General features: G+C 41.0%; 5 protein-coding genes and 1 long non-coding RNA gene across 16 annotated transcripts; 5 read left to right on the forward strand and 1 right to left on the reverse strand.

The window, feature by feature from the left end:
* Positions 1-24,964: 24,964 nt before the first annotated feature.
* Positions 24,965-35,463, forward strand: arhgap24 (Rho GTPase activating protein 24). The gene is made up of 7 exons (XM_079234811.1): positions 24,965-25,085; positions 28,693-28,900; positions 30,834-30,966; positions 31,842-31,915; positions 32,007-32,128; positions 32,216-33,392; positions 33,486-35,463. Exons 1-7 carry the CDS (start codon positions 24,980-24,982, stop codon positions 33,742-33,744), a joined length of 2,079 nt encoding a protein of 692 aa, XP_079090937.1. The 5' UTR covers positions 24,965-24,979; the 3' UTR covers positions 33,745-35,463.
* A 5,062-nt stretch (positions 35,464-40,525) lies between these two features.
* Positions 40,526-58,143, reverse strand: mapk10 (mitogen-activated protein kinase 10; the record flags this gene model as incomplete). 11 transcript variants are annotated; one of them, XM_079234798.1, is made up of 13 exons in its annotated part: positions 40,526-40,668; positions 42,301-42,378; positions 42,475-42,538; positions 43,377-43,403; positions 44,213-44,337; positions 46,146-46,328; positions 49,647-49,718; positions 50,545-50,710; positions 51,321-51,459; positions 51,654-51,712; positions 52,115-52,244; positions 56,535-56,704; positions 58,075-58,140. In XM_079234798.1, 13 exons carry the CDS (start codon positions 58,138-58,140, stop codon positions 40,526-40,528), a joined length of 1,422 nt encoding a protein of 473 aa, XP_079090924.1. The 11 variants fall into 11 exon arrangements, with proteins under 11 accessions (XP_079090924.1, XP_079090925.1, XP_079090916.1 ...); XM_079234799.1 differs by lacking the exon at positions 43,377-43,403 and having other exon boundaries at positions 44,198-44,337; positions 58,075-58,143; XM_079234790.1 differs by lacking the exons at positions 43,377-43,403; positions 49,647-49,718 and adding an exon at positions 47,432-47,503 and having other exon boundaries at positions 44,198-44,337.
* Positions 58,144-78,016: 19,873 nt separating this feature from the next.
* On the forward strand, positions 78,017-113,263 carry ptpn13 (protein tyrosine phosphatase non-receptor type 13; the record flags this gene model as incomplete). The annotated part of the gene is made up of 48 exons (XM_079235344.1): positions 78,017-78,131; positions 80,835-81,001; positions 82,207-82,272; positions 83,717-83,902; positions 84,175-84,262; positions 86,928-87,560; positions 93,156-93,248; positions 93,641-93,740; positions 95,029-95,245; positions 95,962-96,036; positions 96,145-96,316; positions 96,787-96,937; positions 97,079-97,217; positions 98,182-98,334; positions 98,686-98,868; positions 98,955-99,117; positions 99,580-100,015; positions 100,778-100,881; positions 101,706-101,756; positions 102,363-102,452; positions 102,664-102,771; positions 102,896-103,027; positions 103,118-103,602; positions 104,052-104,183; positions 105,341-105,434; positions 105,519-105,604; positions 105,701-105,869; positions 106,898-107,115; positions 107,255-107,353; positions 107,454-107,836; positions 107,930-108,089; positions 108,185-108,340; positions 108,544-108,715; positions 108,833-109,043; positions 109,172-109,257; positions 109,362-109,423; positions 109,621-109,776; positions 110,035-110,200; positions 110,327-110,416; positions 110,565-110,674; positions 110,766-110,821; positions 110,906-111,003; positions 111,232-111,380; positions 111,470-111,560; positions 111,688-112,025; positions 112,102-112,317; positions 112,412-112,474; positions 112,578-113,263. 48 exons carry the CDS (start codon positions 78,017-78,019, stop codon positions 112,653-112,655), a joined length of 7,746 nt encoding a protein of 2,581 aa, XP_079091470.1. The 3' UTR covers positions 112,656-113,263.
* A 1,137-nt stretch (positions 113,264-114,400) lies between these two features.
* LOC306752035 lies at positions 114,401-115,710 on the forward strand. Its single transcript, XR_013771215.1, has 2 exons — positions 114,401-114,456; positions 115,343-115,710. It is a non-coding gene; the product is annotated as an uncharacterized lncRNA (long non-coding RNA).
* A 1,542-nt stretch (positions 115,711-117,252) lies between these two features.
* Positions 117,253-122,954, forward strand: sdad1 (SDA1 domain containing 1). Its single transcript, XM_079235726.1, has 22 exons — positions 117,253-117,344; positions 117,437-117,541; positions 117,838-117,936; positions 118,062-118,172; positions 118,786-118,857; positions 118,943-119,043; positions 119,136-119,193; positions 119,287-119,361; positions 119,474-119,575; positions 119,660-119,729; positions 119,844-119,947; positions 120,197-120,254; positions 120,335-120,393; positions 120,484-120,560; positions 120,726-120,823; positions 120,937-121,013; positions 121,105-121,234; positions 121,371-121,459; positions 121,650-121,840; positions 121,963-122,047; positions 122,488-122,649; positions 122,747-122,954. The coding sequence occupies exons 1-22, from the start codon at positions 117,255-117,257 to the stop codon at positions 122,792-122,794; spliced, it is 2,061 nt and encodes a 686-aa protein (XP_079091852.1). The 5' UTR covers positions 117,253-117,254; the 3' UTR covers positions 122,795-122,954.
* A 3,194-nt stretch (positions 122,955-126,148) lies between these two features.
* klhl8 (kelch-like family member 8) lies at positions 126,149-130,962 on the forward strand (the record flags this gene model as incomplete). The annotated part of the gene is made up of 11 exons (XM_079235391.1): positions 126,149-126,349; positions 126,623-126,684; positions 126,867-127,032; positions 127,173-127,493; positions 127,744-127,930; positions 128,068-128,211; positions 128,318-128,429; positions 128,833-129,001; positions 129,092-129,251; positions 129,817-130,018; positions 130,839-130,962. 11 exons carry the CDS (start codon positions 126,149-126,151, stop codon positions 130,960-130,962), a joined length of 1,848 nt encoding a protein of 615 aa, XP_079091517.1.
* Positions 130,963-134,758: the final 3,796 nt, after the last annotated feature.

Here is a 134,758-nt window from a genome sequence, read left to right on the forward strand (position 1 = left end):
AACAGTGAAATAACACCTCATAAAACCCCTGTTTATAGCCTTTATGCTAAGCTAGGCTAACTGGCTGCTTTGCTGTAGCCTTATATTTAACGGGCAGATATGAGAGCGGTATCGATCATCAGATCTATCTCTCAGCAAAAAAGTGAATAAGTGCACTTCCCAAAACTATTTTAGTTCAGGAGCTCGGCTCACAAGCTGACATAAACCACTGACCACACACACACTCACACTCACACACACACCCTTGCACAGACGCCAGGAGGCTGTATGGAAACGTGTTCGAGTACAACTCAGAGGAATAGTGGGGTATTTTCCCAGGCGCAGCGATGCCAGGAATGTGAGTCTATGGAATAGATATTTAAAACACACATACACTCTGGGGACATAGAGACAGCTGGTAAAAGATACAGTAGCACCAGTAGAGCCATCCACAGTAAAACACTGCAGAAAACACCAGATGTGTGCAACAACTATTGCATTTTATTTATCTTTCGTTTCTCTCCACTACAGTTTCTCTCAGAGGAAACCACATTATATCTAGATATAAAAAGACATTTTGTCACATGATTTGTGACTCCCACACACACAAACTCAAAAATAGTGTGACCCGGTAGATAATGATGCACATAACACTTGCCAGTAAAAGGTCAATTAGTGGCTGAGGCTGAGCCAAAGCTAAATAAGTAATTTGGGCAGTTGGCCAGAACTGACAGATGAAGTCCAGGTGTGTCGCATATTCGCTTGACAGACTTTTGATGGTGTTTTTGTTTTTGGTTGTGAATAACCTTGCTGGTTTTTATAATAGTTGCCACATAAGATGAAGATTACGTTTCAATAGCTTCTATGTCAGGGTAAAATTCATGTTTGACGTATCAGCACACATACTGGATAGTGTTCTAAATATAAATCCAGCACTCAAGTCAAAAAGCATTTAGACATGAGGTGTTTGATTCTATTCTTCATCTCACAGTGAGGAGATCAGGTGTTGCTCAAAGACATGCTGACAGCTGATGATACACACATTGGCTGTTGTGATTGTTCAAACCTGCATAGACAAAATATGATTGACACCATCCATGCGGATCTAAAAAAAAAGTGGCTGAACAATTAGTTATACTTTTGCATTTGGCAATGCTTGGTTAAATAAAGCTGTTTTGCACATAACACGTTGTACTGTTAAAAAAATTAAAAACATGAATCAAGGAACAAAAGGGAAGTTTCACAAACAAAACTTTTTCTCTTCACTTCTCCTTATGAAACTCATGTACTCCAGCTGAAAACTACAATACAAATACATAAGTGGTACAATTGTATTGTTAGTAAACCGAGCTGCATGAGGCTTTGGTGAAGATACTTTTATCTGGAAACATGAATATGATCATTTTTCATGGCCCTGCTGAATGATGTCCCATGGCAACAGGGTGCAGATCAGAGATCACAGTCCTCTTCCCATGCAATTTGAATTGTGAGGACGTAAGACTTAAAAACTCTAAAGAATTAAACAAATGCCTCACTGACTCATTGTGACTCTGAGTCTCAGTTTCATTTCCCCTCTTTCCAGGTGCCATGCTATGTGCCGTAACATATGAAGCGTGTGAACAGAGTTTGGTTATGTGGTATACGTTTGTTTTCCCTCTGGAGAAAATATGTGTCTTTGCACTGGCAGCTTTTCAATTTCTCTTGACTTACGAGACTCAGTGATGTGTTTACCGGGTCTCCGCCACTACAAATTGGAAAGAAAATAGAAAAAATGAAAGAGGGGAAAGGAAATTTGAAATTCATGGAGACAGTTTTCTTTATAGCAGTCATTCCTTCCTTTCCACTGTGTGCTGCTCCCAGCTGCCATGTCTCTCTCACCTTAAAGGCTCTCGTCTGTTTGAGTGTCTTGGTCATCTATGTTGGATATGGAGGTTTTTAAAGCAGCTTATTGAATGGCTAGTGGCACATTGTGGTGGTGGTGAATGTGATCACATATCTGTCAGGGAGCAGTTTATAACGTGTTAAGCAGCTTGACTTTGAAGCAGCCAGGATAATAAATGTCCTACTTTCTAGTACAGTTACTGTAAATTAGATCAATAGTAACGTTTTTTTTAGGGATTAGGGGTATTATGGATACACTACTATGCCATATGGGAATAAATACTACAGATGAATACAGAAGCTTTTTACTAGCTTGTATCCTAAAATGTTCAAGTGTGTTTAAGTTCTAACTTCCTGCGCCCAAAATAGTTAATGACTTCACCCTCACATTTCATTTATTTTATACCAAGGTCATACATAATTAACTGATGAGGCTTTCCCTTTTGTTTTGAGTAACTTTTGCATCACTTTGTCCTTTGTCAGAAGCTCCTCCGGACCGAATAAGGCCGTAGTGTTCTTTTCATCTGTGCAACTGACATTTTGCTAGTTTCCTCTTTCAAAGGTTACTTAGTCTCATTTCAAAGAAGGAAGGATATATGTGAGGCTACATTCCCCACAATGTCAGATTATTCCAAGTACGGTTCTAAGTATTATTGTGTCGTTCCAGTACACAAGCTCTATTCACGGCTATGATTTCTCTATTTGCTCACACTTCACTCCACTGGCCACAATGTCTGTCGTAAACTTTCTTCTTCAAACCATCAAAGACCCCGGCTTGTTATGGCTGAGTCTTAAACGCTGCTAAATGACTGACTCAGACTCAAATGTGACTACCAGCATGTTCCTCGCTGGTTGTTAAAACACAACAACTCCTCCACAGAGTTGAAGAGAGTTTCTTTAAAACACCACTAAAACGACCAAACGGCTTTCGCCATTCGGCAACATCCACTACGCCCTCGTACTGATGGAAAACAAGAACATTTCTTGTTGTGGGACGGCAAATAAAGAGGTCTCAGAGAAGCAGAGCGAGCAAATGAAAGGAAAACCCAACACATATATTCCACTGGTCTAAATGGGGCCGTGCAGTTAGAACACAACACACGGACAGTCTCTGGCAGAAAGACAGACGGGATGTGAGGAGGGGGGGGTGAGCGAAGGGGAAATGGGGTGGAGGTCCGTGACGTACAGAGATGCCCGTTGTCTTCTCGGGGTGCTGGTGAGGTCTGAACACGAGCCGGGTATCGGGACATCTATCAGGACATCTGCATGGGGAGGGAGACTCTGCTCTCAGATCATCACACATGTATTTCTAGCTTTTTTGGAACGTTTGAATCCTTTCCTCTATGCCTTCAACAGCTTGAACGTTTTGCTAAATAGTTCAGAGAACATGAGGTGTGCACAATCAGATGTTTTTTCTCTTGTCTTTGTTTCTTTCACATTGCAAATCCACATCTGGATGAAAGAAAGAAAGTGAGGAGGAGGGCTCGTGAAGCAGATTCCCCACATGGCTGACAATATTTAGACTGGAATCACGGTTATGTCTTTATTTGCAGTGAGACACACTGGTACAGACACAATGGGGCTTTTGTTTAGCTTGCCCACACTTTGAGACTTAAAGCGCCAGTGGAGTTCTTCCATCACACAGACACGTTGGAACATGTTGCAAGCACACATGGTCCTGAGCTAAAGAGAAGAGGAATAACAACCAAAATGCATGAACACAGCTGTCAACATCTCCATTTATGGCATTAAATGTTGATTTTTGTGCACCTTATCTATGCAGGACAAGTGTATGTCACGCTTGAGGATTACATACAGAGGACATTTTCTGTGTAGCCATATTTGGATGCACCTGCAAACTATTCTAAATTCTGCTACTTCCTAAGGGATCACAGAAACTTATTGAGAGTGTATTGGTCCCACACAGGCAGCACTGACAGAATAAATCTGGGTTTATCTCAGTCCATATATCTGGAACATATATAGGAACATCCTGCTGTTCAGGATCAGCGTGCCGTGCTATCTGATGTTGGTGAATCCACCCAAGAATGTCAGATATGATCTGAATACAGCTGTGTGATATAACATCACTCTGGGTTATGAGATCGCAATAACATGAGCGAACAGAGCCTGCCTTTAACAAATTATGAATTTAGACCAAAATAGCGGAGACTCATCATCTATTTATCTGTCAAAGCTGCATAAATACCTGTAGCTTAAATGTCACTCCCCTTGGTCCACCTATGATTAATCATCCTAATCCTATAAAACAAGAATCAACACAGGAAACACTCCCTGCTGTGTTTTTGATGGAGAAACAGTGTGCTCCTATTTCCCCTGAGCTCTAATAAACACAAGGCTTTGGCTGTAGAGTTCAATATGTCTCAAACTCGCTGCCCCAGGCTCAGGCTTTTCGCTCACCCTCTCTGTTTCTCTCAGTTCCTCTTGGTAGCCTGGTTAGAGTGGCTGGTCAGGCCACAGCAAGTCACACCGCTGCTGAATTATGGGAATAATTCCCGAGCTCATCCCCAGAGGCCACCGTCTCTTCATTCATGAGAGGACCTTTGGGATCATGCTGTCATGGTGCAGGTGGACGGCCTCAAGCAGGAATGCTGTTTACAGGGACGAAGCCTGAGTCTATGACACATACCTGAAGAGTAGAAGGGTTTCCTCTTCTCTATTAGTATCAAAGATGGTTGGCTTCATCTTATTGTACAAAGTAAAGTATTGTCTCACATTTCCTCATTTTGAGTTGACATGTTGCTGAGGTGAAGGTTTCTAAATTAGGGTGATAGTGCCCTCATGTGGTTTTCTAAGGCATTGCATTATTGGGGACAATCTTCTCATCCAGCCCTGTCAATGTTAACCTTCTTTTGCATTAAATAGAACGGTATGCATTTCCGTATGTTTTCACAAAAGCAATGCAATTCTGTCTATATTAACTCTGCAAAGTTTTAGACTTTGTGAGTTAGTGTACATTTATGACGAAAGTGCATATGTGAATTAGTACATTTTCAAACGCCTTGTTGAATGTAATTTTAATTGCTTGAATTATACAGTGTTGGTATTGTAGTGGGAACCTAGTACAATATAGCACAATACTATGACTAAGTATTTACTTTCTTTTTGCTGATGAAGACTATGAGATGCAGTTGAAAGCTCTTGAAAAAGCTACTTTGTGCAACTTGAGTTGACGTTTTTGTGAATATTACTTTTGAAATACTTCACACTTACATTTGTACAACCTGCTCTTATTATTACTTTGCCATCAGCACAAAACTCATCAGTGAACATATTTAATGAGCATCCATGTGTAATCCTCTATCACTATCATGACATGTATGTCTGATGGAGAGCCACCTTGGTGACCTCTGCAGTGACTTATGAGGGTCATACATCACTGCGGTGAATGTATAATTTACACTATGACTTGTGTGATTGACTTATAATAATCACACTGTAAATATGAGTCGGCCAAGCAGAGTGAGTAAATCAGACTCAGACATGCACAGAGGGGGTTTCTGAAGTGATGTTTAGAGCCCCTTGTTATCATTATTAATCTGGTTAAGGAGTGGAAACTGAAAACAATCTGTCATTGTGGGATCAGTCTATAGGGATGTGCTTCATCAGGATAACATGCTAAGCTTACCTGAACCTATATAGTCAGCCTTCTAATTAAAAAGTAACGACTGAATGGCTATTATCAGACGGTGAAGACAGACGAGCAATTATAAGACCATGGACCACTGTACTGTTCATTATGAGGAAGCCAGAAGTTACTTATACATTGGCATGTAGACTCTAAGCACCTAAAGTTGATGATGGGAAGATGGATGGGGGAATTACATTTTTTTTTTAAAGGCCCAAGCCAGCATGGGGGGGGGGGCTTTAATAGCCCAAACAATTATTCCATGCATAGTAGAGCTCTTTAATAAATAGCAGGCTGAGAATAAAACCCTGTAGGCATCTGTGTTTAAGGTTAAGGAAGCCCCCAGTGGAGTAATTGAGAACCCATATTAATCTGTGGCGCTGACACTTCACTGTCAGGATGTATGCAGGAGGTTTTCAAATAGGCCCCCATGTCACATTAGTCATGGATAACTAATGGTGCTGGCATTGGCTGTGTGTGTGTGTGTGTGTGTGTGTGTGTGTGTGTGTGTGTGTGTGTGTGTGTGTGTGTGTGTGTGTGTGTGTGTGCGTGTGTGTGTGTGTGTGTGTGTGTGTGTGTGTGTGTGTGAGTGTGTGTGAGTGTGTGAGATGACAACACTCTTATGTGCCAAAGTCTTTGTAGTTGTGGTACAAGCCAGCAAACATGCATGTAAACGAACATGCACGTGTGTGTGTGTGTGTCTGTGTGTGTCTGTGTGTGTGTGTGTGTGTGTGTCTACTGTCGTCATATTTGTATCATATCTATATATATATATATATATATATATGTTTTGTGCAGTTCTACTATGCACACAATAAACTGGTGTTTCAAGGCTTACCCCTTTGGTTTGCTCACAAAGTCTTATAATTCCTATTATTCATTGTATATTCATTAATGCATTTACAATACAGAGTTTGGGTTTAAAAGAATTAAGTGACATTTAAGATAAGATAGAGTAAAATAGATTAAACTGGAGAATAAAGATTACAGCTCAGAGGCAGTTCAGACAGAGCAGGTGCATACAAGTCAAACACTGAGATAGAAATAGTTCACATAGAGCAGATTTCAAAGGAAAAGGGTGTGGTATAGTGGATATATAATATACAAGATAAAACAAGCACATATCAAAAGGAAAAGAAGGCAAAGAAATCAAAGCAAAATGCAAAAATGTCATAATTAAAGTAAAATGCAGGCTCAGCTATCGGATTTCAAGGAAAACCCCACCCAGCTATAAATGAAAAAGCTTGCACCCACTTCACTGCCATATATAGAATATATATCAATCTATACACAAGTTCGATCAAATTAATCTGACACACGGGGTATAAACAAGAAGCAGCTCTCTGTTTCAGACTCCATGTTGTGATGTATTGATTTAATTAGCATGTGGATGCATGGAGCCCACACAGCTTCTAATGCGCCATAAATCCAGGAGGAATGAAGCAGCCGTATCAAGGCATGCATTGAGAGGGAAAGCAGTGATTTATGGATATTACTGACAAAAAATGACGTAGCCGGAGAAGCATGAGTGACAAGATTGTGTCTTTCAAAAAGAAAAATTTTTGACACTATCTTCATTTGTGTCCTTTCCCTCTCAAGAATTCCCTTTGTGATATGACATTTTCAAAAAGGTCAGCGCCTGAACTTCTATTTCCTCCCTCTCTTCCTCAGTGTGTGTTTGTTTATGTGTGTCTGGACATGTTTATGCACATCCATGTTTTCCCAGTGTGCGTATGAAGTCAATAACCCGCTGTCTGTGACACAGCAGCATATGGCCTCCTGTAGGAGTTGTGGCCTGGCAATTTGCTTCTGTTGACATTTGTCATCTGGGGCCTCTGAGATTCACATCCCTTGTTGTTGTTTTCTTGATATCTGGATTTATGATCCCCAGCCCAGCGTTACAGAGGGAACATTCGACCGACACACACAGTGGATATCAATGTGTTGGCAGCAAGAAGGACGATCTCAGGATAACATGTTTGAGATTGTGTTCATTTTGAATTGTGTTGACATTACAGTAAACAACATATACTGTGTTTGTTAGTGGCTTGGCTCTTTGACTTTGCTGATTTTCCCATGAAGCGCCACAAGCAGGTCAAAGTTTTCCAAATTATTCCGTGAAATATCTCTCTAGCGACAACATGGATTGGGACAAAGCAGAAGTTTGGGTTGAATCCAATTAATAGAGGCAATGGAGGTTAGTTTTTACATTTTCCTCATGGAGTTCTGGATAAGCCACTCAGTGACCCAGCAGGTGAAGTCAGGACGTTGCCCAGTGTGCCTTTGGAGAGGCAGGGAAATGCTGACATTCAGGGGGGGAAAGTTGGAAGATGTCAGGAGCAGTTTGAAAAAAATCTAAAAACCATGCGGACACATCCTTTATTCAGGAGAAAGAGGAGGAAAATGTTGGAGTGTGAGAACATTTCCATGGCAGAGGTTGCTGAGATAGATACAAAACGTATTAAACGCATTTTGGGGATTGTGTCCTCAAACAGATCGAAGAAAAACTCCTGACAACGTGCTGGAGAAGAATCTGGCTGACTGTCAAACGGATTTAAAAGTAACAATGCAGACGCCTGCTGGTTCTCAAAACAGAAGCAACATCTTTCTGACCCTCTCACACAGATTGCTGAAAGGTTTGGAGTTTTTGGAGCAAATCCTGACTACATGTGGCTTTGTGGATTAGAAGAAGGTCCCCGACCAGGTTTCCCAAGGCTTCGTTTCAGGAGGTGCTGCGAGAGTCTGGGCTGCCAGAGCTGCAGCAGCAAGCTGACTCAGAGAGGAGCTCTTTATGATGATCGCTGTTAAAAGGGGCATTGGACTCCTTTGGATAAGTATGCCGCTCTTCTGAGGGGGATCTTCATGTCTGGACAGCGTTAAGTTCAGTGACAGTCGGGAGAAATCTGCAGTTTGTAGAAGATATTGTCCTTTTAAGGTTATCAGATTCAGAGTGTGATGGCTTACATCTCTCAGTGTGAAGTAATGGCTGTTTAGAAAAGACACGGGCTGTCATATCCAGCCGAGGGGAGAAGGCTCCAGTTTTTCTTTGGGGGTGGGGTTATGGAGTGAGGCAAAAAAAATCAAAGATATTGACTCTTGTTGTGAGCTCAAATGACATATGCGAAGGCGTAGATTTGACAGTTAAAAAACTCTGTTTTGCAAGAGGGAGGTGACAACTTTGTAACAGCACATGAATACTGATGGTTTTATATGTCGTCAGTATCTTCAACAGCAGTCAGATCAGTGGCTGCAATCCTCGCGTGTGTCTCTGTAACGACACAAATGCTCCGTTTATGTATTCTAGCGATGGGACCTAAAGCTCGTGTGAGCTTGTATGATGACTCAATCTGCAGAGTGAATGATGACGACAATTTTTAATAAAGCCATGATTGATCAACCACTAAATGGGAAAAGACAGCTGCAACAACAACACAAGAGCATAACGTGTAGGATGAGCGGGTATGCAATGTTGCCTGCTTCACTTCACCACATTGTGCCGGCAACAAGGTGTTCACGCAGCTGTCAGATAATGAAAAGATGATTAACTAGCGGCTCGTGGTGGTAAATGCTTTTCCATCCGAGCTGTGAAGGACAACAAATGGCGCGGAAGACATTGCGAATGCAGAATGCAACAAAACACAACCTTGGAACTTTTCCACTCATTTATTTGACCCACATACATTCTTCGCATCTCATCCAGACTCGCATGCGACAGGCTGCCGAACTGCTGATTCAAAAAGCGACGTGACGAAAAGCAGGTGGTCTGGGAATTCAGCAAGTCCAAACAATAAGCTGCATACCTCCGAATGCGCTCGATGTTGTTTGGTATATCCGCCGCGTTCTCCTCTACGCTGCTGGAAGAGAATTCCAGGCGTGCTTCTTCCTTTCTTGTGCGTTATTATTCCCAAGTGTGAGAGTCTGGAGGAAATGCACTGAGGCCAAGTCAGGCCAATGAGAGAAACGGGACAGGAAGCTTGGATGCTTACACAACAGCCTTATTAAGGGGGTCAGTATTTGACATGTCACATAGCAACGTCCTCCATTAGCCCGCCACTCAAACCCCCGTCCACAACCCTTGCTCTCACGCATTAAGTTGGCCCGGTGGCACATTTTGGCCTCCGGTGAGGTTTCAGCTGGGCTACTACAGTATGTTTGTCTGCTGGGGACACTTGACTTGAATGTTCAGACCAATGGTATGTAAACGGATTTTCTGTCTGGATAAATATTTAGAAGTCTCCCGACTAGCCCCCCCCCCCCTTCTGAGTTAAATCCAACGGGTAGTGTGTCGGTCTTAAATTTTAATCCCCCTCCAAGTCCAGGTTCAAAGGGACGCTCTCTGCCATTTGATGTAAGCCAATGATGTGTGGTTCGCCTTCAAGTCTGGGTGAGATTGAAGAACGATAAGGAGGCTATTAAAGACCTTCCTCCAAGGGGGTGAAACCCCAGTGTCTCGGGGCTTCTTGGCCACCAGTAGCAGCAGCCTCGTCGACCCCGCACGGCTGTATTTATAGAGCGCTGTGGATGAGTCATTTGGCAGAGTGCCCGCTCTTCGTTCACCAGATTTACAGGTCCCCACTTTGGGGAGGGCCGCTTGATTTACGGCGCACCCCTCCCCCTCCCTCTCCACCACCATTCAGCTCCCACCCCACCCCTCTCCCTTCCTTCAGAGACCATCTTGCCTTCGGCTTGCTGTCTCCCTCAGTTTCATTCGGCGGCTCGCTCCTTTCGCGTGTGACTTAGGAACATGCTTCGCCTGCTCTTTCAGCTCCTTTGACAGAAGTGCATGCAGAGGAAAGGCTTCCTGAGAGGCAGACAGACTGGCCTGAGCCTGACCCCGCCTGAGTGCCGCTGATTGGTGTGTCACATTGACCTGCCATTGACTTGACAGAATGAAGTTTTAGGCGAAAGAGTTATAGTTATTAGAGGAAAGCGAGAGGCCAAGGAGAGCAGGAAGTGGTAGCGCGGAGTGTGTTTGAGCAGAAACAGAAGTAGATCAATTTATCTGTGGCCCCGAACAAGAACAGATGAAGAAGTGGCACCGGGGGTCCGGCGGTGAGCAGCGACAGCGTGGCTTTTGCTCCCTCAACCTCCAGCTGAAAAGGGGGCACGTTTTCTTCTGCACCCCATGGATCTTAACTCCAACCCAGGTCTGTCTCTTTTCACAGCAGTAATACATACTAACACGTTTGCATCTGTTTTGGAATGATGGCAGCGATATAATTAGACTTTGCAATGTTTTAAGTTTCAGTTCCGACTGAAGGAAGGGGTGACAGGATTTCGCAGACAGCTTTACTTCGTCTCAAAGATACTTGCAGCGTTCCAAATGACTCTGTTCTCATTAAAAAGTATCTTTTCCTTATGCTGTCCATTCATCATGTCAACAGATGGGTGTTTTACAAGTTACAGTGCATAGCTTGTGTTTATTGCAGCTGTGATTTCAGATGATCAGTTTATGATGCTTGCATTCCTATTTTTGCTGTCGAGGGGACACCGCTTGAGGTTGCTTTTTATTTGTAGACAACGCCGACATTTGCAGACCTGCTCTGTCACTAACTGAGTCATTTTTTCTTGCAAAATGCTTTATTTTATATGCAATAATATCTTTTAATAGTGGGGCTTTCTGTGGTGCTGTTTGAAAGGATTGGAATGGCCATTCATTCATTATTTATAAAACTCTGATGAAATGTAAAGTATCAGAGTTGACTTATTTATACATTGACTTATTCCACAAATTCTCCAGTACATTACCCACAATGCAACTCAACCACCAACAGTTGGGTCAGGTGTGTTATGCTAGTAGCGGCTAATGTTGCCTCAAGCAGAGACGAGATGAGCGGGCCACAAGTTACTCAATTTGTTGGTGTGTTTTAGGGCACTGCACCCTACTGACCATAACAGATGAATTAAGAAAAAGTTACATATTTTAACTTAACAACATAAAGACTAAATACAAAGTTTAGCAATTCCTACCCACACTATTAACTTTTAAGTATTAAGCAAGACTGACTTCACTGAAATGTTGTGAATGGAATTTAACCATCTGAGCCGTGAGAATAACTTGTATGATATCATAAGCTTTTTAAACCATTTAAGTAGTGAAATACCACCCAGGTATGGCTGGACTAGATATGTAGCTTTAAAATGAAATCTTGCCAGAGGAGGGTAAACCATGCGAAGCAAAAAACTTTCTCCTAGCTGGATCACATTTCACTTTGCTTCACTGCTTGAGGCAGATAACCGAACACGCTCGTGAACTCGTGTTTCCCAGGCTGCCTGTAAATCCATCATGGTAAAGACGTTCTCAGGCAAAAAATCTGAAGCAACATATGTGAGAAAGGAGAAATACTGTGAATGTCGCAGCTGAAATGAGATTTCGAGAATCCTTGGTGGAGGTGAGGAGGAAAGAGAGAAAAGGTGTTTTGATAGAAAGCACATCCGAATAATCTGCTGGTTGAATTTGAAACATGTTTCATTATTTACCTGTTGGGAATGCAAGTAATAAATGACGAGACGGGGGGGAAATGAGCGAATTTGCTGCTTTTCATAGTCTCACATGATAATACACTGGATACCTTCGGGTTTTGGACTGTTTTGGACTACTTCGCAATTTGAAGACATCCCTTTGGTGTCTGTGGAAAATTGCGATTTTTAGGACCAAAGGATTAATTGATTAAATGAAAAAAAAATGCAGATGAATCACCAATCATAAAATGATCAGTTATCGCCCTAAGACCACTTAATTGTTTGCTATAAAGGGCATCAAAAAAACTATGCAGCACTGATATAAAACAACACAACATGCATGTGTGGTGACTCAGTAGCAACACCAGTGACTGTAGTTAGTGACTGACATCTGTATTTAAGCTTCTTCATAGCACAGCTCTGAATCGAGAGAACTAACCGAACAACATCAGCAACAGTTCAGCAACGCACAAAGAGCCAACCTCATCGTCAGCATTTCTCTGTCTCTCCACTTCGATCACCACCAATCTCTTCCCCCTGCACTGCAGCCCTCTCAGGCCGACAGTGCTTTGGCCAGCTTTGTCAGAGAAAACAACGCAGATGTGTAGCGGCGAAAGCAGACAGGACTGCTGCGACGGACAAAACCAAAACGAGCTTATCTCGCCGTGGTCCATTGGCTGTCTAAATAATTTTGGTTCATGCTTCACACAAGATATGTGTGCAGAATCACACGTTGAAAACATCTGTCACAGACAAGCACAAGCAGGAGTTTATTACACAGTGACGGGGATGCATCCGCTCCAGGATCACCAAAAATGGTGTCGTTTATATTCCACCTCATCGGTCACCAAGAAGAAATATGAAGTGGTGGGAAAGTCTCATACCGGGTGATGACTGATGAATGTCTATCTGCTCTCCATTAACAATAATGTTCCCCTCCGACAGGCCCTTCAATCTCCCAAAGCAATCAAGCAAATGAACATGTTGATTAATGCTTCTATGAAACATAACCAGTGTGAGTTCATCTTGAAATGACTTTAGGTGCATGTAAATCACAGGAAGCATATGTCTTCAAACTCAGCTGTCAGGTTCTTTTTTTCTTCACATTTGTGTTGCATCTCTCTGGTTAAAGGTCTTCACCCATAGCACTTTCAGCCAGACTCAAGTTATTTCTGATTCCTTTTTGATCCTACCTCGTTGCCGGTTCTCTTGGGTTCTCACGAGGAAAGACAGAAAACGTAAGCAGCCAAACAATAAAACCACAAGTCAGGTTTCAATAACCCTGTCTGAAAAGTTCAAACAGCTTTCCCAAAGGCCAGGCTGACTCAACCTACCAATTTTGGCTGTGGGGTGTGCAGGTGTGCATCTGCCCTGAAGCCCCCCATCAGCGCTGAAAGGTGATATTAGAAGGGTATTAGTGAGCCGAGCAACAGGTACTTTGTCAAGTCCACTCCTTGTTTTTTCTGGTTAAAGGGAGGTTCAGTCCCTTCGCTGAGTGCCAGGACCCTTGTCTACGTCTATTCCTTCCAGGTAATTAGGATAAAAGCTGTAACATCTAAAACAAAGCAGCAGACTGAAGGGAAAAAAATCAACTTTTCACGGTGAAACATTATCCGACAAATTTGGATGTTAGACAAGCATCGTGGACGATCATTCGTTTTGGGTCACAGAGTGCAAACCGAGTATGGATTACACTGATTTACAGTCTGATGATATATACACACTTGTGCAACCGGTGATCTGTCATAGAGAGATGAGTTTACATAACCAGAAGGATGCCTACATTTTTCACACGGACACACACCATCACGCGCAGTACGGAGAAACACAAAGAGTATGACTGTTTGTCTGAAGAGCGTCTGGCTGTACATGAATTCTCTGAGATAATTTGGTTGACGAGACCAGGATAAAAGTGCATTCAGAACTTCTGCCAGGTGGACTTTGGAGAGCTCTCCTCCAGAGCCACGCTGGGTGTTTCTCTTGGATCTGTATGTACTGCACCTTCCCAGAAGCTTTCTCTAAAGTATCAGTCTGCTTGTAGCACTGATGTAGTGTTTCATCCATACTGCATTGCGTGCAAGTGTTCAAGTGACAACAGCTGCCGGCCCTCAACCAAAACTCAACACTGCTAACATTTGAATGGGATATTCAGCTCTGAGTGGTGTTAACCGTTGACTCCTCAGGATTTTGGTATTTTAACAAACCTCAAAGTCTTGTCGAGCATAGTTCAAAGATGTATGGAATTAATCTCACGTCATACTGCAGCAAGTCACCACAGAAATAAATAGGTTGAACAGAAGGCGTGCGGTTTCACTGCAATTTGACGAGAGCTGCTATAAATGTCAGTTGTGATTTATTTTTTTACAATTTTCAGTGTTTGACTGTTAACACTTTCAAACCAAGTCAAACACTAAAGGATCACTCCGGGATTTATTTGTTCAGTATTACTCTTTACATTTGCTACAAATCACATGCTTTACCCTCCATTCTGCCTTTTTCTGAGGGTTGTTCGATTCACATTTCCCTGAAGGCTGCCGTTGGTTTTCATTTCAGGGCAGTTGAAGAAACTGGAAGCTCTCTTAAGTTACAGAATATTAACCATTACAGGAAATATGATGTACTGTATTCTTATGTTGTCAGAGTTAAATTGGAAAAAGTTGAAGATTGATAGACAATGCTGGGTTTGTTCTAAATGTAGCAAAACAGATTAAAATGCAGTCTCGTTTTTAACTTATCCGTCTGTATTAGTCTCTCGTCTTTTTAATTATCACGCCGACTTGTGTTCCAACACAAGCTCTGGACTTAAAGTCGTGTGTGAGCCGTGTTTCCTTTTCCTGAAGTTGAAATTGATTCCCCTCTTGCATAATGGTATATTTACAGCTGCCTTGGCAGGACAGACACAGCTCTTTATTTAGTTGGCTTGAAATCAGAAAGGAGACACTCAGCTTTTTTGACTGACCCACTGCTTCCCCCGGACTGTCCTCATGACAGCTCATTAAACCCCTGTTCACTCAACAGCAAAGTATCATGTTTGCCTTTCAGCACCAAAGAATACGGAGAATTTTGAGTTGATGTGGCCATTATTCTCAATTTTTTTGGTGCCGTGATTACCTCCCTCCCTATGGGTGCCTGTAGAGGGACAGTAGAGCCAAACAACCCTTGTCCCCTTTGACCTCCCCACTCCTATTCACGTTGTTACTCATTCAGCATCCGATGGTAATGGATAGCCATAGTAACTCTTTGGACTCTGTGTTCTCCCCCAGACAATGTCTTTATGGAGGCTAATGTTGTGATGTCTGCCCTCAGTTTATGCCGATTGACAGGCAAGGACCACTGTGACACCGGGAAGAGAATTAGCCATCGATACCTTACTGGGGGTCATGTGGAACAGGACACCCATTAGAGATACATGGGAAGATATATCCGATAGAGATCAGCTATACACCAGGAGTCTGTCAGCATGACTAATGTATTTAAAGTTTAGGATATTTGGTTATGAAAAAGCCAGATTTGGTGTAAATTTGATGACTTTTTTTTACATCCTTATGGACGATCATAATATGGAGATCATAGGTGGAACTAACAGTTCTTTTGATTATCGATTTAATCTGTGAAAACCTAAAAGATATTACATTTCCAATGATTCCAAGGTCAAAAAAAGTTTAAGAAGGATTTTGAGAAGTTGGAACCAGAGAATGTTTGTGTTTTTGCTGAAATTATTTTTTGATTCTTCAAATAGTTATCAAACTAATTTCCTGTCAATCAACCAGTTGATTCATTAGCTAAAGATTGCATCTCACGTTTCAATGTCATTGTCAACCATCAGGCGCTTTATTGTTGTCTAGAGATGCAAGTAACAACTATTGTTAATTATTGACAACGCTCTTGTTGTGTTTAGTCCATAACAATTTTTTTATTGCCGTGCCCAATTTCCGAAATCTCAACATCACAACAAATTGTTTGTTTTGTTCAACCAGCAGTCCACTATTCAGTCAGCAATCATTTACTTTAACTATGTATATGTTAGTTTAACTTACTTAATTTAAGTCTGCATTATGTGTTTGATAGTTTAATCAAATTAAATTAACTAGTTTATTCTAAATGTTTGAATACAATACCAAAACAAAGTGATATTATTAATAATATTGGTATATTCTGTCTTCCTATATGCAAAAAGACATTGCGGTGTGAATGGGACATCCCATGTTTGCTTATGGGGTCATGCCCTGTGTCAGACCGGTGGCCTTTTTAAACCCAAGCCTTCAGAGAGATCTGTCTATTGTTCCCATTACAGTTCTTAGGAGAGGTATGTGAGTGAGTGAGTGAGTGAGTGAGTGTGTGTGTGTGTGTGTGTGTGTGTGTGTGTGTGTGTGTGTGTGTGTGTGTGTGTACTCCCCCAACCCCCTCTTCAAACCTCCCCTCCTTCCCTTTCTCTTTCACACCCTCTCAGCTGTGCTCACTCATTCTGAGCCAGGCCAAAAAACTGGCAGAGCAGCTCCTCCGTCAGGAACTCCCGTCCTCAAGTTAACCCAGACGGCCGGGATTTTGCAACCCACTCAGGGAGCCTCTTTTACTGGATTGCCAGAGATAGGAGTGTGGGGGAGACATGGAGATGGTTCATCAGGCGATTCATAGTTTACCACAGTATGGATTGTGTGATTTACTATCTTCACATCAAGGTAACAATAAGTGTGTTGTTTGCTTGTTTTGAGCCTGCTGATAAGCCTCCTATCTCTCCCATACAATGGATGCATTTTTAGAAGCGCATCTTAACTACAGACTTCTTTGTTGCAACAGCTGCACGTTGGTGAGGGATTAGATCATCTGGAGGGGATATCGCTCATGAATGAAACACACTCGGTGCATACGCCTTCATTTGTAAACCAAAGATGAAAAAGGAAATAACAGCAGTTTTTGTTTCCACTCAAAATCCTCGTCATCATTCCGCGTGACGGAACAAACATTTTGACATTGTCGCTCTGTGAGTGATTTCCTGTTCTGTTGGAGGTATTTATGATGTGTGGACTTCTGAGAAGACTATCATTAGACACAATATTGAATCTCAACTTGCCCCTGCTTGCATGCAAACAAGAAGACTCTCACAGACAGTGATGAAGTCATGTAATCTTCCTCTGCACACACACACACACACACACACACACACACACACACACACACACACTGACATATTTGTGTCATTTAAAGCTAACCAAGGTAGTGTCTGCATTGTTTTCTGGGCCAGCAGCAGCTGCTTCCTCCACTTGGCAAGCAGCACAATCAAAGTCTGGAGGAACAATTTTACAAGTCTCCCACTGAATGTATTCTGCCTTTGAGGATACTGAAAATTTTTTAGGGGATTTATTATTCTTCAACACGCACTTCCTTTGGGGCAATGCCTGCCAAAATGAAAACAAATTGATCATGTTTATTGTTGGGTGAATATAAGGTGTATCACATTGTTGGACTGCTGGAGACACCATATGCTTTATGGGTTCAGTTGTATACTCTGTATTGTACTGCACCTAGATCAGTTCAACAACATGGTGATCCTTTTGAAAATGACCACATTAAAGGAATAGTTTCACATTTAGCTAAATCTGCTTATTTACTTTCTGGCCGGAACAAAGATGAGAGAATTGATCATTTTCATATGTTTGTTAAATATGAAACTACAGAACAGGAACCAGTTAGCTTAGCATATAGACTGGAGGCATGGAGAAACGGCTGGCCTGCTCCAATATATTGTATATTGTACATAAGCAGAAGCGTTAAGTCAACAACTTGAAGTTTTAAGGAGGTTTCTTTGATGCTAAGCTAAGCTAACGTCTTTCATTATTTAATGGACACATTTGAGAGTTATATCAATGTTTTTGACTAACTAAAGGCAAGAAAGAGAATACTAGCATATTGTCCAACTACTCCTTTCAGCCAAAGACAATAAAATAAGCAATACTCACAGTTAGCATGTTCATATTTATGTAACATTTCAAAGTTCATTTTTATATTGTAGCAGTTGGTGAACAAGCTGGTGCTAGCATCCTGTGGCAGTGGCAGTGGATGTAAAAAGATTAAAACTGTTATCTGCACAAAATCTATATGGTTTATCTTTGATTCCATCCAATGAAACCCTCTTCATGTTGTAGAATATCAGCACTGTGTGTTGTTTTACTCAGAGAGGTACAGGTCAGAGTGAAGTGTATCGGGGCTCCAGGTATTTGTGAGCAATTACAGCACAGTGGGATCCTTTGTTGTCTCCCACCTGTTTCTGAGCCATTAGCTAAAGACTGGTCTGCTGCTGGGTTCGGCCACTTATTAAGGCTGGTGGTCAAAACTGGAAGGAACAGTTGTTGGCTCTTTGAACCCAACACAGATAGTCATTATGACAGGACAGCTATACATAATGGAAAAGTTAGAGATAATTTGATATGTTGCGAGGTTGTCAGTGATATGTTACGGTTTTCTGTGAGAACATACAATTAATCAGAAGTAATGTAATAGAAGAAGAAAAATGTTGCCATATATTTCCTTTGTTTAATGCTGTATACAGTTTTGAGGGTGATTGTATAAACCATCTGTCTCCGATTATGCTGTAGCAGCATCCAGTTGGAGTGTAGTTTCCTGTATGTAAATAGCAGAAGTCGTCACGTTGGAAGAAGAGCACCGTGAATAGAATTTCAGTTGAAAGGATAAAGGGTGTGCCATTTTCTCTTTTCCTGAACTTTTTCCACAAGTGAGTCTCAAGGTGAATGAAGAATCCTTCCTCAGTACAAGCTGTCCTCAGTCCTCTGTAACGCTGACAATTGTTCACCGCTGAGTTTCTAAAAGTTTGGAGCGGTTTGCTGAAGCGTGTTGAATCAGGGGAATTGTGACAGCTGTCATGGTTGTCTCTTCAGGTACAGTCGTGCTTTAGGTGAAGATCTGTCTCCTTGACTCTATGGAAACAAACCTCGGCTGGGATTGGTCTCATCTAAGAAGCAAGGATTTTGTTCTTTTTTTCAAGGAGAGCAAGTCAGAGAATTGTGTGCTGGAGAATACCTAAAGGAAGCAGCACCACAGCTGGGACATAATTTGTCAAAGGGGAGCCTCTAGTCATTTTATTCAGTGGACAGATGTGGAGAATCTACCTACAGGCGACAAGATGATATTTGAGCTAAATGTTTTTTTATCTTTCTGCAGCTAAGGCTTAATTGACCAAAATCCCGACAGCTGTGAAAGTTGCAGACTAGGGATTGAAAAAGCAAATATTTGTTCTTCCCAGGAATGTGGCTTTGTTTTTCTGTTATTATCCATTTATCTGATGGTGATTTTACTCTGCAGACAAATCATTGATTGACCTGTATGTGTCTTACGTCAGGAGACAATGCTGCAAGAGTTATCTGGGAATGCTGTGCATTTGTGATTAGGCTACACATGAGTTTTCAAAGAATTAGCACTTTTGTAGAACAATAGTATTTGGCAAAAAAAGTACCATCCCGGAAAAAAAATTGAATCATCTTTGCCAAGTATGCAAATGGTCCACTTTTCATTAAAGCGAGCAGTTTATAGCACATATGTCATTTACAAACTATGACTCCATTATTGCAGCTGCTACTTTAGTCTGCTTTTCCCGTAAACTCCTTTGGTGGATAAATTAAGCTCTTGGGCACACACCTCTATTCCCCTAACTCCCTTTTGACGTACAAGCAAAGACAGACGGTGTCATGTTGTTGTCACTTGTATTGTCACTTGCTTCAAACAGCCTAAGAACGGATCTGCATCCATCTGCTGCTCCTGATTTTGTTCTGTCTTTGTGATGTGTCAATGTGCTAAGATTAATATTTATAAACCAAGAATATCGGGTACAAGGCTATAGAGTTATATGTCCATTCATGAAGAGATCTCAGGAACAGCTCTCTCACAGCTTTAGAAGGTTTTGTCTAGGAAGTTGCCCGTGTGCTAAGTGAGTTTGACATATCTCCCCGTCTTTATAAACAATGTAGACAATTCAGCCACTGTGGAAGAATGTTGAGCATCAACAGGAAATGTCAGGGGGAACAGGAGTGTGTTGTAATAGCCGTGGTATGCTGTATAATCCTGTTGCACGCTTGTTTAATAGCTTCACATTCGTTGTTTCCAAAAGGAAATGCTGCCTTTCGATGCAAGTAATGGAAACGGAACGGGCTGATTGGTTTAAAATGTGGACAAAAGCACTCAGAGGGGCACCGGGGAATCACAATTGCTTTGCATGACAATCAATGCAAATGTGACACTTTTGTGTGCCAAACTGGCCAATGTGACTAATTGGTGTCACTGTGGAATCCGTCTGGCAACAGATGACCATATGCCATTTTGACCAAGAGTCAAAAATGTGTCCATACTGTGTTGTTACAAGATAGTGACAGTAGTTTTTATTTAACGGATTTTATAATGAAAAACAGGTTGACAGGTTTTGACAAACAGTGGTCATTGAACAAGCACACGTTTTACAAGAAAGTGTATTTTCGCACGCACAGCCTAATAAATTACTGCAAAAATAGCCTGCACCTGCTGTGACACGGTAAGCTGAGATTGTAAGTAAATAGACAGAAGGCTTCTTTAATTGGTATGAACCCTACATCACTGTCTCTCAAGAACAACAAAATGTCAGCATTGTCATTGTCATCATTATTTTTTTATATTTGAATATTGCCTCGCTATTGAAGTATGCATAGACTTTCTGTAGGTTCCATTTTGGGCTTTTTTTTGTCAGTAAATGTGGAAATCTAAATATTTCCCATTGCACTAGAGGACAATAATTGTACTGAACAATTGTAATTGGACATGTTTTAGTTTAATTATACTTTATTGCTGTTCTTCACATGAGCAAAGTTGATTATAAAGTTTGCTTATTGATTTTGTCATTTTGTACGTCACTCAAAGGATAAGTGTGGTGATATTTTCTATTTTTCTTATCAATAAATCACATGAGAAGACCAAAACTATAAAGACTATTGATAACTTTTGCCCGTGTGGCCAAAACCTGACATAACATATTCCTTAGTTCCACACATGAATCAGCTTTACGGCTGTGACATTTAACATCATCACCATAAACATGGCCACTGCAGTTTATTTCCCACATATGGTCCCGGTGCCCGCTGCAAATGTGTATTAATCCAACTATTAATCTATAGCTGAAAATAGTCCCCAATAAAAAATGCACAATGTACTCCTGTTTGAGTAACGTGTAATAAAAACAGCAGTGCCCCACCTTTTTTGTTTTAGAAGATTATTTCTCCTTTGTAAATGTAAGCCGTTCTTAAAAAGATGCCAACATTTCCAGTATGAACATGGACTTTGGACTGATTTGCTTCGGACCCTTAAAAAAGCTTGGCGCGGCCCTGGTAGTCTCTCTCTCTCTCTCTCTCTCTCTCTCTCTCTCTCTCTCTCACACACACACACACACACAGACACACACACACAGACACACACACCAGCACACCGATATTCTCTTCCTCTCCCAGTCTCTGAATTAAACCCAGTATTGTATGCGCCGGTGAGTTTGTCAGAGGACTTCGGGTTGTTGCTGTGAACGTGACGCGCGCTCCCGGAGAGCGACGGCGCTTCTCCACCGGCTGAAGAGCAACTCGCATGTGCGAATGTAAGTGAGCGACCTGCCGGTAGATTAGCGGCTCGTTGTCGCTTTGTTGACAAACGGCTACGGTGGAAATCTGTTGCGCCTCTCAGGTTAAAGAGAAGCGCGCGCACGCGAGAAAGAGAGAGAGAGAGAGAAGGGACATTGTGGATGTGATCCCCGCGCGCGTGAGAGGTGAGCTGAAGCTGACTCTTTGTTTATGTTTTTAGAGACGAATTGTTGTAATAGCGAACTGCTTCAACACTAATGTTGTTCTGCAGGATTAGAGACCGGATGTGATTGACAAGAGTTGATCCCATTGCGTCTACTCCGCGGGAGGTGTAATCAATGGAGCTGTGAGGTCAATAGCGGGTGGTGGCTAATCACTGGATCAGGAGCAGAGGGCACCGCCTGCTATTGATAGGAAGGACTTAATGTCAGATCACGATATGGGTCAAAACTTCAAAATTGGTCTCTTACGTGAGAGTTGGTTTGTTCACGCTTTAATGAGGCAGCCTCACTGGTGATGCAGGCTCAATATGAATGGAGTACTGGGTGTATGTTATGTGTATACTGGCTGCAAGGATATTTGGACACCATCCATGCAACATGTATCTGCTTTATTTCAACATTGTGTAATCTGTGACTTTCAAACCTGAGCAGACAATTTTATAGTTGCTCTGTTAAAAAAACAAAAAACTTCATCACAAATTCATAATGGATCATTTAGTCTTGATTAGTTTTTTTAAGTGCAGACATTTTTAGTGTTACTGCTTTATTTATGGCCGCAACTAATGAATATATTCTCAATCTGCTGGAAATGTTCCATTGTCTCCACAAATTGTCAAAAACAAATGCTGTATCTTACTTTAAGTGGATACAAGCGTCAAATCCTCACATTTGAAACAATGGGACAGGCATTTGGCCCGTTTGTTGATCAGCTAATCAATGAATTGTCAAGCAGTTTGGAAATGTGAAGAATGTGCAGTAAAAGTAATGTTTAAGATCGTTCCTGTATTGATGTTTGTCGTCATCCTCGGGCCAATACGCCGAACAAACTTGGTTCCTTAAACGGGACCAACAGTGACTTATTCCACACACACACACACACACACACACACACACACACACACACACACACACACACACACACACACACACACACACAAACTCACTTCATAGATGCATTCTAATATTCCTGTGAGGTACCTTCCTCATCCTTATCACATTGTCTGTGTTCATAAAGTGGGTAAACATTATGAACATGTAGAGTGGCACACAGGGCAAACACTGGCATCTGTTGCTCGCCTAATCAGATCTCATTAAGACTGACAGAGAGCATCAATGTCAAAGTGGGGCTCTAAATATAGCCGTACAAATTATCCAGATTAAAAGAATCACAATTTGCTGTGAGTCTAGATTTTTTCGCTTGGTTCACATCTGGAACTATTGTCGGAGCAACAAGTCTTGAAGCCCAAACCATGATAGTGACATTGATAATAATGAGTTTACATTTTAATCATTTGTTGATGCTTATGTGCGCTTGCATGTGTACTAAAGTGTATAAGTGTTTTGTTTTTTTAAATCCCATTCTGTTTTAAAAACTTGCATGGAACTAATGTATCTTCTGGTTTGCATCAGAAAACATCTTAGGTCTCTTACTTTGCTTAATTTTAAGTCGTTAGAACTTCATATTGATAAAGTGTCATGTTGTGTTGTTGGAGTCTATAAATATGTTTCATATGCAACACACATATCTCAAACCTGGAACAAAATCAATGCAGCAGGATCCCTGGTGGTCAAAGGCATGAATAATTCAACGGATGTGCGACACACCATTTGTCTCTTAATAGCGCGTCTCTTCCTATAATAGAGCAGGTGCATCCCTGCGACATGCCATGAGCCCTTGTTTGTTTGTTTGTTTGTTTGTTTGTTTCATCCCACTGCGGATGGAGTGGAGCGGTATTAATGGTTCTGTTGTCCTAGTAATCCCTGCAACCAGATGTGTTATGTGAGGCCGGTCCAGACCCTCCACTCCAGTCTGTCCGGTATCACATGACGGCAGAGTGCTCGTGGCCATTATCCACAAGTGGAATCAGGATAGCCGAGCCTGCCTCTAATGGAACACACACTTCTGCCCAGAGATATAGACTTGTTCTTTGATTTATTACTGAAGGAGAGTGAAAAGGGCAGCGTGCATGTCCAAAATTGCCGTATTGTTTTGTGGAGATGCCTTCTGGTTAAGTTCTAGTACATTATCGTGTCATCAAAGGTCAGTTGAGGTCGGTTGAGGTCAGTGCTGTGTCGGTCACTAGGAGGTCAGACACGACAGGTAAAACATTGTTCTTTCATGCAATGGGCTATTTTCAGAGTTTGGGCTATTTTGCTTCTACGTGTGTTCTTTCAGTGAAGAAAACATCCAAAACACACATTTAGTTGTTTGTTTTACTACTTTGTAATGTTGATGTCTAGTTTGGTTAGCATTATATAATGCCTAATTTGCATAATGAGACATAACTGTTCAGAAAACTTAATAATAATAATAGAAAAAAACAATTGTCTTAATGTAAATGGGGAAGATTATTGATGATATCCTTTAGCGACAATTTCTTTACCCTGTTCACCTGTAGTGTCTTGATGACATTTTACAATACGTATCTTAAAAGACTTCTTCTCTAAATTCATTTGTTTGTTCAGGCTCTGAGCCAGAAAGTTCCACTTCAGTTGCATTTACATTCACCAAACTTTCCTCTGCCATTTCTATCTAATCTCTGAGGGTTTTCACACCTTGATTTAAGCAACATTGTATTCCTATACACGTGGGAAATAGATTTTCTGTGGCTGTTGGCAGTATTTTCTGATTCATGGAGTGATAAAAAGAGATATCCCAAATTCCCTCTGTAAAAAAATATTTGACTCTAATATAGTAAAAAAAAAAAATTTCAACATGGCTTCATCTAATTTTCACATTTCTGTTCAGGAAACGTATGCAAATTTGCTATTTCTTCAGAAGACAATGCCTCATTTGCATATTAAACACCACATTTTAGAAAACTTGTACTACTGAAAATATTTGTCTTAATGTTAGTTATCAACTGAGAAAGTTAGTGAGTTAGAATGTTTACTCTTCTGTGTACTGTGGAGTCATCCTCCATTCAAAATGTCTTTTGCTCATTGTTTACTTCATTAGGATGTGTGAGCTTCACTGGGCAGAGTATTATATGTTCAGAGTTTGATACTAGACGGAGGTTTTCAATGTCTGGAAGTCGCTCAGTCCCGTAAATCTTTATTTTGTTGTATAAATCTTTGTGTCGAGAAGTTTGGATCTACTCCGAGAGACGTTTCACTATCTACAGGATATTGTGCTCATCCATGTTTCTCTCTCTTTTACGTAAACAGGGGGAGACAGAGAGCGGATGACAGCAAACCATGAGACCTACCTTCTTATGGCCAGCACCCAGAATGACATGGAGGACTGGGTGAAGACGATCCGCAGGGTCATCTGGGCCCCTTTTGGTGGAGGTCAGTCTGCACACACGACCACTGTTTTTATGTGCTGCTTGTTGATGCTAATGACATATGCAGAGGCAGTTTGTGTTTGTTTGGATGACTTTTAAAGTCCCCAGTAGCGACGCTGGAAGACGGATAAGTGTGTGTATTCAATCACCGCCGTCTCTGCTAGGTTCTTATGAGCAAGGCTGTGTGGTCTGATCCCAGTGACAGAATAAATACATCGGTTATATGGCAGAAAATGTGTTGGGACTGAACTCAGGACTGAAAGTACAACACTTCAGTTGCCTTGTGCACAATGATAATGGTGCAGCCTAAATCTATTTGCGGCTGCATGATTGAGACGGGACTTAGCAGGAAGTTCCAGGTGCAATACCGCATTCATTTTCACAATTTCAACTAGAGGTCCGTTGACATATAAATCAGCAAGTTGCCTCCTGTGTGTTTCAGTCCATATGGTGGGTGTCCCGCCACATGTTGGTTGCATCTCTACAATGCGAGGAATGCCTGTGAAGCTTGAATTTACACTCTCATGTCTGTATCTTCATCCTGTTTGTTTTCTCTTCCCATCCGTCCTGTTCACGCCAATGCACAAAGGACATTAATCTGTTGAAATCAATTACATGCGTCAAATAAAACAAACCAAAAAAAGGCACTGGTGATGTCATCAAGTGCGCTGTGATTCAAAGCCGAAGTGCACGGCGTTGTAATTGTTCCTGGGATCAGCGCGGTGATTACCGAGTGCCCTGCTGCGCCGCTAAAGTCCTGCTATTGACTTTCCTGGCTGCCATTGTCCCACATTGTGTTTGGAGCGGGGCACAAGTGAGGCATTTGAGACCGGACAGGCAGCGCAGGCAGCTCTCTGTGACACAGTGAAGGGGCGAGGCCGAGCCGGCCCCTCTGTTTTCAGTGCAGGGAGTTTGATATTGATTGCAGTTGACTGCTCTTCAAAAGGACGAGCCATTTGTCAAAGATGCCACAAGAAAGGTGGCTCCAAATGGAAGCGGTGCCGGACTTTCACACACATACACGGCACACACACATTGTCGGCTTTCACATTTTTGCAGTAGCAGCAGAGACTAACTGAGCCCTGATTGGCCGGTCAGTGCCCCTGAAACAAATTTCTGTTCAGAGAGTGACAGACAGGGAGGGGAGCTCCCCAAAATGAAGCCTGTGTTTGAGCTCGGAGCTCCCAAAGGTTTGCTGTCATGTCGTGCTGAACACTTGCTATGATATTGAATTAATTACTGGCCAGAGAGACAAAACGAGAGAGAGAGTTTGAAGTCATGTGCAGCTGTGGCCTCGCCATCTGGATCTTTGGAGATTTATTCCATGGTAATTACCCATTGTTTGTTTGTAAAGAGTTTAATTTGAGCTGTAGTTTCTGTTGGATTAATGCTATGTAGAGAACTGTTTTGAACTGTTCTTAATGCTAAAACACATACTGTGTATACGTAACTTTTTTATATCCAGTCACGTTCTCTAGAGCTTATATGGGAGACTTTCCAGACTGTTTTAATTGTTGGTTTGGACTAAAAATATCACCACAACCACCTTCAATCAGTGTGTGTCATGTCTGTTTCAGTCTGGCCACCGCATTCAACTTTACTTAATGAACAATTCCTTTTTAGTTTAGTGTAACACCACAGTGAACGCTACTTCACAGTAAAATGGGATGTTTTCCTGAGTTCTCATGAGGCTGTGTGTAATCCGCACACAGTTGAGGCTGATTTGTTTCACTGTATATAAAAGAGTATGTAACATTTAGCAAAGTGAGGAAGACGTTAATATTCGGATAATATCGCGTATTTGAGGAACATTCATTCATTCACCACACCACAGAAGAAGACAGATAGGAAGCTCCACAAAGGGAGGGGTGTGTGTGTGTGTGTGTGTGTGTGTGTGTGTGTGTGTGCGTGTGCGTGTGTGAGAGAGATGACGACGCTCTTTTGTGCCAAAGTCTTTGTAGTTGTGGTACAAGCCAGCAAACATGCATGTACACACGCACGCATGCTGTTCATCATTGCTACACACACACACACACACAGTTACATGTGACTCAGGGAAAACATTCCCAGACTCATGACCAGAACGTCTGGAGGGATGACCTCATTTTCATCCAGTCACTTTTTCTCTCTTGTTCTCTGATGCTCTTTTCAATACGTGAGGATATTCTTCTTTCTTTACTCTGGTGGAGTTTGACTTATTCCTATTTCTCTCTGATCCAAGATTTGGGAAATGGATACACAGCTTCACATATTTCTTTGTGACCGTTTACAGTTTTGTCTTATTTGTGCTGCTGTAAAGATGGAAGTGGAAAAGTCCCCAAAGCGACTGACCCTGAGGAGTAAGACAAGAGCACAAGACTTTTACATTTCTGAGCAGCAGCTTTTCCTATGAAAGATGATTGAAGAAAAACATTTACTGTGAGATGGAAACGAAGACAGTTTGACTGACCTGTTATTTGACTGATGCATCTCTTTTATTCCTGCATCGTTTTTGTTTTCCTTTCTGCCAAAACTGCCAAAACTGAGGCTGTTTTTTGGAAAATGCTGGAATGCAGACACTTTAAACGTTGCACCTCTGGTGTGTTATTGTATTACAAATGTATTGATAGGCGTTTCTTCCGGAAGTTTACAAGCTATGTCAGTTCCAAGAGGGGTGAGTATATCTTTATATACAATACTATTATTAGTGAAAAAGCAACTTGATGATTATATTGAAGCATTTGCATCAGTTGACTAGAAAAGCTGCAAAAACAGTGACTTAAGCCATGATTTTGCATCAACACCAGTTGGTTTGGAGCGGCTTCTTTCTGTGCCAAAAGCTGTCAAAAGCACGTGCGTCCCAGTGAGCTCAGTCAAAGCCCGTACGGTACCTTGTCGTACCGCGTGTGTGCTTGTGTGTGAGTAGCCTCTGTCTGTCTCTGGAGACCGGAAAAGTATGCAGATCCAAATCTCCCAGGAAGGCTGCCTTAATCCCCTCTTGAGTTGCATCCACATGAGACGGCTGCAAATGGAAATCAGGCTTTCTTCTCTCTTTTTTTAACGGCCACTTCCTCAGACAAAAGGCGAGAGGTACTCAGCGGGAAGTTAGAGATTTGATCATCAGACTAAGGCTTTGTGGGTGTACATATTTTTTTGCTTGGACTGTCTAGCCAGCCTTATCAGAATTATTTTTTTTTTCAATCAATTTAACTGTTCTCTTTGATGTGCCCTTAAGCTGCAGATGCAAGGCTATTGGTTTTTCTAATTCTTTGAAAAATGCTCTTTTGTCCGCTGGATAGAAAGTTAGATTGGGCAGGATATAAAATAGTAATGATATTTTAAACCGTTAAACTATCATTTTTGTCATTTTGAAATTATGCCCTAAATGATTTAGCTGTGAAGAGAGAAACGCATTGTATATATCTGTATTAAAGACATTATTAAACTACTGCTCTCAGCTTCTTTCATATAACCTCACTCATTGCACCCTGATTCCCATATTATAAATACAATAACAGGTTGATCATAGTGAAGAAATGTTCAAATATGGGGTGAAAACTAAATAACTCCATATCGATTCTTTTGAAGCATTGCTATTTATTAATGTCGTACCATCATGTCTTGTGTTTCAGGGATCTTCGGTCAGAAGTTGGAGGAAACTGTGCGGTATGAGCGGCGGTTTGGGAACAAGTTGGCCCCTATGCTGGTGGAGCAGTGTGTGGACTTCATCCGGCAGTGGGGCCTCAGGGAGGAGGGCCTGTTCAGACTGCCCGGACAGGCCAACCTGGTCAAAGAGCTGCAGGATGCCTTCGACTGTGGAGAAAAACCTTCTTTTGATTGGTAAGGAAACAGGAAGTGTACCGACCAGCTTGTTGGATTTAAGTGTATTTTATTGTGAAGTTAATGTATTCAGACTGTTGCATGGTCAGGTTTTGAACCTCTGGAACCACATGAGTGTTCCTGTTGGCCTGAATTCCTCCAGATGTTACAAATACAAAAATGGGCATGAGGTTTAGTTGCATTGTGTTTTCATAGAGACTTCAAGTTTTGCACCGGAAACTGTATTAATCCCTTCAAGAAATTTGGCTACAAATTAACAGTTCCTTTATGAACAGTTTGTGAGAAATGTTTTCGATATGTATATGTTGCTAACTTACAGATAGATATGGATGTGTTTCCTTTACCACACTGAGGGGTAACGGCCGGTAAATTGGAGAAAAAGGATTTTTTTATGAATGTCAAAGTTATTGTGCTAAGTGCTCCTTCTCATCCCCATTGTACCTCTTCAGTGCAGCCTTGTAAAACACAGCAGTACAAAACAGTGATCTAATGTCTGACACTTTGATGTCATCGCAGGTGGAATTAATTAACGGCAGTTCTCGTCTGCTGCTATTGTGTTTGCTGACTCACAGAGACACCTGAACCAGAGCAGTTATGTTATTATTTCCACCTGCCCTTTCATTTCAAATGTTAATACATTTATACAGTTTGGAAAGGTGATAGTTTTGCATTGATTTGTGCTAAATTAATTAAGTAAAAGTGGGGTCTTTTGCCTTTTATAAGATATCAAATATCCAATTTTATCTGTACAAATGCATCAGCATTGGAACAAATATTAAGCAAATGCAGGCACTGAATACATTCAGCTCACGCAGCCTTTTGTCCACCCCCACAGGTGTTTTCACTTGCTTGATTAGACCTCTCCTCAGGCTGCGTGGGTGCGTGAAGATCGTGTTCGATTGAGATCTCTCTCTCTCTCTCTCTCTCTCTCTCTCTCTTTCTCTCTCTCTCTCTCTCTCTCTCTTGTTTATGCCCTGTCACTCCAGAAAGTGGAAAAGCTGAAAGTCATTCACGCGTCTTCACAATCAAGTCAATAGGCAGTACTAGAAGCGTGATGATTTAAGGAATACTTGCAGGAATAGTTGGCGACGCCAGCAGCCAGGAACATGTAGCGCTGGATCTATTTTCACAGACAATGTGTCAGGATTGTTATTGAAGATGGGAAAAGCTCTGAGTTTGTTGACTGTCAGACACATTTGTACCATTGACTCCTGTCTCCTAACTGTGTCCTGGTTCATTCTGTAGTCACATAAAATGGGATAGCTTTCTTTTTTTTTAATACTAAATGCCGTAAAGATAGTTTGCTTTATTATTTATTCAACAGTGTGAATTAAACTCCCGATATACTTTGCCCTCAGATGCAAAATGTATTGTTTATACCAACTCCAATGAAAAGAATTGATTTTAATGACCACCCGCTTAGGGACAATTTATTTTAAATGTGACGGCCTTCATCCTTTAATTCAGGATGAGAGAAATACATGAAATATGCAGGGGCAACAACTACACCCTCCTCTGTCTCTACCAATGTCTGCTTTTTTTGTTGCTAACTGCTCCTCACCTTGCTGATTCCCTTGTTACCTCCTGCCTGCCTTTCCAGCTGCCTCGTTGGCTCATTAGTGTCTGAAGTGGAAATCATCTCTTTTGGCAGATCATGTAAACTGCCCCAGTGGGGTTGTTGTTGCTCCCTTGTTACCTGTCTGCCCTGTTGCGTATGAACTAAAATGTATAATTCTCCCACATAAAGTTCTTCAGTGAGCCCAACTATCTCATCTAGACTCCCAACATCGATGCTCTTTGTTTTTTGCCACTTATGGTTTTTACATAATTTGTCCTTGCTGCAGGAGTATTAAATGTGTGTTTGCCTCAATGCCATGTACCCATAATAATAAATAACCTTCCCATTTCTGTTTTGTCTTTTCGTCCTGTGCAGTAACACAGATGTGCATACAGTAGCCTCTCTGCTGAAGCTGTATCTCAGAGAGCTGCCGGAGCCCGTTGTCCCTTTCCACAAGTATGACGACTTTCTGGCATGCACCAAGCTCCTCGGAAAAAATGATGAAATGGTAAGAAAGGGCACAGATTTTCTCCTCTCCCATACCGTTATACTTACTTTATATACTGCTCTGTGGCCTTAAAGCTGGTGTCCTGCTGCGCGGTCATCCGTACTCTGCTCTGCTGTTCCGATACACAATGACTTTGTTGTGCCCGTCTTGACTTCTGACATCTAAACAGGATTTAATGTTCACGCCATAAAGAAAACGCAGTGTAAGCATCTTTCTTTCATTTTCACCGCGAGCCCACGTTTGTGACTTTGTGTATCCATGTGATTAGGTGTTATTTTGTATTTAAGTTTAAACATCTCTAGCGTACATAGGTTAGTGCTGCCCTTCCTTTTTAAAGGTCAGGAATCAAAGGAATTTTAATTAAAGTAGAAAAACAGTAAACAGAACTCCCCAAATTCCTGAAAAAAAGGTTAACAGTTTGCCTGTGGATTGCAGCAGGTTTTAGGTTGTTTGTAACCCTTGGTCTGATGAGATCAAACATATGAATTAAAAGTATATAAATCTGAATTTTGTTTAATAATTTGTTATTGTAAAAACCAATGCAACTCTATTTCCTGTCATAAAAACAAACCCCATTCCCTCAGCTTAGAGAATAAACATCCCTTTGAACACCGACCTAAGAAAGTGATTTGAATAATTAGTACTCATTGTTTTTAGATGAAAGATTTTTATGCATTTGTTCCCTTTAAAAAAAACTAATCATAGCTTTCTTAAAAAAAAAAAAAAGAATGAGCCTGATGAATCGTTGAAAGATTTGTTTCTTGGGCTGTGGGTGTGATTGTTGTATTTGCTCATGATTCATCAACTTGAAGCATGAATTTATATACATTTTATTTTCTTACACTTTCACTAAAAAGTATCTGCATCATCTGCAGGGTATAAAGGAGTTGAGAAAGCTTGTGGAAAATCTACCTCCAGTGAACTACAACCTTCTCACGTACATCTGCAGGTATTCATTAATTGTTATGCTGCATCTAATTGATATGCTGTAATCTAATTTTGATCATTACTGAACAAGTTTTTTTTGTTTTGTTTGCCAGATTTCTAGATGAAGTCCAGTCGTATTCAGGAGTGAATAAAATGAGCGTCCAAAACTTGGCCACAGTCTTTGGGCCAAATATCCTGAGGCCAAAGATCGAGGATCCAGTCGCTATCATGGAAGGTATGTATTCTTGCTGGTCATTTTCGATTGTCTTGGCATTTAATTGAATGAACATTTTTAAAATAACGGGCGTTCTCATGTCTTCAGGTACGGTTCTGGTCCAGCAGCTCATGGCCGTTTTTATCGGCCGCCACGACGTGCTTTTCCCTCTGGATGAGGAAAGCCCCACGGCCCTCGAGCTCGTCAACAACAACATCGAGCTGCAACGGCGACACGCCACCACAGCTACCTCCGCCAACACCACAGTGTCTCAAAACGCCGAGAACAACAACACGCCGGCGGTGCGGCAGTGTGTTTGGGAGGCACCCGAGTCTCCCTCGCACCGCCAGCAGGTGGACAACGGTGGCTCCCCGCGGTCAGCAAGCCCTCTCAATGGCATCATGGGACGCTTTGACATCACCCGCAGTCCGCCGCTGACTATCAAGAAGAACCCGGCTTTCAGTAAAGGCAGTGGGATTGTTACAAACGGCTCCTTCAGCTCCTCGCCCTCTTCAGACCCCAGTCAAGAAAAGAGCCCGACTTTGAACGGTGGTGGGAGTTTACCGGTGCGCCGTGCTGGGACGCTCAAGGGCTCCGGCACAAAAATGGGCACCAGCGGCGTGACGAGTGGAAGCAGCTCTGGAGGGAATGGGACTGGAGTTGTGCGCATGGGCATCTCCAGCACGGATGGGGTCACGGGGGGCGTGAACGGTCGCAATGGTCTCTGGGTACCGAATGGCTGCGTGACGTTACGCGAGAACAGCAAAATGCGTGACGGCTCCCATGGGGATCAAACGTCCAACCAGAACCGTCTGTCCACGTATGACAACGTCCAGTTAAACCACCATAACCTGCAGCAGCAGAACCACATCACCAACACGTGTCTGAACAGCAGCCACGAGGACAAGCAGAGCGTGGACAGCGCCACCTGGTCCACCTCCTCCTGTGAAATCTCTCTTCCCGACAACTCCACTTCCTGTCGCTCCTCCACTACTACCTGCCCTGAGCAGGACTTCTATGGAGCTCACTTTGAGGATCTGGATGGACCAGCACAGGACAATGAGGGTCCCCAGTCCAGTGGAGGAGGACAGGGGGAGGGCAGAAACAGCGACAGAGAAGGAAGTGGAGCAGGGAGGAGCAGTCAGGGGACCAGCAGTAGTAATAATAGTGACGGTTACTCTGTTGGTAATGGACCCGGCAGTCACAGCGCTCTGCACAGTTTAGTGGCCAGTCTTAAACAGGAGATGCACAAGCAGAAGACAGAGTACGATGCCAGGATAAAGAGGTGAGGTGTTTTGTCATTATGTCTTAAAATTAGGCATTGCCTGTTGTGTGAATGCTGTCCGTTTCCCTAACCTTGTTCTGACCTCCTTTGCAGCTTGGAGCAGCGTAACCTGGAGCTGGAGACGGAGATGGTGGGCCTCCACGAAGAGCTGGACCAGGAGAGGAAGAAGTACACCATGGCGGAGATCAAACTGCGCAACGCCGAGCGCGCCAAGGACGACGCCGAGCGGCGGAATCAAATGCTGCAGAAGGAGATGGAGCAGTTTTTCTCCACGTTTAGTGACCTTACCGCGACTGGAAACAGCCCAGCCGCCGACCCTCGCCGGCCTGATCGGAACATCTGGATACAGTGAAAGGAAGGCGGGGAAATGCCAGCCAAGACTGGGAAATGGTTTATTATATGACGTGAACATTACGAGGGCTCCAAACAGGATTTGGTTGTTGAGGGGAAAGTCGGGAAGTTGCATTGCAAAGGTTAACGGCATGTTTTAATTGAAGTATGTAGGCGTAGGTCTAATGCAAGCCGCCTATATAAATGTAGACATCACCTGGAGTGATGCCAGACTGATAATATCTGTAAATACAGCATTATTTAAACAGCTCGCGGACACACTCCAGCTCAGAAACCGGTGGTAATCCCAGTACACCATGGTCTATGATACACAGTACTATTATTATTTTTACTTTAGCTCCTTGAGCCATTTAAGGGGGGGAGGCAAAATGTTGAGAAAGGTTAAAGGTCATAATTCACTTTTAAAAATCTAACCAAAAACATCTTATTGTTCTATGTAATTCTGTATCTGCTCATGTACATAGAGGGAAACAATGCGGAAAAAAACACAGTCATATGTATGTAAAAAGAAAGGAAAGTAATACTTAAATGTGTATCTGGTATTTAAAAGTTATCAATGTGCGATATTTTATATTAAGACTTATCCTTGCACTTACATGTTTGTTAAGTCTCAGCAAGGTGGTACTGAATGTTCTGTCGGTCAATGTGTGTACCATTTAACATATACTGTATATGTGCCTGTGCTTCTGTGCTGTTTTCATTTACCCCATGACCAAAAAAAGAGCCTGTAATGTAAATATTTTATAGATGACTGTAGACACTACTAGTCCACGCTGTGGTGTGACGCATAATGCAGATGGGTATGGCACGTATCGGGTTGATACGGATTTAGGAATGTGTTGTAGCTTGTAACGATACATTTTAAGACTTGCACGATGGGTCATTGGCACAAATCCAAGATAAAATAAAATAAGTACATTTTGAATTTCAGTCGACAAATTGTCTCCAAATTGTCTCCCTATTAACAGATGTGTAGCTGCCATCTTGGGAATTACACTTCACGATCTACCTCTGAGCATACGAGATTTAAGATTTAAAAATAGTCGCCTATCGTCTTCTGACAATTTATCCACCTGACACAACAGGTTTTCATTCTAAACTAGCACAGGATAGCAAGCTGCAGCAGCAAAGTACCAACTCAGAGTTGTGTTTGTGGGTCATAACTGTGAAGAAAGTGGATGACAGCATCAAGTGTGATTAACATTGAGGACATTAAAAGCCTGTTGGCTGGATTCAGTAGCAAGTTTTGTGTGCATGATGGTGCTTGAGTCCGTGCGGGCCGGTGTACAATAAGTGAATGTCTGTAACGTGACTGCATATTGTTGAAGTCTTTATGAGTGTATTTATGTAGCTTTAAGCCAAATGCACACACGCGGTGTGGATTTTCTGATGGGTACAAAACATCCGAGTACAGACCTGAGCTGGATTTCTCTCAAAAGAAGCTGCTGCTGGCTACTCTTCCTCTGAAGACCAGGTCCCATGTAAACCTGCTGCTGGCCAGTGCAGGACATCTGGAATGTGCACATGAAGGGGGGGAGGAGTGTCTGAACAACTGAAGGAGGGAAGGGGAGCCTGCGCTTCTTAATTTGCACCCTCCACCGGGAAATAACAGGCTTAAGCCGAGCTGACAGCGGCACCTAGTTCTGTGAGTTCAACCCAAAAGAGCAGATTATGGACACAGGGCCGGAGGGAGAGGAGGACTGGGTTAGTGGAATATTTTCATGACATGATACTTGATACACAAAAGAACTAATTATGAATTAAAAAAAACATTTTTATTTGAGTCTGCCTTTGTTATTTACTTTTAGAGTGTCTCAAAACATTTTGTATTTAATTCATGAGTGGATATTAGTAATAGCACCAATTACTATTTTCATTATTGACAATTTTTTATAAATGATATGAACAGCTGGAATCGTCAAATGATTGTGGACTTATTCTTGCTTATTATTATATACTCCAATTGAGTGCTGTATGATAATTAGGTATTTGGCATGAGATATACTTGCCGGGGAACGACATTTATAGAAACCATATGATATTTATTTTACTGTGGTCCCAAATATTTAATTTAAATGAAACAGCCCATAAAAACTAAACAATATAGGATCTGTTTTGACTGGAGAAAAAGTATTTCAACATTGACCATAGTTACTAAACACAACCAGAGAAGGCATAGTTACCACAGTATGAAAGATAGATGGAAATATGTGATAGTAAACAAATCTATCCATCTTTATTATATTAAACTCCTTAAGAAAGGTCAGTACACTTGCTTTCATGCAGCACCACCAGGCAACATGTTATAACACATATTAATGACACATGTTCTCCAGTAAAAAATAAACAGGTACACTGTAGTCCAAGATCAAAGATTTTGTTTATTTTCAATCACATACATATACTATTTTTACATACACAGTTCCTTTAAAATGTTGTGTTTACAGTAACAGCTTTCAGTATTTTTTTTTCTTTTTCTTTTTCTTTTGCATTTGTTTTGACTTTATTTGAAACGCTATAGCCTGAAGCTTTGAGATCAGCGTGAAACAGATATTATTTTTTTCATTTTTTTCAACCTGACAATGTCAAAAGAATGATTCATTAAAACAGCACGGCGTAAAAGAAACAAGAGAGAAGGTAATTGTAAAAGAATTGAAGAGCAACATCACCTGATTCAGATGAGCTATACATGGTTTCATTACTGTAGAGTTCCACATTTAAAGACTCTAAACATTTCAGCATCGCCTGACCCTTGCAGTAGCTTGCCTCCCTGTCTGAGTGCAATAAAGTTTTTATTGCATTGTTGGATTGTTGTTATATACAATATGACTTAAAGAAAGAGGTGAAAATCAATATACTGGGGTTTACAAGTACTGAGTCCAAAGATGTTATGATGGCACAGCCGAGTACAAGATGTATCCAAACTTGTGAAATTGGCAATAATATTATGCTGAATGACACGTCATCCATTTTTAGATTACAAATAAATGGCTAACAGGCATGAATTTGAATCCTGAATCGACAAGAGATTGCTTTAAATCCCTTGTGACAAAACATAGCAGGATTAGTAGTTGACACGTTTCTAAATTCTAAGGTTTATGTGACTGAACGTGAATACACACATGAACTACTTCCAAACACATGACTGTACCGACTCTCCATCGACATTCTTATGAGCAATCCCACAACATCTTGTATTGAAAGAAAAAATGTGAGAACTTGAACTGTTCAATAAATCCATCCAGATCACATCTTCCAATTCAACCTTACAGACAGTTTTGTGTTGAACGCTGGTTAATTTGAAATCACACATACACACACTGGTGGCAAAGCAGAGCAGCAGTGACGTGAGAGAAACAATTCATTTCTACATTCAGTGCTGACGCCCCAGCTGTTAGACTCATCTCTACTTCAGGCGCATCGCACAGGATCAAAAGCACCTTTTAATTACAACGTAATTGTCTGGAGGGATGTCTTATAAAAAAAGATCACATTCAGAGAAAAATAAAAGGAAAGAATTTCAGTATCCGGACTCGAAAAGAAGAATGTAGTTGGGATGGATATGAATGCCCTGTAGTAATATCTGTGGTGTCGGAGTCGACTCAAAACACTTAGACCCCTTTTGTGAGAAATTCATCTGAACATTTTCAAAAACACAAAGAAATTTGTAAAGTTGCACCCTGTATTTTGAAAGATTGCCCCGGCCAGACCCTGAACAGAGCGCCAAGCTAGCCGTAGCTTATTCTGAAGACGCCACCCTCAGTTACCCTTTAGCTCTGCTAAGGTACTGTAAGTCGGTGTGTGGTTCACTGCACACAAGACACAGGCAGGAAGAGTGTTAACAAAGTAGCTATTAGAAGTTATGTATTTCATTTTGAGACATCGCATGGACAGCGACAGGGTGCTTTAGGTAGACTCCATGCAGAAAGTAAACCACAGTGCTGTAGCATCTGAACCAAATAACATTATAGCCAACTAAACAGTGCTGTTATCACACCTCGAGGAGGATGTCATGACTGGCATTGGACCATTATTCTTAAAAAGCGGCCATTTGAGTCATGCAGTTTCCATAAGCAGGAAAGGGAAAGTAATGTAAATAGTGTTTTGAGATGCTGGAAACAAACACAGATTTTGTTTCATGAAGGGACAGTGTAAAATCTTTGTATGTTGTCAGTTACCTGATTGTCAAGTGGGGACGGGAAAGCTAATCTACTATGCAAAATATGCATAAAGCGGAGAGACGTCTCCAAAAACAAACACAGCTTTCAACAGTTTCTGGAAAGTCTTTCCATCCGACTGAAGAATTATTACAGAACAGAAATGATTTCTTCGCTTGTGAAATGTTATTTCATAACCCGGCATCTGTTGATGGTTCTTTGCCCATAAACCCACACAACCCTGCGTGAGAACATGGAATATGGCAGTGGAGACCAAGAAAATGTGAACTATTTAACTAAGAATAAATAACACATGCACAAGTAAACAACTTATACTGTGGATCACCTACTTCTAGATTGAGTGTTTTGTATCTAAAGCATGAAAAGAAAAGAAACGCTTTAGTATCTGTAGGAACACCTAAATGCAATCAACTATTACAGACACACAACTGTAGCTAAAACTGTTGGTGTGAGCAGTGGATATATAGGATGTGTTTGAATGGGATGTACATCAGATGGTCTTGTCTCTGGGTGAAAAATCCACAGTTGGATGTGACCTACAGTGGTGGGGTGTAACTCAGTGTCTGTGTTTTCGGGTCCCAAATCTGACGACATTATTTTATGGGGATTCAGTTTGAGGAGAAATTTGATTAAATCAAGATGCAAAATGGCAGACAACCTTTCATGTTGTGTATAAACTAGCATAGGTATGACTTTAGCCTTACAATCTGAAGAAAGCAATTGGATTTCCCGCCACAAAAAGGTCACTGTCGCTGGCTCGACCCGAAAGTTAAAGCGCCAACATCTGGCCAAACACTGTTTTTTTTTTTATGTTTCCACCCACATTGGTGGCTCGGGGATTCGGATAGTTTTAAGGCAGAAAAAGAAGAAGCATAGGAAAAAATACGCAAAATAATTTAATTTCTGCACTTGCAATGCTTCATTCCAAAAGGCACTTGCCAAATTCAGGTTCCATCTATGAAAATAAATAATTCAATACATAAATCTTCCAGCTAAGAAATGATGTAGTCAACATAACTGTTGGGTTGCCTCTATCCAGTTTTATTGACAAAAACCTTTTTGTTTTTTGTGCAGTGTGTAGTGGAAGGATGTACATGGGTTTCCTTGAGAACAAAATGATACATTGCTACGAGGTTAACACTAATCGCCTGCGTTTAAACTTCCCACTGTATAATTTGAATCCCTTTCTAAAAGCCTTCCGTGTTTCAGACAATCAAATAAATAAGAATAGTCTCCTCGTGGCAACACAACAGCGAAACAGACCAACCACCTGTGCATGTGAAGGGTTATTGGTACACAATGACATGCAGGGCCGTGGGCCAGCGTGTTGTGGTGGAGGGACCGATCATACACTGCCAGAAGAAATAAAAGGGACATTACACACAAATCAGACTTCTTCAACCTCTTAAGGCGAATTTCATGAAGTCTGAGCACAATCAAAATAATTTATTTCAGAGTGTACTGACCCTTTAAGTCCCGAACTCAGCCCTGACATTTACTAATGTCTTAATGGCTTGCCTGTGGTTAACACACACACACACACACACATACACACACACACACACACACACACACACACACACACACACACACTCACACTCACACCCACACACACATACAGTCACTCGTCCTATCCTGTGACCAGACCCCCCCCTCCACCCCGCCTCCTCCCTCCCCCCATGTCCGGAGTTGAGTTAGTTTACATCTTATATAAACAAAAGTCTGTATACAGACTCATTTTAGCATACAGTGAGATTAGCATTGAGTTAACTCTAATCATGCAGGACTACAGCAATAGGCAGGGGCAACTGAGGTGGAAAGCGGTGATGTGGCAAGGTGCGCTAGTCAGAAAAAAGAAAACTCCCAGTGTACTGGCCGTCAGTCCCACTCTGTGTGCCCTTCAGCTGTACAGAATTCCATTATTTACAAGTAGCGCAGGAAGCGCCGCTCTGGGTGAGAGCGACTACATATCCCTGCAGAATAACCACATAAAAACACACCAATCAGGCAACCTTACATTGGGGGTTGTGTATGAGGGCTAAGACAGAGCCTAGAGGTTAAAATACAGCAGTGTCAATATATAGGGGTTTGAAAGGGGAGCGGGAGAACGTATTGTACAGTAGTGATGAGCACAATGGCAGCCCACCTTGCCACGATGATTGGAGCATAAATGTTTTTGTAAGGAATTGGGAGACCAGCAGCCAGCCAGTATGCACTTTATAGTCGAAGCACTTGGTCGTTTTGTTTGGATGCCATATACAAGATATGTGGGATAATATAAGCAAAGCAACTAGAGGATCATTAACATATATCTAATTCACTTCAGTTTAAATACCACTGCTGTTTTTGAATGACAAATGCACAGGCTTTAGATTTCATCATTTCCGATTCTGTGTTTCCATGACTCGTGTTTTTGTTCTTAATGTATTCATTTTGATCTTTACTCTTTTTTTTGTGTGTGTGTGTGTGTGTGTGTGTGTGTGTGTGTGTGTGTGTGTGTGTGTGTGTGTGTGTGTGTGTGTGTGTGTGTGTATTTTCAGTCGGTCATTTCGGTTGGGTTCTTCACCTTCGGAAGAACATGGGGTTGCGCAGGCAGGCGGCTAGTCACCTGCAACACCCCAGGGGTCCTGCAGAGGTCTCCAGGCTGCTGTCGGTGTCTGAAGCCAGGGTCTGGTCGGTGGACATGGAGGAGATGTCGTTGATGGAGGAGGAGGGAGGGAGGCTCTCGCTGCTGTTCACGGCTGCACCTGTGCTAAGGGAATCAACAGCAGCAAGGGGTTACAACGTAAAAGAGTCCTGGCAAATATCATACTAGTATAAGAGATGGGTTGTAATTGCACAGAGAAATGTTGAAGCTGAGTTCGCTCAATGAGATTGACACATCAACAACATGAAGAACACCTGTGGGACATCACAATCACAGTGTGTCATGAAACAGGTAAGTAAGGTTTGGGTCCAATGGATTTCACAGGAAACATCGTCAAAGGCTGCAGCGTTTCAACAATCATTAAGGGCGCGCTTGTTTTACATGCCAGCTACTTGAGTCAGCATAAACCATTGTGAGGATTTTATCTTATACTGGCGTATAATGTAATGTTTTTTTTATTTTTATGCCATAAAGATGTGTTGGTATGACAACATTTATGGTTCACGCATCACTAAAGGTGTCTGCTGTGGCTGGGTCACCATTTTAATACAATCCCATTTCCTCATATCGATGAAAAGGTTTTGAGACTTCATTAAAGAACATACATGTGAAGCCGTTGTGAGGAAATTGTTCAAACCGACACTTGCTTTCTACAGAGGACATATACAGTACTGCTGGGGAACCGTACATCTGCTGTTTGTGTCTGTTCCCTGTGGGAGGTAATTGCTTAATGGAGGCCGGTGGGTACTTGAGCTGACCCAAAATAAAACAGAGAACAAAGCAGGATTAATGGCTGGCATTAACTACAGCTGTTACTTCACTTATAAGTTTACTTACATTAAACGCATCAGAAATATCTGTTAAAAGTCACCATTTGGGTGAAGCATGAATTAAAATCTTCATCATAAAGATGACTTTAACATAAGATTAATGAAGCTTAAAAATTATGAATTAATGAAGGTTAATCTTGGGAGACACTTGGGAGATTATCACTTTTGTTGTGTCACCACTAATAAAGCCCGAAGGCTTTCTCAATCTTACTGGACAGCCGCCTTCTGCACTCAGTGAACTCCGATGAATGGAACTGGCCTGATGATGTCTCTATAAATAATGATTACAGCATTAAAGATGTTAATACCATGGTTTGGTATTGTGTGAGACAGTTACCTCTCCTGCTGAGCAGATGCCATTGTCCCTGCAGGAGTTTGCTTCAATTTTGCTTTAATAGGTGTTTTTGTTTTTAATAGAGAATGCCTGCAGTCTTAACCCAACAATAAGCTATTGGTCAATGTGCTAAAATGACTCCACACTGCCTCCTTGTGGCAAACTATGAGAACAGCACTTTTTGTGTTTGGCGGTCCTGAGACAACAGCACAGTATAAAATGTCAGCTGCAGCTGAGGACTGAAATGTCCTGTGATGGACCCCAAAAGACCCAAATCTTAAATCATGGCATATTATACATTTACACATACATACTCATTAAAGTGCACACAGCATCTGCAATCAAATATATTAAGAGGCAATCTTTGCAACTACTGATTAGCTGTCGAACGATAATACCATTAAACAAATACACACAAACACTGAACGACATTTAACTTTAAAATAGGAGATGCAAAAGACAGAGACACATGGTCAACAACACGATGGGTTTCTCTATTTACAAGTGACTCCAGTGAGGTTATATTAAATTCACTTACAGAGCGATTAGGGTTATGCACTGAGAGTACCTGAAGGTGAAGGCTGTCCCTTCACAACGCCATTCTTCGTTCTCTCCTCAAAGTTCATCACCTCTTTGTAAATTAGTTCTGTTGGGGAACGAAGTAAAGGAGAGGAAGTTATTCAAATGTATAAAGTGTTAAAAAAGAACAGAATCTGTTGATGCATTAATAAGTAAGTCTCACCTTTCCATTCATCAATGGAGTGTTCTCTTTCATCCAGCTGCTTGTCGTAGATCTGAGGTGGAGGCTTAACGGGAGAGAGCAAACATCTTAGTAACGGTTTAGCTGATAACCCACACAACAAGATTATATGGCTGTTATCTCCAGGTGGAATATCCATACAAATACAAATACAAGTTTACATAACGATGCATCAAATTTAGCAAAAAGGAATTGTTGACAAATAAATTCAAAGATGGGAATGAATGAAAACCATTTCTGAACAATAGAAACACTTCCTGCTGTTACATTGTCACTTTAACATTTACTGTGCACACAAAGACATGCCGGGGTTACAAAGCAGGCACATGTGGATTGTGAAGGAAATAAACAGCTGTGCTGTATATAGCCGTCATCACATAAAATGCTGATTTACATGAAAACCAAATCATTGTTTGTCACATTTATCAAAATATTACAGAGAAATCTGCATTGAACTCCTGACTAACAGGGAGATAAGAGGACATCTGGTGGGTTGTCCAGCTAAAGTGCCGATGTCCTTCCCCCAAAGGGTTGTCCTTTTATCTAACAGGACACACATATGCTGCCAGTCAACCCTTGTGATCCTGCCCCAGACTCTGGCACCGTAATCTCTCTGCAGGCGACAGGACCACCCATAAACCTCTCTGACATGACCTTGCAGGGACAAATTCATGACTGCATTCAGCAGGTAAAGCAAGACAGAAGTAAGAGGTTTTCCTCATAAAGATATATATTAAAAAAATGCAGTTTGTATTCTATTCTCTAAACATGTTCATGAATAATGATTGGCAGTTCTGAACCAAATGTGTCTCCTTTAATATTCTCCCTTTTGTCTTCATCAACAAAAGTCCCATTCGATTTGATGTCGGGCGGTTGTTATTTACCATGGATATTTGGATGAGATCTCTGGCCTTCATCAGCATGTTGGACATTGGAGAAAGGGAAAACAGCAGAAAACGTGTCAGCCATATTATACAAACTCACATCAACTCTAACAACAACATCATCATCATCATTGAAAACCGCCAACAGCTAAACAACTTATACACATGTACAATCCTGAAATCCTCTAACGATGAACTACAATGGAGGTGTGACACGTGGCGTCTTTACAAAAGCTACTATAAACCAGCAGGATGTTTAACGCTGCAATGCATCAGCTGGTCATGCACTCATTAGTATATTGCTGCAAGTAGTGGTGTCTGTGCAACTGTATTGTGCTGCAGATGGCTTTTTTTTTCCCAGTCTCACTGTCACCTCATACTAATGAGGCACTGATGAAGAGATTGGACTTAAACCAGAAACACCACCACTTTTATATTACAAAACCGAAGTCGCTCTTTTACAAATAGCAGCAAAATGAGCAGTCTTTATATTACGAGCTGTAAATCAATGATTATTTGCTGAACAGAAAAAACTCTTCAAGTTCAGGTATAAAATGTAGAACCATGAGTGAGAAAAAAAGGACAAATGAGATGTGAACCAAAATGTTTAAACACCATCATAAATGCACTGTGGCAGCAATTAACACTGATCCAGAACAGACTGTGGTTTAAACTTCAGTAGTAGTTGTAAACTAAAAAACAATCCTAAAATAAGGGGAGTCATAATCATTATTTTTTTGTTCGTCAACGCATATCGGTTGTTGACCAATCAAAGACAGAGAGGAGAGGATTGAGCTGAGGATGGGAATAGACATTTCCACCAAAGGCTTACTTACCGGGTCCACCTCAGCTGGATCGTACCACACGTTGATGTAGGGGTGCTGTAAGGCGTCGTCCACCGATATCCGTTTGGAGGGATCGATGATCAGCATCTTAGACAGCAGGTCTCTGGCCTGGCTAGCTGTGGTTTGAAGAAGAAAAAACATGTGGGTTTTAATAACGAGGCAAAAAAATATTCCTCGATGCTAATAATATGCCGAAAGGAAATTGGAACACAATGAGGCAGAAAGGGAGGAAGAGAGAAAGAGAGAGAAGAGAGAGAGAAATGTCAGGGATTAAAGAGAATAGTAAACAACTGCAGCTTGTCAAAGTAAACCAGAATCTCACAAATCCTCAATCTCATGGGGGTTAGCAAATAAACCCACACTTTTTACAAAGTAAGAGCTTTGGAAAAGAGTATTTAGTGCAAAGCTGAGAGTATGTATGTACTGGGACTCTCACTGAAATTCAAGATACTGGCTTGTTCCATGTATATATATATATATATACTGTTTATTTCTAATTAATGCAAAATGTACTGATGCTACTTGTTACAGGCCGATAATAATGTAAAGATATGTATGGAATCCCCTGATCCTACTGGTGTCTTTCTAAATGTAGTGTTATACGGGCATCAGTATGCAGAATGCACAGTATATTCTTGAATGCCGCTCAAGCCTTCTTGGACTGAACTGAAATTGAGAACCCTTAAACCACACACCACCTCTCTCCTACACACACTGACCCCTTTATAAATAGCTCTACGGCAGCAAAGGGTCCGAAGAAGCCGAGCAGACAGACAGATGAGCCGGGCGCAACCGCTGCACTTCTCCTCAGCAACAGCACGTCAATAACACACGGATGGTACATTTGCAAAACGACTCCTCTATGGCTCTCCTTCCACCTTTCCTTATTTCATATATCTCCCCTCTATCTATCTTGAGGACCGTTGGCCTGTCTCTTCCTCATACAGTTCAGAATAACCAAAGCCCAAAGGATGTCTGTCTCAGTTTCTACCTACAAACCTACAAAACATACAAAACAGCAGCAGTTCATCTCTCTCTCTCTCTCTCTCTCTCTCTCTCTCTCTCTCTCTCTCTCTCTCTCTCTCTCTCTCTCTCTCTCTCTGCATTTCCTTTGACACTGTCACTCCAGCGGGGAGCAGCCAGCATACAAAAGTGATTCATAAGAACTCTACCAGACAGGAGCTTTGATGTAGGAGCAGGATAACAGAAAAAAAGCATATTTTGCTATATCTCAATGGAAGGAATTTCCACTTTTTAAAATGCTGCGAGGAGAGGTGGCTCTTCTCAACTGAGACCGAAAAAATAATGATGTCTTGGTTAATCCTCTGCATAAGAACAGATTGAATTCACAGAGGGCCACAGAATGGGGTTCATTTAATGTGGAGGCCCGAAGGCAAAATGTAAAATACTTTTTTTTAGGTAAAAATGTAATTCCAGAAATATATTTTATATATATATATATATATTCATGTGTGTGTGTGTGTGTGTGTGTGTGTGTGTGTGTGTGTGTGTGTGTGTGTGTGTGATATATACTAAGATTCTACAGCCCAGCTCCTCTGTGAGGCAGAGTAGTGTGTTAAGTTAAATGCTATTTTATTTGCTTATTTGCACTCGTACAGCTGATGAGAAATAATTCATTTTGCAGGTATTTGGTATATTTGGTATATTTTAAAATTTTTAACCGATTTGCTAAGTTAAAAATAAAGGTATAATATCCTGATGGAGACACGGAGGTATGTTATAAATGTCTTACTTCTGTAGTTAAGAAAGATGTTTGTCCCAAGAAATCCTGAGTGATATTGCGACGTAGGTTATTACCTATTTTGTGAGATCCTCCCTGAAATACTGCAGAGCTCTACATTACAGAATCAAATTGTCAACCAATCTCATTGCAATCTAATTAAATATCAGCTCAAGTTCTCACCTTTAAGTTTGTTGTGCTCAGAGTCAGCAGGGAAAAGGCAGTCGGGGAAGAGCTTGGGAAAGGTGAGACCCGCGTACTTTGGCCGGTTCTCGACGTAGTTCCTCACTGTGGGCTGAAGCTTCTTCATGAACTCTGGTAAGGGCGTGCCCAGCTGCTCAATCACCTTGTTCCACTGGTCGATATCTGGTGTGGTGGGTCAGGATTAAGGGAAACACACATGGGATACACAGCATCCTTATGCCTCAGTGTCCACTCAGGCATTACTCCCACATAATACTGTTGTTTGTATATTCAGGACAAACATTGTTGTCTTTTGATTTATTCATAAAAGGTTGGATTGAGGATAATAGAGGTTGTGAGACCAAATTAAATAAATCATATTTCAATAAATAAATAAAGAATTGGGTTTGTTACACACATTCAGCAAAGACACAAACAACTGGGCTGCTAAAAAAAGTAGCTAGCTCTTATTTCTGATGTTAAACAGATGAGTCAACCCAAAACATGCATCCATGGGAAATAACAAAAGGTTGACGTTTGTCTCATTAAGTGAACTCAAAAAACACAGTTTTGTTGAAATTATTACTTTCTTGGGAACCTAATAGATCTCCAGTGATCTCTTGTTCCATACAACACGTTCATTTAGTATCTGCTTAAAATAGATGAAGTACCTCCTGTATACTCATTGGGTCATAAAAGAACAGACCGACCAAAGAACCTCCTGGCGAGAATGCAAGCATGTTTATAATTAACAAGAGACGTGTTATGTTATGTTTTTGTGCATGCATGGTTGTATTTTTGTGGATGCATGGTTGTGGGGTGTGTCAGCTTGTGCTTCCCCTCCTTGTTGGCAATGACTGCTTCCTCTCTTCATCATCCACACACTGCAAATGCCCCCCATCCCCACCCCCCTCCCCGTGTTCTCACAGAGGGTGCCAGTGGAGCTGCCAGGGCCACCAGAGATCCCCGTTACTTCATCTTGCTGGAACGCTGCACACTTCCACCTCCTTTTTGTCTCCGTTGCACATTGGCCTCGATCCACCTATTGCTCGGAGAGGCAATTTTTTTTTTCTCATCCACTAAAGGTTCTTTTCCATGGCTCTTTAGCAAGTTGTTGGTTTCACTCAGACAGCTCGGGGGTGTCAGTGCCAACTGTGTTTGGAGTTATTCGGGTCTTGATTCACCATGCACCTGAACGCAACTTGCCCTCTAGAAAAAAGCCCATGGGGGTTTCTTCAATATTCAGGTTTACAGAGTGAGAGACGGGCGGAAGGTCAGAAGGATACGGTCAGTCCCAGGGAACAGCACTGTCCCTCTTATCACCTCTCCAAAGATGCAGCCGACTGACCACATGTCCACTGGGGTCAAACACACAGGCGCGCACACACACACACACACACACAAACACACTCGCATTATAAATCACTCTTCTAGCTCCTAAATAAAGTACATATAAGTACAGATAACATGCTAAAAATCAATGTTAAAAAATATTTTTATACTGCAGACCTCGTGTCTGACCCTCAGGTCTATGGGTCAAGGGGGGGAAGAATAGGGTCCCAATATGTCACATGAGTCACTTCCTTTATGGTCCCTTTATACATTTTTTTCTTTCATTACTGCTCTGATTTATTAATTTCACCCTCAGTGGGTCGAGTGTGGAGGCCAACAGTCCTCTGCAGCTTCATCGTTCTGTATTTGCTAAGTCACTTCTACCTGTGGGTGATCCAATCAAATGTGTGAAATTCAATTTGAATCCTTCTCATTCATTACTAATTATATTTCACAATCTCCGTGTTACTGAGAAATACACCCCAATACTGAAACTATATTGAAGACCCTCTAACTTTCACTTCGCTGATACTTGGCACAAAATAAAATAAAAAATGAGTAATGCATTCAAAAAATGAACTAATACCGTGTTACTTCGACACCATGACAATATGCATCTTATAGCTGTGCATTTTACCTGTCATGACTACATTTATGCAACGCGTGATCCAAACCCTAAATAATAATCCAGTATCCTTGCCGTCACTCCATGGCCACGTATTTAACACACTGTTGTACTAAATGGGAATCGAACCCCCCGTCGCCCTGAGGCTCACTGCGCTGAGACCCGTGCAGACAGACTGCTCTTCTACATCATTTGACAGACACTCATGAAGGTGCAGATAACTTCAGCCGGGTCAATACTTCAGGTCGGAAAGTAAATTGAGAATAGCAACGACAGGGTACCAGTCAAGAAACTGATCTGTTAGCAGAAGATTAATAAAAGTGTGCATGACTACATTTCATTGATCTACAGTAAGAAAGGAATGAGGGTTAGGCGATAAGAGTTTCAGGTCGCTGTGAGAGCAGAGAGAGAGGGGGAGAGATAGTGCCGAGCTCATTGCAGGGGGTTTCTACTTCTCCAGAGCATTAATCTTTCAGGGACTGCATGTTCAGGGATGGAGAGACCACAGTAATAGACACACGGTTTATCTCGAACAACTTACAGTCCATTCATAACTTCAAAGAAAGAGGCTGCTGGTTTTCTGTATTTATGTTGTCAACAAATCCCATGAAAATACATGGGAAAATAAAAAAATCTATATAACTGATTTTAGCCTTGCATCATCCTTAAACTTCCCCATCATGGCAGCTGGCAATTTTTGAACGCCTTTCACATTTAAACTTTGTGAGTTCAATTACGCTGCTACACAAGCTCAAAATGAATACATAAATCCTTCATTATTAATTCACTGAATGCTTAATAACTCTGCCTGACTCACATATGTGGGAACCCAGATGGCAAGAGGGGCGTCACCTTTGAACACGTGCGCAAACTCAGCATCGGGGACTATTTATCCAAATCTGAACAGATTCATCTTGGAGATGCAGTTCCAGCCCCCTCACTGCAGGAGAACACACCGGGTAGCCCTCACAGAAACACTCCAAACGGCCCACTAGAGAGAAGACTCCCTCTTGCCGAAATATGAGAAATATGAGACTGAGTGAAGCTTAAGATTCATACATGCTGGCTTGAGCGCATGAGTGCACACTGATTATTGTATGATGTTATTGCAGGTTGATTAAAAAGTGTTAAAAGAGGACATGTGCTATAAAGACAGCCAGATGTGAGCGTGGTTTAGTTCACCTCCGTTACACACAGAGAACATTAGGCCAGGTACAGAATAGTCTTTAACGTAAATGTAGCTAAGAAATGGAAAATTATGGTACCAAAGTATTACCGTATGAATTAAACATTTACATTCTTTACAGGAATAATGGACGACATGCCTGCAGCTACTATTACATTAATTCCAAACACTCTGAGCACTTGACTCTCAGAGTGTTTCCAAAGGCAGTAATCCATCTTGAGTCAGACACTTGAAACCCAACATGGCTGGTCGTATTTAAAACAAAAGAATGATTGATTTTTAAATTCATTCTGCATTATATAACAGCAGACACAGACCCGTGAACAAAAATAGTGTTACCATCAGATAACAAGGATACAGTCCCGCCCAGGGAAGAGGATTTTGTGGCGCACCATTTCTCCCATAATGCACCCCACCGACCATAAATCCACTGCACGCGCAGAGGTGACAGAAAGATGAAGGGGGAGCAGAAGAAAAGAGAGGAAGGCAACGGTTAGTGTTAGACACATCAAGCTTTCTGGGAGAAGCAACGCTGATTAGCTGTCATTGGGCGAGGGAGAATTAATTAGTGAGGAGCGTGCGACATAGAGATAAACTTGAATGCAATAGATACAGGCAGAGAGCAGAAGATGAGCAGAAGCAGAGGACTAACTAGCGGCAGGAAATTCAAAAGCCTTGGAGACTACAGGCTTCTACGTGGGAGGAATATGGGCTAATGAGTCATAGCTTAGGCTGGCATTCAATCACAAGTCTGACGTTCTGGGGGCTTCTAATCAGTGACTCATTCCGCCAACACTTCAATTCACTTTAGTTCATTTGCAAAGACACCTGATGTGTTTGGAAGTTTCACAGTTGTTGTTGTTGCCAATTGGGATCATTATTAGAAAACACTTTTATTGATCATTAGTCCCCATGAAAAGTCAAATAATTATAAATGTTTTCTACAGCTGTTTGTTCTACTGAAGGTAATTCACTTGTGGGAAAATCAGTTGCATACAGCTCACATAGACATACTGCTACTGTCGTGTAATTTCCCACTTAAAATGACTTTGGAACACAACTGCTTCAAACGTTGTTGATTACAGGTAGATGTTGGCTCCCAAAGTTGTTTTAAATGACTGTGGCAAAGTGAATGTGATACTTGTTGTTTAACAAAGAGAGCAAACAATAGAATCACTCCAGTGTTATTGTACTTTAAATATGTCTGAATTTGATCCATGCGAGCTCAAACCCACTCAGTTATGATGCATTCTCACCATTCTCTTTGTACCCCATGCCGAGGATAACCTCTGGGGCTCTGTAGTATCTAGTCACCACATAAGGGGTCATCATGAAGCTGGTGCCTGCGGTCCTGGCCAATCCGAAGTCCAGGATCTTCAGGGTGCAGTCTGACTTCACCACTATATTGCTTGGTTTGAGGTCCTGAAGATGGGGGAAAACTAGCGTGAAGAAACTTTATATTTTGGTCACAAACCCCTTTTTTCAATGATTTATGGTATCTTACATATTTAGCAATGTAGCATGAACATTGCTTCTGGGCAAAAACAAAACGACCTGCTTGTGTTAGTTAAATTTTAATCATAACTGCCTGAAACAGTTAATAGTGAAACTGGAGGCAATGATTTGGGAGTACTCAGCTTTATAATTTTTTTTTATAGTAATATTTAGATTTTTCTCCCAATCTGGAATTGCCATTTCCCCAATGCGCTTAACCACTGATGACGTCGTTCCCTTTGTGTAGGTGACCTGACCAACCAGTCAAATCTCCTGTTGCATTAATACGGGCATGATCCCTCACAGGCTTCCCGCCCTGAGAACACTGCCAGATGTGTTTGCCGGGACACCCGGTGAAGCCCGAAGCACCAGGGATTCAAATGTTTCCTCTGTGCCTTTGATTTCCAATTGGGTAACCGAGGTGACACATTGTACGGCTACTGATGTTTGACTACAAATTGCTGTCCCACACAAAAAAACACAACCCAAAGCGAATTCAGTAGCTACACAAGAAAACGTTAAGGTTTTGCTTTCCTACCCTGTGAATAATGCCGGCTGAGTGCAGATGCTTGATACCACACAGCATCTGGTAGAGCAGGTAGGACATTCTCTCGTGGTCAAGCTCCATCTGAATCACCTGGCACAGGTTGGCATCCATCAGCTCCATCACTAGGTACCTGAGAACAGTTTTTATATATACTTATGAATGGTTGAAAGACGAGTTACACGCACATAATACATTGTTAAATCAGTCCCCCTCTTTTCATTTGGGATATCATTTAAATGAAAACAAGTTTTTTTTTCGCCTGTTACATGAGCAAAATTAATATATTTCACGGAAATGTAATTATGCAAAGAATACAATACTCACACATCCTGGAAGTCCTCTAATGATTTCTGTTGTGTGAAGACATTTAATAAACTGATAATCTGAAAGAGAGAAGAGCATGGAGAGGATCAACACATGGCAGTGATGCTGCAGAACGCTGCAGAAACAGAAGTGAGTTGGAACAAAAGAGCGGGGATAGATGTGAAGGAGAGGAAAAAGAGACGGAGGAGAAGAAAAGAGGTCAAACATGAGGCACTGGAGATTACATTTGTGCCTTGAAGTGCTCTCTGTTTCACTCTCCTGCCACTTCGGTACATTTCTGGAGGCATCGAATTTAGCACAGTCACAACGTCGCAGTCGTCTCAGTTGTGGAACGAAGGGATTTATTGAGAACCAAAAATAGACACCGACTGGGGGTATGGCTTGAAACTGCGCTACATTCTGACAATGAACACATTTTCATTATTCCTATTTCCTGTTTCCCCCTCAGCTGAATCACTTACATTTTTGTGATTGACACATTTCATTAGCACCAACTCCCGGTATGCCCTCTTGGCATGGGTCTGGTTCTGGAAGGGTCTGCTCAGTTTCTTGATGGCCACATTTCTGTCCAGGACAGCATCATAGCCAGCACTGTAGAAGGAACAAAACAAAAAAAGACATTTTCCTTTATTATTTATGGATGGATGAATCACTTCGCAAGATGCTGTGACGATCCAGCCTGAATGGAATCGGTCACAAAAACAAAATGATTCTTTTTCACATCTTCAAGAAAACAAAGACATGAAAATAGATGACAGATAGCTTCATCTGGAAAACATTTGTTTTCCTCCAGCAACAAAGAAACTTAATTTAACGTGGCTGTTGGGAGGAATATAGCATCCGCTTTTTTTTCAACGATTAAAGAAATTAATAGGATCCATAGACATTTTACAGAGTCGGGCTAGCTGCTCGCAGCTACACTTAGCGTCAGTGGCTTCATATTTAATGGTTAAGAAAACAGAGTAGTATTGGTAATAATTTTTCATAAAACCACTAAAGCAATTTTTATACTTCAGTAGATATATAGCTTGAAGGCAGATATATTGACATTTAAACACCACCAGGCTAGCTGTTTTGCTCTGTTTTCAGCCTTTGTGCTAAGCTAAGATAGCGGCTCCTGGCAGTAGCTTCATATTAATGTGCAGACATGAAGGCGGCATTAATCTCCTCATCACCAAGAAAGCAAACTTCCCAGAATTTGTAACTATTCCTTTAACTCCACATCCAGATGCTACAGCCTGCTTTAAATGCTGACTGTTGCTGTATTATAAACAACAATACTGTATTATAAACAATACATAATGTAATGCAGTGAGAAAGAGGGAATAGTGTTAGCTATAAATTCCTGGTTTATTTGATCCACATGGTGGCTCAACCAATATTACAAGCCATTACAGCAAAGTGAGTTCTCTGCTGACTGAACACAAACCCAACCTCTGAGATCCTTTGGGACTTTGCCATTTTGTGTAGATTTATGTTTGTTTCCTATATGAAAAGCACCGCAGTACCTAGACGAGCTGCATTTCTCAGCTATATCTTAGACTGCGGCCTTTCTGATGAATTCTCCCTAAAAGATGCTACAAATTAAGTTCCAATGCTGTACGCAGTCCTAGTCATAAGACACTGTGTGTGGGTTTGTGGATGGCTGGGTGGGATACAACTGTGGTTCGTCATGTCTCTGGAGACTGCAGACCAGGGATAGTGTGACCATGGAAACAGTGGAGCCTTCATAAAAGCATTGATCCACTAGGGATTTGAGCCTGTCATCACTTTTCTGGCTGAGTGAAAGATGATGTCATGACCAGCTAAACTACTTAAAGCCTTCATCCCTCTTAAGACGCTTCTGAAAGCTCATCGTGACCGAGCGCACAAGTCAGAAGGGCAGAGATGTGCACAGATTGGTGATGTTTGTGGGCGCCAACATTGGCAGAGTGAGTCTGAGCTGGGCGAGTGATACAAGTGTTTACTCTTCATCATGTTCTCAGCCAGAAGTGTCTGATTGCATAAGAATGGCAGAATGCACACTTACTGTACTTAATGTTGATAATCTTTTGGGTAACTCCCTGCTTGTATGTATATTGTGATTTCTATACAAGCTGTTGTGAGCGCATGTATAACTCTGGCACTGTCTTTAAAAGTGGCAATAGATTCCGTACAGGCTGCAAGGTAAACTTAACTTGACATCTTTACCCTCTCTTAAAATTATACGGCTCCTGGCAGTAGCTTCATATTAATGTGCAGACATGAAGGCGGCATTGACCTCCTCATCTTACTTTCAGTAAGAAAGCAAACTTCCCATAATGTTGTTAAAAAGATGATTTCTCCCATTTCCAATCATTAGTACAAAATATCCATTGATGTGATTGAAATGTAATACACATTATTTATGTTGCTGTATTATAAACAACAATACATAGTCTAATACAGTGAAATAAAGTGGATAGAGTTAGTTATAAGTTCCTGGTTTATTTGATCCACATAGTGGCTTAATCCATTTTACAGGTCATTACAGCAAAGTGTGTTGCTCTTTGTGTAGATTTATGTTTGTTTCCTCTGAAAAGCACAGCAGTACCTAGACGAGAATAGGCCGCCATGAAGATGCCATACGCATCGTTTCATATTATTTTAAAACCGGCTGTGTTTCTAGTTGTTTTAGCCTGTAGGTTTTTGTCTTTTGGTATGTTTTTCATTGCAATTGTATCTGTCCCGGTTTGTACTTTTTAGCAAAGCTTTTACTCGCTGCCCATCTTGACCAGGATTCCCTGGCAGAAGAGATATTGTATCTCAATGGGACTTCTGGTTAAATAAAAGATGAATAAAATAACTGAAGGTTGAAAATAATTCAACTGTCTGTGCAAAATCAGACAGATGTTAGATTAAATGATGTCATCCAATTGGGGATTATGCTGATAATAATGCACAGTATGCACATCACTCTAATCATTTGATCATCACATTATATCACAATAATTCCTTCGACATAAATACACGTCACAGTCTCATGGCACGTTGTTGGTTAACATTGAAATTAAACTATTTCCATAGTGTGTCCCGTTTGATCTCTATAATCAGTGGAATATTACATCAGTCTTTGGGGTTTCGTGTGGTTTGATCGTGGTAATACCATCACCAGATGACACCAGATGACAGCTGTATAGGCCGAGCCAAGCAGCGCACAGCAGAGCAGGTTAAATTAGATTTGCACTGTCTCTCTGCCATCCATCTTTACAATATCCCTCAAATGGGCACAATCCCAGCATTGCAGTTACAGCCTGCCCAAGCTCCTTTGCAAATGCACAAAATTGCTTTGGAGCGGAAGGAGAGAAGGACTGAGGGCATGGGAAGCAAAGGAAGGACAATGAAAGAGGGCGAATGGAGGGCAAGGGGGTTTGGAGTGTTGAGAGCCAGTGAGTCTTTAAACGCTATATAAGAAACGTAGGTATAAAACATGTCAACTTGGCTCATCCCAGAAGGTTCTGAGGCAGCTATATCTCCACAGTGACACTGCATTAACATAAATGTAACTTATAGATCGGTTTGGTCATTTGACAAAGACTGTAAGATGCATTCCTTTAAGTGGAGCCTTGGCTGCATTCTGACAGGGCAGGCGTGAGATGAATTACAATTTATATGAGCTCTATCTCTGCAATCCGGATTAAGGATTCACGTAAGTGTCCATCCTGTTAGACCCTTGCTGTCCACACATTCATATTCTATAACAACGGATACAGTAAGTCATCAGCGCATAGCACTGGAGAGCCGATAGTGAATCCAAATATCAAAAGCAAACCTGCCCCCAACATTTATGATTAAATCATGCCAGAATGATCAACCGTATTCCTCTATTAAATATAGTGATTGTGAAAATTATCTTTATTTTTACAATATTTTCAATATTTTTCGAACTTTTCTTTGAACACTGCTGGCACTTTCTTTGCTTTTTTTTATAAACTTTTGCTTTAATTCTCTTGTTGTCTTATCTATTATTTACCCCTCTAGCCTTTTAAATTCGACCGTAAAATAAATATCACAAGTCTATTTATCAGAAGAAACAGGTGCGCTTCTCAGTTGGCCGCTCTGCTTCAAAAAGGTCCATCAAGTCATTCAATCAGTCAATTCAAATTCATCAAAACGACCAAGACATGAAAAGATTCTTTTGATGTTTTTTTACCACCGGAATGATGACATTTTCCTGAATAACTTTTTGTTCATTTTCTTTTTTTTTAACCATGGCAATCAGTATATTTACAGTAGTATTTGAAGATGTTGACATAGTTTAGAATACAAGTATTTTGTGCCTGATCACAATCTAAAATATTCCTGCTCCTCTTCATCAGAAAAACATAAATTATTATGATATATTTGCCCTCTTAAAGGAACTACCACCTGTTTGCAAATACAGGATTAAAACCAAAAGTATGAAAAAAAAAGATCCATCAAAGAAATGAAACACTTCTAAATTCACAAGCTTTATGTTGAGCTGATTCATTCTCTTTTACTTTGCACATCACAACATTTCTTCAAAGATGAGTCACCTGGCTGCATGCTGTCAGGTGGTATGATTGTCAAGCATAACGGAGGCATCAGGTTCTCAGGAGAACTGAAACATAACTTTCACGACTGCCAAATGAATCATGGAAACTTTATAACATTTTCTAAAATTACCTTTTGCTGCCCTTCACTAAGAAAATGGTGAAAACAATAAGCAGACCTTCTCCTGCCTTAATAATCTCCCACAGCAATAAACTACAAGACAATTAGTTAAAACACTAACAACTAAATGAGATAATCACACATTAAATATTACATTAAAAAAACAGATCAAATAGCGTGATATGATGTAAAACAGGACATAAAAGAGACGCACTGTTGAGCACTTACCAGACAATTCCCTGAGCTCCAGAGCCAATGGGCTTTAAATTCTGGTAACGTTTTAAAACTGTGAAAGTGGAGTCTCCCACTTCCACACTGTAGAACTGGTTGTCCACTTTGCTTTTACTCATGTTGTAATGTTTGGCGATATATGACACATCCACTTGTTTTCCAAAACCCTGCATGGAGCAAAAGCAACAGAGAGATTATGTTAGTGATGCTTAAAGTAAAGTGAAGTGTAAAGTGTGTTTACTTACCTGGCAAGTAGTAAAACATCAATCAATTGACACAATAACAGTAAAAGGTACATTTGTACATTTTATGTTATTAAATTGTTTTTTTTAAATCATCTACCATGAATAAAAAAGCTACAGTAGCAAAGTGTGTGTCAGGGGGATAACAGGTAAAACTGGAGAGGTAGCAAATACAGGACAGGACATCCAGTACAGTTGAGTTTTCCATGCAGGAATGACAACTCTGCCATTCATGTCTTTATATTCACTGGACAAATGACTCTATTCTTTTATGAATGCGCACACAATAATGATCGGGCTATAATCACTTCGGCAGAGCAGTCGAACAAATGGTGCAAAAATACCAGCTAATTACAGACGGGGTAATTACAACAGCTCACCCATCAAACAAAGCTGTGTGGATCACTGAGGGTCACGAGTTTGAAATCACTTCCCACAGACGCCATGGAAAATTAATATATGTGATGTAATACATTTAAATTCACCATGGCTGGCAAGTCAGTCAAAGCTATGATCCGATTAATACAACAAAGTGGACTGCAGTCCAGATAAAGTGGCTATCACACATCAAGCTAACACACGCAAAGCGCCTAATTTGAGCTACGGCGGAATAGCCTGTAGCAAACCACGCAGTGCTCTCACACGCAGACTTGTGCTGCAGACTGCACCGTTTATGAAATCGCATCCCCACAGGGGTTCTGTTTGTACACTGTCACAACGCAATAGGAGACGAGCGATTAGGCTTCAGCGCCGTTCTGTCTTTAGTTGGGATCTCAGTGTTGGTGCATGAGATTTATTATCAACAAAAGGCTAGACACACTGAAAAGATATATTTACACTTGAGCTCCTAATCACAAGTGGAAACCATCTTGAGCTTCACGCTAACAGGAGTATACTTTATTCTTAAATAAATGTTGCTAATTTAATCACTCCAACCTGTGCAATATAAATACACTGTAGAAAATAGTTGTTCTGCCTGTATATGTACGCTATTCAGTTATTGTAGATCCTGTACTGTTTTTTATTACTTTATTATTATTTATATTACTTGCTTTTTTATTTTTTTATTTGTGTGCACTTTACCCCTTTGCTGCTGTAATCCTGTTAATTTCCCCACTGCTGGACTCATAAAGGATTATCTTATCGTATCTTATCTTAATATTTGACTCAAACTGTTCTTGAATTATCTCACTTTTGACACAGAGAAACACAACAATACCACAACATATAGGTCAATGAAGGGGAAATGGAAGTGAATGGTACTGTACCTTTTTTTACCTGTAAGGAACACACACCTGACAAAACGCTATCTTCACATCCAGGATTGGTTGGCTGCAGTTATATAGGAAATGTCTGCTCATAAATACCTGCAAGACACAAACAGAGGAGAGACGGTATTAGCATGTGCACGATGATGGAACAGCTGTTTGGGTTCCTGTACTTCCATCTTTCCTGGTGTGGGATTACATTTGCCGCTGTGTTCGCTCTACTCTGTCCTCATCATTCTCAATAAAAGTGAGAAAACCAACATGTCGCCACAGCCCACTGCTCTAGAGTAGACTAATATAATCAATTCTTCATCAGAGTACAATATAGCATGGCTACCTTGACCCCAATGTCTTTGTGTTTCAAGATGCTGGTGTGACGTGACAAAAGACCTTGAGGGGTGAAAAACAATATGGTAATGTTTGTTGATGACTTGCTGGGAAACAAGTACTCCCCTTTATCTGCAATACGCCTGATATCATAGCATCATGTAATTACTCTCCATATTAATGCTTCATGCTAAGCTAAGCTAACCAGCTGCTGGCTGTACCTTTGTGTTTAGCATACAAACATAAAAGTGGTCTTGATCCTCTCAGAAGCTTTTTTAAAAGAATGTTCAGCTTCTCCTTTAAAAAACTGAAAGCTGTATCCTTTTGAAATAATACATACATGTCCTGCGTGTCTATTGATTATTAAGTAATTCAATCTGTGACTTGTGAGTTGTGCAGCCGCATACATTTGTGAGTGATTTCAGTCTTAGTAATACATTAGATATACATATAAAAATATCGACAATCTACCAAAATAACACACATTTCTTCCTCTTCGACATTGTATCCACATACAGTTTCACAGGGTTACATTTAATACCGCTATCATACAAGAAGCCGTTTAAAAAGAATGTGCTATCAGGCATTGTATTTGTATAAAGTAGTGTTATAAGGTTTTGCAAAACTGGGAAGAGGCTTTCACTGTGAAGGAGCAGCTAATGGGTCAATTTGGTTTAAATGTAGATTTTCACATTTTTGCAGAGCTTTCTTTTGTTGGGTCATCAGGTCAAAAGATTGCAAGACAGGAATAAAGAGGAAAGGGAGCTCTGCACAACAGTGGCGCCCACATGAGGCAGCAGCAACATATCCTGCGGCTTTCACCCGCAGTGACTCTGCTTCAAGGGTTTTAAAAGGTAATGAAACCCCCAATGGGCTGATGATCATGTCTGAATGAATTGGTATATGATGTTCATGAAAATAATAGGTAAGACATTTTTGCTGGCCGAGCGAGTGTCGTCATGTGGTCATAAAACAGCGACAAATGTTCCCCAAATCTAGAATAGCAGTTGAAAGGATGTGGCTTTGCAATTTTGCTCTCGGGAGGTGAATTTAGGACTTTCTGGACACAAATGTATCACTTAGCTCCACCAGTCCTCTAATAATGTCACGGCTTTAGTGTCTCTGCTAAATCCAAAGGGAGCAGGGCGGCATTAAAAAAGAGATGTGGGACATAAAGGCGTGAGATTTCTGGTTTGGCCTATTTAGCCAGACCTTTTACTTTCTACTTTTTGCAGTGTCAAAGTGCAGTGATGGCTGACACTGCTGCATTTTGCCATTGGGTGTGCTGCGTTTGTGTGAGCTATATGTTGAGCAATTTGAAGAGTGGGCCTGTATTACCAGAAGAACTAGAATAATCAGACAACGACTGAAATAAGAATGAAGGAAAAAAAGAACAAAATAAAAACATGAGCAGGAGACACAAGGGATAAATAATACAGAAGGGTTCAGTTATGAGGAAAGAGGGCTTATAGATATGATTTGTGTGCGCCCTCACATCATGTACAATCCCTCCAGTCACTGTTGTAATTTCACATCACAGCTGTGTGTTTGACATGACAAACATCTCGGGCCGCCACCAGCGCAATATTTGCTATTAATCTAAGTGGTCAACACTGAATAAGCCCCACCACCTAACTACATCTATGCCATGTGTACATAACATAATAAACCTCTCACATGGCCAGAATGTTTGTCGTCCAGCAGTAAACATTGTAATACTTCAAACACCATTTAGATCATCCCTGAACATGATATTAGGCTGAACGAGCGCTACATTCAGACACTAACACCGAGAATTGTGGAGATTTTCTCTTTATTTCATAATACATCACTGTACAACAGTGATATATTGTGAGCTAACCAAGCCAATTATGTCGAGTAATGAGCTTTGAGTATATAAATCGAAGTGGACTGGGTCTTCCATATTTGCGACGATCTTCATCGTTGTTGAAAATGCCGCTAACACTACACTCATTCCTTAAATATCTAAATATCCCATATATCATTCTGACTACAATACTACTCATCAGTACAAGCCAATGTCAAGTGATTAAGAGGCTGAAATCCACTTTTCTACGAGAGAGTGGAAGAAATATATTCAAAAGGATTATAATTAATCATATTTCATAACAAAAACAACCTAAATATACAAGGTATGTGCATGTAAGTTGTGTTTTTAAGCACATTTCAGCCGTACAAGTGGACTTCTGTCAAAGACTGAGTGAAGTGTTTCGGGGTGAGGATCAGTATCAGGCGGTTAAGACGAACATCAACGTGAAATTAATGACACGCTTACAGTTAATGAACGCTGTGGCTGTGTATTTCCAAACTGCACCGGTCTTGTCAGTGCTACCACATTGTTTGTTTTGCGACAATTAAAAACCAGAGCTGTTTTGTTTTTTTGCTAAAAATGTTTTCCTTTAATTTACCAAAACACAGCCAAGTTTTTCATTTTACTTTTTGATAAAAACTAGAATTACCACATTGCTGGTATAAAATAACTTTTTCATGATGTGAGCATTGATTACACTTCCTTAAAAGTTGTACCTCTTGTATACTTGCTCTTAAGTGTTGCTCAGTGTTGCATCAGAGTTTAGAAAGCAACAGTGATCTGTGGGATATACAGAGGTTTTGAAATCTTTGCCGTATAGATATGTAGTGCTGGTTATATTCCTCTCTTCTGGAATTGACTGTTCATGTCTGATGGTGTATTTTGAATTCACCAGCCTGTGACCACGAATTCAAACCCGTCCCAAGACAACTTAAAACCTATCCCATAGCAATGCACTCATCATAGTCATTGTCTCTCACAAACATGATCACACACAAATGTATTGCGCAATTACAAAAGGCCGGGTCTGTTACACTGATGAGAAAACCCAACTCAAAATTGAAACAGAAAAAGACAAGAGAGGAGCTTTTTTTAATTATCTTGAACGGTCTAATGCACATTACTGAAACAGCAGACCATTAATCTCCAGTGCTGCATGGCCTTGCTGATGCTGAATTGTGCTAGTGTACGTGTGCATGTGTGTGTGCACTGCAGTTGTGGCTGGTCCTTTGGTATTTGGATGCTGGGCATTCTGTTGCATCCGCCCTTATGGGCACAACAATGCCTCAGGCAAACCAGAGATCACTGCACATACTGGGTCCCGTCGTGCAGCAGCAGCTCTTTATCCCAGCACGATCTACCGTAGCACACGTTTAGTTCTCTGTTCCCCCTGAGTTTACTGCGCACGCCTGGCAACCGAGGTGGATAACAGCCTCTGATTGGACGGCTGAAGGACCAGGATTTAGAGCCACTACTGTTAGACAATGGGATGATGGTATGCAATCCAATCAAACTGTTATGAGCCAATGCAATAGCTTCCCAAATGTCGTTTCACACCAGGTGAATAGTTTAAATGAGCTACTTTTGTTGTGTTACTAAATAGCTTGAATCTCCTATTAACTTAGCTGAATTGATTCTATTATTGTCAATTTGGGATGTTGTTTATTTAATTAGGAACCACCATGTTACCAGGGGTTTGTTGACAATTATGTGGTTCCTTACGCAAAGTGGGAGATATCTTTAGTGTCAGAAATTTCCCAATATCGCCACGCCTGAGGCCGATATGGAAGATTTCAGCCACATTGCACGTAATCACGAGCGGCATGAACGCAACATTATCAAGAGAGGCTTAAGGTGAAGACGCTTGTAATTAAACACTGGGCAATTTGATCTTGTCAAACACAACTGTAACTAATAACATTACATGTTATGTCAACTATTTACTTATTATTAGTCATTGAGATATGGAATGAGCTATAACTTGATTTCAGCCATATCACCCAGTCCTAATCCTTACTTTCTATAATCAGAAAGGTTTTATAATGTATCCCCACAGCTGGTTAACCACATTAGATCAATCGCATCAGAAGCAACAGACCCTTCAATAAAATGCAACCCACCCATATAAAGATTTTACTACTCTATGTGCCAACAAAAATACCAGCAGACACACTATGACATCAGACACAAATAACACTAACATGTTAAATGGGTTGTTGCAAACTTGAATACTAATGCTTATTATCCAATCTATTGATTATATCTGACATGAAAGGTGAGGGGTATTCTTCACTAATCTGATTTTGTTTTCTGAGCTTTTCTTGGAGAAGTTACGAAACCTAGACACTATTGTTGAAGGACAGGTTATGAGATATTTCCCGTGCGACATGAGTCCATTTCATTACTAGTTGGAGAAGGGCAGCCAGGGGATGTCATGCCAATAACTACTGAAGATGGTTCTAAGTTGAAAGGTGTGTTTGACTAGAAAGGATTTCCATAAACATTGTGAAGTCTGTAAAAAAAAAACTTTTTAAATAGATTGATGAAATCATGAATCATGTGTGGCAACAGTGTAATATACAAATATATAAACACTAAATATACAATATAAATCAACAACAATGTGGTGCATCTACTGTCATCCACACTGCTTTCACAGACTGTTCCTGGCTCAGTGTCGTACATACAGGAAGACGTGTCATGGTTTAAGTCGCATGGGATTTAAATTGAGTTATAGACAATGTTTTATGTCTGCATTAAAGGTTGATTGACTGCTGTAGCACCAGAGGGCTACTGATAAAACACAATGTGCCTGTAACACCAGTGTTATTGTTTCCTGTCGTATCCATCTTTGTTTCCTCTCCTCTCCTGCACTCTTCTTCCTTCCGTCACGTGCTCGGGCTTATTCACATTTTCTGACAACGTCCTCCATCCATGTCTTCATTCTTCCCTCCATCCTCAACTCTGATGAGAGCCTGCGTTCTCCCTTTCCTGCCTCTCTTTTGTCCCTCTCTCGCTCCCACCATTCCTGCTCCCAGGCTCCCAGCCTCGCTGCAACCGTCTCCCCTCCCCCTCCCTCGGAGCTTCATTGTGAGTGCTTGGTTCAGCAGCCTCTCCTGCAGTATGCAGCCTTGCCTTGCCTTTACTGTGCAGCCTGAGCCAAACGCAGTACGGCCTCACATTCGGGCTCAGGGGAGGGGAAGGGAGGCACTTCAAACTGCAGATACAGCCAGCAAAACAAGACAGCACCGACTCTCCCGGCTCAGCTACAGGCTGAGAGAACCTGGATGTTCACTGGCATTGTATTGATTCCTTTCTTTACAGATGAAATACACTTATCCTCTCTGTCTGCGCTCTCGTCTGTCGTCTCACTCACATCCTCCGATTCACTTGAAGTAAACAACAGACATGTTAGCCGAAAAACTGCTTGTGCTGCGATTTTTTGACAAGCCGCATGGTAGTAACATGTACAGCTTTGGCAGGTGCAGGTACATTCATCTTTACAGCTGTTCTTACAGAACTTAGAAGACTGGAGCAAATTACTGAAACCACGGGGCTTTCTGTAAAACAACCTCCTGGATATTCATCTATAACACACAATATGATAGAAATATTGTATTGGATATGCTAACAGAGATATCCTGATGCCATGGTTACAGTAGATCATGTTTTCTAAAATAGATCACTGCTGTCTATTCCCTCAACAGAGTTTACCACACCTTGCACTTGATCACAGTACAAATCACTCATGCATCCAAAAAAACAAACTGGATTTCTACATTTCGCCTATAGCTTTAGCTGCCAACACCAGGTTTCCAGCATTGTATTTAGTCTGGAATTAAAGCCCTCTTTAAAATCCTCTGAGTTGTCACAATGTCCGGCCCTTTGTGACTCTTAAGTCTCTTTACAGATGTGCTGCAAGGGGATTGGGACTGAATCTAACACAGGCTTAGAGTCTTGCGCTCCGCTTTCTGCAAAAGTAAATACAAAAAGTGCATACTTTGTCAGATCAAAATCCAATTATATAACTGAGCATCTCACTCTGCATGCACATTTCTTTATGTTTGTCTCTCAGTTGGTGAGCAATACTGCAGCCGGGGGGAATCAACTTTCATGCAGCGAGAATTTAATTGTATTGATAAGAATAAGACTGTCGTATCAGTAAAAGAGTTTCCCACACCGAGGCTTTCGGTTCAAATCTAAATGTGGTCCAAACATTATTTGTCCATTGCAGTCGTAATAATCAACAGTTATGATCATAAAAGCATTAAGAAGCACATTTTATGGGCACCAGGTGAGGTAAATAAAACTAAATTGCATGAAAACCTAAACTGTGCCTCACTGTTTCTTTTGTTCAACCTTTTAATGTTAGCTTACTTACATGAACGACGCACTACATCAGTGATGGAGAGAAACACACTCCTGCTCATGTAAACACATGCAGTCATACTGATGCCGATATTATTCCTTCATAAAGGCGACGTATCTCTTCACTGTAACACACGTTTATTTCTCTCATACAATCTCTTTCTAAACCAAATTGTCTAACTTCTATTTTTCCTCCTTGTTTGGTTATTTATACCATTACTACATGGAGGGATGGATTATTAAGACCCCAGTAATACACAAGGAGCAGTACTTGGCCGGGGTCATTGGGTGATGATAGATACCAGCACTCCTCAGTAATCCATCCTCCTGAAATGAAGGCTTTGACCTTCCATATGATCATGAGAGCTGTGGCAGAATGGCTCCCAAAGGACTGATGAGGACATTTCAGTAATTGGTGGTCAGCAAGAATTGTTCTTTGAATTGCAAGAAAGTCCTGAACTTCTCCCATTCAGCCTGTAAACCTTCATACCTGCTGTCCTGAACGGGATTAGAGTTTCATTATTTGTCTTTTTTGAATGGTGTGATTATGCTCCTCTCTTCTGAATACTTTGGTGGCAATACATTTCTAAGATTTTTTATGCCATTATGAATGCTTTCGTGCCACAAGACCAGAATTTATTCAAATCCTGTAGACCATTTATTTGTAATGTGTTTAACTACATCACTATGTGCTTCTATACGTTTTCAATACATGGATTACCTATTATTTTCTCATAAAAAACAATTCCTTTTAGAGCTGAAACAATACGTTGATCGTCCAAAGATAAATTGCCAACTATTCTAATAATCAATAATCAATGTTAAAGTTTCCTAATTGTGAGGGTTTGCTGCTTTTATCTGTTTAACACTATTGTAAACTGTATTTGGGTTTTGGATTGTTTTGGACAAATCAAATCTGTTGGACATTACCACTAATATGACATGAACAGACCAAACAAATGATCAACTAATCAGGGAAATAATGGGCAGATTCATTGATAATTAATATAATAATGAATCCTTTGCTGGTTAATCGTGCCTAGAATCCCACCGTTATCTCATCTTCATGCATTGCTGTGTTTAGTTACGTAACAAAGGATTAGTAAACCGATGCTCCAAAGTCTGCAAAACAAAATGGAATTAAAGTGCAAGCATCATCTGTTGCAAGATAACATTAGTCTGCTGTTGGCTATTTCCATTGAGGATTTTCCATTGGATAAACAAGCAGCCTACCTAAAAATCAATATCAGTGACTATCATTTTGTGTAGACCTGCAGTCGCTATAACTCAGATAATACAGATTGATTTATGAACTGAAGCTACTTCAGCAATTAAGCAGAAATACTGAAGAACATGATTTGCCACGAGCTGATGATGAGGATGACGAGAACCTATTTATCTATTATATCACTCCCTTCAGCCACTGCAGAAACACTCGTTAAAAAAAAGAGAAGAAGCTTTGTTTAATTGTTAAGCGTGTTCCCTGCAGCACTTTCACAAGCATGGAAGCCTGCTCCTGAATTATTCAGCACCCAAGGTCACAGCGCTAAAATCTCCCTCTTTTCCATCCTGTATGCGTGGAGAGTTTGTTGTGACTCCTTTAAAAACCTTCACTGACTCACTGACGCACGGCAAAACACCAGTAATTAGTCCATGGCTGTGAGCAGGCAGCAGACAAGTACGTGGAAGACTGTGAAATTTGAAAATATAAGCCAAATAACAGAAGCCTGTTGTTTGTGGGTGAGTTCCTGACACCTCTCAGCATAATGAGAAAGGCTGCATAAGAATGCCCAAAACAAATTGAGAGAAATTGCCTTCCTCTGTGGGTGCATCTCTTGTACTCCAATGTGTCCTGCACATAATTTAACCCACATCGGATTGAATAACATCCCATTCCCTCTGCATTATGAGTTCAGTTTTAAAGACAAAGCCTCCAGAAAGCACTTCCCTCAATATGTACCACAAACACTTACAGTATCAAAACCAGGAATGAGAACAAAAATACCGACATGAATCAATAAACCGCCATACATTGAGACTGTTTGTCTGATAATCTGCTTTCCTGGCACTTCTGATGGATCTGAGGCTGGTCCCACATCCCTGGTGAAGTATAGCGATGGTCTGCATAATGCACAAGGTGCGCAGCTGACATGTGAGGGGGAGGAGAGACAAACTCTGCATGTAGGCCTACAGTATGAGGCTTAAGTAAGCCCTGTGTTTTGAAGAGCATCATCCATTTGCACCACCCCTGCATTTCTAATCAAAAATGCATAACGTGCCTCTCACCAGTGTTTATTCGCCCATAAGACCAGTCAGAATATGTAGATATGGCTCACAGAAATGGTGCATATTCTAAGGTAAGAATATTAAACAACAAAGAAAAGCATCCTGGATATCAACCTATTATGTGATGTGTTAAGCTCTGTGCTCTGTATTTAAGCCTTTTGCAGGATGCTGTATGGATGGAGATGGACATTTTGTCAGGTCAAGACTAACGCCGTAATGAAATACCCGCAAAGTGCTACTAGTTGTTATAAAGCAACATCCGCTGTGGTGAATGTGTCAAGATGTGGTTTTTTTAATATATTTTTTTAGTTTCCCACCAAGGCATCGCTAGTGGACTTCATTAACCTTCCCTTCAGATCAATATTCATCACTCCGCCCTCCGGGCAGCCGGGCTGCGAGCATCGCATCCACATTAAACGAACCCACCCGGCCTTACCATTCCGTGCCAGCTGATGACGATCCCAGTCCGGTGGCAGCCCTTTTTCAAAACATCCCGACGAGAAACATTGCGGTGATCGCAGCTGACGGCTGACTTGTTGTGCGCGTTCACGGAAGATGGCGAGGGCGGTGGAGAGAAAAAAAAAGACTCACAGAAAAGACGATGGAGGAAAAGGAAAAAAAGCAGAGTTACGCGGATGCTGAATCACTCGCCTTCAACTCACCACCTTGCAACCATTGTGCTGCAAGATGCTGGATGTACCATTGTGGACCTGCGAGAGAGAGAGAGAGAGAGAGAGAGAGAGAGAGAGAGAGAGAGAGAGAGAGAGAGAGAGAGAGAGAGAGAGAGAGAGAGAGCAGAGAGAGAAAGAGAGAGAGAGAGAGGGAGGGAAATTTGTTGCCACAGCAACCGAGCAGGAGCACGTCTGACGTCAGAGCCCGTGGCAGAGAGAGGAAGAGAGAGGAAGAGATCACATGGAGGCTGCGTGTCTCTGCGCGGGAGGGGGCGCGTGCAGGAGCATCTCTCCGGGATGAGCCCACCCTGCGCCGTGCCGGCAGTGCGAGGCTCCACGAGAATATGGAGCCGGTTGTTATTGGCTATAGGCTGCAGGCATCTCTTATTAATACATATGGAAGACAGGAAAATATATTGATCATTGAAGAAGAAAAAAAGGCAAAGCACATTATTATAGCTCATATGTTTTCAAGGAAAAGTATATGCATACACCAACAAGGCAAAGCAAGGCAAGTTTATTTGTGTAGCACATTTCAAAACAACAAGGTGATTCCAAGTGCTTCACATAAAACCATCAAAAGCATCAAAACATAATGCAGAAAAAAAATAAGATTTAAAAACAATGAAGAGAACATTCATTTTAAAACATTGAAAAATAGTTGAAAAAAATATTTTTGAATACAAATTGCAGTGCAGTTGAAGAAATAAAATGCAGTAGTGAGCTGCAAAAAATTATTAATATCCTTGAATCTGGTTCAATTAAAGGCAGCAGCAAGCAGAAAAGTCTGCAAGCACCACAAAATGAACAATTAAACTATTTCTGCACCTTTTATTCCCACGCCTGTTGTAATGCTCAGCTTTTGAATGGCATGTCTTTGATTTCTTATTTTCTTTGTATTTAGTTTGTAATATTTATAGAAATGTCATTGCTATTTAGCGATGTGCTATTTGTTTGTGTTGTGTCTGCAATTCAAAACAAACGTATTATTAATGTAAATTAGTCGTTCTGATCCTTCTGTTTTATCATATGTATTTATTTCAAATTATATTTTCCGTTGCCTCATGACATTGCTAAGATTTCTCTTCCACAAACAAAATAAGATAAGTAATCCTTTCTGTATTTCTTTCTTCTGTTTTTCCATTCCTCCTATCTGTAATTGTGTCCAGATGAGCAGCAGCATGCTCATGCCAATGGCCCCTAAAGCCCCGGGTCACATCTGCATGGGTCAACAAAGCCTTGGCTTCCACCTGGTAGCTCATACTGAATGAAAAATATAATTTTGAAATAGATTTCTAAAGCTGTAATCTTTTAAGTTTTAAAGCTGTGTTAACTGAGTTTGGGCCACTTCAAGAAGGGGAACCTGACAAATGTGTATGCTGTGTTTTCATCCCCCACCGACTTCCTGGAGAAAATATCTGGCTAAATTATGCTGACTTTGTTGGTCTGTATCAGGTGGATACTATAACAATACACTGATTAAACATGGAAGATATTAGCCCTAAGAGGGCTTGAAATTAAAATTCTAAAGTCAGTAAGGTTGACTGCTGCCGACTATGAGATATGTTCTGACCTCAGTTTAATAAGGAGATTAATAACATTTCTGACATCATTGACCTATGAAGCCTTGAGAGGTAATTTAAATACATGCATGTATGTAATTCAAGCTCACTGCTTCTCCTCAGGCAGCTACAGTCTGTCACAATCACATTTGATTAAATAACTGTGAATGTGTGTCATGAATGATAGCTATAGGTTGATTTCCATGCATAATCTTGATTAAAAGTCAAAAGATTATACAGGTTCCTGTCCAAACACAAATGAGATGAATGTGACTTAGATCATCATATATCTAAATCCATCATGACTGTGTGCGCATGTCTCTTCTTCAAGCACCAGAACCACACCCACTATCAAGAGGGACATAACTGGATGAAACCAGTCTGTAGTTGCACCGACTATGTTTTGCCAGAACCACAGAGTCATCACAGCCAGACTAACTTGATGAATGTTAAAGGGATAGTTTAGGTGTTTTCTGAAGTGGGGTTGTATGAGGTACTTATTCATAGTTGGTGCATTTCCTACACTTTGTAAAAGACAGGAGTACAAAAAACAAAACAATATACTGCTGTGAATGGGCGCATGCAGCAAAGCATTGACACCTTATATGACCTACATAAGTAAACAAGACCATCAGCAAGAAGATATACTTTTTCTATATTATATATTTTTAATCCCTATAGTTTCCATGCACCGGGTTGGATTCTGCGCAATATCTGACAAAATCATGCAGCTTCACTGGCAACTCCTTCAACGCAGACTCCATCGCGGCCTCACGCAGCAAACAGCCCGAACAGACCCAGATCCGGCTACGCTGCCACCTTTAACCTGCAGTCAGGCCTCTGGAGGAGGGTCGAGATCTCTGCTCCTGGCATAAGAGTCTCCTTCTCCGGCCAGGTGCAGATCTTTGTCTTGCTGCTCCTCTGGTATCCGCTGGGAGCCAACACCGACACCACGCTGTTGGAGACTTTGGCTGTATTGCTAGTTTCGTGGGAGGGAAGGAAGGCACGGAAGAACCAGAAGGTTTCTAAAGAGTCTCTGGCGCTCAGAAACAGTACCACGTTTGTTCACAAGGACGGACAAAATCAAGACACATTTTAAGTTCCAAGCAGCAGCTTTAAAGGGGTCCCTGGTGGCTTTGAAGATATAACAGATGAGTTAGCCTTCAGTTCAGTCCCTGCCTTGTTTCAAGCCACTGATAAGACACTTGAACAACTGATAAAACAGTGACCAGTAAAGTCTGCTCATTTAACATGTCTCTGAGGTAAATTCAGCAACACTCACTCATCAGTGTATGTCTCAAGCGCAGATGCCTGATTGAATAGCTGAGGTTAGATTGATTGTGATGCTTCATGAAGGATACGAGTTGGAAAAAACCTTTCCATGCAGGACCCACCAGAGCTACACACAATATTACAAATCATGTTTGATGGCTCGCTGACACTTAATTGCCAGATGTGGCAAGTTTTTTTTATAACTCTACGAAGACCTAGAAGCTAATATCAAAAGCTCCAGGAAAGTTTTTAACGCTCTCCAGCTGGACCCAAAGGCAAAACTCTCCAGTCAGCAAACCACATGCCTACCAGGTGCCCCACATTTTCAAGACGGAATAAGTAAAGCCCCTCTTTCAAGGCAGTGCAAATCGACCTCGGGGTTCAAACCAGCACTGACGAGAAGGTATTAAGGACAGAACGGACAGAAATAGAAGGAGGAAGAAATCCCAATGTCAGAAATGCCCTTTTATGAGAGATCACTCTCCCAGACTGGGGCCTTTTTGCTTCCAGTAATGAACAGAGATTAAAAGCTATTGAGTAAAATGATACAGATCTTTTTGGCAACAGTTTATTGGACGGCAATAACTTTCAAAGCTGACCAGAAGTGGAAAGAAATAAGCCAGTAGCTCAAACATTTGACACTTTTATAATTGTAAATCACCACATGCACTATGGTACAGGTTACCCAAGTGTTCCCTGGTGAAAATCAGACCTAAAATTACTAAATTACTCAATTTATTCTTCTCGTCCTTTCCTTAAAAATGCTATGACCTAGAGATGAGGAGGAGTTTCTAAAAAAACTAAAGTCTTGTTATTCCATTCCTGTGCCGTTATTGAGGTAAGCGCATTCACTAAATTTTTACCATTCACCCCGCAGTGGAATGCCAGTCACACACTATCACTGTCTGCACTGCTCATCTCCAAAAAGTCTTGCTTAAGCCAAAGTTATTTAAGGTCTCTAGTAGGAATGTTCATTCGACACCAGACAGGATAACCAAATGCCTGAGTTTTGACTAGTTGAGACTATTTGTCAGTATTGAAAGTTATATGTTAAGAAGTACAAATTATTATTTCAGCCTATGACTTTTACCATTAGAGGAAAGTCAAAAACAACGTATTACCATATTTTATGATAGTTTCAAAAACATGTTGTTTGTTTAGGTTGCCTTATGTGAGTCAAGACCTGTGGACAATGGTCATGAGGACAAAAAGGCTAACACACTCTCTCTGCACCTTTAAACACTACATTAAGCATTTTATTTAGATGGATAAAGACATATGCTGTAAACATCTGCTTACTTGTAATGCAGCTTCAAATATTATCAGAATTCTGACTTGTTATGGCTTGGCTGGGGACATGCCGACTTTTGGGACTGCCCAACATTTATACAGTATTCTACAAAATAATCAAAAAGAGATTAAGTTGATTTTCGGCGTCTGTCTCTGAAGGATTAGTATTTTTGGTGTACTCCCTGAGATCATACGAAATGATGAGCACAGTCTCTGATTAAAGCCACAGCACAGTTCACCTCCTCTATGTTTGTGAGTTGCTTTGTTGCATCATCTTGAGCTGATACATTCATGATAATAAAATAAAGACGTGGGTATAAAAGTGCTCATGTGTGTCATATTGCACAGTTCATTCAACCACATTTAGAATCTTAGAGTGCCCAAATAGTAAAATTGTGACAAGACATTTATGTTGGATTGCGTTTAAAAATTCAACTCCAAAAACACAAAGGTAATATCAGGACTTGAAATGTTCAGGAAAATTAATATCAACTCCATCTAGGATGAGATAGTGTTAATCAATTAATCCGGTTTTATGATTCCAGCTCATGGTCGGTGATAATAATAATAGGTGCAGGCAGGCAGAGATAACCACAACAGTCAACACAAGTCACCATTTATATAAATCAGCATGTGATGATGACGAACAGCCACTAGATGGCGCAAGGCAGAGCATAAATGAGTCCGCTTTGAAGTGCACCATAGGAAGGAAGTACTCAACAGTGAATTGCTTCCTGACTGCTTAGACGACTCTCAAACATCTTTGATGTTGTGGGAAATACTGAGATTTAGGCCGAGCTTGATTTTTTTATTGAGTTTGCAAAATCTCAGCTTCTTCGATCCCAGGGGGGAGTGAAGGAACCATCACATGCTACACAAACGAAGATCACTTTGTTTGTGTATTTGCGATAAAGCTTTTAGTTTGTGTGAGAAAAAGAAAAACACGTTGGACAACTATAAATCATTTTATTGCAAACGTGATTCTGCCTCCAGGGTCCAAACTCACTGTCGGCTTTACTCCCGGTTGAGCGTGTTGCTATAGTAACAGTTAAATGACAGTCGCGAGCCAATGGGCGGCCGTAGTGAGGTGTCTCGTTACTCCCAAGCAGCCCCACGCTCGCGGGGCCGAAGGAGGCGGGGTTACTCACTCCGCTCCTCCGCAGTTATGGTGACTTTGCTGTGTTTGAAGGGAGCTCGGTGCGGCGCTGTGGCCATCAAACACGACTTCTGAGCAATTTTTCAAGACGACAATTGTATTAATATTTATTTTTTTACAACAAAAACTGCCAGTGTGGTGAATTTTCTTTGTAATATATCTATATAGCTAACGGAGACCTGTTGCTCGCCTGCCTCGCCGCCGCCGCTTAGTAACTAAACTACTATCCAAGATGTTGCTTTGTGGATGGGATGGCCTCTGGTCCCGCTCGTGTGCGCACTCATAGCCTCGTCGGAGTACGAACTACCTCCCTTTACAAGTGATTTAGTAGCTCTTCTCGACCGGTAAGTTGAAGCACTTAAAACGTGATGCACAGAAAGTTCGGTTAGCCAACTTTAACGTAACGTCAACTGTCCCGCGAGGACAACGGACGTTGTCGCAAGGCTCAAACGCCGCGGCTTCTTCTTTTTATCTAATAAACCTTGATAAAGCGGTTAGATAGCTTTTTTTAATGCTACTATACAGTCCGTTTGTTGATATTGACCATGTCTCGATCTGGAAGTATTGCTAAATGTTGTGTTAATGCCAAAACACTCCTGCTGGTGTCTGACATGGGGCATCTTTGACCACAACAGTGCTTGTAGTTTAGGTTTGGGAGGGAGGAGACACTTCCTCCATAAATACCAGGCTGTCTGGCGAGCTAACCGCTGCCAGCACTGTTCGAGTCATTTTGAGAAAAGGGTCAACTTTTTTGTCAACATGTCTAAGTTTAACAAAGAGGACTAATTACAGTGCAAGCTGATGGTTTTATGGGGGTTTGTAGGAAGGCAGTGTGTACCCCCTCCCCCTTCATTACCATAGAAAAGTAGTAAAGTTAGCTGAAAGCCAAAGGTCATGAGGATTTTGAAAATGCCATTCAAGCCGAAAGAGAAAGGTCGGGGGTGTGATTGAGCAAGAGGAACATTCCCATCTTAAGTGGTTATGATGGAGATGGTGTGAGCATCATCATAGGAAAGAACTGAAGGAAAATAGTCAACTTGTGTGTTGAGGAGGAGGAGGAGGAGGAGGAGGAGGAGTGAGGTTTTGCAAAACCATGCTCTGCATGTCACGGTACTCATAGCAACCCTGTGATTAACAGAAATGGAGCGGATGAGGTCGGGACCAAAATGAGATGTGAAGGGCCATGGGCCCAGAATTGGGCTGATAATCATGGAATAGTCATGGCTTTCTCTCTGGCTGGTCCTGACCCTGGCTGAGCTGAAAAACAAAATGCCAACATCCAGGGTGGCTTATTGGTTTGGGAAACCACTCAGCCACTGGAAGGTACCAGGTTCAGGGCCGTAACGACCACGGTGTCCATCAGCAACCCTGGGTTAAACTCACTGTAAGAGAATCTGGGAAAGCATGTCGGTTTAGTGACTAAATTGTAAGAGGGTTATGATTAACAAAAAGAAACCATCCTGGTGTTCCCTCTCTTCTTTTTTTTTTTAGGTGAGTCACTGCTTCTGTTTAATTCATGCTACAGTTTTCTTCACGGGACACTTGCACAACTTTGAATGCAACTACAATCGCTCTACTCCTTTCACAGTTTTTCAGTAAGGAAGAATGCATCAAGGGAGCATTAACTTTATAGCCGTAAGCTTATCGTTTTGATAGCAGATAGCATCTGGTTTGGGTTTGCTGTACGTATTTTGAAAACATCAGACCGTACATCATGTTGCTTCAAAAGATATTGTGATCCAGGTCTTCCTCAACCCAGTGTATGTTTTGAATTTGATTTGTGTACTTGCAGGCTGTATAATACAGTATGATTCTGGGAATAGAGGGGGTTCACTCAGAGTTTGTTATTGAATTTTCCTGGCATGAATGACTTCAGGAAGATTTTCACCTCGATGTTGAAGAAGAGCACCTCTTCTCATTGGCTTCTGTTCCAAATGTGTTTGCCAGCTGAGACCACAGTTCTGAAGTTTGTAGGATATGAACAAATTCCTTCTTATATCTTATGTTACGAGTTATGCTTTTGGAAATGGAAGTGGAATCTGGCATTTTTACTAGTCATTGCCTCAAAAGTGAAGCACCTGAAGAATTTTGTTTTTAAGATCAAAGAAAGGTTTTAAAAAGAAAGACGTATATCTTTTTGTATGATCTTTTTTGTTTCTGGCAAATACAGAGGGATGAGCACTGTAAGAAAGCAGCAGAAACTGAAACAATGTGAACCTTTTTGGTATAGATTGCTCAGCTGAAGTGCAATTTTTCAGCGGATTGTTTTCAAATCCATTTCATGGGTTGTAGCTGTGTCACAGACAGGAAGGTGGGAGGAAAGGAAAAGTGCAGAGTAAAGAGCACTATCATGTTTCCAGGATTATTTTCTTTAAAATCCTTGTGACTGTCGCCAAGACGTTCAAACAGCAGCCGACTCAGCCTTGTTTAGGGGTTTCTTTCTAGCTTTAGTGTGGGGAATACCTGGGAACAAACATCCCCACTGTTTGGAAAAGAAAAAGAGAATGAGGCGCTAAAGTGGTGAGGGCTGTCTGCTCTCGCTGTTTTGGGCGGCTGCCTCCTAAGCCCCCTCAATAATGAGCAGGACCATAGTCCAATGCGAGAAGAGCTGGCCTGCGCAGCAGCCTCCGCGCGGATAAAAAACATTCCACTGTAGGTCTCTGTTGAAATAACAAGGGCTGCGAAACAATCAGTCTTCACAGCACCCGCTCTCCCCATTCTCATGGGTAATGAGCAAGATGGGTAGTAACCCACTGCGCCTCAGACTTCACGCCTCCCATTGACTAGAATGGTTAACCTGCATTCCTGAATTTATAAACATTTAGGCCTGTGACATGCTTACTCATTAACTCTCTTCTCCAAACTCGGATTCATGGAAGGGACGGTGTTCCACATATTGCTTTCAGAGATAAAAGCCCAACACTAATGAGGCTGCTGACCCAGTTTATGTTTAGAGTTTATGGATGAGTGACATGCTCAAATTTAGCTCATAATGCCAAACACAACAAATCTGGTGCCATCGCTTCTTTTCATTTTTAGTCCACTTGGTCCTTTTGAGCCGAGCTAGCAATATGGCTTCAGGGATGGCAATGTTCATCTCTGTTGCTCAGTCCACCATTTTAGTGCAGATTTAAATTTCTCAGCAACTATTTGATCGATTGGCACACAATTCGGTACAGACAGTCATGGGCGCCTGGATGATACATCACAATGACTTTGATGATCCAGTCACCTGTCCCGTCACTGCATGACTGTGATTGTCAGTTTTAGAAAGTTTGAGAGATGATTCCAGTGTTGAAAAGGTTTGGGGAAGAGGGTTTCAAACACTGCCCAACCATTCAACAAGCTGTCTGGGTAAACTGGCGCCTTGTCTGAATTGTTCCCATGATTGTCGCTGATATAACATTTGAACTTTTGTAAATGAATGTAAAACATGGTCTGTTGAGTCCAAGCCCACAGGTAAAGTGTGGTTAGCTAAACATCACAGAAAGCCGCCATCTGCCACACTTTGTGTTTTGTCTATACTTTAGAAAAATGTGTTGTTATTGTTTTTTAGTACAGTGGGTCTATAGAAAATGAACATTGATGAAATATAGTGTTGTACTTTGATAACTATCCCAGACATGAGTTATGGTTGGTTGATCTTTTTCATCTGCTATGTTTTTGTGTTTTGCTCTATAAAATCCTGTTTAAGAGCTGCTGTCTAGCTCGTCCTAATATAGCCTGTGCTGTGTTTATTGTGGTTTTCCTCGAATATGTGGGGAACAAGTGGAAAAATAGACCACTAAGTTCAAAACATCAGAAAATCTGTTTGTTTTCAGTCAAGGTACTATCAATAGAGTTTTTTGTTGTATTGAACCATGACTGTGTGTCAGTGTTACATTTTGTAGTTAAGTATTGGGACATTTAGAAGCGGCACACTAAATTGTGAAGTCTTTGAGGTCTAGAATCATTGGGCTGGAGAAAAAGGAGACAGGAATGTCTTTCACTAACAACATGTTGCCAGCATTATTATTTACAACAGTAGTATCATATAATTCAAGAGGAATAAGTGTAGATTATAGTAGAAACTACAGATGACTGTTAAACTCTATATTAATCTCTATATTGACTCAATCAATCTGAACTTGAGTTGTCATATTCAGAGATCACCGGTATCTCGTTTTGAAGTGATTAGAGCATGTTAACCGACTTTTCAAGGGAAGTGATGACACAGTTTAGACGCTGTCTATCTATCGTTGTTATTTCTGTGTTTCTTTTCTTCTTCTTTGCCTTCCACTATTTTTGGCCCAGTGACTTGTTATACTAGTTACTTGATTACACAATACACTTCTCACAGAGTCGTCCTCTGTGAAAACTTTGCATTGCCTGGAATTATATTAAATCATTTACAATTGCAAAATAATTCATTCATTCATTTATCTTTTCATTTATTTTTCCAATTCTTAATTAATAATTTCCACATTATTCTTTATTGCACATTATATGCCTTTTTAGTCTGTCAGCCAGTCTGTCGGTCACATGAGTTCAAAGTGTTGCCTCTAGGTATGACATGTTGTGGCTTGGGTGCTGATGATATAAACTACCTAGTTCGAACTTGTTACTTGACCCATTTATGGTTTTATGACATGTAATCAAAAAAACAGATGCACGGGTTATTACTTCTTGTCCAAGACTACACTAAAAGAGGGTTGTTTTGGTTTTCTAGATCAGTGTCCACTTCAGTTGGAAGCTGCTATCACAACTCCCATAAGTTGGTTAAGGCTCCCAAATAATAAACTGCTACTTTGTTGAGTATAACTCAGTAAAGCCTGGTGTGTGTGTCTGTCTGTCAGTGCATGTGTGCATCATGTGCTTGCGTTATATCCTCAGTTGCAGAGGATGATAAGAGGGCTTGCATTTAGAAGACGTGGGAGTTTGCCCAAGGACATGAGAGGGAGAAGAATGTTGATGTTAAGTGCTTCAATGCTCAGAGTTATTGTAGTGATATGGAAATGTGGTACGCTTTAATCTTAGACTGCCGGGCCAGTCCGGGCAAGTAGGGTGTGGATTCTTTCAGGATTAGATTTGTGTAAGGATTATAATTCTCAACTGAGTTAAAAAATAAAAACATTTTCAGCCTATCATATAGAGAAAGCATTATATCCTTTATGGTCGAAGCTTTTTTCTAAGTCAGTTGTCCTCTTTCTCTTCTCGCACAGGGAAGATGCAAGTGTCTCTGGCAGAAGCCTTGGAGGTTCGAGGAGGTCCGCTCCAGGAGGAGGAGGTCTGGGCGGTGCTCAGCCAGAGTGCTGAGAGCCTCCAAGAACTCTTCCACAAAGGTATGAATACGTGGAATCAAGTGGGTGAAGATGTTTCCTAGAAATTGTTGTACATTCACACAAAACAGAGTTTCTATTACTCCTACTTGCATATTTTCTCATGTCCTTCCTGTCCGTTTATTGAACAGTCTGCTCTCTAAATCTTTTTAATTTTTTTTATAAATGAAGGGGCTGAGTAGAACTCTTGAATTGTTGGTGCTATTTTGTGTTGACAAATTGATGGGATCTCGATGGGAGTCATTGCCATCCATCACATCATTGCTTAAATCAAAAGTAAAAAGTAAATGATAGATTTCAGTCACACTCAGTCACACAATTTTGAAAAACCTTTGGTTGTTATCAGTCAAATCCTTCAATGAGTGCATTTCATTGTCAGTATGACTGTGTTGCATCCTGGTTCGGCGTCATTAATACGATTGTTTACTGTACAGTTTAGTTTCTTGTGTTGCAATCAGTTTTGTGAGTCATTTGTGCCTGCAAGTGTAACTGTCCTTAAAGCCAAAGAGAGATAAGGCTTCCAAATTCAGGAGTGTCTTTGTAACTAAAGTAAACTTCAGCAGCGGGTGACTAAAGGAGGTTTAGCTCAGGGGACACTGGAGAGGATGTGACTCAGCAACACTGCAGTGCACTCTTTGTTGTTAAAAAGGTTTGGGTGGTGCCTTAACTCATGTTAAATTCAAATGCACCTGATTATGTTGGCAATAGTTGTGTCATCTAAACTGTTTACCATTGGTCTGTGAATTTCCATGAAGCCTTAATCAAGATGTAGTAGTATACATAAACCAGCTTGACCTCACCTTCCAGTTTTGCTGACTGTTTCTCCTTGCAGATGATCTTGGCATATTGTAGGAATTCCATCTCATCAGTGTGGCCTGTAAATATGCCTCTAATGCTGAGGTCACATTTACAACAAGAGATTGTGTGGAAAATACCCCTGCAGTTATCAAAGCTTCTGAGATAAAGTTCTAAACATATTAAGGACAAAATGCAAGGCTGAATACTATCTTCCTGTAATATTTAGATGGCATTGTGCTGCAGACATTGTGATTGTCAAGACATCCCTCTTTTTCTAACAGAGGGTAGTTGTGTAGCTATACTGAGTAAATTGTGGCCTCTCGTATGTACAGTTTTAGAATGCTGACTGAAGCTAAAATTTGAAGAGCAGATGTTGGAACCAGCTATTATAGAGTCACTGAGCGATGTAAAGATGTATGTTAACCACAGTGGATTATTACCGGCAACCATTTAAACTTAAATTTGTTAGATAATTTGTAAGGTATCCAGCTCAACTATTGAAAGTAATGGAGAAGTCAATGTTTTTGTTTTGCTGAAGCAGATGAAACGTTTGTTTCTCTCCGTCTGAGCGTACTTAAGAGGGCCGACGTACGATTGACTTGGCAAACCTTTACATGACTTTTCAGACCCACTTCAGACATTGTGAATAGACTCACATTATCAAACACTAAAACAGTTTATTTTTCCATGTGTGTAAACAGTAGCGGTTGGTTCCTTTTTGTTTGTATAAGAATGATTTGTTTGAACAGGCGATGTGTGAATATGTCTGATTTATTACAGGAGTCGCTCCTCGTGCTTTTGTCTCGTAGCATATCTCGAATCAAATATAAATTGTTCCTGTTTGGTCATCGGCCAAGGCCATCTACTGCTCTACATCTGCCAGCCTGTCACTCTAATGTCATGTTTGCTGTGGCATGGAATGCATGGTACACTTCAGTTTATGACAGCCTCTTAGTATAATAGTTCAGAAATGTGATCTGCCCATAATAGCAGCTTATCAGACAGGCAGATAGCATTGTTTAGGGATAAAATGGTGCATACCAAAGTCATGTGAATCTTTTGGTTTCTAGTAGGACAGTCAGTTTCCATTGTTTCTGCTTTTATCTGCAGTTTATTGAACCTGTTGATTAGTATGTTGTCCTTCAAGAAACAAATTAGCTCAGGCTGAGTCATGCATTTCTGCTCAGCTCTTTTATTGCTTCTCCAGAGCAAACGTTTTGTGGTGGATACACCTAGAGACCCAGTCTACTTTTGTGTAAGCTCTTCAAATGGTCACAGAAGTTTTAAACAGGAAACTTATATTTACATAGTAAATTCCAGCTTTTGAAAGCAGATATTTCGTGCCTCAAATCCAGTTCCTCTGTTCGTCTCGCTTCTTCTCTCGGTGTCGGAAGAAAAGAATTTTGCAGCGCTGCTCAAACATTCCTCTGTATATTTATAAAACGCTCTCTAACCATAGCGCAGGCTGTGGCTTTGTAGGAAAAGAGAATTACGCTGTGTAGCCATTCCTTTCTGCTTCTATGCCTCAACAGTTATTTTCTCGCAGGCTAAGAAAGCAACATGTGTTTTTGTTTACTTCAATCATCTTGAGTTTCCATAAACGCTGAAAAACTTAGCTAGAAACATCCACTGTGGTTGGATGTGTCTACAGTTTCTGCACTCAGGCTTTAAATACTTGTACAAATTGAATGCTAGTATCGAGCTTTAAAACACAGTGTTTCACTTGGACTGTGTGTGTGTGTGTGTGTGTGTGTGTGTGTGTGTGAGAGTGAGAGTGAGAGTGAGAGAGAGAGAGAGAGAGAGAGGGAGGCTGGGAATTTAAATAATTGAAGTCGGAAAATGTGTGTTTTTCTTGTTTTTGAACCTGAATGTATCTTAAGTGGCTGAATTGTCCGTCTCCCTCTCCAGACCCTACAGCCATGGGCTTCATCATCTCTCCCTGGTCCCTCCTGCTCATGCCCTCTGGCAACATCTCATTCACGGACGAGTATGTCACCCAGCAGGATTTAAGAGCCTTCACAGCGCCAGAGGTCCTGGGAGGGGCCTCCTTGACTTCCATCTCTGACATAGAGAAGGTATAAACATTTATATAACCCATTGGGTGACAATCCTATATATTGTTTAGTCTACAACTTCTAATGCATCGCTGATGTGAGTTTGATCACCTGTTCCCAGATCTTGTGTTAATACTTTATTCCTTCAACAAAATCCCGGTGATAAACGTTAGTTTAAATCACATAAATGTTGCATTTCATTTCTATGGTTTTAACTTTACATTTATTCCAAGCATTGGAGATTTACAGCCTAGCCCGGGTCTTCTACTGTTGCCCATTGCTCATTGCTCATTTGCACCAGCATTGCTTTCATCCATGTTTGATAACTTGCTACGTTCCTCTCAGGTCTATTTGTCAAATTATAGGTGGTGGTGTGATAGAGCAATTCGGCACACCTCAGAAAATTCAGAACTGAAGTCGTAATCAATTCTACATCCTGCAATACACAACTTCTTTTAAATGCGCACATAACCCCACCCCTTCTATTCGACGCTTCCTCTCCGGTGGAGCTAAAATCTTGCATGACTGGATTCCCGTCTCTGGCACAGCCTCACAGACCTCAACACGATTTTGTGCTGAGTTAGTTTTCCAGCCTGGTCCTGTCTCCCCAGCTGAGTTATTCCAGTGTAGAAAATCTAATCTGCTTCTCTCGTTATCAGAGACTGTGGGTAAATATAAGTCTGCTGCAACTGCCATGATTTTCCATTCACTTTTTCAACATTTGTGGTGGTATTGTTGCTTTTAATGGGCGGCTTTTTAATTTCCACATTTCTTGAGAGCGTGAGTGTGTCTTTAAGTCTGTGCTGTTCCTGAAAGACCTTGAAGGCTGTGTTGCATTCTTTGGCAATCCCTGAATTATTCTTTCCTCTACCAAGCCCAACATTCAGGGGAAGCGATTTCTCTCACAAGCTATGAGTGAAAAGTAATAAGGAGAGGAAGATGGAAAAATGTTTTGGATTTCCTTCCCAACTAAGAATTAGTTCAGCTTTTATTTTACTCTAGCTTTAGTCTATTTGTCTGTCTTTCACGCAGGCTGACTTGTATTAATAAGGTTCAGTGCTTGGTATTATCTGAATGAAACACAACCCTGATGTTCCTCCTAGTTCTTTGTTCTCACTATTGCTTTATGCTCTTGTTTTTGTTCAATGTTTATTTCTTATGAGACCATGATTAAAGGGAGTACAAAAACTGTTAATGAAACTTACGTGATTTTTTTTTCTTCACAGATGCTCATGTACTCTCTGGGGATGACCTTGTTCTGGGGAGCAGACTTTGAGATCCCCCAAAGTCAGGTAAATAGTTACCAAAGATATGTCCTTCCAAATGGAAAGGGGGTCATAAAATAGGAACATGTTTACACTCTGTAATAAAGGCTCATGTTGGTGACCTTACTATTTTTAATTCAGTCATTTTTGCCTTTTGTGTTTACATATAAGACACTTTCTCTCCATAGGGTATGTCAAACAGTGCTAAAGCAACTGGACATTCACTAGGAAACAAGATGCTAGCACATTAGCATTATGTGACAATAAAGTGGTGATACCAGTTGTTTACTGGCACACTTGGCAAGCACATTAAGAGTTGGGATTGTTGATTTCTGAAACAGCCACAACTAAAGTACATTTTTGTCAAGGTTTAAAAGTATCTTTTGTATTCGTAATTTTTCCATCAAGTTACTCAGACACCACCGCTACACTGCGCCCATGCAGGAATCGCATGTCTCCCAAAATACGACTTTTAATCATTCTTGGTGCTGTTAATTCATAGGAGATCAACAGTTCAATCATGCCTCGAAAACACACTGAAAGCAGACATTATATTTCTTTGTTGAACCTTTTAGAAAGAGATCTGTATCTAAATACTTCTTCTGGGAAAGAAAACCTGTAAATGCACTCTGGAATTTGTTCGCATCTGCCAAGACTTCTGGATATGATCTGGCTCTCAATGTGTTCATATCTCAGCCAGGTGTAAAACACAGCGTTCACATTTGTGAGAAAGTACCACCCACAGGTTAGAGACGGCGTGACTCACACTCAAGCTTACCACTCATCCATGAAAGAGGTGCTGAAGTAATGCTAATGGCAGCTGGAAAGTTTGTTACAAACAAAAAAGGGTCAAAAGGCAGCATGTGATTGTTTCAGATGTGTGCAAATAAAGTGTCATGAAACGCTGGCTGTATCGACACTTAATGATCCAACACCTACTTCCATTACAATCATTTGCATAATGTGCAAAAAAATGGCATCAATGTGAGGAGAATACAGATTATCTTATTACATTGCCATGTATTTTATTCAAAACACTCTTCAAATAAAACCAATGTAGCTCGGTAGTATTTAGTATTTCACGAAGTAAAAATCTAACAGTTATTCAGAGAACTCCAAAGAAGTATGATATCTTAGTAATACTGATTAAACTCTGGGAAAAAATATGCACTGACACCAAAATAGCAAATTTTACAATTTTTTTGATTGAGTATTTAACATCACTGAGTGGAAAAAAAATGCAGGCACAGCTTCGGCTGTTAATCTAAAACAGCATGTAGTAGATGGACATTTAAAAGAGGTAATAGGTTTGTGCCATGCTGGCAAGGTTTGCTTCCTTATCTGAACATAATGGAAGTCAACACGATATTACAGATATCAGATTCGGGGGTAAAAATAGAGCTTGTCACCTTATAACACTGCCCCCGTCACTGTTTGTGTGCTAATGGCCTTCCTTCTCTTTGCTGTGCAGCCTATGAAGTTGGGGGAACACCTGAACAGTCTGCTCCTCAACATGTGTGATGATGTTACATTGAGTCGAATGTCGCTGCGCACGGTGCTGGACATCTGCAGCAAACACATAAGAAACTCCAGTTGTGAGCCTCCCTTCTCCTATATCAGAAAACTGGTGCGGTTGGTACTGGGCAGCCTTTCCCAGGTAAACAGTTTTTTTCTTTTTTCCCATGTGGGTCGAATACAACATTCCTGTCTATGTTTTTATTGGCTCACACTTCCTGTATCCTAGTAAAGGGAAAGTTAAAAGTTAACAGGGCTTGTGCTGATATAACATGCTTTCAGGATGGATGACTCAGAGGGAATGACCCTCTAACTTCTGTTTATTTTTTATCCCCCTCCTTGCTCTGCTTTTTTCACGCCCGCTCTTTGTTTTTCTTTCTCTCTTTCTTCCACTCGTCGCCATCTTTCTCTCAGCTGGACGGTCTGCTGACTGATAGAGAGTCTCTTCCGGAACGGAGTAAGGAGATTCGGGAGAGGCTGAGGGGCAAGGGCTTGCCCTCAGGTAAGATGAACCACACACAGACACGCACACGCACACAGAGTTGTATTTGCTTGGTGTGTTGTCCATGGACCATTTTTGTGGTGTAGAAAGAGTTCTTTATTTACGCAGCGATTCAGATTTCTTGGATGCCAGCGCTTCATTATAAAAGGGTCTGGTTTCTATTAGTCTTCAAAAGCACTTCTTGTTTTTGTATTTCTAAATTCTGTGTATTCTTCAGTTGACTGGCACAAAGTATGGCTCAAGAACACCAGATGCTGGATTAGATTGTTTAGATGATGAGAATAGTATTCTTGGTTCAAGAGAGTATATTATGTTCTTCCCTTCTAATGATAAACTGAGGTTATGTCTAGTCGAGGATACTGTTTATGGACTGGACGTTGTCTGTAAATGTACTTTTGTGTGGAGTGAATTAGATGTAAATGCCGTGTCTCTGGTTGTCGTGCTATTCATCACTCGCACCCTCACTTTGTGGAAAAGAATCGAAAGTAGATGAGGAACAACACGCTGCAACCTCGATTCGGATTTAATTCAGGAAAATATGACCAAATCTTCCCAGTGGTTTCTGAGACTCCGGCATTTTTCCAGGCCATGGAAAGGAGAGCGCAGCACAAACATGGCAGTCGTCCCGATTATGTAAGCACGGCATGGCATTGATTACAGATGCATATTTTGGAGTCACCAGTGAAGCTGCTGGTCTGCTGTTTGTATCAGTGCTTTGTTTCCCTGGTAGAGCACCAGCCAGCCCTAGGGAAAGTACATGCAAAAAGTATTCAGTTCTTAAGAGCCTTTCTTCTCAAGGAGCAGCTCCCGCCTTTACGCCAGTAGTTCCAAGTTGAACCGGCTGCCAGGGAAACTCCGTCATTGTCTCTTTTTTTATTTTGGATATTTATAGTCGTCACCGCTTCATTGCTATAGTATATATGACGACTACACCAACATACTAGTATTTGTTTAAAAAGTTGTGGTAACAATTGACTTCATTGAGTTATAAGACATCCTGTTTTTTGTTTTTTTTTAGTCCTCGTGTGCTTCCCTGAGTTCCTGGAAGACAGCCTGTCCGTCTTTGATGTCTTTCCCCCGTTAAGATCAAGCATATGCTTTGTAGATTAAACCACCACGTGCAGAGTTTTTACAGGACTTGACGTCTCCCTCTGTGCAACTCATTTCTGCATCTCTTGCGCTTGTTTTTGCTCCTACTAGTTTGCCTTCTGTTTATCTCTTTTAAAAGAAGAACCGTCACTGGCTGCAGTTTACATTCAGCTTGTCTGGAAAGGCAAACTTAAAAGTTATGGACAGTCAAAGAAAGATAAATGCAGGGCGGCTGTGCCAGAAATTGATCATGATTGTGGTGCCTTATGCTCGATTGTTTGTTTTTAAGTGATGTCTACTGAACAAAACAGAAATATATTTCTGCATATAGACTGTTTTGATTCTATAGTTGGTGCCCCTTAAAGTCGAGAGCAGCACACCACTTTTCTTTATATGCTTTTCTTGTTGTTGTTTACTTTACTATTAATTAGTTTGATTTGATATCATTGGCTGCTACATTGAAGTTAGAATTTAAGGTTAATTTAAGAAGGAATTAAGTTCTTTTAATATGTCACCTGGTTCTAACACATTTTTTCAGGGTTGTAAAGCATAACATACGGCATTGTACAATATATTATATCTCTAGTTAGGACTGAGTTTTTTATATATGTATATCTATCTCTCTCTCTCTCTCTCTCTCTCTCTCTCTCTCTCTCTCTCTCTCTACACACACAACTTCCCAACTCTGGAAGTAGGACTATCCAAGGAGCATGTGAATGCACCATTGTCTCTGCTCTTCAAGTGGCGAATGCCATTCTAGCCTTCATTGCATTCAATTGTTTCCAAATTGTCCCAGTGTCGGTGTGTTTGTTTCCAGCACAGACCTGCAGTTTTTTTAATTCATGCTTGCTGCCTTTCCAAAATGTAGTTAGTCTGCTGCTGGCAAACGTCTGCTGCAGCTGATATTGAGTGCTGTGGGTTTTTGGCAGCCAGTTGTTTTTTTGGCAAAGAAGTCAAATGAGATGTCATGATGTTCCGTTTCATTCCAACATCACGGAGAGCAGTGCGTATATCTTTATTCCTTAACATTCACAGTGCTTGTAAACTGTTCCTCTGTTGACAATGAATTCAGATTTTTTTTTTATAATTTAAACAAAATAAATTATAATGTTTTTTTTTTTTTTTAGGTTTTGTCAACATTCACAAAATAATTATGTGGGACTTAAACCATTTAACCCTCATCCTACCAACATATTTAACATACAAAACTACCGACTGAATCAATAGAATAAATTGTGTGACTGGTATTTTGGGATATTATTTTAAAATAGAAACAGAAGTTAGGATAATTTCTTTCTACATCATATAGGCTTTTAAGAAATGAATGTGAGTGTTCAGGGTTGCATGAAGAGAACAATATGAAGCAATGAAGGTTTGCTAGTACCAGCAAGAACTTAAAGCACCTTTTACCCCTGGTACAGGGGTCACGAGAGACTTGCAGCAGGTCCTCGGTCTGTTGTGGCCAAGCCAAGGTATCGGAGCAAAGGAGAGGGAGTAGACAGTCAACGCTTGAGTTCTGGCAGTGTGAGCTTCTGCTCGCAGTTCATTAAAATGTTTGGTTCTCTCCGTTTCTCAGGGAGGAGTGCCGCCCCCAGGGTTCTGGAGCGCTACAGAGCCAGGAGCCAGGAGCAGACGTCACTTAATCGAGGCCTCAGTCGTTCCATGGGCTCTCTGTCAATCCAGGAACTGTTGAAGGGGGACGAGGGGGCAGTCCTACAGTATTCCCAGTCTGACTATCGGACCAACTCTGAATCCCCCACAGAATTCTACCCCAAACCCCCCTCACTCCAACACCAGCACTCCTATCCCTATCTGCACCCCCTTCACCCCCAGCAAAAGGGCCGGCCCGTGGAACTGGACCGGAGATCTTTACCCTTCCACAGTGTGGACTTGGGCCCCCGTCAGGCAAGGAAGAACTGGGCTTCCTCTGTGGACTTGGCTTGCATTGACCCAGAGGCTCTTCGTTTTGGGGCCTTGGAGGATGCACGGAGGGGCAGCAGTGCCATAAGTACCCACTCCATAGGCAGGCGGAAATCGCCCTTGTGGGCATCCAGGGAGAAGGATTCTCACTTCTCTGAGTTTGGCGGGCTGAAGAGTAGGAAGCCTCATCACCACTCGGCCCTGTCGGTGGGCTCGGGTCTCACCGGCGCCTACGACAGGATAAAGGAGAGACAGAGGAAACTTCAGGTGCTAAGGCAAGCAGTTGATGGTGAGTATACTTTCTTAACATGAAAGTTTCTATTTGAGTCCTCCAGGTTGAATGTAAAGTGTTTGTAATGTGTTTATGTTTGAAGAATTCCATGTGAAATGTACAAAACAAGTCTCTTAAGGCGCCAGTGTGCTTCATCAGATGTGCTTGTCGGATGGTTTTCAAACCTTCGTAGCCAACATCAGAATTATTATTTTTTGGATCTTTCCCGAAATCGACCATCTGAGATTCACGCCAACTTCGCGCTGTCACTGGCCAAGTGTGCGGGGGTAAAACAATTGTCGGGGTTTGTCTATCAAACTTTTTTATTTCTTCACACAACTATTCCTATCATTCTTTCACGAGTAAGACTGAGTGCAAACTATGAATGCCTTCCAGGATAAACTGAAATGTGTGCTGTATTCCTCCTATTTAAACAATATCAAGTCTCCCATATCACCACCGTCTCTACGACGGCCAGCTTTATATCCGTCCCTTGACTGTCCGAAATGAACAATATTTCCCTCACATTGCGGTCGGACAACACGTAGTAGGAACTAGTTATTTTCTTGCATAACCGGATTCTTACAGTAAGGAGCAGTAAGTGGATGATCTTCCTTTTGTCCATTAACAAAACATAGTCCTCATTAATTTTCTTTCAGTATTAGGTGTGTAAAGATTACATTTTACAAACCACACTCGGACGTTTTTTTGCAGCCACGGCTTCGTTCAGATTTTTTGTCTCTGCCTTTTTGTTTTTCTTCATTGCGACAGACTGCAGTCAACAATCACCTGGTCATAAGTAATACAGGATAATGGGATTTTGGAAACAGGTTGGAGCTTGTGCTGTTACTTTGTCAGAAAATGTAGTGGGTGGACTTTAACATTGAATGAAACTACTTGGATGTTATGTGTGATGTGGCCCACAATTACAAACCCAACCGAAGTTGTCAGCTTTAGTCTACTATGGAGGCGATGAATAAAATATTCAGTAAAACAGTCATTCAAGGTCCTAGCTGTGTCCTTAAGATATATAAGAAATGTCAAACTGGGTAGTAAAATGAATTCATTAGGCAATGGAACAGGGTTACAGCTGCTCGGGTGAAAGGCTGCTGGAAGAAAGCCATCAGCTGGGCGGATGTGAGAGGAGAACATGTGACAGCGATGGGATGACGTGAGCAGGCAGACACCCGGACTAGTTACAGGTTGTGTGTCCATCTGTAACTACCATGTGGGATGGGAGCAGCGTGCTGGCTCGAAACAAATACTGTTGGTGGTGGCTGTGCAGCAGTGTTTAGACAGAATGTATGAGTCAGTGGTACAGAGGTTTCCAAATGGCTGATTGTAATTACAGGCCAGCTTAATTCTAGCCCGCTGCTAACTGTCACATATGCAATGTAGCCAAGTCCCTTTTTTATTTTTTATTTTTTTCCAAACACACAGACATAAGCACACATACGTGCAAGGTATTTACGTACTCAAAAAAAACAATCTTCGTTGTAATCACATGCTTAGACCGAGCGCACACACAACACAATTGTTAAACACCTCAGCAGTCAGCCCCAAGAGCTTTACGTTTACCTCGGGAGCTTATTGAATTCTTAGTAAAGTCTCCATCGGCAGAGTTCTATTCAGGGTCACAAGTGGCTATATGGGTCTGCTTGCCATCTGTGGACCGTGGAGGAGCATGGGGGATGCTTGGTTTTGGATCATAAACCCCTGTCTTCTACCTCTCCTTCTCTTTCCTCCTCCAGCTGGTTTCCCATACTCCCCACTCTCCAGCTCCCTCAAACCTTCAGCCTTTGCTGCTTTTCTGGCAGCTATTTTTAATGCTGACCGAGCCACCAACCAGCATTCTTCTCCTCAGCTGTGGCTTTTATCCCCAGCAAGTCCTGCCTTCCTTTCCTTCCCTCCCCTTTTGCTTTTTGCTGATTGTAATCAGAGGCGCTTGGCATTTTCTATTTCATATGACGGTGTGAAGAGAGGAGCAGATCTTGTGTGTGTGTGTGTGTGTGTGTGTGTGTGTGTGTGTGTGTGTGTGTGTGTGTGTGTGTGTGTGTGTGTGTGTGTGTGTGTGTGTGTGTGTGTGTGTTCTGTTAAATTGAGAGGATTATCTATGTGTATTTTTTCTGTCAATAGCTTCCAATTGATATTAAATTATGGTTGATTTTAGACACCATGCTGATGCAAAGGAATGTTAACTCCCATCAAAAATTTACTGAGGTCGACTATAAAGACTGAGCCAAACTATTTTTGTATTCCATCCCAGAGCTGTTTCGCTATAGTATGAATGGGGCCTAATTGAGCGCAGACCATTTGCAGGGCGTTGTGGATAAGTTATTTGGCAGAGACCTCCTTTTCTTTCTTTTGCTCTTACTTTTTTCTGTTCTTTTCTGCAGGAAAGTGATGGCGCAGCAGTGGTCAGTGCTCTCAGGTTTCACCCAGTTACACACTGGTTCTCTGCCCGTCCGTGTGTGTGCATTTGCAAATCATGTTCAACTGAATATGTATTACATGAACATAACTAAACATTGTGTGTGTGTGTGTGTGTGTGTGTGTGTGTGTGTGTGTGTGTGTGTGTGTGTGTGCATGCATGTATGTGTGTGTGCATGGGCATGTTTATACCTGGTCCCCTATGTCTCACCCCCTCCTTTTGGTGCCAAGGTGCTTCAGTCAGTAGGAAACGTTCTTTGCGGACTGAGAGGCTGGAATTGAAGTCATGCGTAGCGGATGAGGGAATTCCAAACATTATTGGACTTTTCCGGCACTCGGCGGCGGGTCATGTGGCTTTGGACCAGACTGGGTCCAGCTTGGACAACAATACAGAAAACGTCTGTCTCAGGGGACGGGGAGGTGTTCAGCGAAAGCAAACCAAACCGCACATTTTTCATTGAAAGTGTTGCGGCAAGAACAATTATAGTATTTTTCAGGCGTTTATTAAAAAAACGTTTGACCATTAGCTTTATTTATGATCTATTTTAATCAAATGCCTGACTCATTTCCTCTTCACATTATGCATAATGTCTAAAACAAGCACTATAAAGGTTCACAAGCTGAATAGAAATGTTATGAATAGACATATTTTCCATTGGGTTGCCTTTTTTTTTCACAACATGCACTTGAACGTTTTTCTGTGTTTTTCTTCTGAGTCATGTTAACTTGGTGGGGGAAACTTGAGGGTTTCTGTAAGCTATTATCCATTTTAGTCTATGCTTTAAAGGAAATTCTGTCTTTCTCTGTGGGACCACCAGACTTTGAATAACCTCAGTCTGAGTTTGTGTCTCTTCACAGCTTGAACACCCCAAAAAGCCATAGCCGACAGAAGCTGTTTGTGTACTCACACCATGCAGAAGTGTCTGTTCTGCAAGGAATCAACGAGAGGGGAAAGAGGAACAGGGATGTGGGAGAGGAAATGAGAGGATAAGATGAAGGAAGTAGAGAGAAGACAGGAGATAAATGCAGGTTGCATTAAGTTTTCCCAGGAAATGATGCTCTTCCAGTTAAAAATGTGTATGATCCCTGACATGGAGAAAAAGACATGATCAAGCCGAGAGAGCATGATAGGAGTCAGCTGGAGCTTTAAACTATGAATGGATCCCTCTTCACTCATTAAGCCTCACATTAAGGATTTAATTACTACTAAAAAATGTGGACAGTGACTAAAATCATCCTCTTCTACTTTCTTTCATTGTCCTTCTGTGAATTTATGTGTGCAATTTATGTGTGCATGCTTGCTACTTACCGACTGTACTCCTTTTTAGGTGGGAGTGGAATATATATTAATATATATCCTGCAAAAGAAACCCTAGCAATCATTGAGAAGTAGCACTTAGCCCTTATCTAACCGCTCTGCCTCCCCGCTCACTTAGCCAAACATTCACATTGCCTTCAAGGTATCGCTGTTCATCTCTCTAATGAGCCGTGACGCTCTCTTTCCCCTCGTTGCTTTGAGGGGCACTGGGTGTTTTTTGCACATGATGAAATGTTGATCCCATGTTTATTTGGGATTTCTCTAAATATGCTCATTCACTCTCGGGTTAATTATAATATTATTATTGACTGACACTTGTGGCTTGACCAGAAGCCTTTGTACACATATTTAAATTAAGCTCACAGGAGTTACATTTATGGCTCTTTTGCACCCAATATGCAACATAATAAAATGCAATATAATTACCCCTGCACTATATTATACAAGGTAGGCTGGGTACTTGTATTTCAGCTGTGTTTATACCAGGATATGTACTTATAAGTACAAATTACACCCTCAAAAATGTATTACTTTTGGATTAAAACAACACTCAGACAGCCTACCTCAAATATAACTTTTTTGCTTTATTGCATATTTAATTATATTTGCCACATCTAGAACACTCACCTTCCTTTAACTGTAGATTATTTTTAATGGTCAGGTTAATGTTTTTTTGTTGAGTTTTGTAATGGATAGTGAATTCATTAAATGTCACTGGGTATTTTTTCCTGTTTTGTTGTCTTTTAATCATCTGTAATAGTTTTGCAAAAATAAGTAGCACATAATAACTAAATTGACCAATATTTATCCTGTTTATATTTCCCTTTCCTGCCAAACTGTAATTACATTCTCCAAATTAATTAATGACTGAAATAGCAACATAGCGGACTGTGTAGAACAGGTGGCTGTGCACGTATTTGGGTATCTGTGCATGTATATGTGGCAAAGTAGGGGCAAATTGGGTGTTTTTTTAACTTGAATTGGTAAAAAGACAGAAGACACTGTTCCTCTGTGTACCTCTTTCATGCAGATGTGTTCTCTCATGACTCACTAGGCAGCGGAAGATGGAAATCTATTTTGACCACTCCTTTTCTTTCATAGCAAGATTAAAGTTGCTGCTGGACCACAATGCTTTATAGTTATGGAGTCTATGTAAGGCACACATCATCACAAAGAGATGTTTTACTGTGAAACTCTTCTGAACTAAGCTGCCTGAGCAATGACAAGAATGCCATTCGTTCCAGTAGCTGATACCGTAGAGCAGGACTTTCAAGTTCTATGTACTATAAGCAGAGACACATGACACATTACATCAGAATCCTGTGTGAACATTTTGATGGTGTTTTTCTGCTTTGCTACAGATCAAGCACGTAAATGATTGTGGTGAGCTGGTCTGTACTTGCTTTGGTTCACCCACTCAAGCAAGACAAAAGATTATGCCCTCAACAAAAAGCTCTCTGACCTGACAGGAGACATGCATGGATACACTTGTGCTGAAGATGCTTTTCAGTGTAGTTCCATATGCCTTTCATAAGGAGTGTTTACCAACAGCATGACTAATACCTGCTTTGTGTGTCTTAGTCTAAGGGTTGCTATCAGTCTCAGCAGGATTTGGAGAGAGTTCTGTTAAAAGAAAAATGTCAATTGTTTGTACACTAAGTCTTATAAAACCTAAAAGTGAACAGCTTCCATTTAACATCGTCCCAAAACAAAACCAATCCATGTAACCATTTTTAAGTTGTCTCATATGCATGAGGTTTATTTTTGATCACTTTCATCATCCGGCAGTCATCCTCTTATGTTAGTGCCTGGTTCATATTATATTATTTTTTTAAAAGATGGGCTTATGGTGTTTCTCTTCCCAGACCCAGTTAACAACCAACAGAGGTACCACAGTGATTACAGTTCATCCAGTGAAAGCCCCTCAGTGACCTCCTCTGATCTAGACTACAGACAAGGTAAAATATATATAATAAAATAAATATAGTAGTTACTTTACACACAGTTTTATATTGTGGTTTCAGATGTGCTTTTGTTTTTAAAAGATGTGGCAGTACTTGACTCTGTATATTTTAGTACCATTTATACAATGGTGGTATTTGTACACAATTTCAACTCTGAACAACAGACATCCTATTTGTTTTGCTAATTTGGCCTTGAATTCTGTAACCGCCCTCCTTGAACACATGCAGGTACATTTTTGCATGATTGTGCACACGTGAAAACAAAAGTGTACTCCTTTTATTTATTCATATATGTATACGTGTGTATGTATATACAGTATATGTATACATTTGTATGTGTGTGTATACATATATGTGCACCACTAATACTGCCATGTCTCTTTCAGCTAAGAAACCAGGCGAGGTCAGGAGGTTTGGCTCCCAGTTGGCGCTTTCCTCTGAACATGAAGCTCTGTCGCTGACGAGTCACAACACACACAGGCACAGGTAACGCACACATTTCTACACAGGGGGGCAATTTAACAAACAAGGTACCAGTGTTGTTTATTCCCTTCAGCAGACAAACTACAACTACCAGTGAAATGGACAGTTCACCCCAAAATCAAAAAATTCATATTTTTGCTTTTACCTGTTGTCAGTATGGGAAATGCCCGGTGGCAATCGGGGGAGGGGTTCCGTCTCGGCGGACATGCTCCCTGCTCTCACCCGACACACAGACCGTGGCTCAAATTTTTCTCATTGCCTTCCAAGAAGAGGAGAGACAATGTCCTGCTTTCATCTAGGTTCTCACAAAAGGCACTTTATCACATCTTTCTAAAGGGGGTCTGTGATCAAAGTGCCAAAAAGATGTCTCTCACCAGAAAGCATGACCCAATCACTCAAAGACATTTCACAGAATTTGCTGTGAGCAGATTCATGTTGGAACTATAGAGTCGAGTCGGCAGACAACAAAACTAGGCAACTCATCAAAACTATCTACGTTTGATAAATAGCACAGTTAAGAGGCAAAAGATTTATTTTAGATTTTGGGGTGAACTGTCCCTTTTTTAAATTATCCATATGGAAATGGACCCCTTCATGGATGTTAGAGACCCCAGCAGCATCTCTTATCCTATTCGTCCTCATTCTGCCTCTCAGGTGTGAGCTCATTTCCAAGACAGTTTCTTTTTGCAAATTCTAGTGTTTTATCACTGCATTTGAACCAGGGGTGCTTTATAGGACTTGAAAACGAGCAGGAATGAATGTGAATTTTACCATCTGCTCCACTGCATAGAAGTGTGTGTATATCTTGAATCAAATGTGTTTATACGCATTTGTTCACCCCACAGAACAGGGAAGCCAGTGATGATGAAGCTGCCGTGTTCGGTCCTCTGTGCCGCACACAGCTGGTGTGGCATAGCAGGCTCAATCCCCATGCTTCGCTAGTGAGGTCATCTAATGTGACATCCACATTCAACAATCACTATCTCTCTAATCTCAGGCATTACAGAGAACTGCTGCCTGCTGTTGCTTTGCCCGCGAACAGAAAACCCCATGTTTTCACTCTGTCCCAGAGAACAGAGCTCTTGTTTTCCCCTGAGACTAAAAGACGACTAGTATTTGGTGTCCTTTTGTGTTGACGGACGTCTGTTGACTGATCATGTTGCTATTTCCGTCTATTTATTTTATGGGGAAAGAAAAAGAAGAAGTAAATAAAAAAATCATACATTAAGCAACAGCTTTCTGTCTATCTGTTCTGACACCAACCCTCCTCTTTCTTCTCTTCTCCCTGAAGGCTGTATGAGGGGGCAGCTGATGAAGGCCTGGTTGGAGCAGAGCTGCTTCTCCAGAGGCAGGAGGAGGAGGTGCAGCGGCTCCAGGCCCACCTGGCCAGCAGACTGTCCAGGGCCAACCTCTACCCCACAGATGACCCCCTGGCTCCACATCGCACCTCCATGCTCGACCTTCGAGACCCCCACTTCACTTCTTCTGTACCACTTCGCAAACCCAAGGTTTTTGCTCTTTGTGGCTTAACAAACTCCAGGATATTTAAATGATGATCTGTGTTTATTGCTTAATATGTCAACTTTGAAGATCACTTTAGGCATTTGGGTCTTATATTACAAATGACACAGCCAACTCCTGAAAATAGTTAAAAGACATCATTTCAACTATGGCAACTCCCTTCATCCATCGTTTGAAGCTTGTTTATCTTGCAATATTTTATGATGGATGTACAATTTTATATCAAATGAGCTCATTGGCAACTCGGCTGTTGACGTTGTTGCTCAGTTAATGTTCTGTATCAGCATATTGCCTGACTGAAAAAACATAATTGATGTCAGCCGGTGGGATTTATCCCACCTACTTTAACAAACTGTGTTCAGATGGTGAACATGGCAACAAATCTGCTGATGTTCGCAGTTAACCTTAAATACTGTTGATCGTCAGTCATCACATTATTCATGAACAGAATAGCTATTAAAAACAGGCTTGAACCTGCAGTGTGAGTCTTTGTGTAGATGGGAAGTGTTTGGTTTTATGTGTCACAGATGTTTTTCTATCGTAATTCAGCGATGACAAATGCGCACGTTGAACAATCAGTTGTCATAATGGCAAAAGAATATGTATGTAAAGAAGGCTCAGGTTGAAAATTATCTTTTAACATCTTGTAAGAACTAACCGTTCTCTCAATGACAATTCCTTTTTATCTTGACCCCGATGACAGAACTTCCATGGGCCTGAGTTTGTGAAGATGGCCAGTGAGCCCTGTGTTGCCTTATCTGTTCCCTCTTCAATAATGGTGAGGATGTACCTTTAATGCCACCTTTTTTAAGCCGATGTTGACAGAGAAACTGCTTTATAGCTCATTTGCAATTCTCTAATCCTTCCCTCTTTCTCTGCACACAAGAAGCGTGGCAAGGTGGAGGAAGTGCAGAGGAAGGTGGGTGTGGTGCTGCTGAATGGCCAAAAGCTGGAGCTGAGCTGTGACATCAAGGCAGTTTGTAAAGACGTTCTTGATATGGTGGTTGCCCACATAGGGCTGGTGGAGCACCATCTCTTCGGCCTAGCATACCTCAGAGGTAGCGTATGTCGCTCCTGTGTATGTCTGTGTTAGAGTTGCATGTTTGCATGTTTTTGTGAAGAATCAGTCTTCTAAATTGTGTGCACTTGTGTGGTTATGTAGTTACAGTACCATGGTTGTTATTAGTTAACAAGTGTTTGCTCCAATACTGATCCACCTTGACCTTTTTTAAAACCATCTTTCTCCCTTAAGAATACATTCCAGGAATCTAGTGTTGCTAATGGAAGACCCTTGAAATTGCACATTTATTATAGAGAACATTTTCCCCTCTTAAATGCAAAGTATAAAACTGTGAGAGCCCATCTGAAGCATATAAGATGTGGTTTGACTAGTTTTTGGCGCAGAGGTTCACAATATTTCAATGTTAATACATTTTTCACACCTGATGTCTCCTTGAAGATGCAAAATGTTGTTGCAAGCGGACAGTGCTGATTCATTTCCTCTCACCTCTTTAATAATCACACACAGATGATGAGTTTTTCTTCGTTGAGCCTGATGCCAAACTTTCCAAAGTGGCCCCAGAGGGATGGAAGGAGGATCCTAAGAAGAAGAAATCTGATGTGCCTTTTAATCTTTTCTTACGCATCAAGTTCTTCATTGATGACGTCAACCTCATACAGTGAGTGTGTGTATATATGTTTGTAGGTGAAGCCTAAAGTGACACTAAAGTTTCATTATTACATAGCAATAGACCCATGTTGTAGCATATCATGTTTAAATATCCAAAACTGTCTTTTGTGTTTTTCCCTGTGTGTGACAGGCACGCTATGACCAAACATCAGTGCTACTTACAGCTGAGGAAGGATATCTTGGAGGAGAGGATGCGCTGTGACACGGACAATGTCATGCTGTTGGCTTCACTGGCACTGCAGGCTGAATTTAGTGACTACCAACCTGAGGTACCAAATCTCTTTATTACACATAAGTGTTATCAGTCAGCTAACAACACTTAAACTACTGGTTTCAACTGAATTGTGAAATGATGTAATCGTCATGTAGAAGTTTTATTATTGTTATTGTTATTATATATTAGAAAGTATTGCTGAATATAGAGGTAAAGATCTCTTTTGTAAAACGTTTAACAAACAAAGATTTCTGAAGTCAAACATCAGTCTCATAACTCTTAAGCGTTTGGGGGGCTTTTTCATTTTGACATTTCCAATAATTTTGGCTGTGTTAATGCACATGGCATAGGTTGGCACGGGTTCAAGTTGTTTTTCCAAATTTTGGAGGTCTTCAACTCTTATAATAAGTCTGTGTAAACTGTGCAGCCAAAATATAGACAATCAGAACCTTCAAGACAAACATGGCCCCATTTAAAAACCCACAATTTCTGATCCCACGGCTATTACAGCATAATATAATGCATTCTAACATGTCAGACATTCAATCTAGACCCGTGGTCTTTTTACAATTTTTCCCTGAAATTGAGTTATTTCACATGTTTGTCGTTTGTGGGAAATGCATACTATTTTCCTTACTCCTCGTATTATGGAGCACTACAGTGTTTGATGCAATTCATAACAATCAATGTTGTTGCTGATCATTGACATATCCAAGACTGGGAAAAAAAAATCCTGAGCATTTAGTATACAGAAAATTATTCAATTTGGATGTTTGTTTTGTTTTCATAATAACAACTTTGGCATTATGCAAACAAACTGGCTTTTGAAGGATAACAATTCAGAAACGTAATATTTGATCATTATGGTCAGGAATTAATTTGTTTAAAAGATTTTACTCTGTGAAAGTGGAAAATAATATATATCATTCTACTGCATTTTTTTTTAAGCACATGGCAACTTTTTTAAATTGCATGAAATGACACATGGAACAATAATGCTTTTAATCTCTGTGCCTCAGCTCCATGGGAAGACCTACTTCCGACTGGAGCACTACGTCCCGGTGTCTGTCCTGGATAAAGTGGACCAGACGACCATCAAGGAGGAGCTGCCGAAACTTCACAGCACCTACTATGGAGTATCTGACTCTGAAGCAGAGTTGGAGTTTCTCAAGGTCAGCGAGACCATAGTATATAGGAATCATGGTTTCTGAAAGATGAACCAAAATATTTTCAGTTATTGCTACACAAGTGTTTATTTTGTAATAAACTCAGTGAACATTTTGTATGCACACAATGTCAGGTGTTCCAAGAAAAACTTTGACCAAGGAAGTAAAACATTTGAGTTTAACAACAAACAAAACTGTGTAATCAGATAAACATGTTGGCTAACTGACTCAATAAAAGACCTTTTGTCTGCGTGATAAGTTCCAGTACTCAAAACGCGTTCACATTCCTTCCCCCTGTCTCAGTACCGTGTATTTTTTGTGACTTTATATTCTCTCTCTATATTGATTGTCTTAAAGGTGAGTCAGAGGCTGACAGAGTACGGTGTCCATTTCCATCGGGTGCTTCCTGAGAAGCGGTCCCAGACGGGCATCATGCTGGGTGTGTACGCCAAGGGGGTGCACATCTTCGAGGTGCTTAACGGAAATCGTACCCCGGTGCTAAGGTTCCCCTGGAGGGAGACGAAAAAGATTTCCTTTATAGTATGTATTTGTCTTATTATCACAAATAAAACGATGTGTTCCCTCTAGTCCACTTTCACTGAAATGTTGACCTTGTCACCCTGAAGAAAAAGAAGATTTGCCTCCAGAACACATCAGACGGGATTAAGCACCTGTTTCAGACGGACAGCAATAAGACCTGTCAGTATCTGCTACAGCTCTGCTCGGATCAGCACAAGTTCCACCTCCAGATGAAGGCCCGCCAGAACAACCAGGAGCTTCAAGACCTAGGTAAGAGAGAAGGGAGCATCCATGCAAGTGCGTAAAGGTCACATGACATGGCCTCAGGCTTAGACAGATGATTTGTTTAGCCAGGGAGAAGTTGCACATTATCACTGCCCACTCATTTTCGTCTCTTAACGTTTTGTTTCAATGAATTATAGAACAGCTTTGCCTTTATCACGCCCCAATACTCCCACCAGATTGTTGACATAAAGCCATAACTATGTTAATAAGTTGACTGCAAAGAAGACTGACCTTTCCATCAGTTATGACGATTATGATGGATAACTCCAGAGAAAAAACATAATGTGCTGAGGACAGTACCTGCTTTTTCTGTTGTGACAATAATTACTTCAGACTTCACAGTAAATGACACAGATCAGCACTTTTGCTTATTGGGGCTTCTCTGCTTTATTTTTTTATTTTTATACTTTTCCCTTTTCTGTTTCGCATGTCTTTTCTGGTAACCAGAGAACAGCCCCTTGAGCAGTTTCCAGTATTCCCTTGACCCTCGGAGTGGAGACACATTGGGGGGAACCGTAAGCTCCAGCAGCCTGGCCCCCAGCTTATCAACGCGCTCCAACCCAGACCACCTCAAGAGGATCTCCTACTCAGAGGTGGCCCTCCACAAAGCACCATCTGGCACAATATTGGTCCAAGATGAGCTTCACTTTCCAGGTTTCAATCCAGTGGCCTCAACGGCGCTTTCCAATCCGCGGATAATGAGCCGCTCCCACCACAACCTCGGCCAGATGCCAGAGTCTCCAGAGCACCGGCCGGCAGAGTCATATCGTGGACAGTCGCACATCAGACTGAGTCAGCCACCGCCCGGCCAAGTGGCCTCTTACTTCCAGCAACACCAGCGAGCCAGCTCAGACACAGACTCCCTCTTGCCCCAACAGGACAAGTGAGTTTAAATACGTGAAAATGTTAATAAGCAAAAGCCTAAAGACACTAGTACGTGAGAGAGTAGTTCAGAATAAAATTATATGGATTTTATAAATGCTGACGTTATTTCTTTGGTATTTCATTACTTTACCTCTCATCAAACTTTGCGGGAACTAGAATATGTTATGCTTGTTATGCCTTTAATTTGTCCTTAAAATCATATTTCATGCCCTGTTAAGGAAATGTGATCTTGTGTTTATTAGTTGGCCCTCTGTAAAGTATTTAGTGCCAGAGCCTCCAAGATCACTTCAGGACAGGCTATGGTTTCTAAGTGAGGACTTACTGGGATTAAAGCTCTGCCGAACGCCACAGAGACACAGACAACTCTACCTCAAGCCTCTAATTAAACCTTGTGTGTGTGTGTGTGTGTGTGTGTGTGTGTGTGTGTGTGTGTGTGTGTGTGTGTGTGTGTGTGTGTGTGTGTGTGTGTGTGTGTGTGTGTGTGTGTGTGTGTGTGTGTGTGTGTGTGTGTGCGCACATGCACCCTTGTTTCTGTGAGATTGTTGTTACCAGTGTGTGTTCCTATTATAAATTAGGAAACCTGTTTTACTGTCAGTTGCTCCCTCTCGTGTCAGTTTTACAGATGACATATGTGACGTTACACTTTATTTTTTGTCTTTTTATTTTGTTACTACTTTTCGTTCTCCTGCACCTGTTCAATGAGGAAAGATTCCTCCTCAGGCTAAATCATCTAACCACTTACTCTCGCTTACTTTTTCAGATCCTTTGGCACAGTGTCCCAAAGCAGCCTGTCCTGGAGTCTCAAGTCCAACAAAGAATCTGACTCTTCTTCCACAGAGGAGACTGGCCAAGCATATGTAGTAGGTAAGGATGTGGATCTGCGAAGGATGAAGGATGCGAAGGATGACAAGTGGTGCAGTAGAGTTCCCAAGTGAAATGTACAGCTGTGCTTGCGTATATCAATGTAATCTTAATTGTCGTAGAGACTCGAGGATAGTTAATGTGAGGCTCCAGCTCTCTTCCATGAGATAATGAAAGAATTCAGGAGACGTCAAATGATACTTTGACACCTTAGAGGCCTTTTTAAGGTCAATCTTATGAACATTGGGAAAGCAAGTAATTATGATGAACGTGTATTCAGAAGGCAGTTAGATCTAAAACAAAACTGCAGTGTGTAATTTGAGGTCTGGCTGCAATGTGGCATGTCCAACTGTAAGAAGGAAAAACAGGCGGCGCAGTTTACGTTCAATACTTTGCATGTTTGGTATAGTGTTACCTGCGGTGCAGTCGCTGAGTGCCCACATAGGGAACATTGAATTATAGTGTTAAAATCCCTTTAGTTTACTGCCTCCAATGCTCATCATCATAAAACACAGAAAATGTACGAAGGTAATCTAGTCTACCAAGGTAAAACTGTTTCAGCGTGCCTGTTCCAGCACAAAGGCAAACTACTTAAATATACAGCACTTTTTCTTCACGTAATATAATATTCTCATAAAATGGTCCGATCATGCAGGGGGCTTCCACATGTGTTGAATATTAATTGATGACAATATAATGTTTTTCTGAATATTTCCTATATTAATGTCTGTACCTGAGCAGAGAGGCAGACGAGAAGTGTACATAGTTCTGTATAACGTACAAAACCAAAGCACCGCCTTGCTGATCTCTTGTGTTTCTGCTCCCAGGTGTCAGTATGCACAGTTCCTCTGTGCCTTCAACCCCAGCCTCTGTTAACGGTATGTATCAAAATATCTTTCACTTCCCCAGATACATTGGCATTTGATTTCCACGCTTTGTATACAGTATAATCTCAAAATGCAAAAAAAAACATCCCACTGCTCTCTACCGACACTCATTTAGTAATATTCGTAATCCCCCTTTTCAATCTGTTGAACCATATGCTGATTGTGGCACATCCAAGTACGGATATACAAACAAAAAAAAAGTCTTGTGCTCTAAATCACAATTATATAATGCAGAATTGAGTCTCTGTCCTCTCAGTGCTGCCTGCCTGTGGAACTGGCCCCGGTCCCACCGTTTAATAGCTTCATACTTGGCGCTGAACTCGTGACCTTCCCTTTCATCCTAGCTTAACCCGCCCTTTCAGGCCCATTAGCCAGCAGTGCTAAAGTAGTTGTCCTTCTGCAACACTGTATGCCGGCCTGAGCTGATTAATAGTTGCCGTGTAGATATACTAATCCTCTTAGAAATGCCTGCTGTATATCCCCTGTTGAATTAATTCACCACAATTATGATGATGTCAATCAGAAATGGCGGCGCTAATGTATTAACTGTATATTCTGGTAAATTAAACAAATGCCATTTGTCCTTGTGCTTCACAGATTCACTCAAGAAAAAACTGATTGCCTTACCATCTCTAGAGAGAGAGATCACAACTGTAAACCTGAAGAAAGATGTGAAATATGGCCTGGGTAAGGGTCCATTTTCCTGAAATAACAACTCCATTTCACACCGTCTCTGCTGCCACTTCTCAGCTGTCCGTGTTGACAAGTGTTCCCGAGATGTGTACATCTTGTTTATTGTGTGTGTGTGTGTGTGTGTGTGTGTGTGTGTGTGTGTGTGTGTGTGTGTGTGTGTGTGTGTGTGTGTGTGTGTGTGTGTGTGTGTGTGTTCGTTCTCTAGGGTTCCAGGTTGTTGGGGGGGAGAACTCTGGTCGGATGGACTTTGGCACCATCATTAGCTCCATTACTCCTGGGGGTCCTGCTGACGTCAACGGCTGCCTCAAACCTGGTAGGCCAGTGTTTTGCTACGCTCTTCCTTGCATATAGCTAGATTGTGATGTTTCTTTTTGCTGTCTGCTGTGATAATAGTTAGCAGTGCCAGCATGTGAGTCACAGTTGTCATGTTGATGCAGGTGACCAGCTGATCTCAGTGAATGATGTGAACCTAGAAGGACTCTCTCATGCCACCACGATTGACATCCTCCAAAATGCTCCTGATGATATAACTCTGGTGGTGCTGCAGCCCAAAGAAAGCCTCTACAAAGGTAAAATTTTCATCTTTTCTTTTGGTCATATCTCATTGTCATCATGCACAGAGTGCATTACCAGTGTTTGCTCTTTCTATTTTTTGACAGAATCTTCTTCCGGCTATGTTCCCTATCAAGCCAAGTCTGCATTAAAGGCTCTAAACTCTGGCCAGACGCAAGAACTAGACTTTGAGACCTCGTCAGAGGAGCAGGTGGGAAGAGGAAGCCCCAGCCCTCCTCTCCACGACGCTGGCACACCGCCATCCACCTCCCTTCTCGTCCACCAGCACACCAGCCTCAGTTTTCAGGACTCCAGGACGAGCAGCGTGGCTAAAGTCAGCCCACCGCCTGCGAATGGAGTTCATCAGTGCCTACAAAGAGCTACAGCCGCTGCTGCAGCTGCAACCGTCGCCCAACATCGTAGACCAGAACCTAACATGGCTTTGGATCCTGCGGCACCGGCTCTGCCACCCAAAACTAGAAAAGCTAAAGTGTCAGAAGCTCCCAAAGTTTTCGAGCACTCTGACTGGGGAGATTCAGACATGGATGAAGAGACTTATTCCAGTAGTCAAGAGAAACTCAAAGTAAAAAAGGTGCGGCTTTTGTGTTTATGAATTCATTGGTTTTATACATCGTCCTCCAGAGTTGTTGTCTACTCAAGAGATCTATGAATCAAAACTCACACAATTATTTTTTCAACTTTTTTTTTTTTTTAATCTGTGGAGCAAATATGAATCAACTTTTGTTAATGGATCAGGATAAGAATAATTCTTCCACAAACAAGCATTACGCTTTACCTCTCAGATGCTTGGCACAACAAACTGCCTGTTGATTATAACCTTTGCCTACCATTACATGTACAATGTCAATGCAAGGCACTCTGTTACCCGTTCACTGCATGTCGTTCCCTGAATGTGATATCCGCTCACTCTCTTCTCCGCGTTACCTAGTTCAGCTTCCTCACTCTCCCTTGATCCCTTCTTTCTTTCTGCATGTCCCAGCTTGTGATAATTCAACTTAATACCCTGTTCTCTGTTTGCAGGAACACATCATGGAAAGTTTTAATGGTAATGCCCCAGGGGTCAATAGTCTCTGTCCAGGAGAACTATTTGACGTTGAGCTGTCTAAAAAAGACAGCAGCCTGGGCATAAGTGTCACGGTACTGTTCGGCAAGGTTTTCACCCTCTCTTTGTTTTGCCCCCTTTCCCGCTCATCCTGTTGTCTCTCTGTGTTCATATGTTTTGCTCAGTTGGGTTTGCTTTCTTAACGCCGTATGTTGTCAGATCCGGAAGCTGGGGAAATACTGTCCACTTACTTTTTTTTTTTGCATGCTGTCTTCTTCTTTTTTTAATCAATAAGGATATTTTTTTTCCCCAATCAAGTCACTCAGTATCTTTGATATCTTCACACTCAGGGCCATACACATTTTTAACAGGACTGGTCAGTGAGCTGTTTTTGGGCTTCCTACATGTTTGCTGCTGCTCCTTCATTGATTGACGATAACGCTCGATAACAAATCACGTGATTGTGTGTCATCTGATCAGGGTTGCTGGCAAATGTAAATGTTTGGGAATATTAACTGGTTGAATGTGTTTGAAAATAACCATGAGATTCACCTTAACAATAAACACATGATCAAGACTATCATTCATAACCAAATGGACACGGAATATAACTTCACATTGTCTTTGATTATTAGGATTTAACCTCTCAGTAATTTTGTCAATAACATCACGGTGGAGGATTCTTTTTATTTTTAAACTAATTCAAAATTGCGATATGATGAAGGCTTTGTCTAACCTAAATTATTAAGTAGACATTCAATTATAATTTGTTTTAAATATGAATGACATTATTGGGACACAGGTTGGTTGTCAAAGGCGGAAAACAAGTATTATGGTTCATGATTGGAGGCTGTGCTTTGTTGTGGCAAGTAATGTTGTTCCAAAGTTATTCCAAGAACCAACTATTGAAGAATTATCTACTTAAAGATAAAAAAAAGAAAAGAAATAGCCATGTCTTGAGCCAATATCACTTCTGTCTGTCACGTGAATGATACAAGCTCGTTCACCAACACAGACGGGATTGTCAGAAAAGTGTAGTCTTTAATGGTTTTGCCAAATTTGGTTGATATTTTCTTTATCTCTGATTTGTTTAACTTATCAACACTATATTTATGAACCCACAGTACAGACAAAGCATTTATCATTTTAGCAATTACACCTGAAATGGGAAAAAAAACCCTCCACCATCCCATCACCCCCATAGAAAATACATTAGGAACTATTTTCTCTTTGGCTGATTAGACTAAGAGTTGTGCTCCTTTCTTAGGGAGGAATCAACACGACTGTTCGCCATGGAGGCATCTACGTCAAAGCCATCATACCAAAAGGAGCTGCTGAGCTTGACGGAAGGATACAGAAAGGTGACGTAAAATAGACGGACTGAAGTAGAATTAGTGGAGCAAACAAGTGTCTTTTTGTGTCCTAACTGCTTTGTGTCTGCTCAGGTGATCGTGTGGTGGCTGTCAATGGAAATAGCCTGGAGGGAGCCAGTCATCAGCAAGCGGTAGAAGCTCTCCGAGAAACGGGGCAGGTGAGGGTTGACGTTTACCTCCAGCACCCTGCTGACAAGCTGTTTCATTGCCTCCCGGCTGGCCGCTAACACTAAGTAAATGACTTCCTCCCTCAGACGGTGCACTTGTTGCTGGAGAAGGGTCATCCGCCTACAGACAGAGTCCATGCTCCCCTCACGCCTCAGTGCACTCGGCCAACTGCAGCCAGCGACCAAGACCAGACCAAGAATAAGGAGCAGCCACTTGAGGTCAAAGAAACACCAGAGTACAGCTTCATTACACAAGGTGAGGTGACAACGCGGCACACATGCAGGGTGATTATAAATGCTTGGGTTAAAACAAAAATGTAAAAGTAACCAATTTTAACACACCCTAATGTATCTAATTAATCGTCTCAGTCGGCTGGGCACCTGTTTTCAGATCAGTGTATTTTTATTTTGGTTGCAAAATAGTGTTCCCCTATACCGTAAGCCCATCCTGCCATGCATACATGTTAAGGAGTCCACAAGGATGGTAATGAAAGTGAGTCGGAAACACTGATCATTTTGCTCATATATTCTTTAACAGTGTTACAATAAGAAACGTTTCTCTCTTTTAACAAAGTAAGGTGTTGTGGTAATCTCATTACAACCCATCAGCTGCACACTGCTGCCTCAGTAGCTGGTTTGGACGTAGAAGACCATTATATTGCTTTGCTAGAGTTAAATGTGCTGTGTCAAATCAATCTGTTTCTGAATTTGTAATTTAGTGTTTGCCACAGACAGTGTTTCTTTGTTGATTAGTAACACAAGGAGTACATTAAGTACCATTAATACCAAAGATAGCCACTTTATTTGTGTAACTCAGACTGTAGAAGCCTTAACAGCTAAACAATTCATCACTCAATTTGGAATCGTTTCAATTCTATTCGACCAATTTGGACCGGTGGAACAATTGTAGACCCCAATAACTCTTTTAATGTACATACTGTATGGGCATGTAAGTACTTTATTCAAATCTAAACAATTTGAGCCTTTCTGATTAATAGTTTGAGCAACGCACTCGTTCTTCAGAAGATAATGAACTAATTCTTTATTCTGGTGTCAAAATGTAGCCTGAGCCCAAACAGGTGCTATGGAGCAGCCTTTCCTAGTTACATATGATTGTAATATTTATAATAGTAATGTCCACCTTGAGTGTGTATTTCTTCTCAAATGACTTTGTCCCTCCACCATCTATACATTCCTATCCTATGGAGGGTCCTGGGGGCTATGTTGGCCAAGAGATCGAGTACACGACAAATACATAGAACCTGCATGTCTTTGTTCCCACAGATAATGTGTTTGACGTGTGTCTGCTGAAGAACACATCGGGTCTGGGCTTCAGTTTCAGTCGGGAGGAGATTATCCCTGAGGAACCCTCCGGTTCCTCCAGCATGGTGCGGGTTAAAAAGCTGTTTCCTGGCCAACCAGCTGCAGAGAGCGGTCGGATTAACGTGGGCGACGTCATCATGCGGGTCAATCAGACCCCCCTCAAGGGACTCTCGCAGCATGTAAGTAGGAAGTCTCTGCAGTCGCTGTGCATAGAAATGGGGATCAAGTTGGAAAATAATGTTTTTTTATTTCCACCATTTATTTGGAACTGCTCTTGTCTGTCCTCTCATTGGTCTGGCCTCTCATCCCTTCACATAGGAGGTGATATCAGCCTTGCGAGGAACAGGACAGGAGGTGAATCTGCTCCTCTGTAGACCTGAATATGGGGTCCTACCTGAAATGGACACTTCAGCTTTGGTGAGCCAGTAAAAAAATACAGCTTTTTGTCTTCCAACTTCAGTGTGAACATTTCAATTACCCGTAGCTGGTAACTTAATTGAAACTGATTTCTTCCCAGACGCCCATGCCGTCCCCCCGAAAGCAGCTGGTGACCCAGGTGGAGTCCAGCCTGAGCTTCGGCGGGGCGAAGTCTCCTCCAAGTTCACAAGGCAAGAGGAGTCAGGTCCTGGTGGAAGAAGCCCTGGAGAGGCTGCTGCTCAAAACCCCCGGCCGACACAACAGCTACAGCGACAGCACTGATGGGGATGAGGAGGTGGAAGAAGCCTTCAGCACAAGCCCTGTGGAGCACAGCAGGCAAACCTGGGAGCGGAGTGTCTACCACACCCCCGGCAGCAACCTGGGTCTGGGACGCTACGACAGCACCGGTCAACTGGATGACACCGTCAACACGGCCTTCTACTCCCCAAACCTGTCGATGACAAGATCGGACCACAGCAAGAGGTACTTGAAGAATGTTAAAATAATCGTCATATCATCCGCATTCATTGTATTCGCTGACATTTCATAATTTTCCCTTTATGGTTGTTTGGACAGGTGTCCTCCATCCCCCGTGACAGCTGATCTGGAGTCACCCACCCTGCATATGGTGTCCTCCCCCACTGCCCCAAGCCCGGATCCACTGCCTCCTCCACTGCCTCTGCCGTTAAATCTCACCCTGCCCGGCAATGGACAGGACATGGAGGACTTTGTCCCGGTAAGGAGTGAGGAAAGAAAAATGTGGATTTCAATTTTTTTGATGTGTTCAGACCCAGAGTAATTTCTCTAACTCAGATGCATCGCTGTTGTTAGGAGGTAGAGCTAAAGGTCTCCTTGGTGAAGTCGGAAAAGGGCAGCTTGGGCTTTACTCTCACAAAAGGTAACGATCATGGATGTTACATCCATGACATCGTCCAGGATCCAGCCAAAGGAGATGGAACTCTCAGGCCCGGGGACCGGATGATTATGGTACAAATTCACCCTTATTTCCATTTATCTGATCACAGCCTACAATATGTTTCGGCCTATGTTGTTGGTGTTAAAGTAAACGAAAAACTGTGGTTTCAAACAAATATAGTTTTCATTCATAAGGAATAGTGTCTCAAGCAAACAAATTGTCAAACGATTCCTTTAAATCCATGACGTATGAGTCGTTTATTTTCTCTCTCCAGGTGAACAACACAGATGTGAGCAATATGGGCCACACCGAGGTGGTCAATCTTGTGCGCGCCGCCCCTCGTGTGGTTGACTTGGTGGTAGGGAGAGTCCTGGAGGCGCCCAAGCCTCCCATAGAAGCCCACCTGCTGCCGGACATCGGCTTCAAAGGCAGTCACGAACCACTGGGTAAGAAACAGTCCTCGTTAAAAAAAAACATAGGTCTTGTCAGATTTCCCAGATACTGCATCAAAAATAAGTACGCACATCAAGTCTTGATTGTTTCACATCTTGTTCTATCGCCAGGTTTGGTACTGGATGGTGGCTGCGACAGCGTATATGATGTCTTGTTCGTGAAAGACATTGTCCCCGGTTCAATGGCCTTTGAGGAGGGCAGCCTGAGAACACTTGATCTAATCCACTACATCAACGGTGCTCCCACACAGGACTTGACTCTCAGCGAGAGCACCAGACTGATGGACCTGTCCCTCGACGACCTCACACTCAAAGCCACAAGGTAGTCTAGAAAAGAATGACGTGTGTGGCCTGAATGGGATTTGTCTTGCTGAGTCTGTGTAAGTTATTCATCTGAATGGCATTACAAGAATGCCAACAAGTTATTTTATTATTTTTATTTCCTCAAAGGGATGGAAAACCTGTTTCTCCCGGGCAGAAAAGTGTGTCTTTTCTTAACAACAATGTTAGCCCCAAGGTTTCATCCAGCATGAATGGTATGTTTCAGATTTTAAAGGCATCACCTGTTTAAAAAAAATTAAACACACTGATTGTGTCTATTATGTTGCATATAATTTCAACTTTGGTTTCTGTTTTTAAGGGTTTCTTGAAGGAGAAGATCCAAGAGATACAGAGAGTCTAGCAGCACTTTGTCCATCAGAGGTGAGTTTAGAAATATGTTTTATTTCTTGTTGTGTATCTGAATTAAGAGACCATTCCTATTTCAATAATATTGTGAATAGTCTGATTGTTGCCACCAAGCTTTGCCTTAATAGCTATTTCACTACCAAGCTGTTGTCTACTAAAGTTTTGATCACGGATTAAAGTATAATGGCACGTTTTTTTTGTTGACTATGCAGGAGGAGATCATACATCTGGATCTGGAGAAGCTGCAGTCAGGAGGTCTGGGTTTCTCTGTGATTGGAGGGGAAAGAGGGATCTTTGTCAAGTCCATCACCCCGGGAGGAATAGCAGAGTCCTCGATGGAACTGCAAGTGGGAGACAGGCTGCTGAAAGTGAGTTATATTTCACATCTGCTGCTCAGAATTAAAGTGCGTATCGATATATGTACTTTTGTGAAACAATATTTAAATGTATGTTGTTAATTTACTGTCCACATTTCCGCCAAATGCATTTAACAGCTGACCCACATTATAAACTTTACACAAACAAAATAACAAATACTGCAAATCTGCTAAACATTTATTCTGTGGTATCACATGCTTTGTTTTTCTTCCCCACGTGTGTATCAAAGATTGTGATTTTTCTTGCAGGTGAATGAGGAACTAATGACGGGCGTGTCCCACACCAAAGCTGTCACCACCATCCGTAAAGCTAAAGGCCAGGTCCATCTTATCGTATCCAGACCGCCAGACCAGAGCCCAAACACATACCTGGCCTATCTGCCCATCAACTCTGACAAGTGCAATGGAAACACAGGTACAAGCAGAGACGCAAAACATGGAATCTGTGTTTTTGGAAAGAATTGTGCCAGTGTCATTATTATTAATAATCTGACCTTTTCTCTCTGCACACACTCTCTCTACTCCTTCATGTTGCTGTTAGATCTGAGTGAGGACAGTGGAGCAAAGACGAAGCTGTTTCCTCTCCATAATGAGCTGAAACCTGGCGGCCGCCCTGCCATACCACCAATAGGTAATAACATGCAGGCTAGAAAGTGTACTGAACATCTCCGGAGAACAATGTTGAATGTTTAGTTTTACTAACAAAATAATTGTACTTGTAATATCTAATAATACAATTGTTTCCTTCACAAACTCGATGCGATGCTCTTGTTTCAAAGACTATGAAGAAGATGATCCACTCGGACACAAAAGAGAGACGGAGCACAGCGCAGAGCTTTCAGAGGACACAGACTGTGATGGCTCTTCTTTACCTGAAGACTCCCCTGAGGTACAAATCAAGTCCTTCTACCTTGATGAAACACTGAAACTTTATGCAGCTTAAGTTTGATATATATATTTTTTTTTTTCTTTCAAAATAGAGTTCCAGGAAAGTGGAATGGCAAGAGGAGAACGTTGACGATCCGAGGAATGAAAAGTAAGATTTAGCTTTTCAGGTTCACACAGGACTGTGAATATATATTAATAAGCATCTCACTGGTTATGTTTTTTTAATCAACAGCTATCTGCAAATGAGTGTTGGACAGCCGGAGGAAGATGAAATTACATGGGGGAGCGATGAACTGCCAATTGAAAACATGAACTCCAAATCAAGAGACGGTAAGTGCGGCTTTAAATTTGAGTCTAAGACGTGAGTATAAATTAAATATATATATATTAAGTATAAATTAATGCATTTAGTGCAGTGAGAATGGAGTCTATAATAAAGAGGAAGTAATGGCTCAGACATTTAAGATTTTTCTTCACTGTCGCAAACATTTTTTGGGCCATTTGTTTTGTCATTTTTAATTATGTTTGTAATTCTGCTGTTTCTGTCCCTCCCTCCAGACGGGCCAATCATCACAGAGGATGAGCTGACCTCTTTGCCCCTCGTCAAAGTGGTCCCTGACGGCCAGTACACGGGACCGAAGCTCAACACTGTGGTCCGCATGATGAGGGGGCTTCTGGAGCAGAAAGTCCCGCTGCAGGAGTTTGATGTAAGAATCTACTTTGTATTTCGATGCCTGTGAATTCATTGCAATTTGATTTTTATGAGAAAAAATTATATATTTTTCCTCCATGGCAGAATCTTCAGAATCTCCAGCCGCTGGACGACTGTTTGATCGGTCAGACGAAGGAGAACAAGAAGAAGAACCGCTACAAGAATATTGTTCCTTGTAAGAAAAGTCACAAATGTGATATTTGCACAGTGTATCCTAACGGGAAGCAGAGAGGTTTTTCGATAAGTTTAGATACTTAAAATGTTGGACATAATAAAAAATGTCATGTCCAAATCTCTTCTAGTTGACACAACTCGAGTGGTGCTGGGCAGAGACGGGGGCTACATCAATGCCAACTTCATCAACATGTCAGTGAAGGATGAGAACTATATGTACATCGCATGTCAGGGTCCCTTACCCACAACTCTGGGCGATTTCTGGCAAATGGTCTGGGAGCAGAAGTCTAATGTGATCGCCATGATGACCCAGGAAGTCGAGGGCGGGAAAGTGAAATGTCAGCGGTACTGGCCAGACACGCCGAGGACAGCGGAGATGGTGGACGACCGGTTACAGATCACGCTGATCAAAGACCAATATCTCGACAACTTTGTCATCCGACTCATTGAGGTCAAAGATGTCCAGGTTAGTTCATATGCAAATGAAAACCTTTCTACACTGTGAACAGGACACATTAACCTGAGAGTTTCTCCTCCCTCAGACCAATGAAATACAGCGTGTAACTCATCTGAACTACACGGGGTGGCCGGACCACGGGACGCCCTCACAACCAGAGCAGCTGCTCACGTTCATTTCCTACATGAGGCACGTCCATCGATCAGGGCCGATAGTGTCACACTGCAGCGCGGGCATCGGTCGATCGGGAACCCTCATCTGTATAGACGTGGTTCTGGGTCTCATCAGTAAAGATGCAGATGTAAGTAGACGGTCTTTATCTTTTTATATTATATGTTGTTTTTTTGTCTCTTTGTTGTTCTGCATGACCACAATCTAATAAACGCTTTCTGTAGTTTGATCTTTCAGACGTGGTAAGGAACATGAGGCTTCAGAGACAGGGAATGATCCAGACAGAGGTGAGTTTTAATGTTTGATTTAAGTATCAAGTAGCTAAATTATTAACTGCTCTGATTCAACAACTCTTTGGTTAATTTTCTCCTTTTTGTTTTTGTTTTACAGGAGCAATATGTCTTCTGCTATCAAGTGATCCTGTATGTCCTCAGATGCCTTCAAGCAGAGGAGAACATCTCTGGATAGTATCCGTCATGTAGAGGCTGATGACTGTTTCCCAGAGCAAAACAAAAATGGAGGAGCGTTGACAGGCAGAAATTGCCAAATTACACAACATGTTTTTAAAATTGCCTTAAAATATCCAGTTCCTCGAGAGTACATCCTTTAAAGAAGTCTATATTTTTATGTTTGCCTCTCTCTCTCTCTCTCTCTCTCTCTCTCTCTCTCTCTCTCTCTCTCTCTCTCTCTCTCTCTCTCTCTCTCTCTCTCTCTCTCTCTCTCTCTCTCTCTCTCTCTCTCTCTTGGCTGCTACTTCTTTTCAATGCATTTATGAGAACTGCTGATTGTATTTCTTATTGTCACCTTTACAAGAGAACACTAATATTTTTTTTTTCTCCAAATTATTGGATGTTTTAAAAATAGTTATGAAAGTGATAAATGATTTCATATTTTTATGTGGAACAAAAGTGTACTTGTGTATTTTGAATCCTATTTTGATGCTGGACCATGTCTTGACAGAATACTATGTCAGTATTTGCTTTGTAAATCTATTATACAGTAATTGCTTACTGCCTGAGGTAAATGATGAAATTAAAAGTGTACATATTCATCTCTGGAAAATTAAACTGCCTACATTTTAAGTGTAATGTGGAGGAAAGTTTTATTCAATATTTTGTCTTTTGTAAAGAGGCTCCATTTAAAGAGACATTACGGTAACTTCATTCAGGTGAGGAAGAAAAGCTACAACTTGTGCACCTGTATAGAGTTGATAATGGGACAATTACACAACAGAAACACAATATACTGCACAGAAATGCAACAATGAAGAATGAATAACTTCTCATATTTGGAGCTATAATTTGTGATGATGAGCCGTCAGTCGATACAAAGGTTGAACATTTTAACCTTATCCTTAATGAAGGAATGAACACACACCCCTGAGCTATCTGACGTTTATCTGCTGCACCGATCAGTTGTCTTTTACCAGTTTCACCACCACGTAAAATAATCCTGGAAATGTTGCAAGGTGTACAAAAGTAATTAATGAATAGCCTTACTAGCTAATCTGTTGCCCAAAATAATGAGCGATAAGTCTAAAAATGAGCAGCTTGCCGAAAGCACATATCACAGGCACTAATGGTTATATTGATATTGCTAGGTTTGTGGGGTTTATGTTTGAATTGATGTGAATGAAAAGGCAAACTGGGCTTGCAGATGGAGAGTAGTCACATCATCTTAAATACTAGTAAAAAAAATATGTGGCAGAAGGCATAGACCGTCTGGAGGACAAAATAGTAAAGTGTGAATGCTTAAAGCGCAATAGGATATACCTGAGTACCTGAATACCTCAGTGTGTTAGGAAAACTCAGGTACAACTAATAAGGATCTAGAAAAACTAATAACTCGAATTTGTATCTGTTGTTACATTTGTTTCTTTTTTCCTATTATTACTTTGTTTGTAAAGGCATGTTAGAATTAAGTTAGTATTACATTTCCATGAGTTCCGCAAAAAAACTACATTGACCGACAGCCCATGCGGCTCAGCCTGACTAACCAGAGGCGTTTAAAGGGCTTCTAAACCTGGTCGCTCGCTCCTCGTGCCTATATGTAACCAATCAGCAATCAGTGCAACGAGTTCTAGCCAATCAGAGGCAGAGTAGGGCGGGGCATGACTTCGCCGAAGTACATTAAAGATTCCAGTTGGTGGCAGTAATGCGCCATTTTGTTGTTTGCCAATCGCCAATAAATCTCAAAGAAGAACTTTGCGAGATTTGTTGACTTTTTTCAGGAATGGCGAAATCCATGAAAGTTGCCTTTTCGGTGGATAGTAAGTCCTTTTCTTGTAACTTTACACTTTTAGTAACTTGACTCAAAAAACAGAGTTGCGTGTAACTCAACAGTTCACACCAGCATATCCTCATGAACCAGTTGGCGTCAAACGCAACACTCTTGAAATCGGAAGCAGTGCAGCGTGTTTGGCCGCTTTAGCGTTACGTAGCGTAACGTTAAAAAAATACATAAGTCTGTAGTTGTGCGTGCTTTTAAAATGTTTGTATCTATTATGGTGGTTAATATTTTCAAATGATGAACACAGCCCGTAACCTCAGTTGCATCACCAACAGACGTGTTTAGCAATTGCACTTCTCAGTATGTAGGCCGATGCAAAAGTAAAAATAAGATTACTATTGAATCTTAATTATTATTTGTTTGCACACAATTATGGAGAGTAGTATTACAAAAGTATTGCTTTGTATTTCTGCCGATATGCAGTATCATGATTGACATAACATTCTACTGATATCCATCCTTGCATATTGTTTATATTCTATAATGTAATTTGAAAAAAACTATATTATGCAGAGACTGAATGGATTGAGTTACCGTAAATCTAACAATCAATGTAAGTCTCAAATTATTATTATTTAAGTGGCACAATAAAGCTGTTTTTGCAGTGATTAAACATGCAATGGATTGTAACCATTCACCTTGCCTTTAAAAAAAAAAAAAAAAAAAAGAGTTCACTTGAATCCTAAATTGGCTACCAACATCATACCCTCCCTGTTAGATTATCCAAAAAAAAAGTCTTCTTTGTCAAACAGAATATTAAAATGTGTTGACACTGTGTTGGGGACTGAACAAGTTATTCAGATACACAGTGTCTTTCTACGGTATTTACTCTCCTAACTCTTGCCATACTTTTGTGTTTTTGTCAGAAGCCTCGATTGACTTCACTTTGACTCCCTCGGGCCCTACTGACGTCTCAAGTTCAGCAAATCCCTGTGACCCACAGTGCCGTTTAGTTCACACACATTGGGTGGAACCTGTACAACATGATCATGATTATTGCAAGATGGACAGTGCAGAAGATGTGCATGATAAGAAAACTCAACGTAATGAGATTGGATACTTCTTGATTAAAAATGACCAGATGGCTTTGTTCTACACTGGTATAGCCCTGAAAGTGTTCAACATCCTTGTCTCATCACTGGAAGGATATGCTAGCCATGAATTTACATATATGTCTGTGCGGGATCAAATTCTCCTGACACTTATAAAATTAAAGTCCAACCGTGAGATCAGTGTTCTGAGCAATCTGTTTTTTTGGGTATCAGAGAACTGTGCGAGCAAGATAATCTCATATTGGATTGACAAACTGGAGGAAGTTTTGCACCCTCTAATTCGGTGGCTTCCTAAAGAAACCATTCAAGCAACGATGCCCGAAGCTTTTAAGAACTCACCGAACACAACATGTATTTTACAGTGCTGTAAGAGCTTTGTACAAAAACCCCAAAATCTTGGTCCAAGGTGGGAATTGCACGAAAAGTATTATGACACGGTGAAATATGTGGTTGCCGTTGCCCCATGTGGACTAATCATGTTCATCTCTGCAGTTTATGGAGGGCGATGCAGTGACAAATTCATAACCATAGACTCAGGATTATTAAACAAGTTCAAACCTGGAGATGAGATCATGGCAGAACTAGGATCTTCCATACAAGAGTTGCTGTTCCTTAAGAGGCATGTTAAATTGATGAAGCCATCAAGCACTACTGAGGCGCAGACCATTGGACACATGGAGCGGGCACTCAGTAGTTTGAAGCTTTACAAAATGGCATCGCATGTTTCGGATAACATGGCTCCTAAAATGAACAAGATTCTCAGAATATGTTCTGCTCTTGCCAATTTAAGGTAGGATGTCATCCGTGACTCACATTAATGAGCATGTGGCATGTGCTCAACATGAGTGGACTTAATTTACGTGGTTGTCAAGAACTGTGCAGGACCGATCCAATAAACATGGTGCAGCCATTAGAATCTAATGGTTGGAAAAAAACCTGGGAGTTGGGGATTTAGTGTGAATAGTGTAAAGTATCCCATGTTTTATATTTACATCACATTGTTTTTATTATATTTATTTACATTTGTTTGAGCTCTCAACTTGTTTTGTTTGAAACATGTAATGTCATCAGCTTTTTTGAGTATGACATGACCTTTTTTAAATGTTTTACTTGTCTTACTCATTTGCAGTAAAATATGCTGTATCAAACCTGTTGCCTTTCTCTTCATTCTTAAAACAGAAATTAAATAACTTTGAAGGCATATTTTAACATGACATTGGAAAGAGTTGATTTCCACAACCCAGAGGTATAAGACATGTCATTCTGATCCTTTTAATGTAGGCCATGGCACACGTGCACTAAATATTTCATTCAGTTTAAACTGTCATCTACAAGCAGAGGTGGCATAACGACATTTTTTTCAAGACTTGACTGAATTAGTTCTCTAATACAATCTAAGTAATCTAAGCAACCAGCAGTAAAATGTGTCTTAGTGTTGCCACGTGGAACACGGAGGTTCAAACAAAAGTTTTTTTTTAAAAGTTAGACGTGCGTAACATTATGAATTTTAAATATTTTAAACACCCATGATCAGCAGTGCAGAAATAAATCAACACGTTTGGTAAATCGTCGCCTTTCAATTAAAAGCGGAAGTGACGCATGTAATACCGGAAGTGACTTTCCACTGCAATTCAATGGCAGCCTACACATATGCCACGCTTGCCTTGTAAACCGCTGTTTTTTCAGACTTTTCTCGATACTCACTTGGTAAAGAAACTCTTTAAACATGTCGGGGAGAAACAACAACAAGCTGCCAACCAATTTGCCACAACTGCAGAATCTTATAAAAAGAGATCCGCAGTCCTACGTAGAAGAGGTAAGTGTTGTTAGCCAAAAGTGCTAACGTGGTTAGCTAGTAGGCTTTCTGCAGTAACTAATAACTAGTGGTGGTTGTTGTTCCTTCAACAGTTTCAGCAGCAGTATCGACACTACCAGTCCAATTTGCAGATCTTCAAACTGCAGCCTGACAAGCCGAACAAGGAGCTGGCAGATCTGGTCATGTTTCTCGCTCAGGTACCGTGTTTATTACGCTTGTATCCACTATGGATTTGTCGGATAAATATAGAGGAATACAAATTATAATATCTGCCCGAGATGTACTGGAGTGGATGTATTAAGTGAGTAAATGTACTTGGTTGTATGGGGAGCTGCCAGATAAGTATAGTGGAATAAAAAGTATAATATCTGCCTTTGAGATGTACTGTAGAGGAAGTCTTAAGTGAGTAAATGTACTTGGTTGCATTTCAGCACTGCTCTAATGTGTAGCAACTTCTTTAAGTTGTGTAATTAAACTTTTTCTTGTCCTTCAGGTTAACCACTGCTACCTGCAGCAGCTGGCCACCTTTCCACAAGAGCTGTCTGGCTTATTAATGAGTCACCACACAATGATAGAGCCAGATCTCAGAATGGTGAGACTAGTTATGTTACTATCCATATTATGAGTCATTGCCAATACTCGCAACAGATGAGTTTGTTGATATTCATGCAAATGTATTGTCTGTTAATGTTTTTGTTTGTTTCCTGTCTTTGTCAGACTTTTTGCAAAGCGCTGATTCTTCTGCGGAATAAAAATCTGATCGACCCCACTGCCCTCCTGGGTCTCTTCTTTGAGCTGCTGCGATGTCACGACAAAATTCTCAGAAAGGTGAGAGCACTGCTCTCAACCCTCCGACATATATTCTCTGTGCATGTAGTCATGTAGTACTGCAACAATTAGTCGACTAATCGTTTAATCGATGGACGGAAAAATAATCGGCAACTCTTTTGATATGTGATTAATCGTCATGTCATTTTTAATGCACAAATGGCAGAAAATGCCGTTTTCATGCTATCAAATATGGCGGTATTAAACTGAATATCTTTTGGGTTTGGACTTTGATAGACATTTTAAAGACCCAACAATGAATCGCTAAATCTAGAATATAATCTGCAGATTCATTGAAAACAATTGCTAGTTGCAGCCCTCTTATTACATTTTTCCCCATGAAATTGTAGACGCACATTAATAAAGTCTGCTCTTAACGTTTCTAGTTAAAAGTAGTAGTTTTGAGCAGAAGGGGAATTTGTTCACAACTTATTGCACCAAGCTAATTTCACTCATTTTGTTTATGCTCACCATGTCTGATTTCCTTGTATAGCAATGAATCTATAACTCAGACAGACTGGCTTTTCTTCTGTATTCATATGTTTAGTTGTAGACATGGGCTCTTTTGTTCTTCCCCTCCCAGAATTAAACATTTGCTTCTCTCTCTCAACAGACACTGTACACACACATTGTTGCAGATATCAAAAACATCAATTCCAAGCACAAAAACCACAAAGTTAACACAGTAAGTCCTCACACGTGTTACGTTGTTTATGTTTGACTACAGCAGCTTCAAATAGTATAATGTGTGATAATGTTGTTGGTTTCAGACATTACAGAACTTCATGTACACCATGCTGAGAGACAGTAATCCCCTGGCAGCAAAGATCTCTTTGGACGTAATGGTGGAGCTTTACAAAAGAAACATATGGTGGGTTTTGTTTATAAACTGGAATTACTTTACAAGACATTCTTACTATTTCTTGCTTCTTTAGTCTGATTGTCTTTTTGTTTGTGTCGCAGGAACGATGCCAAGACAGTTAATGTCATAACAACGGCGTGCTTCTCCAAGGTTACAAAGGTATGTTTTCTCACATTGAAGGCAATGCTTTGCTTATTATATTGCGTGAGTGGCAGCCCTGTACATTTCTCACCTGCCTCTCTTCCTGTTTAGATCGTTGTTGCCGCTCTTAAATTCTTTCTGGGAAAAGATGAGGATGAGAAAAATGACAGTGATTCAGAATCTGATGCAAGTACCAAAAATATATATAAATTAGTTGATTGATACAAGAGGTCATTTTTGTTTAATGCATATTTAAGATATACAAATATGTTTGTCAAGGAACAGCTTTGTCTTGCAGGCGGAGGGACCAACAGTCCGAGACCTGAAGGTGAGGTACTCCACTGGCAAGAAAACCTGTAAAAACAAGAAGAAGATGGAAAAGGCCATGAAAGTCCTCAAGGTAACACTCTTGTAACTACTATGTCATGACTTAGTATTGTGTAATTTGTGTTCAAGTTAATAATCTTTATTGTTCTGACTGCAGAAACATAAGAAAAAGAAGAGGCCAGAAGTGTTCAATTTCTCTGCTATTCACCTCATCCATGATCCGCAAGGTAGACTCAGCCGTCTTCCCCACGACATCTGAAGCACAAAGAATTTGTTCGGCGTCATTTGTGTAACAATTTACATCAACTATCTTCTTTTTTTTTTTTTTTTTTTTTACAAAGATTTCTCTGAGAAACTCTTGAAGCAGTTGGAAGGCTCCAAAGAGCGCTTCGAGGTGAAGATGATGATGATGGAGTTCATATCCAGACTGGTTGGAATCCACGAGGTGAGTGACGCGGCTCTCATCAGCTAGCTTGTGCACTCCTTGTTTAGCTTGATGGCAAATGACTTACTGTAGAACTGGCCCTCATGAATATTGGCAACGTTGCATGAATAATGTGCAGGATATGCTTTGCTGGCATTTTTTTTTCAAGGGTAGTACTTTGCAATAACAACAGCTAAGTAGTTCTGACTGTACCAGGGTTCTGGGAATAATAATAAAAGCATAACACTCTTTTTTTTAATTCTTTTCCAGCTCTTCCTCTTCAATTTTTATGCCTTTGTTCAGAGGTTTCTACAGCCCCATCAAAGAGGTAAACATAATTCCCAATTAAGTAAGTTAAAGCGTTTTGACCTCTGATGATGAGATGTCTTAAACAAACTGTCTTTCTAGAGGTGACAAAGGTTCTCCTGTGTGCTGCCCAGGCTTCCCATCAACTGGTCCCACCAGAGGTACATTAAGATCCATCTGTTCTGTCAACACGTGTGGATGTAACATAAGGATTCCTGTATAAACCTTCTCACACATTCCCCCTTGTGCAGATCATCGAACCTGTAATCATGACCATCGCCAACAACTTTGTGACAGACAGAAACTCTGGGGAGGTGATGACTGTGGGGTGAGTAGCAGCCATTTCTCTTTTCTGGTTTCAGTTGATTACAGGTTGCATGGTGCAAAATGTGATGGGAAAACTTTTTCAAATACAAATTCCATACTCTAGCATGCCAAGTATTACGTTGACGTGTTATAGTAAATTCAACATATCTTTTTTTTTTGTATCAAGCATCAATGCCATCAAAGAACTGACAGCCCGCTGTCCGCTCGCCCTCAGTGAAGACTTGCTGCAGGACCTGGCTCAGTACAAGATGCACAAGGACAAGAGTGAGTATTATCTTTAAATCACAAATCTGAATGCAATAAGTGGTTGTGCATATATCTGCATGTACGTGTATTCACCCACAAAACAACATGATTTTGTCTGTATTTGCCTTCAGATGTGATGATGTCTGCGAAAGGACTGATCCAGCTGTTCAGGAGTCTTAACCCAAAGATGCTGCACAAGAGGGACAGGGTGAGCCAAGACTTTTACTGAAAAAAACAACCGCCACTGTGACAAAGTGCTGTCTATTAAAATGTAAATAATTGTGCCACTTGTTGTCCAGGGGAGACCCACTGAAGCATCAGGAGAGGCCAAGATCTTAGACTACGGAGAGATGGAGGCTAAAGATTACATTCCTGGAGCTGAAGTCCTGGAGGTGGAGGAGGGGGACAACGAGGGAAAGGAAGATGAAGGTAAGCAGCTTTTTTTATTATTATTAATTCTATAGGCTTGGACTACAGTGGCTGAACTGATCAGAATCCAGTGTCCATATGTGCATAGAGATGATCTATATTTTATGCTTCTTTTTTTTTACCCATTGTACAACAGATGCCTGGGAGAGCGCCAGTATGAGTGATGATGGTGAAGATGGGGACTGGGTGGATGTTCACCACTCTGACGAAGACACAGGAGAAGTGGTGAGAATAAAACTGGATTGCTTAATCAAATGCCGATGGTTAATTTTGTGTGGCATCTTTGTTCTAATATAGTATGTGTGTGTGTGTGTGTGTGTGTGTGTGTGTGTGTGTGTGTGTGTGTGTGTGTGTGTGTGTGTGTGTGTGTGTGTGTGTGTGTGTGTGTGTGTGTGTGTGTGTGTGTGTGTGTAAGACGGAGAAGCTTAAGAATATGCCAGCCGAGGAAAGAAAAGCCAAAGCAGCGGCGGTCAGCGGCAGCAGGCTCCTCACTCAAGATGACTTCAAGAAGATCCGTATGGTCCAGCTGGCCAAGGAGGTCAGTGCTGCACCAGGCAAGGGCCAGAAGAGGACACATGTGGAGATCGACGATGAGGACGACAACAGGTTAGAAAGCTATTTGAACAAAGAGCTAAAAGCATTTACAAAGATGAAATACATGTGTTGTGGGGGGTAAAGATAAGGGATCATACTAAGGTTTTTGCTTGTTTTCTTTCCAAATCCTTCAGAGGAGAGGTGCTGACCTTGAGGAATATTGAGAAACTGCATAAGAAACCGAAGTCGGACAAGGAAACGCGCCTGGCAACAGCAATGGTAAATCCTAGTGTGAACTGTTTTGAACTATTCCTATCGGGAGTTACTCATAGTTATTATGAAAAATAGAATCTGCACACTAGATAATGCTTTAAAGAAGAGCTTGACAAAGAGCTTTTCCGTCTTTTACATGTTCTTCTGTCCAGTCTGTCATAATTATCATCTAGATGTGGACCTTTTATAAATAGTAGCCTATTGATTATGTTCTTGATTAATTGTTTGGTCTATAAAATGTCAAAGGGTGACAAAGAAAAACAGAAACTATAGTTTTACTATTACTGAACGCTAATGCTAATAATCGGATATGTAAAGCTGGAAATGTAAACTTTCTGTGTTTTTATTTTGAGTATTAAAACACTTTTTTGAGTAATTTTCTATCGCTCAATTAATTTATTGATCAACTAACTATTTTGGCTCTAATGTTGCGTTTGATTTTTCAGGCGGGGCGGCCAGACCGGAAGGATTTTGTCAAGAAGCATACCAAGCTGAACCCACACGCCAGCACCAGCAACCGGGAGAAGAGGAAGACGAAGAACTTCATGATGATGAGACACAGTCAGGGTGTCAGAACCAAAGGCAAACGCTCCTTCAGAGACAAACAGGTAGGTCACACATATCAGAAATAGCTACTGTTTTTTACTGTGTTTAATATAAGTGGCTTTTCAACTGGACGTTTTTTTTTATAATTTCCTTATCCAGATTTCTCTACGGGACACTCTCCTGAAGAGGAAGAAGCAGTACAAGTAGGACGCGCGGACATGATTGTTATATTCGCTTCGTGGTGGCCGTCCGATGGTGACAATGTAAAATATTATTGTTTATCTTTCAAGTAGCTTGCAAAACAGTTTATTGTTATTTTCAGAAGATGAACTGGATACATTTACACTGCTCTGAAATAAACAATTGTTGAGAATTCTTGTGTGACTGTTTCTGTATGGATGTAGGTCTCATTGTAATGTTTTCCCGCTCTTACTCCCATTGATCACAGTTTAAATTACAAGAAAATTATGTATTTCAGTAGTTTACAGTAAAAAGGGTCTGGATGTTGTTTTTGGACAGCTTTAGTTTGATAGACATAGTAGCACCATGTATCTAGTTATCTTAACTTGGCAGGGACAAAGTGTAAATCTTGAACCTGAAACTAGGCATTTGTATGTGCCATGTCTTTGTTTTGATCTGATCCCATTCAAAGAAAAAGTATTATTTATACAAAACATACGTTTCTTATTTACACTAACTGTTCTAACACTCCTGTGATGACAGTTTCAAGCAAACTTAGAGTTTTTTCAGGCATCTATGGACGTGGACCCCACAAATAGTATTTTGAGGTGTGTGTGTGTGCGTGTGTATATGCACAAGTATACCATCTGTCCACATGAATGAACTGTTTTCAATATGTGTGTTTACAGCTGAAATATGCAGATGCTGCACCGATTTACAGTAAATAAAAATCTAATCAGGATGAAATGGTGTTAATGTATAATTTTAGACAAGATTTGATTGGTCAATATAGTTTTACAGCCACTGTAATTACAGTCTAACATTTCCCTACTTTGCACATTTCTCTGTAGTATAGTGACTTAGTTTCAACATAATTCACTGGAACTCTTCGACAGGAAGATGAAATAAGACCATTCCATCATAACTAAAGAACGTAACACTTTATCAACTTTGACATTGTTTGTTTATCAGTTATTGGGGGAAATAAATAACGTAGAGCCCTCTGTCTGTTTATTGGAAACATTGTTACATTTTGATGTGTCAAGGTGTCACATTGATCTGCTTCAGAAACAAAATAAGAAATGATCATACAACTGGCATGAGCTTCTAATAAGCATTTAATATCGTCGTTGTTCAGGTAACGCCTTAAAACTACAATACCCATGAGGCACCTGGAAACACAACAAACGTGCCAATGCCAAACATTCCGCTCAATGAAACCGGCATCTTAATTCTCTCTACGACATGAGGTATCTAAATGAAATATGTTTTTACCTAGCGCAACGACTGTTCAATGTAATGTGTTGCCTTCTGAATTAGTATTTCCGCTAAAAAACTACCCGGAGGAATCTGTTTATTTGCCCCTGCCAGCTAACGCTAGCTCGCGCACGGATGCTAACTCCGCTTGCTAGTTGCTGTTAGCAAACAAGCTAACGTTAGTTAACCGTAAACGTTAATCTCGTCGTGTCTAAGTATGAGCCTCGGTGGCTTTATAACGTCCTTCAGGACGCCGTGAACGTCCCCAGTCATGACTAACGTGACCACAACCCGAGCTCATCTTCACTAACCTAGCTGTTGACGTGATTGATGTTGTACATCCTCTCACATCTCAACTTTTCTCAACAGGGAAACCCGATATTATCTAACTATATGCCCGGCTGCGATGAATACAAGTACTTATTTGTATCGTACACCAAAGACACGTGTAAATACTTTAAACGTTAAAGGCATCTGTAGAATAGATGCTAGCTGTCGTTTACATTAAACAGCCAACTAGCTTGATGTAAATGTGACATCATTGTACTATATGTGTCACCTTATTGTACATGTTGGGCATGTGCTAAACTAAAGTTAGTGAGGACTAAGGATGCACAACTGTATCTGTATTATGTGATATAAAAAAAAGGGTGCACATGTGACTGCATGGCCAGTAGTCCTGGACTTTGATCACTCTTTTTCACAAGCTGCCTCCACAAGTTGAGTAATTCAGTGTGCAGGAAGCAAACTCATTAGTTGGGTAATTACTTTCACAATACTCTGAGGGAAGGCCGAAAACATGGAAACACAGCAGAGAGGGTAGTTGCTGTGTTCCCCTAGACACTCATCTTTTGGGTACCTTTTTTTTTTAACCAAATGTGGTGTGTTGGTTGCTTTGTGAGAGTCCCATTTGTATCCAGATGGCAGATACATAAAAAATATGGATGAATTTAAAAAGAGGTTGCTGTTTGGCACATACTGTTTTTTAGTGTGTACCCGTTGGAGTTGAGCCGTGCAATACATCTGTCGTTAAATTATTGACGATCTCACTCCTCATAAATAATACAACTGAGGATGTTATCATCTTTAGGCCATGAAAGTGTTCCCCGAATCTGTGCGCAATATTCACCAAATTCAAAGTCCCGACGTGGTTTAAAAGATGAAGTCTAGGAGAACAGAAGTGGAGAGAGAGAGTCTTTGATCTCTAGTGCATATGATGGGGCTTGATGTTTCTGCTCTTATAGCTGAGAGGACTGGTGATGAGGGGGCGACACACTGAGTCTATTCAGTTTCAGAGACATAGCTTAAAGGAGAGACAGCGCATCATCTGTAAGGTGTGGGTGGAGCTTTGGACTCTGCTGTCTGCTCTCAATTTTTCTGTGACATATCAACTGTGGAGATTTTTCATCTGATTCAGCAATAGGTAGGATTTTTGTATGGGTTTGATTGCAGTTTTCTCTGCATGGTGTGTCATGTTAGCTTGGAGGAATGTGCATGTCCTGTTTTTTGTTCACGTTAGTCTCTGCTAAATGAGTAGAGGAGAAGTGATACTGACAGGGGAGGAATATTGACCAAACTTGCTCACTGGGCAAGCAATGTCTTCTACCACTAATTTCCCTTTTGTTTCCTGTAGAATGTTATTTGCACTGAGTTGGGGTTTCATTTCAAATTGCAAGTTATTCTTACATGATGCAGTCAATGGCAGTGAACATTTGGCCTGGTTATTGCTAGAGGCCATATATAGCGCCATATATAAACAATTGTATTTGATTATTATCAATAAATATATATTTTAAATCTTTTTTGGAATATAATAATGCCAATCACAAGTTCCCAAAATGTAAGACGTCTTCAAATTCATTGTTTTTGTGGCCAACAGTCCAATCCCCATCAATATCAAATTAGCAAAGATACAAACTGTGAAAATAAGCCAAAACTTTACAGCTGAGGTGTTAAAACCAGGGATGAATTTTCATTTGCACATTAAAAAAAGACTGAAATGATGATTTTTCTATCACAGTTGCTGAATATTTCCTCTCAATTCAACTGATTAATTATTGATTTAAGAGATTATTTCTGTCAAACTCTCATCTCTCTTATAGGTGTTGTTACCTGTAGCCAGCTATGGCACCAGGGGATATGGTGCAAGACCATGCTAAGCAACTGAAGCCCAAGCAGGACAAGCGGCCTGTAAACAAGACATCGAAAGCAGATTGTCAGCCCGATGGATCCTTTATCTTTGAGGCTCATGAGGCTTGGAAGGACTTCCATAACTCCCTCAGGCATTTCTATGAAGTAGGAGAGCTCTGTGACGTCACGCTGAAGGTAGGTCACTCTATCTATACTCAAGGAAAGAGCCAGGTTTGTTTGCTGAAATCAGGTTAAAGGTTGGGATTTCACAAAGAATATTTTATAGATGTGAGCCTAATTAATCAACATTTTTCTTCTACTTTTAATCCCTAAATAGCTGCTGTAATCACTGTAATTTGCCTGAACAGTCATATTGTAGAGATTAATAAACGGTGAGATTATTAATGCTGTATACAGGTGTGCCTTGTTTCCGTTTGTGTAAACATGTATTTTGTGTCCCTTTTGTAGGTTGGCAGTAGGTTGATACCATGCCACAAGCTGGTGCTGGCTTGTGTTATCCCTTACTTCAGGTATGTGACTGAGATCTTGTTTTTCTTACTAGTGGACATCCAGTCTGCTTAATGATTCTTCAAGTCAGCGATTCTGGAGAAAGATTATTGATATTTTAACTCGACACCCAAACAAATATCCCCCCCCTCCCTTCAGATTTGCCATTCAACACGTGTTGTCTATGTGGCCATTTCTTCCTCAGGGCCATGTTCCTCTCAGAGATGTCCGAGGCTAAGCAGGAGCTAATAGAGATCAAGGACTTTGACGGCGATGCCATCCAGGACCTGGTGCATTTTGCCTACTCCTCCAAGCTCACATTAACTGTGGACAATGTCCAGCCACTGCTTTATGCTGCCTGCATCCTTCAGGTAAAGTAATGCACATTATTTTACATGAACTAAGGGGTTCTGCATTTTCAGGGAAAGGTTAACCGTGATTCTATTATGTAACAGATCCCCTGTACAATTTAGTTTTTAATATTTACTTTATTATTGCTTGAATCTATTAGGTGGAGTTGGTAGCGAGAGCCTGTTGTGAGTACATGAAGGCCCACTTTCACCCCACCAACTGCCTGGCAGTACGTACCTTCGCCGAGAGCCACAACCGCGTGGACCTGATGGACATGGCGGACCGCTATGCCTGCGAACACTTCACTGAGGTAGTGGATTGTGAGGACTTTATTTGCGTGTCTCCACAGCACTTGCGCACATTGTTGTCCTCCAGCGAGCTCAATATCCACTCAGAGACGCAGGTGTACCATGCAGCAGTGAAATGGCTGAAGGCGAACCCACAGCAGCACGAGGAGTGGCTGGACCAGATCATGTCTCAGGTGAGGGAGTTCATAGCTTTAGGGTATCTCAGCGTGTGGATTGGTTTAGCTTATGTAAATTAATGTTGCATCTTCCTGAATTCAAAAGTTATTGTCTTTGTAAGTACCTCCAGACGTTATGACCTAGTTTACTGATTGCCACAAGGTATAGCTACATCACTGTGTAAAATGAGTGTTACAGATGTGTTCACAGCTTTACGTAATCACTTTAACAACCACAATACAATGTGCACGCTGGTCTCTCCTTCAGGTGCGCCTCCCCCTGCTCCCTGTAGAGTTCCTGACTGGACCAGTGGCTAAGGACGAGATGATTAAGGGGAACCTGAGTTGCCGCGACCTGATGGACGAAGCCAGGAACTACCACCTGCACCTCAGCAACAAGGTGGTGCTGGACTTTGAGTATTCAGTTCGCACCATACCCCGCAAACACACTGCAGGTATTACTTATATGAAGGCGTTTGGTGTTGTCATATTTTATTTGTATATTTTCCCATCTTTTTAAAATGTGTTTTATTCTGAGGTTCTGTGTGCATAAAGTATGATGTGTGTTCTTTCTTGCCGACCATTTCTTCAGGGGTTTTGTTCTGTGTGGGAGGCCGGGGGGGTTCTGGTGACCCATTTCGCAGCATCGAGTGTTACTCCATCACGAAGAACAGTTGGTTCTTTGGTCCTGAAATGAACAGCAGACGGCGTCATGTGGGTGTAATATCTGTCGGAGGTAAGAGGGATTACTGGTACATATAAGTAAGCTACAGGAAGTAAAAGAGGTGGCCACATGATCATAAAGACTCACATCCATGTCTGTTTGATGTTGGTTTCCTAAGGCAAGGTTTATGCTGTTGGGGGCCATGATGGTAACGAACACTTGGGCAACATGGAGATGTTTGACCCCCTCACCAACAAGTGGATGATGAAAGCCTCTATGAACACCAAGAGGTACACAGACTCTACAATATGCTGAATGTGAATAGGACTTTCTTTTGTGGCTGACATTCTGAGAGAGGGTGCTATCAAAATTTACCAAAATAAAAGCTTCCTTTCTATTATTTTCTTCCTCAGAATTGTTGTTGCAGTTTACTCCTTAAAACTGGCACTACTTAATCTTTAGCTACAAATCTACTAAAATGGACAAAGCAATTTAAATTATGGAATGTAATGATGATTCTGAAAGTTTAAAACCCTGCTGTTGATAATATGTTAATCCTACATTTTGATTTGGTTATTTTATGTTGTCTTAGTAAATAGAAAGAATTAACTTTTTCTTTCTACAATATTGATTCACTGTCCTTAAATTGTAGATAGATATACTGCTTTGAGCACGGTTTCATGTGTTTCTCAGGAGGGGTATAGCCCTGGCAGCGCTCGGTGGTCCCATCTATGCTATTGGAGGTCTGGATGACAACTCCTGCTTCAACGATGTTGAGCGCTACGACATCGAAGGTGACTGCTGGAGCGCTGTGGCTCCGATGAACACTCCCAGAGGAGGAGTGGGGTCCGTTTCGTTGGGGGTAAGACTTCAAACGAAGGTCCATAAATTGTAACTGATATATGACATCTATTCTGGACTTCACTGCTTTATTATACCTTCTCCTCGCCAGAGTTTTGTGTACGCGGTGGGAGGCAACGACGGCGTGGCGTCCCTGTCCAGCGTGGAGCGGTTTAACCCACACCTCAACAAGTGGACGGATGTCAGCGAGATGGGCCAGAGACGGGCTGGAAATGGAGTCAGCAAACTCAATGGCTGCCTCTATGTAGTGGGTGAGAAGAATGCATGAATGAATTTCCAATCACCTGTAATATTCATCTCTTCAGATCTGATCACTTGGCGTGCCGGATACTGTTGGTTCCATATACAAGATGTATTTTGTCTGCTTGTAACGCAGTGACTGGAATTATTCACTTTGACACCCGGGTCACATGCCTCCTAGACACACGCCCTACAATTTTGCACACAAATATTGTGAATCAGGAAAGACGAAAGTTCATGTTTTGTAAAGCTATCTGGTAACTGATTAACAGTGTGAGTGTGAGATTTTTATTGTACCACTTGAATCATTGAGTCATTCGAGGTCTGGGCATTTTGCCTGGTCAGTAGTTGTGGCTTAGTGTGGATTCATGAGATCCTCTTCTCTTGTGTGACTGCTCCATTAGCAACAACGTAATCCTACTGGCTGTTATCGGTCGTTTGCTCAGTTACATTATTTAATGTGAAGTAACATCATACATGCCAGTTTCCTGTATCACCCTTCATCTTTTTCATACAAAACCACTACCATAAAGTTCTTGTGATTCTTAATAATCCTCTCTCTCATTTTTCCTGAAGGCGGCTTTGATGACAATTCCCCCCTGAGCTCCGTAGAGCGCTTTGACCCCCGGCTGCACCGCTGGGAGTACGTGTCCGAGCTGACCACCCCACGCGGGGGAGTCGGGGTGGCCACTGTGATGGGAAGAGTGTTCGCAGTCGGGGGTCACAATGGGAACATCTACCTGAACACAGTGGAGGCCTTTGAGCCTCGAATGAACAGGTGAGGAGGCGATGAACGAACACTGTTTGATGTGATGCGTTTCTAAGGTATCGAGGTGGCATTTAAGGAGGATCAAATATATCTCTAATAAACCATAAGGATAAACTGTAGGTGGTTCCATGCATCAGGTTTAGTGTGTCCAGTATTTTAAGAGCCGAGGTTGACGCCACCTTGCATTCGGTTCCTGTTAGATATTCCAGGAGTTGAGGGAGACCAGTGCATGAGATATAAGACAATAACAACTTGAATAAACATTCACCTGTTGGCAATTCAATACTCGATCAGAAACAAAGCCAGCAGTATGCACACTGCACACTTGAACAGAGTTAAAGGCACACGCTAACATTTTTGGTTTTCAAAAGGATTGTTTATTAAAACAATTTTTGAGGGTTTAACAAATGTGTGTATATGTATATATTTAATTAATTAATTTTCTTTATATCGAATTATTATTATCTGATTTAATTGATAATAATTTAGGATAGGAATATATAAGCATTATGCTTCTACCTATACCTTTTCAGTCTTTCTGTTTTTGTATATTAGATTGTGACTTTACTTATTGTATTGTATTGTATTGTAATGATTGACTGAATGAAACACACAAACAAACACATCAGATATTCAGGTTACGGTTGCTGTCTTTTGCAGATGAAATCTGAATTTGTGTGACTAGACTTTCATGATACTGAAACGGGGCTCAACCTAATTACACTGCTCTAATTAAAACACTGCTGTGTTGTTTAGGACTGTTCGAGAGTAGTCTTCTTATTATTCTTATTCTTATTCTTATTTTGTTGTGGTTTTGTTTGCCGTTCAGATGGGAGCTGGTGGGCTCAGTGTCTCACTGCCGTGCCGGAGCCGGAGTCGCTGTCTGTTCGTCTCACGTCAGCCAGATCAGGGACGTGGGCCAGGGCTCCAGCAACGTGGCCAACTGCATGTGACCGCCGCTCCACTCATCACCGACAGCCAAGTCACCATCTGATCTGATCACTGCACAAGCACACGACACAAAGCACACACACAGCGACGGAGAGGGATTTGGCCGCTCAATTTGTCTGAACGTCCGCCGTAGTCAGTTTTTTGGCTGATATTCAGTTTGCACACAGTGATCGAGTAACATTAGTGAGGTTCTAACTGACTTGAAGTGCACAACTGACAAATCTAACGTCTTCTCTGACACAATGACACATTCAAGAATATTTCTCTTGACTCCTTCTGGTGTTTTTTGCAATCAGTGATGTAGTTTTTGCACTGTATTTTCTTTTGTTTGACTGCCTTGACGTTATTTTGACTTTTTGTAAGGCAACATAGTAGCTGAGCCTATTAGTGTTTGATACTAACATCTCGGGAATGAGAGGTGAGTTTTGGTTCAGAACTACTAGGTCAACTGCACATTATGAATGTGGACTGTATACAGTCGGCCAGTATGAGAGCATTCCCCAGGTCCCTTCTTTAAGACTGTCTCTGGTTTACTCGTTGGTTCTGCAGTTCTTTTCCACAGATATGTGAAAAACAATCACTTAGATTAAACACATACTTCGCAGTGCAGCGTAGGCAGTTAACACGTTAACGTTTTCATCAGTCAATCTGAAATACAATGTTAAGATGTATTTGTAAAATACATTTCTAGGACTTCTGTGATCTTACGCCAAGATAAGTGAGAACACCTTTTAGAGCAGTTAGACCTTTTAAAGGTGCGTTTCAGGATTTTTCTATCAGCAGTTTGCTGTAAACTAAAGTCATATTGCAGCAGTTTTAGCTGGAATTTGCCTGTAATTGTGTTCGAACAATCATTTAAGGCTATTGGGGACAAGTCATTCACTGGGTAGGAGGTGACGAGTTCAAGGAAGTTCACTGCTGCAAGTGCCAAACAGAAAAAAGAGCATCAGCCACTCTCGGAAAGCTGTAGATGCAAATCTGGTTTTAACGCCTGCTGAGTCCTGAGTCGCCACCTTTTACCTCGACCTCAGAACAGAACGGTTTGATGGCGATATACCCGAGGGTCGAGGACTGATCCGAGCAATACGGGGCACCTCTCAAGCTCTTTTTCCAGTTTTATTGTACAGAGATCTGTTCAAACTGACAGGGACGGATATTCAAATTGAAGATTTGTGTTTGACGATAGCTGGACTGTCAGAAATCCTAATCAGAGCGCTTTCCCTACGTGTATGAGACGCAGCTGAGGTTTGTCTCTGCAGATGGTTGCGTTATATTTTAATATATGGATATTTTGTATAATAAAATAGGTGTATCTTTGGTATTCTCCTTTACTACACTATCTAATCTATTGCTGTGCACTATTTTCCTAGAATAGATGTGAAGTGAGTATATTTTTGTCCTAAATGGAAAATTTCACATAATAAGTTTAAAGATGTTTATTTAACACTGCCTATTTCTGCCATTTCTATGAAAAATGTAATAACAATGTCTGGCAAGTGTTTTTTTTTCTCAGAATAGGTTGACAGTGTGATGACTTTAATACAGAAATGCTATATAAGGTTATAATAAACATATTATTGGACCGTTTGTGTACTGGCAATCATAATTTTGGTGCTTATTATTAACCGGGTACATAATCTTTACACCAAAACTGAAAAAAAAAAACTTCCAACAGAATGAGCCAGAAACGTATTTTCTAAATCTTTTGTAAATTTTACTGTACTTTGTTCTTTCTCCTCCTGACTGCTTCCATCCTGTGCATTTTTGTTTACCTGGTATTTGGTATGAATTGGTACAATAAAGTTATGTGTCAAGTTTAATGGTGGGATTTCTTTATTTTTCCCCATAACAAACGTTGCCTAATTTCAGTCCAAACCCTTCAGATATCAAGTTTGTTGTAATTCTCTCACTTCTGTTATGAAAAGTCACCATCAACATGCACATCAGGGCCAAACTAAAGACATGTTCCATTGCACCTGACCAGATTAATAAAAGTATACTTCTCCTATACTTCAGAAGGCATCAGGACATTGTGATGAGCAATGTGATGGGGGAAATGAGAATTTATTTTTGTTTATTGTTTTGTAACATCTTGTCAAACCCAGTTAAAAAGTAACAATCTGAGGCAGTAGCTTTGACAGTATAAAGTTTATGATGTCTTCTGGACTTTGTGGTTTCACTGTGTCAAATTACACCATAATCAGCAAATATTTAAGGTTTTATAGATGCCTGAAGCTCCTGTTGCAATAGTTTACATCCCCTGACAGTTTATGTTCAAGAAACAAATTGTATGTTGTATTATTATTATTATTAACTTAAAGGAGAGGTTGGAGTCACATACACAATTATAAATGTCCATTCTTTTAATCTCTTGGTCAGGTAAGTACATTTTATTTATAAAACACATTTCAGTCAATTGACTCGGGGTGTTTAACATTAAAATACATTTAGCAAGAAATGACATGGAGAAGAAAATAATATATATTTTAATCTTGTCCATTTTCTATTGTCAAATTCATGTTTATTATGATCAATTGTCATAAGACATTTTAATGTGTTATCCTTAACATTGCACATTGTGGTATCAAACTAGCCAATTTGATTTTCAACCATTGAAGTTTTGTTTGGTGCCAAACAAATGAGTCAAGAGGTCAAATGTCTGTCATCTGTGTTTTACTGCTTCCAGCCTTTGGACCCTGAGTGATGCTGAAAAGAGGTGACCCAAAGAGATGATGCTCAGAGGTGTGATAACCGGGAGCTGGAGCACATCACACACACTGCCAGCTTCAGGAGAGTTTGGAGAAAAACTTAAAGCTATTAGGATGCGTAGAAACACACCTTGAGGGCTGAATATAGAGAAATACAAATGAAGGGAACACAGAGAATGTTTCTGCAGCTGCTCAGCTTCACGGCTCTTCTTGCTTGTGGTAAGTCTCTTTTTCATTTCGCTTTTTGGGGAAGTCGAGATGTGAACCTGAAAGCACTGGTTTTAGTTTTGGAATCTTCAAAAATAAAGATGGGAGTGTGTCGGCAAACATAAGCCATAGAAAATACGAACTGAAAGTTGTGCTTTTAATATGTTATGAAGCAGCTGTGGGCGACATTGATTTAATGACTTGTATTTGAACAGACATTTTTTAAAATGCATGGAGCACTCGGTGTGCAACAAGATGGAAGGAAGATTTTGTGAACTTGAATATTGTGGCATGACAATTTGTCTTGGTATTAAAATAAAAACATGGGGAGAAAAAAAGACAACATTTAGAATAAATAAACAATAAATTGTACTGGAGACTTCTTAACCGTAGTACTTATTAGTTATTCGTTTAACTAATTTCATGTATGTCCTTTCTAATAAAATCAACTGCTAACCTTAAACATGTGAAGAAAATGTCTCCAGACACTGGTTTCCTTTAGTACCAAGTGTCTAATAAAATAAAACTTTAACATTTAAGAAATGATGTAAATTGCAGAGCGTTGTAGTATATTCAGTGTTCCAAGCGGAAGAGTGTGATAGTTTAGTCTTTTAGCCTCTTCTTCAGCATCACTGCACGGCACATAGTTTCTGATGCGGAGTCTCGTGAGCTGGTTCAACTTTGCATCTTGTGGTCCTTAAACTCGTTACAGATGCGTGCAGAACATGTGATTCTATAGTGTCCTGTTGAAGCTGTTAAAGTCAAACATTATCCAAAGATTTGTACGAGAGTTGACTGACATGGCTGGACTGTGGCTGTCATGGGACTTTTACAATTGATGGGCATTCAAATGATTCACCAGCTCGTGAAATTTCACATAAAC

Source organism: Taurulus bubalis, assembly GCF_910589615.1.
Source record: "Taurulus bubalis genome assembly, chromosome: 19".
Taxonomy (NCBI): Eukaryota; Metazoa; Chordata; class Actinopteri; order Perciformes; family Cottidae; genus Taurulus; species Taurulus bubalis.

Coding starts and splice junctions, on each gene's coding strand:
- arhgap24 (XM_079234811.1), top strand. CDS start 24,980: ATGACAGCAAACCATGAGACCTACCTTCTTATGGCCAGCACCCAGAAT. Junction 28,901..30,833: donor GAAAAACCTTCTTTTGATTG/GTAAGGAAACAG, acceptor CGTCCTGTGCAG/TAACACAGATGTGCATACAG. Junction 31,916..32,006: donor CTTCTCACGTACATCTGCAG/GTATTCATTAAT, acceptor TTTGTTTGCCAG/ATTTCTAGATGAAGTCCAGT.
- sdad1 (XM_079235726.1), top strand. CDS start 117,255: ATGTCGGGGAGAAACAACAACAAGCTGCCAACCAATTTGCCACAACTG. Junction 119,362..119,473: donor ACAGTGATTCAGAATCTGAT/GCAAGTACCAAA, acceptor TTTGTCTTGCAG/GCGGAGGGACCAACAGTCCG. Junction 122,650..122,746: donor GCTCCTTCAGAGACAAACAG/GTAGGTCACACA, acceptor TTCCTTATCCAG/ATTTCTCTACGGGACACTCT.